Raw genomic sequence first — 144,179 nt, 5'->3', positions numbered from 1 at the left:
CAGCAAAGATCACGAGTCAAAAATGGATGTATATTGTCCACACATGTATTTATGAAACAATGATATGCCAGGAAGGAATACTGGTATAACAAACTCAATCTATTTGTTATCTGCCCGTTGAAAATAACTGATAAAACGTGTAGGCATTGGCTTTCCTAGGTCTGCCTTTACTGCCTTTGAGAAAAGGTTTTGCATATCAGTCACTTCTGCTACATTTTTGTTTTGGAGTTTGCTTTGGAATTATATTTCTATATAGGGCTTTGCTGATAATATAGCTCTCATTATTAAACACTACCTTGGGCATTCTCCACTGCAGGTAATTTTGGCATTAGGAACATAAAGCTTCAATTGTAACCAAATACAATATGTGAAACTGCACAGCATTATTTTAAAATTCATTATATTGTTATCCATATTTGAGCCAAAATGTGACTCTCAATATCAATTACAGCATCATACAAAAATAATGCTTGAAGAAGGTATCTTTAGGCTCTTTAGAGTCTGTCTGGCTGTTGCCTTCTTCCTCTGGCTTTACTGTTTACATCTTCCATGGAGTGGAAATGAAGGCTGAGTATTCATTTCTAATTTCAGTGCTCTTTGAAGCATGACTGCATTGATGAGAACCTCACACTGAAGATTGTTGGATCCAAGAAAATTTTAATTCCAGAACAGCAGAAATGTTAGTCTATTGCTGCAAAAACAAATGGGTTATATTCTGGCATTCACTTTTATGAGAGCCCACTTTGTCAGCTGTGTGCAATGGGGCCTCAATTTCTTACTTGATCCTGATGTTTAATTCAGTTTTCATAACCACAAAATCTACCACGTTCCACTACATCAGTGGTTCTCAACCTGGGGATTGGGACCCCTTTGGGGGGTCGAACAACCCTTTCACAGGGGTCGCCTAAGACTCTGTGCATCAGTGTTCTCCATGTGTAAAATGGATAAATGTTAGGGTTGGGGGTCACCACAACATGAGGAACTGTATTAAAGGGTCACGGCATTAGGAAGGTTGAGTACCACTGCTAAGAAGTCACTATATTTTAATGTTTCTCTTCTTGAAAAGGTTTGCTAGCATCTCCTATACATATCCCATACCTTACTAGAGTGTAATTCTATGCAGAGTTACTCCAGTTTCTCCAGTCTAAATTTACTGATTTCTATGGGCTTAAAACAGTAGGAACTCTGAACTGGACTGCCCTATTAGGTTCTTAAGCTTGCTACCTCCACAAGAAAAAAATTGCAAAGTTCCTAAGGCAGAACTCTGTGTTATACACATGGGTACCAAAACTGGTTGCTTCTTTTCTTAGGATAATCTCAGTCCAGTCCCACAGTCTCACTCTAACCTACCTTATAGCTGCAATGAGGATGAAATAGAAGAGAGAACAACATAAGCCACTTTGGCCCTTCAGTAGAAAAAAAGTAAAAAAAGAATAGGGAAAACAGACCCAAGATGGGGGAGTGAAGAAGTGGAAAATATAGAGATATTTTACCCTTCCCTGCCTGCTACTGCCATGCTATAAACTGCTTCTTCCCGCCTTTCGTCATTCCATGCTGCCTGACAGGGTTTATGCCTCTCTGTTTTTGGACTCAGCAAGGAGTGTATGAATACCTGGTCATTCATAATACATACCAAATTTGAGAAATAAAAGAAAAAAGCAAGAATATATTATATCAAAGTCTGTAAAAACATCTTGATTTTGGGGAGAGAACCAGGCTTTTTCAAAGTTGTATGACTTATCATTAAATGCCATTGCTGGGGGTGGTCTATGAGAATCATGTGAACCAGCATGGTGTAGTGATTAACAATGGTGGGACTCTAATCTGGAGAACAAGGTTTGATTCCCCACTAATCCACATGAAGCCTGCTGTGGGATCTTGGGCCAGTCACTGTTCTCTCAGAACTCCCTTAGCCCATCCAGAGGCAGACAATGGCAAACATCTCTGAACATCCCTTGTCCTGAAAACCCTATGGGCTGCCATAAGCCAACTGTGTTTAGATGGTGCATGCATGCATGCATGTGCGCTCATGCACACACACACACATACATGAGACATGCCTGTTTTGACAATTCAAAGTCTGTCCCTACATGATATGTCATTTCTAGCCTGTATCTTGATAATCTGGGCTTCCTGTATCTTGCACACGTTACACAGGAATTGCAGAGTATTCCCAGTATGAAAAGCAGATGTTTTTGATATGGTACACATCAAACAGAGAATAGAGAGTCAGATCTGATTCAAGTTGTTTCTGTAATATTCGCCCTGTGATAACTATGTCCCACATGCAAGTGTGTGCAGTAGTTCAGAACATGCATGTGTGAACACACAACACGGCTGTGCCAAATCTATCCTCAATTATTCAGTTATTTGCTCTCTTGGATATTTAACCCTTTGAAAAGGCACAGAATCCTGCAGCAGTGGCGTAGTGGCTAAGAGCAGTGGCTAAGAGCAGGTGCACTCTGATCTGGAGGAAGCAGGTTTGATTCCCCTCTCTGCCGCCTGAGCTGCAGAGGCTTATCTGGGGAATTCAGATTAGCCTATGCACTCCCACACATGCCAGCTGGGTGACCTTGGGCTAGTCACAGCTTTTCGGAGCTCTCTCAACCTCACCCACCTCACAGGGTGTTTGTTGTGAGGGGGGAAGGGCAAGGAGATTGTAAGCCACTTTGAGTCTCCTACAGGAGAGAAAGGGAGGATATAAATCCAAACTCTGCTGCTGCTGCTGCTGCTTCTTCTTCTTCTTCTTCTTCTTCTTCTTCTTCTTCTTCTTCTTCTTCTTCTTCTTCTATTACTTCTTCTATTCTTCTTCTTCTAAAGCTCCTGCCAGTGGAAACATACATCGAAAACTGGCAGCCTTGGACAGACTATATTACAAAGAAGTCAGAAGTCATAAATATCCCTGTGGACTATTAGGATTAATTACCACCAAAGAAAATCTTTTAGAAAATAAGCATAATGTACAATATCAACATCTCTCTTGTATGATATACAATTACAAACGGTTAGATTAGAACCTCAACAAGAATGCAAGATAATAAACAAATAGACAATAGACGAATAGACAAATTCTTCCTCTATTATTATAGAGAGGTTGCTACATGCAGCACTATGGAACATGCACTCAGCTGACACTGTTCATGGGAGTTGAGTATAGGACAGCACTCTCTAAGAACTACCAGCAATCAGTGTAAAAATGGCAGGGCAGTCAAAATGGCAGGTGAGTTACAGTTGTCCCACAACCCTATGCAAGTCAAATGCCCTTTCCGCGCGGGCCATATACAGCGTCCCAGGGACGGGAGACCGTTTGCACAGGACGCGTTGCTGCTTCGCAGCAGCACCATCCTGGCTTTTCCTGGGTGGCGTGAAGCCGCCCCTGAAAACCTCGCTCAATGAGCTAGGTTTTCGAAAAACAGCATGTTCCCACTGGCGCGGTGTGAACCACACCGCCGGGAAGACGCTGTTTTCCATGTTGGCTCCACTCACCATCTTGTGCAGCGTCCCTCTGGAGGGCTGCAGAGACCCGCACACGCTGCCCTCCGACCTCTGGAGGTCGCAGGGCAGTGTGGGTGGGTCTCTACAGTCCTCCAGAGTGACGCTGGATGGGACGGTTAGTGGAGGGGGGCGACTGGAGGCAGCTCTGTACGGAGCCGCCTCTCCGGCTGAGGGGGAAGTGCCGGCCGCTCACACACTAGCGTGTGAACAACCCCCAAGCCTCCGCCGGCATAAATTATGCCGGTGGAGGCTCAGCTCCACGCGTGTGTGGAAAGGGCCACTCTCACAATATTCAGGGAGGTTTTATATGTGCACAGATTTGCAGCCAATAAGCATAGGGTCTCTCAGCATATAGAGATTGGAGCATGAAGGGAATGGCAAGAAAAAAACCCCTTGTGTTGAGTAAAGCAGCTGTCAAGAAAACAGGCAAAGTGTCTCAGAGGGAGCAGAGTAGCTAGTGGAGGAAGCCTTCCAACAAGAGCACGTTTCTTTCTTTATTTCTCTTCCTTTTAATCAAAGAACACATTGTTCTTCCTCTACAGTTTTTTGTATAGAGAAAAAATAACAAAGCAACTGAATCAAAGCAATCCTCCCAAACTAGGGAATGTGCATTGAATAGCTTGGTGGTGGTGTCTCTCTCTCTCTCTGTGTGTGTTTGTGTGCAGGGGAATCAACGTCAAGAACCAAGCAGATAAGGAATCTGTTAAAGCTAACAGTCTGCTATTGTGTTCCACTAATCCAATGAGGCTCATTTATCTGTAATGCCTCTGAGTCCTGTTTGTGCTTTTCATTGAATCAGGTATTAGACTTTTCAAGCATTTACAAAGCCCCAAAGGGCAATGGTTGCTCATCAGCTGTGACTAGGTTTAGCTAATAGAAATGGACAAACCTCCCCACCACTCCTGCCTCCCAGCTCAGCTCATCTGTACTGGGGTCTATTGTCCAGCCATTAATATTTCTAGCTATAAATTCATAGTATTGTGTAAAAGACAAGATACACTTAAAAAAAAAAGAATTACGTAGTAAGAGGCCAAGACAAATTTAAATAAAGAGAGCGCTTTTCTTTTTCTCCCATAATAACTGGAACTCAAAGTACCCAATGAAATAGTTGGGAAATACATTCAGGATGCCCAGTGAACACATCTAATTTCTATGTTGTGTAATACATTTGCTTAACATTGCTGCGCCGTATCTGGTGATTATGAAGACTACCAATGCAGTTTGTGCATGTTTATTTTATTCCATAATTAATCAAGAAACTACTTAAGCAGCTCACAACGAACAAGTTTCAAGGAACAAAACTCAACAGTCCTTAATCTATACATATATAAAAAGCTAACCATTCATTTGTTGGTCTTGCCCTAACGCCGAAACAGCTGGACGGATCGCCCCCCAATTTTCACATGACGTCCCTCCCTGTTGCCAAAAGTCCATACCTGAGCCAGGTAAAACGTTTTTTTCCTGGCACACCAGGCCATGAAGCTGGCTGTGTTTAACTGTCACCCTTAGAATGTTCGTGCAACCTGTCTGTGGCCTGAGGGGTTGGTATGCCTTAGAATGTTCGCAGAGATGGCCAGAGATGAGCAGTGAAAACAATAAATAGGTAATACTGGTAGGTAATATGAGTGGAAGTGAAACACATACACACTTTGCTGTGTGAGACATCAGGTGGGGTTCCCCCCTACACACACATGCAGGTAACTTTCACTCTCTGTGCCTCATCCAATACTACCACACAACACACATACTCTCATACACATCCACTTCATCCTCACACACCTCACATCCAACCACCACTTACCCACTTCCGCACCCATAATCACCACAGCTCTCTTTTACTAAAAGCAAGCTGGAGTTTGCCTTTTTCTTCTAAGAAAATCCACGGGGTGGGGGCGAACCCCATACTACTGGCTCCGCTTCTTTTGCACGTGGCCCTTTAAAAACCCAGGGAGCTGGCCTCGATCTGAGTGCCTCACCACCCTGCCTCTGCTGCCTGACTGGGATAGCCTCCTTGCCCCAGTTCTGCCTTACCCAAGCCAGGACTGTGCGTGTCAACCAGCCTCATGGACAGCGGGATTCGCACTCTGGACAGTTCCGGTGTGGAATGGAAAGGGCTACCTTATACTAAAAACCAAACCAGCACCATATAATAATGTGAATTGAAAAGGTAAATAGGGATTCCATTTGACCACCCCAAAAGAAGAAGAAGAAGAAGAAGAAGAAGTAGTAGTAGTAGTAGTAGTAGTAGTAGTAGTAGTTTGGATTCATATTCCCCCTTTCTCTCCTGTAGGAGACTCAAAGGGGCTTACAACCTCCTTGCCCTTCACCCCTCACAACAAACACCCTGTGAGTTGGGTGGGGTTGAGAGAGCTCTGAAAAGCTGTGACTAGCCCAAGGTCACACAGCTGGTGTGTGTGGGAGTGCACAGGCTAATTTGATTTCCCCAGAAAAGCATCCACAACTCAAGCTGCAGAGCTGGGAATCAAACCCGCTTCCTCCAGATCAGAGTGCACCTGCTCTTAGCCACTACGCCACTGCTGCTCCCAAAAGGCTATGCTGGGGATCATTGGACCTGCATGGACATCTGTGTGGGTTGCGGACTATGATGAGAAGGACAATTGCCACAGCAACGCGTGGCCGGGCCCCACTAGTGTTTTATAATTGTCTGAAAATACTGATTGACGGAGGTTCATGAAGAATTCTACTGTTTACCTGAGAGATCAATTGAGGGTGTAAGAAGGGCTGGCAGAGTTGAGAGGAGAATGAAAGATCTCAGAGGATCCTGAAATAGGGAAGTTGAACTGGTAGTCCTTCTCTGAGAGAAACAGGTCCTGGAAAAAGGGAGCAACTTTTGTCAAGTGTTACAGACAGAAAACTAGTGTGTGTATTCCTGCCTTCACAAATTTCAGCAATTTTGTGTCAACAAAGCTTGTACAAGTTTATCTAACTAGTGGTGGCAAAGTGATCTCTTTCAGCAGCTACAAACAACTGTCCATAGGACAAAACAGCTACAGTTTGTAACAAACTATCTATCGTATATACAACGTTTCTCTAATTCCTGCTGCCTTTTCATTTGCCAAATTTAAAACTGAAAACTCCTTGACAGTCTGACTTGACAATTTCCTTGGGGGTATGAAATAAAAAGTGTGTGTGTTTTCTGAATTCATATCAGCCTCATGCGATGCCATATTCACAAAAGTACCAAAGAATGATTTTCAGCTCCTCCACTTTCTAGGCTGGGTTATAATATATCTATATACATTTTAACCTCTGGAGAATAAGGAAAAAAGAAAGTAGGTGCTTGGCAAAGTGAAAAGGGGTGGGGTGTTTGTATCATACGCCATAAAACATGTCAACTACCTATTTCCATACATTAAGCCTCTATTAAAGGAACAGGACTCCACACCACCAATTCTTCACCTTGAGTGTGAAGTTTATGGACCTCATACAAGTGGGGGAAGAGCCCCCAGGTGTGTGTGTATGGGGGTTAGACATGTGGTGGTCCTTATGTCCAGGTCCTGGGATCTGGCTTGATGATATTTACTAAGGAGTAAACACATAGATTTCAATGGAACTTTTTAAAAGATAAGAATGCTTGCATTAACACCTTTATCTACAATACTATGTAGCCTTTGGCGTGCCAACCTTCACACAGTCCTGCATACTCAAGATCCAATGAAATCAATGGTACTCAAGCATTGGTAACTGAGCATAGATGGAATCCTCAAAAACTATAGATGGAATCCTCAATTTAAAATATTGTTATCTAGATATAATGTTTCTGGGGACATGACAGGGATGTGTGCATGTTTATGTTTCATGTTAGTTTTGAACAGTTTTATTATCTCCCCCTCCCCCGACATTTTATTGATTAGTCATACATAACTATCAAGTGGCTTCTGTTGCTATCTTTGGAAATTTACATATTATCTAGTTTTAATATTTTTGTTTCTGTTGTGTTGAGCATGTTACCCACAGCCAGGGGTAAGTGATTTCAGAGTGATTTCAGCTTTGTCAGCAGTGAGTGGATGCAGAGGCAGGCTGCCTTCAGAGCAGAGGTTCTTTATTGTGATTTCAAGCTCTTTCCAGGCCAGACTGCCCAGTACAGAACGAAACACAGCCCTTTTTATACAGTTTTTCACCCAATCAGAGGAGGAAGGGGGCAGTCCCCTGCCACATAATACAGACAATTTAAAACAAAGAGGAGGAAGACAGTCTTTTGTTTTTGCTGATGGGATTAAGTCCCAGAAGAAAAGGCTGCCAATGAATCTTGAGATCCTGGAAGTGGAAACTTCAATAGTCCAGTGGGTCTTGAGATCCTAAAAGTGAAAATTCAAATAGTCCAATGGGAAGTAGGATGATGTCCTCCAAACGGCCAAGGCACTCCTTGTAAGTCCAAAAAGGTCTTTTGTCGAGGTTGACAAACTTATCAGATTGTAAGGAGTTGTCCTTACTTTGCATTTTCTGACCTACTTCCTTGTTACCTAGCTAAAATAAAACTACTAAAATCCTAAGAGGATTCTTCTATTAATACAATAAAGTAAGAAGAATATTTCTAATCCATTTCTCTTCTTGTCTATCACTTAAAGTAACTCTATATAATCTCTTAACCTTATAATAACATGCTTATATATTGGGGAGAGATAACACCAGCAATACATTTTTACTACATACACGCATGGGTAACAAGCAAAACAATATCAGTATAATATCAAGGAAACTACAACATAACTTTCAAGCAATATCACACATAATAGAAATGGGATGAAAGCTCTATCTAGGATACATGCAAGGGTTTATATTCAAGAATTAACACAATCTTTATTGTGGAGGTTCACAAGGAGTTTGAGGGGGATAAGAAGGGGAATCATAAACTTCACACATTCTTTATTGATACCAACATATATCTCTATTTAAGGCTTAGCCAGGCATATTCCATAGGAAAATGGATTTCTGGGAATCCATGGGTAACAAGCAACCCCCCCCCCCCGCCCTGAAAATATGGGTTTAAATATTTTGCCTCTTCTTATATGAGTTCCATTGCCACAATCTGTAGGTTCCATATTTTAGCTTTATTAGGTGTATTTCCTTCTCTCCCCACAATTGGGCTGGAAGGTAGCCACCCTGTCCACTAGAGTTCAGGTAAGTGAGGAGAGGGGGAGATGGGAGGGTAGAGATGGGGGGGAATTCAGATTTGGGTCTAATGGACCTGAACTTTTCAGGAATCCTGGATTTTCCAGCATGAAGGTTTGAAAATATCTGGGATTCCCCCCCTCCCCCAAATACAGGTCCATTAGACCTGAATCAGAACTCTACAGATTTTTTTAAAAAACTGCACAGCCCTGGTTTATATTGAAGGAAAAATCAAAGAACAGTGATTATGTTGTTCATTATCAATAATTTTGCATTTTTTGGATAGTTAGAAGTACAGAAGATCCAATACTGAACTACTTTCTTCTTCTTCTGATAACACAACAAATGGTATTTAAATGCAGTGAATTTGCTTGGGTTATTTTTACTGGAGACCCCAGTGTGAATCCATATTAAAGCTGACCTTTGTTAAAGACAATGGGCCTTTCCCCACTTACCTTAAGCCCCGTGCTACTCACCGAAAGTAGCACGGGGTCCCCCAGCATTCCCCACGACAGGGGTGGTGACAGCGCAGCCGCCCCGATGCTGCCGCTGTCACGCCCCTTCAGCGCGCCATCCCTGGCGCTCTTTTAAACGGCACCTTGTGATGACCCCGCGCAGAGCGCGGGGTTGTGGGGATGCCTGGGCGCACGGCATAGGGGGGGATTAAGGTAAGTGGGGAAAGGCCCAATCACTGAGTTCCTTTCTGAAGGACTTCAGCTGCCAAAATGCCCTGCATAAGCTTGGTTGTGCTTAAGGATTAAGAATATGAAAAGGTGCCACAGACCTATGAATATTAAACATAATGTTATCAGGGTACTTCAAGTGTTAATACAGTTGCTTGCTTTGTCAGTAAGCAATCATGAATACAGCAACAAACCAATCCTGAGTGTTTTGTACCATCATTCATACCTTGTGGAGCTTCACCCAACGCAGATATGAATTTCATTCATGTGCAGGCAAAAGTAACGTAATATACAATCCATTTCTATTCGCTTTTATTATAAGTTGGCTGTTCCCAGGAATTTTTAAGCGTTATCCATTGTTACTCTATGCAGGCATTCTTTGAATCACCTTTCAATTGTCATTTATTCATTTTTGTATGCTCCTTTTATGTGGTTGATACTATTTATGGGCTCTGAAAGTAATGAAAATTGACACTGTTATCTGTCATCTTACAGTCTAATCGTAAAGTTGGTAGCAGAATATAAAGTTGGAGATGGGAGGAAGTTAAAAGGTAGGCTGGTGAATGACTGAGAAAAGAGAGACTGAGGCAGGGAAAGGGGACAGGATACGGTAGTTGATGGGGGAAGGAAAGATGAAATAGTGTGGTGAACAGGAGTCAAGGGAAAGTGAGGTACCACACCACAAGTCCTTGAGGGTTCCTGCCATGCAAGTGGCTGCCACCATACAACAGGACAACAATTTTCCTAGGTAAAAGATGCTGAGGCAGAGAATAGAGGGAAAGCTTAAGACAAAGGGGCAGATAAATGTAAGTTGGCTGTTGGGTGGGAAGGACATAGGGATTCCAACTCCAAATAAGGAAATAACTAGAGATTTGGGGGGGGGGGAAGCCTAGGAAGGGAGGGTTTGATTAGGAGATGGGCCTCTGAGGGATGTAATGCCATAGACTCCACCCTCCAAAGCAGCTATTTCTTCCAATTGAACTATGGTTGCCAGGTGAGGACTAGTTATCACCCAGAATTGCAACTGATCTTCAGATGACAGCGATCAGTCCCCCTGGAGAACATGGCTGGTTTGGAGGGAGGACTCTATAGTGTTCTATCTTGCAGTTGGGAGACCTGTTGCGATTCCTGGAGATCTTCAGGCCCCACCTGGAGGTTGGCAACCTCAGAAGGAGAAAGAAGCAGGAAAAGGGGAGAGGCTATGTAACTTTCAGGAAAAGGAAAGAGGAAATCATAGAGGGAGGAGGAAATGAGATGCCTCTTGGAAGTCCTTGTGGGTTTCCACTTGTTTTGTCTACTATTTGAATCCATTTATCAGTTTCAATGAGTCTGCTCAAGGAGAATCATTGTATTTTTCCCACTTATCTGGTATACCCTTCTGCAATGTTAGTGTTTTATCAAGACATAGATGTCAACTGTGGTAGTAACAGGTCAAAACACCAAGATCTGGACTGAATATAGTAGAATCCTTAAGGATGCTTCAAAGTCCTCCAGCTGTTGTGATAATAAAACAGACTGTCAGAATGACATCTTTTAACACTGTAAAAAGGCTGCCAAGATGATGATGATAAGTCCTCTTTACTGAGTCCTTTAACACTGGTCTAGTCAAGCAGTGGGGATCCATCTGCAGGGAACAATTGTGATCTGGTGGAGAGGTGAAGAGAATGAACTAATAGGCCTTGGTTTCCTTTCATTTCTATGATTCATATTTTGTAAGTTGACACTTGTTTCAAGAAGAAATTCAGTGTCACCCAAGCTGATGTCATTTTAAAATCTTGGATTGCTGTCAGCAATTAATAGCTGCCCAAGACTGTTTGATAGAGCTGTTAATTCATAATGATGAAAGCGGTCTTCAGACTGCAAAGCCAAAATGATGCCTTGCATGATGAAAAACAATAGCAAAAAAAAGGTGCAAAACCTAGCCTTTAATTGTTGTCTGAGTGTCCTAAAGAGTGATATGATATTTTTTGATCACTTGACTGCCTGTGGCTACATCTGAGGCTACATTAGATGTATCTAAGTCCATCTAATTTCTAATTACAGATCAGTCACTAGGCTCAGCAGGTTGCTTTATGAATGCTTTCGATGCTAAGTTACATATGTTGCCCTACATTCTTCGGAAGGAAGATGAGAAGGAATCTTCGGAAGGAAGATGAGAAAGAACAGCTCCAGGAATTTTGGAGCTGTCTTCACAATTTGGATTTGCCTCACATCAAATTTTCAGCACTGCAGTCATGAAGCTTCTTCTTTATCTTCATGATTGTGCAAATTTTTTAGGTGAAAGGCAAACTAAAGATAAACACAATTTCATTCAGCATGCATGATTTATTTAGCCTAAATTATCTTGGGCAGCCAAATAAAACCATGTTTACTTCTCATTTGACTGTTTTCACTGATAGATTTAAGCATCCACTGATGCTCCTAGTGAAACCAGTGAAACAGATACATGAGATGCTGGTGATTCCATGAATGGTGCTCCTGGTGTTCTTTTGCTTAAAAAATAAACCTAATGTTGATTGGCACAAGGGGTAGGAAGGGTGCTAAACCTCTCTGTACTATTTTCTCACTAAACTGGCCTCCAGGAACTGTTATTTGTCCCACTGGAGCAATCATACATATCTGTATGATAGATTAATCTTTGATCCTGTCCAGTGAATGGACTTCATGGCAGGAGGAGAGTGGCTGGCCCAGGAGGAGACCAGGGATGGGACAAGGCCAGGGAAGATGCACCCCTTCCCTGACCTTGTTCCTACCTCCAGTGTCCTCCCAGCTGCTCTCCTCCTAGCAGCCAGTGCACCCTCAGGCCACTTGCACCTAAGCCAAAAGTCCTGGCTTGCCCCACCAAAGTTACACTCCTGCCAAACGCTAAATTAAGAAAAAACCACTGTGTTTATGATCACTGGTTAACGGACAGATTTGTTCACTGCTTATTGATATGATTCCTGCATGGTGTGTATCAACACACATGTGGCATGGGGAAAGCAGCAGGAATAGGCAATTGGTTTAAATCCCCCCAGTATACCTTTTGCTCTACTTCCAGAATAAAAACTCAAACGGGGGTGGGTGGGTTCTAACAACTTTTTTGCAAACTGCAGTTCCTTGTATACTAGAAAATCTTGCAATCACTGAAGCTTTTCCTTTTCGGGAGATCCCAGGCACCTTTTCCAAGGTATTTTTAATACAGAATGAACATAAAAAGTTCATGGAATTGGAAATTGCTGAAACATTACCTGAACAAATTTCATGCCACATAATAGGACCATCAACCACTATCTCCATCATAGACCAAGCAATGCAATCCAGGTCCAGTATATTGAGGACATTTATTGAAATGTGGAAGCAGAACTTTTTTTTTCATGTTCAATGTTGTCCCTATGTTTTAGGTCTTATGTGATGCTTATCATCATAACAGCACTTTCTATAACCCAAAATGGCTCCCAGGTAAATAAGTTGGTTTCTTGTCCACAAGAAACATGCTCTTTTAAAAATATTGGTAATGCCAAATATAGTTTTTTTTTCTGCACAAAACATTTAAACATTGTGGAAATATCTTGAAACCCACCCCCTGCCCCCAGGTTTTGGCTTTATTTGTCTGCATAGTGCAGAAAAAATAAAGTGTTTTAGATGACAGTGGTTATTTCCTTTTTTTAAAAAAATATGCTGTCATATTTTCGAAGCTACAGAGACTTGAAATTCCTACACACCTCTCCCCTGAGCTTATTTCATAAAGCAGCACCTGGCACACAGGCATAACCTTGAGCAGGAAATGACTGGGTGCTTCACCAGTAAGAGTATATAAAGCAGAGGGAGTTACTCATAACACAAATGCCACTCTGACCTGGCTTTTGTGTTTATGGAGGAATCAGAGAGAGGTCATGTTGCATCATATTGTGGCATACATCTTACTAAGCGAGAGATAGCTTTGTTTTCCATTCCTGTTAAATGACCTTCATTCAAATGGACTCTAAACAGCAGCTCAGTACTTCCGGAACAAAAAGAAGTTAGTGGGATGGGAAGCTTCCCCAAAGATCTGATTTCTGTATACACATCCAAAAGGATCAAACACATAATCCACAATACATATTCACTAATCCAATAGCTATTAGATTAACTAATTGTCATATCATAGCCAATTTATTGATTATGTATGCTTCCAAAAATTTAGGAATTACATGAACAATATCCCTACGTGGGGATTTCCAACTTCAGGTAAGATTACATCTGCAATGGAAATGGAATTCATAAATCATTGGACCCATAAGAAGGAAGTTGCTTACAACTAACTTTGCTCTTCCCTCCTCCAGATCCCTTTGTTTTGGTTTCTCATATGTGAGTAATGTTGCTATATGAATGTTGTCATGCTTCATCTTGATTCTTTTGCCCTCAGGGCAAAACTTCTTGAGTGACAGCCAATGTAACTTCCTTGTTGCACACAATTTCAGTTTTTAAATGCTTCTGGAGATGTGTGGGATCAATGCACAAGAAAACAGTTCCAAAGATTCAAACTAATGCTCTATCTTGCATTGTGATTTGTATTATAATAAGTGATAAACCTATTTTTATACATTTATTTTTAAAATTTTCTTCATTTATGACCTACTTTCCTCCCCAATGGGAACTAAAAGCGGCTTACATAATTCACTTCCTCTCCATTTAGCCTCATAACAACCCTGTGAGGTAGGTTATACTGAGAATGTGTGATCGGCACAAGGTGACCCAGCGAGCTTCCATGGCAGAGCAAGGATTCAAATCTGGGTCTCCCATATCCCAGTTTGCCACTTCATGCAAAATGAGAGAGAGAGGGCCACTCATATCAGAAATGTGTTGTCCCTGTGAAGCACCTAATATGTGCAGTGGCAATTTCATGTGAAATGGGCAACCTGTGAATTTTCCTTGTGGGTTGGATCCCAACTGAAATTGGTTTTAGGTAGCTGGCTTAAGGTTGACATACTTCCATTCTTCTGAGGTCAGTAAAATGATTACTCGGCTTGCTGTGAGTAAAGTGTAGATGACTGCAGAAGGCAATGTCAAACCACGCTGTAAACACAGTCTACCGAGTAAACACTGTGATGTGACATCACCGGATGGATCAGTAATGACTCGGTACTTGCAAGTTTACATTTAGCTACAGCTTCCTTACACACAAACTGGAAACCAGTGTTGGTCGGCTCCCAGTTCTTGGATGTAAGGTCTGACAAGGGCTAAAGTGTTGCAATGAGCATCTGATATCACTGGGGGGAAAGAGGAGAGAGGTGGAAGCAGTCGGTGAGACTTCTGAGAAGTGATGGAGCAATGGATGACTAGTGTGCTTTTCAGCAATACAGCCATCTCATCATGTATTGCATCCAGGACAGGCTTTGAGCTACAGAAAACTTACAACAAACTGCAGGAAATGGTGCTTTAGACAGTAAATTACCCTTCCTAGCTCTGAAGAATATGTCTGGAAGACCTATCACTAAACAGGAAAAGGTTTCATTGTGGTAACACAAGATTACCATTCATAGTTCTGTGACCCATAATGCTTTTTATTGGTACTGCAAATCTTTTCAAGTACTAGTTTCACCCTTATTGCATTTTGTCAGTTATTTATGTGTTAGCGGCTGCTTTTATATTCAGTTTAGCTCAGTGTCTTTGAAGAGCGCTAACAAAAGCTAATAAAATGTAACCGTCATTGTTCACCCTCTCTGAAAATGGGATGTAGTACATACATTTAACAGGAGCAGGAAATATCAATAAGAGCATTGGTCATTTTCTTTTAAAATATACCAGCTGAGTCATAAAGGCTTTCAAAGAAATATCATATATGTAGTCTAGTAGCGTACACTCATTTTCAACTGACCGAGACATCCTGGTTTTCCTTAAGGAACTTTATGAATTGTACTTTCTTTTTATTTTTTAATTCTCTTTTGTTATATGCCAATAAAGGCTTTGGAAAAAAAGAACAATTCTCTTTTGAAGAATTTTAGCCTGCTCTTTTACAAGGAGCCAAACTAGATGCAAACATGGGCATTCATATATGCTGCCATATAAAGTGTGTGTGTAATTTTAACTTTTAATATCCAAAGGAGGCCATGGCTGAAGTAAACTGTCAGTCACCCAATCCCCTTTCTGCCTCAACCTTACTCTTGTAGGGGATGTGAGTAAAGCTGATATGATGAAGTGCATGGAAGTGAGGGAGAAGATGCCACTATACCTTACCAGACACCACAGAGTACATAGGTTAGGTTCAGACCTGAGATGGCCCAGAGGGCACTACCTAAAAAAAATCTATGTGGTAAATAGTACACCCCTGGATTCTGTGGTGTGTGTGCATTTGCATGCATGTGTGTTAAATATATATGGCCACAACAAAAGCATAATCAGTTCAATAGGACTCAAGCATTGTAATGCAGGCATGATTTTACTTGTAGGTGGATAGATCTTCCTTGAATTTGACATCCTGGTTGCCCCCCTCACAATTTGTCACCATGGCAGTTTTGCTAGTAAGTAAAGACAGGTACTTGGGGTTGACGTTTCTGCCTTGAAGAATTCTTGGAGATTTGGAGGTGGAGCTTTCAGAGGATGGTGTTTAGGATAAGAGAGACCTCAGCAGGGATAGGGATGTCATTTTACAGAGTTTACTCTCTGAAGCTGCTATTTTGGATTTCTGAGATAGCTGTAATTCTGGGAGCTGATTTCTAGAGATAGCTGTAATTCTGGGAGAATTCCAAACCACATCTGGAGGTTGAAAATTCTAATCACTACATGGAATAATGAGAGCATTTAGGGCTCTCTGATATGAAATATTTTGTTCAGAAAACCAGCCTTGTTTAGCACTTTATGATTTTTAAAACCTGTTGATATGTTTATCAGTCTTGAAATAAAGAGTCACCATGTACCTTAAAGTGGATAGAGGAATATATTTATGAGATTCTGTACCCTTTTCTGATAATATGATGTTTTCTTCCTCCAAACACATTCCAAATTGCACTAACAAATGTAATTAAGAACAAAAGTCTGCATTTGCTCACCATTTACTTCTGACAAACTCTTTGCTGTGTTATTGGAAGCAAAATTGATGAATGTGATAGGGATACCACAGATACCCAGACACAGATTCTCTGAGGAATCCTCCTCATATTACCCAGATGCAGCCAAATGACCAGCTTCAAAGGCTCCCACAATCACCAGAGTTACCAGTCGTTTGTTGCCCTAGAGCCATGGTGGCGAACCTATGGCACTCCAAATGTTCATGGACTACAATTCCCATCAACCCCTGCCAGCATGGCCAATTGGCCATGCTGGCAGGGGCTGATGGGAATTGTAGTCCACAAACATCTGGAGTGCCATAGGTTTGCCACCACTGCCCTAGAGCTCCCACTTTGGCATCCCTGCCTTCATGTCTTTTCAGCAAAACTAGTAAAAATGCATCCTATGGCAGTAATTCACTGAAAACTGCTTCTGGTCACTTTACAGATGAACTGTACTCAAATGTTATGTCTGCCCTGACCTCAAGCGAATGAAGACTTAACATGAATTATACTGACTCAATAAAGGAAGCCACAACCTTCAATTTTCAATACTCAAGCAAAACTGTTAATGACAGGATATTGATAGGTCAGTAATTCATAGGGTCACCATAAGTTAGAAGCGATGGACAGCACATAATACACACACCTGACCTCAGTAGGTAGCTTTAGGTGATGCCATAACATCCCCCCAGAAATTTGCAGTGTCTGATAAAATCCATTGAAAGCCATGTCTTCCAGTTCTCTCAGTAACCACTGAACATATTTTCCAGTTTTATGATTTAAGCACAAGTGCAAAGAGGAGAGGACCATTCTACCCTGACAGATACCCTCATCCAAGTTCTGGACAAATTGATTTCTACCAGTTTTATACCAATCAGATCTAATTAAAGTGAAAATCAAAACTAATTAAGGTGGACTGAGAAGCAAAAACAGCCCTGCAAGGGGACATTCTCCTCCAGCAAAGGGTGAAAGGACCAAGAACTGGATCTCTCAGCAACAGCTTGCCCACACCACACATGGCTCATGCAGCCATTTGTCTCACCTCTGCAGCTGCTTGCCTGCTCCCCATGGGGTCATGCTACTGAATGTCCAAAATCTTGGGCAGCAGACTGATTCACTGATGGGTCCCATGCGTAATGGGCCCACAGTATCTTTTCCCTTCTATAATAGAGTCCTTAATCTTTGACCAAGATTTACATTTTTTCAGAAGAAAAAAATTATATGTTTAAAACCACATGGTTTTTTAAAGTGGCTGAAATTTATTCACTGAAGCACTCACAAGGTTACACCATTATCTTTCTTTTTAAAAATATATATGACAATTTAACAATCCTTACTAAATGTAGATTATTATATTATAATATTAAAACTTTACATATTGTTATTAATCGCACAAATATTTGTAAAAAAATCCTATTTACTATATCTACTACTATTCACTATCTATAACGATTCGTAAACCTTCTGTAATACACCAGCAAGACAACTATCAGCAGACTAAGACAAGTTCAATGTCCCCCTTATTACACTAAATGAGTAATATCCCCCCCCCCGTTGTTTCCTCCTGTAACATTGGTCATCCAGAAAATCATTTTTAGCTATTTATCACCAAGGCCCTTTCCGCACGGGCATTTTATGGTGCCCTGGGGACAGCAAAAACGCCATCCCCAGGGAGCCATTCGCACAGGGGGTGCAGCTGCTGCGCAGCTGTGCCGCCCTCGCGCCGCCCGACCGGCGCCAAGCCAGTGTTTCCAGAGTGCGCTTGGAAGCGCACTTTCCCGGAAACGCTGGCTGGGAGCCGCTGCCTTTCGCACGGCAGCGGCTTCTAGGTGCTTCCCCCCCACTCCCTCCCTTCACTTACCTGGTCTCCTGTCCTCTGGCGCATTGCCGGGGCCTGGGGACACCCCCCCCTGCTCTGCAACGCTGAAGCAGGCGCGCAGGGCAGGGGCGGCATGTCCCCAGGCCCCAGCGCCGCGCCGGAGAGCCGGAGACCAGGTAAGTCCACCGGGCGATGGCGCCCAGCGGCGCCGTCTTCCCGGTTCTTTCTAGGACCGTCCATGTGGACAGTCCCGGCGTCATCGGGTTGGCGTCAGTTACGCCGACCCAAGCCCTTCCGCCTCTGTGTGGAAGCGGCCTAAGAGAACAATTGGAGCCATTCATTCACCCATTTCTTCTGTATTTGTTTTTATATTTGATATAAAGTTCAGTATGTAATGTAGTGATGTTTGATATCATTTGTTTCCTTAAGGTAGACAAACCAAGGTTCCCATCTTTCTTTGTATTTTTCATAAGGTATTTTCCTTATCCTATGAGCTGCCCAATCCATACTGGAGAAATATTGGACCTTTTCCTTCCAGTCCTCCAGAGTTGGTATCTTATCAGTTTTCCATACTCTTGCAAGCACAATTCTTGCCGCTGCTGCTAGATGAAAAAACATGATGAGAGAGAGAAAAAAACCACGTGGTTTTTGAAATACAAATAATTTTAAATTGAAATAATTTAATATTGATTTCTGAATATGGGCCTGGACCAGGTTCAGTCTTTGGGACTCTTCCCCCAGAAATTGAGAAGTCTATGCCTTGATTCTTAACTGACCTTAATTGATGTTTATCAGCATTCAAAGCAGGCCAGCATCTAGCTGGTAACAATGCAGTCAATGTTTGAGACTTCTTTGGTGATTATCACTTTGGCATATGGTGTTTCCTCTGGAATTGTTTTTGTTAAGAATGGCTAAATTTGAATTGCAAAAAGCCTGGTCAAGTGCAAAGAACTAAACAGAAGCAAAGCCATGGAAGTCCAAAGCCTCCTGTCTTTTCCTATAGCTATGCAAAAGGATCTCTGAAGAATGCATAAGAAAAATAAAAAGATCAGACCAGTGACTCAGTACACAGATGGTTATCCAGCTGACTTTAATTAACAGTATATGCCAGTGATGCCCAAGCATTTGTTTTCAAACCCTGTCCTCACCATTTGAAAAGCTCAAGAAGGCCAAGACAACAGGAGTCCATATTGCTGAGATATCATCTTCCCCAGCACAGCAGGAGAGCCATCAAGAGGCATCATCAGCAATTCAGATCTTTTTAGACAATGTAGAATAATGTAGGAACAGAAGCTTTCCATCTTTATTTACAGACCAAGAAGCAGGACTTTGCCCTAGCCTTGGTACTGCTTTTTCACTTGTCAACAAATTAATTTTGTCCTGGAGAAAATAATTTTGTAAGTGAAGGATAATGATAAACCAAAAGTAAAGGAATGAAAGAACAGCCCAGAGACACCTTAGAAACTGACAAAATTTTACATAAGCTTTCATGAGTTAGAGCTTACTTCAGACACAGTGGAGTATAACTGTATCAGGCTAACAGCCCAATTCAGAGCCCCTAGCAGCAGGATGCAGCTCTGCTGGAGCTCTGCTCCAACACTTGCAAGAAGACTTCTTGGCAGTATGAGGAGGCAATTTTTTTTCAAGTGTCCTTGCCACCAAAAAGCTCTCAACTAGGCTCTATGGTATGCCACCTTCCAAGCCCCTGGCATTAGCATTCCAGCAGGCAAAGGCCGGGTGGAAGCTGACTAATGTTGGCTCCACCCCTAGTCACACCTCCAGAATGCCCTTGCTATGCCAGCGGAGGTGATGGGAGCGCAGGAGTACTGATCACATCTGGCTGCCATGCAGGGCCCTGGAACTTCTCTTGCTGCCTATCAGTGGGGGTGGGGTGAAGAGTCTTAAATGCATGGGTTGGGATCCTCAAGGGAGGGTCTGAACCTGTAAGACTGAGAGTCCCTGTACAGTTGAGAACCGGGGTGGGTGGGGATGTCCTGTTTTTTAGAAGGACTTGCTCCTGCATGCATGTATAGAAAACAAGGGCGCTGTAACTCCTATTTCTTTTTGCAAGCAACAGGATGGTGAGGCAAGGTCACTCAGTGATGGAGAAGATTCTTCACTCTTTGCTTGTTCCTTGTAATGATCTATCTTCTGGCACTCAGCTAGTATGTCCTGTTTCCAGCTCTCTTGGGTTTTTGTCCATGATCCTAGTATTGGCACCAGTGAGGTGCTTATTCTGACTCCCTTACCTCTACTCACATGACTCTGATGTCATGTGATTTCCTGTCATGTGCTTGCAGCTCAGTGGGTCAATGCTTATTGGGAAATAAGAAAGATGTCTATAAAATGTATCCAATACCAATCTGTGCCATTGTCACTGGCACTGTAGAACGAACTCTATGAACTATAAACAGGATTATCATACAAGGCATACAAGGGAAATGTAATGAAAATTGTGCTACCAATTAGTCATCATATTAGCAAATAGGACTCATTACAGTAACAAGATTTGCTAGATTACTGTCACTGTCATATAACCTTCCCACTATACTGCCAAATGCTCTAAGCTATGGGTGCTCTGACTTGTTGCTATTATTTGTTTCACTTGCTGCTTTGCCTCCCTGCACATTTTTGCTCTGTCTTCATCTCAAATCTTCATATAGCACCAAAGAACAAAGTTTGGTATATTGAATTTGGTGTTGTGGCACACATCTTGGTAGCTCTGTTGGAAGATATGCTAATTAAATGACAGTCTGCATTAATATTTCAGCACTCACCACTTGGAGCTAGATAGGTGGCAACCTGAGAAAGGGATTTCTCAGTTGTGGTAAAAAAGTATGGAATTGCCCTCCCAGGGAGATTAATTTGTCTCCGTTGATCATTGTCTTCTGACAAAGTGTAAAAACCTAACTTTTGTTTGGCTTTCGTTCACTGCTTCTGCTTCTTGTTTGTGTTGAGAAGAAGAAGAATGGTTTGGATTTATTCCCCACCTTTCTCTCCAGTAAGGAGTCTCAAGGTGGCTGACAAACTCTTTTTCCCTTCCTCTCCCCACAACCGACACCCTGTGAGGTAGAGTTGAGAGAGTTCTGAGATGACTGTAACTAGCCCAAGGTCACACAGCATGCTTCATGTATAGATGTGGGGAAACAAACTCGGTTCTCCAGATTAGTGTCCACCACACTGAACCACTATACTCTTATGTTTCCTATTTTATTTTATTGTTGTTTTTAATTGGTTTTATAATATGTATTTTAAAAATCTGTTTTAATGGCTTTGATTATTAGTCACCTTGGAGACTCTGAAAGGCAGCGTAAAATACTCTACATACATAAATAAATGGGATACATTTGTCACAAACATTAGGCCTGATTTGACATAGTTATAAATCCTGTGTACTAAATTGTTTCAAGGTAAACAAGGTATCTAGTTTTGATAATAAGTTTGAAGTATGGTTACATATATACAAGGTTTATCGTTGGTATATCGATTGAATTCAAACATTAATGAGGTGGTAACTACTGAAAAATTAATTTCCCTCACAAACTCAGTATGCTGGTGTCGGAAGTCACTATTAGGGATTTTCATGAATGGTCTTTCACAATATTACATATGCAACATTGGAATTAGACCACAGGGAAACATATTTTCAGCAGCTGCAATGAATATATGAATTGGTAAACATGTATGCATACTGGTAGACTAAAGAACGCAATCTTGATCCTTCCAAACCTTTTGAAAATATTCATACACATGTGCCTAAAACTAGAAAAAATATGAATGACTTATGGGAAAGGACACTGAGGCACACATTAAAAGAGGATGACTAATTCATGTATGTATGTATGTATGTATGTATGTATGTATGTATGTATGTATGTATGTATGTATGTATGTTTGTGTATGCATATGTATTGATTGCTCATTGACTAATTATGCAATAATTGGGTCTGCAATGTAAAGTAATCACGTGCATGTGTGAATAAAGGTTCCTGGAAAGAATAACAGACAGAACAAAGCAGAACAGACAGAACAAAACAGAATAGACAGAACCTTGGAATGCTTGTCATTGGGCCAGTTCACATATTAAGAGCCGAAAAGGTTAGATGATCTCGTATCCCATCACTGTGCAAAAAGCAGGTTGTGAATGTGAGCAGCCATCAGGGCCAGATTAAGTCCGACTGACGATATAAGCACAGTCTAATCTTGGTGCCCCAGCCCTTCCATTTCGTCTGTTCTCTTTCGCTCATTTCTTTTTTTGTGCACCACTTAAATGAACATATGTCGTTTTAGAGATGTCCAGTCTGAAGTTTAAAAAACAAAACAAAAAAATGGCATTACTAAAACTAAAAGCTGGCAGCAATTGTTGATTAGTAGCACATGATTATTATGCTTAATAGATAATCCAGAGCTGGCAGCCATGTCTGGGATGAGGGTTCGGCAGTAAAGGGAGAAATATTTCAATCCCTGGGTTTAAAAGGACACACCCCTTTTCCTTTGAAATGCTAATAACAGGATGGGGAACTTGGTTTCAAAGAACAAAACTGAGCAGTAGTTAAAGGCTAGAATCCTTTTTCCCTTTCTGCATGCCTCCAATCTGAATTGCAGGTGTATATACCCATTTGCCCTTTTTTTAAAGCCTGGAGAGATCCATTGTCCTTAGCACATTTGTTTATATTCTTCAGAGGCCAGTCATCAAGTGTACAGCAGCCAAATGTAGAAGAACCAAGCTACACAGAGACCTGTGTGTACTAACTCTTAATGACTTGTAACTGGATGTCTGAAGAGTTTCCATTGAAAAGTATATTTGAGGTAGTAGGAAACCCTTGTTGGGGTTGACTTTTCTGGACATGCAAGTTTTTACTTGTTGCAGCTGTTAACTGATGGCAGAATGTAGGTATGAACAAGGTGCTCAGATGAACACAAGTACAAGCAGTTTCATGCAACATTTGTGCACCTGAGCAAGAGGGAAGCAAAATTCTGAATTTAGAAAAGGTGGATTTCAAGGGACTGATTTGGAGAAAGAGGTGGAAAATTGTAAATTTCACAAGGGATTCTGAGCTATAAGATGCAGAAAACAGTAGTCTTTAAGTTAGCAAGAGATTCTTGAATAATGGAATGAAAGGAAGAATGCTTGGTTTTTTTATGCAGAAATGAGAAGCAGGAGCCTGAGTAGAATTGTAATAAGTTCTGAATTTATGTACTGTGGGTTCAAAGCAGAAATAATGCACATTGGCATATATTTATTTGCACACATTATGATGCTTTCGATGAAATTGTGAATGTTTAAGGAACAGAAAGAGTGCAAAGAAAAATAGATACATGATTAGGTGGGCAGTAAGGGGTGTGGGTCAGGTGATAGTGGATGGGAGGAGGCACAAGTTGTGCTAAAAATAAAATCTCATCCCTTGAACACTGGAAATCTCTTTAGTTTTCTGCTGGCTTCTCCAGTTCCACAACATGCAGCATGTTTTCAAGCTTCTTTTAATAGCTCAAAGGGCTCCCAATGTACTTTTAAAAAACGCATGTGATAGCTAGGACGTCCAATTTAAAATTCCGCGCTCATGAAGCAATCTTTTGGACATGTGAAATACATAGAACCTTGCAATACATGATAAAAAAACAAATAACAGTTTGGAAAATGGAACTGGGATATAGACGTAGATGTGTCACTCAATGAAAGATACAAATAAATGATTTTGCAATTGGCCCCAGATATGTGTCTATCTCCTAAATGCTTCATGGGTATTTTTGACTTGGTCTTATATGCCATCAGTGACAAAACAGGTATCCCAACTCACCCATCTGAGGTGGGATTAAAAGGGGACAAATAATTGTTGTGGGGCAGAGATATTTGACTGCCCCTGCAGCACCACTGGTAACTGTGTTTATTATTTGTCCTTGGTTTGATTTATTTTTAACTGGAGTGTACTAAAAATCTAAACAGACATATTTCCTAGCAATAATAACCTTTCAAATCTCCTTGAAATTCTGCTAGAGGTTCCTACATTACATGACTAATAAGTATTTTCTGGCTAAGCTATGATATCACTCAGAATTCCACCTACTGCACTAACAGATCTGTTTAATTGCTAATGTATGAATATTATATGATGGGCTCAGTTTGCACTCATTGGAATTTCTCTGCTTATTTGAGATAGATTGTAATTAGCAACTATCAGAATTTTAATCAATTTTAGTATTTAAAAAATACCGTAGACTGGGACTATGCTTCTTCAAATTGCTCCTCAGCCCAGAAATGGACAGATGAGCTTGATTTCTTCCCTGGTTGATCATTGCCCTGTACTGCACAGCACTGGGAATAAAACTGATCCTTTGTTTTCTGGAAGTAATTCCAGACCATGTATTGCACCCTTGCTGACTGGCAGGTGTGAATAGCACTGGAGTCACCTCTGGTGATGAACTCAAGGCAGACACTGAAAGGACGCTGCTGTCTTGTGCTCATGGTTGTAGTGGCGATGGTGGCGGTGGTGGTGTCATCTCTGCTCAAACAAAGAAACAGAGTTAACTTTATAACTTCAGATGTATGTGCTCACCAACATGTAAGCAATGGCTATCTGACTGACCAATAGCTAACCAATAAATCAGGTCATAAACTTCAGCAACTTGTTTACATACAAACAGTTAACCCTTTTATAACTGAGTTGGGACAGACACTTGCAAAATCCCAACAGATGTTCATATTCTTTTTTTAAAGGTTGTGTGTGTGTCCAAGTCTTTTTCAACCAATTGAAACAATTTAATTGCTGTAAATCTAATTAGCTACCTTGGGTGCTCCTTACGTGTCGAAAGGCAGTGTTAAAATAATATGAGGATAAATTAACTAGCAACATCTGCCTCTTTGTCTTGCTGTCATCTGGAAAAGCATCCAAGTACTGCCCCCTCCATTTCAGCTACTTTCCTTTTAACCTAGAAACACTTTAGTTGGTAACTGATTGTTAACCTACTTGCTACTATTTACTTGTATTACAGCGATAGTATTTTCTCAGGAGTTGACTGAGAAAAGGCAGGTCAGCCAGGAATCACTCCTCTGGTATCTTGTGCTGAATCAGTTTGACATGTTTTAAGCCACAATATTGCAAGTGTGATGATAGTTTCGTGTTGGCAACGATTTCTTCATCAGGAAAAGGAAGTTCTTGCTTTAAATACAGGTAGCTTGCTGCAGTACAAAAGGTGTGTCTCTGATGATCAGATGAGTCAGAAGGAAGGATATTTATCAACAACATTTGTGTCTTTCACAAAGTTGCTTCTGGAACTGTGCACACATGAGTATGTGGTTCTCTAGTGCCTGAGTTAGTTGCATAATAGAGAATAAGCTAACCATGTTATCACCAGCAAACAATAGTCTTTTCTCCTGAACACATAGCTTATTTTAAAATCCTAGATCAACTCTAAATAAGTATACATAATTTCCTCCTATTCTGGTATGTAGGTTACTAGATCCATAGTTACAATCCTAGATCAACTCTGGCCAGCATACATGGTTTCCTCCTCCTCTGGTACGTAGTTGTTTTTTTTAACAACCACCTTTATTAGGCATATAAAATAGGCTCTAGAGCATTACCAGGCATTTGTGAAGTACAAAACAAGAATACATTCAAAACACAGAGAAACTATATCTAGCATTGGATGTTACTTAGAAAGTTCTGTCACTTGTAAAATAAATTTTGCTACTTTTTCCAAGAGCACGACATCTGTATTGTTTAACAGAAGCTCCACAACAGAACTGCCAGAGTCTCTTTCAGGTTTGTCTAGGGCCAGCCAAGGAGAGAAATTCTGAATACCCCAACAAGATATGGTATTCCTGTTCTAAAAGTCTACTTTTTAAGGTTCGGAGAATCGCTCTGGGTGACAGCATACAGAGATCTTCAAGTAATAAACCTAGTGAGTAATTTTTTTATTTAAGAAGTTGATACCATTCAGAGGCAAATAGGTCTGGGTACGTAGGTTAACAGAGTCAGCCTTCCTCATTAGGGTGCTGTAGTATTTCCAGGTGGGGAAATTTTCCTGCCCAGAATGGTGACATCCTGTCCTTGAATTGGCAAAGATGGAATTATCTGCTTTTACATTTCCCCTTAGCACTATTTAGCTCCCCTGTCATGCTTGCAGACATTTTTCCTTGAAAATCTTTGGTAACAATGTTGTTATTTTTTAAGTACGTTCTAATTTTTAATATGGCAATTGCCAAGTCACAATTTTAGAGCCTGAATTCAAAACAAATCGTGCCCCAGGCTTCAGCCTGGCGGCGCCGTTGCAGCAGGGGAGGAACGAGGGAAAGCCTCTTCCCCCTGCCGGCCGGCCGGAGTCTGTCACGTGGCCGGGTGCCGGCATGTGACGGGCCAGGGCAGCCTTTAAAAGGCTGCGTCGGCAGGGCCCGGAGCAGGTGCACTGTAATTTCCGGATGACCCGGATCCAAAATAATAGAGGGAGAGATCCAGCATGGTGTAGTGGTTAAGAGCAGGTGCACTGTGCTTTTTTCTGGATGACACAAATTCAAAATAACATGGAGAGATCCAGCGTGGTGTAGCGGTTAAGAGCAGGTGGTAGTTGGGAGAACTGGGTTTGACTCCCTCTGCTCAGCTTCTGAGGGAGGGAGGCTTAAATAATACTTGCAATCTCAGGGAATCAGGCCTCCATCTCCCCACCAAAAAAAGCCAGCCCTGCCATGGCCCGACAGCTCTTTGGAATCCCCACAGCTGATCTCTAAACTGTAGAGCAAGCAGCTGCTTTGAGGGTGGATGCTTGTTCAGAACCCCATTTCACCTAACCTGGAGATGGCAAACTCTATCACCCTAACACTTGGAAGGAAGGGGAAGAAGGTAATGTAAATGAGCAGGATTTGTAAGGGTTTAGTCATTTTAGGTTTTGAAATGCATATAGGGCAACCATGCATCATGACCATACCTTTGAAAATAGTTGTCAAAACTTTTCTAAGCATCCTGATGATAAAAGGAATTCAGCAGTTGATTGCCCCTTTGCTGACCATTTCTGCTACCTGTCATAAGGTAGGTAAGTTCTCTTCCTTTGAATATAAGAGCAAACCGCCACTATGCCAAGTAAGAGGAAGTGATAAACTAAGGGACTGTAATTCAGCAGTTTTACAATGGGTGGTGAGCAAAGGACTTGGACATGTGCCTTTGATGTGGCATTGGGAGATTCTAATTTGTTAAAATAGATCATTCTTTCAGTACCGGGCTGGCTTGTCAGAGCCTCCTCGGAGGTTAACTGGGCTGACTCTGGTTGGGCAGATTTCTGCATGATTAAGCCAAATATATATGGTTCAAGGTTGACATTTATACCATGCAGAAATCCATTGAAGGGGATCATCCCTCTGTGCCTACCTGCTTACACTCAAGGTTTTATCACAAGCTGTTGGGAAACGTGGTCTTCACTCGACGGCACAGGTCTTGGATTTATAGGACGAGTGCTGCTTATGGGCATTGAATTCAAGCGGTCATGGATGTGCTTTCCTGTTAGAGCACCCAAATTTGTCAGCAGGGTTGTGGCATCACAAGGGTCAAGTAGGGCCCAGTTGGCAAAACCATGGTGACCATATCGGCTTTGGCCATTAGGTGTTTACTATGGCACCAAAAAATTAATACCAAGTAGAGCTTAGTTTGACAACCCACCCACTTTAGTGGCAAAGGGTTGGGCCCCTTTAGCCCAGGAGTTGGCGCAAAGGCGTGGAACCAATTGGTACTTTAAGGCTGGTCTTTCCAGGTATCAACACGGATATTGCCAACAGTTCAATTTGTCACCGGATGGATTGTTCCTACCCTGGCTCCCAAAGCAACAGTAGCCGGAGGCATTTCCAGATCAAATATGTATTGGTATGCATTTATTTGTTTTATTTATTTATTTTGACTTGACATACCGCCTCCCATCCCTTGGAGGGTTCTTGATCTTGATTGGCCAGACTTCTTGTGGCAGTAGGGGACTCTCTAGAGACTTTAGTACTCTTGATTACTGGATGTAGTGGGTCTCAGCCTCCTCTCCCTGTTCCATCATATTGAGAGGTAGCACCTTGGGGTACAAAAAAAATAAAAAATAAAATAAAATAAAAATAAAAGCAAGTGCCACAGGCCATTGGTGACAAATAACTGGGTGGGATATGGCTGGTTGGTTCCAACCGCCCAGCATGACAATGGGTCAATTGTATCCACACGGAGTCAGCATGGTTCAGGGGTTCAGGTAAGAACATAAGAACTGGCCTGGCTGGATCAGACCAGAGTCCATCTAGTCCAGCACTCTTGCTACCTCCTCGCAGTGGCCCACCAGGTGCCTTGGTGCCTGGGAGCTCAAGCATGCAGGAGGTGAAAGCAATGGTAAGGAGGCTAAGACCTGGGATTACCATACATGAACACCCCCACTGGCACCAGGGAAGCTTGGTCAAGGTGACCCCTTGGGCCAGTCACACACTATGACTCCCCTGCTTAAGAGTACCAGGGTGACAAACCATATCTGCAAAGAGAGGTGAACGCTAATCTGGTGTGTTCTGGGCAAACCACACCGCAGGGTCTTCTGCGTCCAGTCAATGAGGCAGCTGTGGTCCCAGCCCAATGGCCAGCTATGTCAGGTGCACTTTCTCTCACAGGGGATGGGTCTCCCTCCTGTTTTGATGGTATATTTTGTTTATCTTTTATTGGATCAAGCATCGCCTTCTATTCAAGTATAAATGAGAAAGTGCTAGAACAACAATCTTTCTGACCTTAATAATAGTCAAAAAATTAATCAATTTAAAATGCTCAAACATGATTCCAGCAGCCTCTCTCTACCTGGGTAACAGCATGGGCCAAGCTTAAAGCAGACTTCGGGATAAGTGCATTGATCCTGGCTTATACTTAAGTTCGATCTTTGGTCCTGGGTTCTGGGCTATTACTCTGAGTGATGGCTTGGAATTTTGTATCACCGGGTTCCCCCCTTTTCGACTGGGTTCCGGCCAGCATATAGGGCTGCAAGTAGGGCAGTGGCAGAGGACAGTCAGCCCCAGAGCAAATTTGTATGGTCAGCCAGGGGGTACTGCTAGTTGGACAAGGCAGGAATGGTCAGCCTCAATTCTTTTCTATTTTCTTTACCTAGTCTCATCGGAGCCAGCTAACTGGGAGTGTGGGATCTGTGGACACAGCTCAGGGCTAGCCGCTCTGCCTCCCATCGATCCAGAGGCAGTGGAACCTCAAGCGGGATCTCCACCGGCTGCTTAGCTGATCTGGCAGCAGCTGGTTTATGACGTGCCGGATGTACTGTCATTGGCTGCTCATCGTGGTCCAACGCTGGCCAGGGCTCCACAGCTCATGGAATCATCATCCCACCCAGAAGGGCATTGATTGTCAGGCTAGTTGTTTATATTCGGAGAGCTGCATCTGCAGCTCCACTGCCCCTAAAAAAATATGGTTAAGTGCCTATCATATAGGTGGGCATGGTGGAATGCTTTCAGCCCTAGTAACAGTGGGAGCTTCTATACAAAAGTGCACTCTAGCTTGATCGGCTAGGGTATCTGGGCTAAGCAGGTAAGGCCCTAGTTTTCAGTCGTTACGACAGCTGGGGCTACAGGACGGTGGTTCATTTTGGTCGAACACTTGCTCAGCCCCTGGGAATCACTGGACCATTCCCTTAACTCTCGGGCTTGTGAAGTCCGGCCATGGTCGGGTTGGCAGCAGTATTCCCCAGGCTACAGGACCATAGGGCACGCCCATTGCAAAAGTGGGCCCCTAAGAACGCTGCTGCTTCTGGGCCTGTTACGGCTTCTTTTTCCGCGCAGTGAACTTGTTGCCCCTGTCACCAAAGCACTCAGTCCCTCTTGGGCCTTCAAAGGGCTTCGCATACGTGCAGGGTTGATGGGGAGGCATTGACATTACGCTGGGCGAGAAACAAAGAGTATATCAACTTTCTCCTTCCAAAGCCTTGGAAACATTTAAGTTGTTGCTTTCTATTAAACTTAATTTGTAAAGGCAGGAGCAGGAAGAAGATCTGTTAATTCAGACTTGCCACGCCTACAAGTGTGTAGCTGGCTGCAATCCCACTTTCCTGTTTTGTGCATTTGCATCTTCATCCATGGTATAGTGCAGCATTCTGGAGCCAACCCGGGATGGCTCACATGGCTGCACTTCTACCAGTGTCCAGGATATCAATTCTACAGCTGTTCTGGCGGTAAGTTGTTTGTGATTTCTGGGTCTCCTTGTTGAACAGTGGTGGTTCCTCTGCCCACGCAGACTACTAGACTCCAGGCTAAGGCACCACCTTCCAGGCTGGAGGCTGCTGGCAGTCTTTGGCTTTCCAAAAGTACATCATTCCCCACCTTTGTTGTAACTCTGTTCTCTTTATAGTTCCAGTGGCTGGCCACAAGTTACTTCGAGTTTGGCTTGGTGGGCTACAGCGCTTGTGTCCTGGGTTGGTCGCTACGCAGCAAAGTCCATGAGGTGGTCCCTACTCCTCTGGTTGGGCGGGATTCACGTCCTTCCTAACTCGGGCTTCCTGGATGGAGTTAGCTACAAGAAGTGAGGAGAGAGAATGGCATGGCTGGTTTGACGTGGGAGTGGCCTTTGCAGGTCCCTCATGGAGACTGGACTTGAGCTTGCTGCGTTGTATGACAAAACCAAGCTGTTTGGTTGTGCTTACTAGAACGGGAGGGACTTGCAAGCGATCCCCATGGAGCTCCTGGACCTGAGCTTGCTGCACTGTGAAGACGCCAAGAGACCAAGCTGTCGAAGTCGCGGTTTATTGGAACAGGAGGAATTGAGGGATGCAGTTGCTCCCGCTTGTGGGAAATGAAGCCAAGGTTATAGGCTTGCCTCTGTCCGCGAGTCTCGGGTTGTACAGAGGATATGGGAGGGGACATGTTAATATTCCCTTATAGTGATATATCCCCATACTGCGCCGAGGGCGCTGGACTTTGCCCGGAGCAGGAGTACACTTGAGCTTCATAGAGGTTCTAGCAGGGGAGCGAGCTATCGTGATACCCTTGACCAAGAACGTACACTCCTTCTATCTGGGATGGTCGCCCTTCCACCGAGCGCGAGCTTCTGGAGGGACGACATGGAGCGCCGTGCGGGAGGGTGTAGGACACTCCGCCAGCCAGCCAGATCAGCCGACCAACTCCTGGCGACCAATGGGGTGACAGACAAGCGTGAGCCAGATCGGCCTCACATCCGGTTAGGAGTACACTTATCAGGATTGACGCCAGGGACATCTGGCTTAAATGATGGGATCGGTTATGCTCTGGAAATGCTCCCCTGGCATGCACTTTCTAGCTGCTCTGAAGTTTGCAGCGGACTTCGCTGCATGCACTGAGCTGGCGAAACTGAGCCGCTCTTGTTGCAGTGCTAAGCTGCTCCGCAGCACGCACTGAGCAAAATGACGCCTGATTTGCTCTGTTGCAGTGGCTTTGCATGGCACGCACTGGAGCTGTGTGGACTCTGGGCTGCTGAAGCTGGGGCAGGAGCTGCTGGTTTAACAGCTCTCGCGGCGGTTTGGGCATAAGAGCACATCCCATTGTAGTTGGGCAGTAGCTTGCATGCCGGACCTTCCCACGGGGCCTCCAAGGCTTTATAGTCCGCGGGTGGCGAGTAGAGCCTTTGGAAGACAAGCCTTGGGGCCGCCAAGAGCTCATGTCCGCAGGGAGGCGTCAAAATTGGTTTAAGGCCCATGTGGCATCTAGTAACTTCCTGTTCCGGTTCCCTCATGCCGACAGGGTTCTGTCCTGGCGGCCTGGCGGTCAGGCTGGGTTGCCCCCGGCAACCAGGTCAGCGGTTCACAGTCTGGGGCCAGGATGTGCTCTGTTATGCTCTCGCCCCAGCTTCCAAAGTTTTAAGCTATGTTAATAAATATGGGCTGCGCTTCATTTCTTTTCCAACAAACATGTGTCATGGTCAATAATTGAACGAAGTCTCCACACATCTGCATGCAAATCACGCTCTGTGCCTACGCCTGGCGGGCGCTTGCTGCAGCAGGGGAGGAACGAGGGAAAGCCTCTTCCTCTGCCGCCGGGAGCCGGAGTCTGTCACGGGTCAAGTGCCGCATCGCGACAGGGGCCAGGGCAGCTCTTTGCAGCACGCGCCGGGCAGGCCCCGCCTCCGCCGTGAGGCCGGGTATTTCAGAAGGCCGTCCCTTCCCTCCCAATTTGAATGGTTCAGAGGTTTGTTGGATTGTTATGTTTTGTCGCAGTTCGGCTGGGCGGTTTGGGGCATAAGAGCACATCCCATTGTGGGAAGGCAGTAGCTTGTAATGCCGGGATCTTCACCGCACGGGGCCTATAAGGAGGTCCGTGGTGGCTATAGAGCCTTTGGAAGATTGTAAGCCTTGGGGCCGCTAAGAGCTCGCTGTCTCGCAGGGGAGGGGTGTCAGCAAATTGGGTTTGCTACCCATGTGGCATCTAGTAACTCTGTTCCGTTCCCTGGGATGTGGCCGGACAGGCCCCTGTCCGGAAGTGGCCTAAGGGGTCAGCTTGGCTGCCCTCTATAAATCCAAAGTCACAGGTTCACTGCCCAGCTGTGGATGTACCTGCTATGCCCAGCTTCCAAAGTTTTGTTATATGTTAATAAATATGGCTTCGCGCTTCATTTCTTCCAACAAACATGTGTCATGGTCACAATTGAACGAAGTTCCCACACATCTGTGACAAAATCACGCCCCCCAGGGCTCCCCAGCCTTACGGGCGCTTGCTTGCAGCAGGTGGGGAGGAACGAGGGGAAAGCCTCTTCCCCTGCCGGGCCGGAAGCCGGAGTCTGTCACGTGGCCGGGTGCCGCACGCGACAGCCAGGGCAGCCTGTGGCTGCGTCGTAGGGCCTCGCCTCCGGGCCGAGGCTGCAGCTTCTAGAAGGCCTCCCTCCCAATTTGAATGGTTCAGAGGTTTGTTGATTGTTATGTTTTGTCGCAGTTCGCCAAGGTTTGGGTATAAGAGCACATCCTATTGTGGGAAGGCAGTAAGTTTGCCGGACTTCCTAAGCATGGGCCTCCTGGCATATGAGGTCCGGTGGGTGGCGAGTAGAGCTCTTGAAGACAAGCTCCTTGGGGGCCGTGCCAAGAGCTCGCTGTCTGCAGGGAGGGGGGTGTCACAAACTGGTTTTAAGGGCCCATGTGGCATCTAGTAACTTCCTGTTCCGGGTTCCCTCGGGGATGTGCCGACAGGGTTCTGGTCCGAAGGGCTCCATAGTGGGTCAGCTGAGGTTGCTCCTATAACCAGGTCAGCGGTTCGCTGCCTGGGGGCCAGGATGTGCTCTGTTATGCTCGCCCAGCTTCAAAGTTTTGTTATATGTTAATAAATATGGGCTGCGGCCGATTTCTTTTCCAACAAACATGTGTCATGGTCATCAATTGAACGAGTCTCCACACATCTGCATGCAATTCCGACATGGAGAAATGCTATTGCTGGCACTACCCAATTACAGAGGTAGGAGTGAAGGGGGGAGTGCCCAGAAAGTTTCATGGCTACACAGAGATTCGACTGCAGTTTCTCCAGTCCTGGCTTAAAACTACTGGATCTCTTTTTGATGACTAAGGGCCAGATGGTGCTTCTAGCCTAGGCAGATTCTGCATGGGTGGGGACAGCAGCATTCTACTGGCTTATATGAGGCCGGCGGAGCCCCAGAGCCGTTCACATGCTGAGGTGTGAGTGGCTCCAGACCGGCTGCTGTCCACGGAAGTGCCTCCGGATGGAGGCGTCTCCATTTCCTTTCCCCACACTCACCACCTCTCCTTGCCGAGCTCCACAGGAACGGGGAGCCATGCCCATGCTGTCCTCCAACCCCCATGGATCGAAGGCAGCGTAGGTGTGCCTCCCTGTACCTGTGGAGCTTGACAAGGAGAGAAAGTGAGTGTGGGGGAAAATGGAGGCTTTGTAAAGCAGCACTGGCAGCAAAGTGCTGTTTCCCAAACAGCGTTTCTCCGGGAAAAGCACGGTGCTGCCTCGATTCAGAGGCAGCAGCCGTGCAAGCAGCACCCCTGGAATGGTGTTTTCACCATTCCAGGGGCCCTGTTTTTTGCCCACGCAGAATCTGTCCTACAATGGCAATTATAGTATTTTAATAAATAAATAAAATATTTGCAGGCATTGTGGTCTGGGTACAGGCATTACTAGACATTAGTAGACACAATATACAGGGGCCTGTTGGGTATTTTTAACTAAGTGGAGTCAACATAATAACATCACCCTGAACTCAGGGGTAATGAGGTCAGCTAAAATTGTCCCTTGCTTTTTTAAGAGCAGTTTTACAGCAGTTCAGAAGCCTTTAGATCCTGTTTTGGCAAACTGAACAGATTTGCTAGGAAATGGGATTGCTAATAAACAAGGTTGCTTCCTTCACCCATACCTAGCCACTTGATATTGCTTAATTCCTACTTTCATCAGGAAATTCCCTCTGATTCATGATTATATTAGAAAAAAATGTTGCGCTCATGCTGTGAATCATGTGCTTTTCTGCCCTGGGCTATATTTATTACAATCTGAAGAAAATATTGAGGAGAACTTGTGTGCCGGTGTGTATTAATACTGCAGATTTGACTTCAACTCATGGATTTGTTTCTCAAATGGTTTCATGTTCCCTAAATATACCTGTAATAAATTTTCCTAAGGCCCCATGAACCAGTCATTCAACTGTCTTTTAAGTGTTGAGAGAAAGCAAGTGTCACACATCCTTTTTGATTCTGCAAAAGAAGTACCTCATTTAATCACATTCCTCTAATTTGCCTGACATTTGCAACAAAACATATGCTGAAATTCCATGCAGCAAAATTTCAATTGCATAGCAAGGAAAGAAAGAGACACAGGAATACTTTTAATGTGGCATATGTCTGCCAACTTCCAGGTGCAGCCGGGAGTTCTTAGAGCATTACAATGATCTCCAAGCTACAGAGATCAGTTTCCCTAGAGAAAATGGCAACTTCAAAAGGTAGACTCCATGGCATCACATTCATGCTGCACTGCCTCCCCTCCCCAAATGCTAACCTTCCTAGGCTCTATTCACAATTTTTTAGGAATTTCCCAACCAGGATTGGGCAACTAAAGTATGCATTCATGTGGATTTTGTAGCATGAAACTGGGCCATGGCTATATGTATGTGTTTATGCAGCGGCAACGGGGTGATGCTGGGGGGGGCACAATGCCCTGGGCGTGCGCCACGGCAGGGACATGGTGTGGCGTTCTGGGGTGGGGTAGGTGGTGCCACAGCAGTTCCCCCTATTACTCTGCCCGTGTGTTTATGTAGAAATAGCTACAAGTCTACCATCTGTTGGGCCAGAGTATTTTGGAGAAACAGTAGCAGGATCCAAATCATCAATTTCTCAACAAGAATGTAATTTGAAATCCTATCAAAAGCATTGAGATCAAGACAATCTACATCCTAACACCTTACTATGTTCTACAACCTTATTAGGTATGAACATATATCAAGGTGATGGGTTGGTATTTAACTGTATTCTCTATTTTTCCTTTACTGAAGATGGAGACAACATTTGCCCATCTCCAGTCTTCTGGCCCCTCACCTGCCCTTCAAGAATTCTCAAAAATTATAAATGAAGTCTTTGCAATTAACATCATGAGTTCTTTTAGTGCCCCCCAATGATATTCATTTGCAGTGGCGTATTTGCCTAGGGACATAGGGTAACCCATGTCCCCAAGCAAAACTAATCTGGTCATGTGCAGGGTGCAAAATTGGATCCCCATGTGACCGGACAACAAGACAACAAGGCAGCAAGAAGTCCTGTTGCCTCGTCGTCTTTGGGGTCCCTTGGCCCCACCCACATCATGGGAGTGATGACGCGGGTGGGACCGAGAGAGTCCAAAGGCTCAGTGCCTGACGCCCTGCCCTCCTCCCCGGCTTCTTTCCTTCCCAGGCCCTGGGGAGGGCAGGAGCTGGCCTCCAGGGATGGGGCAGAGGTGGGGGCAGGGCGTGCCTCTCTTTCCCCCTTCTTCCTTCCTTCCCTCCCTGCAGCCCAACCCCAAGCCCCAACCCCAGCCTCCATGCCTATGAAAACACATGTCTGGAGGCCAGCAGTCACTTCTGCTTTTCCTAGGCTCTGGGGAGGGCAGAAACTGGGCTGCAGGGATGGAAGTAGGAAGGGAGGGAGGGCGCTGAGGCCCCCCACGGGGGGAAGGGGTGTCAGGAGAAGGTTTGTCTCCAGGTGCCATATTCCCCCATCCATCCCATTGGTAGTTACTATGAAACACTTATGAATCCATTTCTATATGAAATATCTCATACACATAGGTTTAACTTCTGTCCTCACTAGTTCCAAACAAAGCATATTACTTGCCATCCGATGATGGGACCAGTTTTGCTCCAGTTCCTGTTACAAACACTCAACACACTCAACACACAACTTTGTAGAAAAATATTCAGGCCATAGCCAAATTGTTTATTAACACAATACAAAAAATAAGGAAGTGTGAAGGCACAGCATGGGAGTCTATCTATATGCTGGGCAGCCCCCCAGGGCTATGCCCAGCGAGCCTTTTCTCCAACCCCTTGTTGGAGGATGATGTCGCCCTTCACGGTGGTGTACTTCAGCTGGGCAGCCGGTCCATGCTGAACCACCGTGGAACTCAGCTGGGCAACCGGCCCCATGTTGAGTACCCATTTATGCTCCTGGGCGCAAACCTCGGTAGCCCCCGCTGGGCGTCCTGACCAGTGGGATTCAAATAATTTAACAACTGGTTGTTTACAAGCACCATTTTAACAACTGGTTCTGCTGAAGTGGTGCGAACCTGCTGAATCCCACCACTAGTCCTGACCTCTGGCTTCCTCGGCCCTATAACCTCCATTGGAGGTTACCTGAAAGGAGGGTAGCTCCCCCCCTTCCACAACTCAGCTCCCATGCACATCTGCCCATCTGGCTATGACAAAGTAATGCATGGTTTAACAAAGCACCAAATCGAGGGAGAGGTGGGTGGGAAGCTCACCGCCGTTGCTGCCAAAGGGAAGGAGGAGGCGGTGGGCCAAGCCTCCTTTTTAAGCTCCAGGCCTCCACCCCTCGTGGATGTCACTGGGCTTCTTTTTGGCGTGCTATTTTCAAATCTTTTCTTCCCTCGCTCCTCTTCTTTTATTTATTAATTTTTTTTTAAAAAAAACCTGCCTCCACCTCCAAAGGCTGCCCCTCTCATATGGCAATGGCAGCCGCACTTAGTCGCAGCTGCTCTTTATTAAGACTAATCATGAAGGCCTAGAAATAAATGTATCAAGAAACAAGACAGCTGTTACATTACAAGCCCTTACTATTCAAGCCTTATAATTCCATTTTTTTTAAAAAAATTGAAGAACACATGCTTCTAGCACGATTTGCAAGATTGGGTTAATTTTTTTCCCTTCACTTCTAAAATGCCAAACTCCTGCTCGCCACTCATAAAAGACCAAACTCCCCCTCACCACTTATAAAAGAAAAGAACATTGTCGTTTCAATCAATGACCTTTTAGTTTTTCCCTACTTACTGTATGACATCATTAGATTTACAAGGAAAAAGCTTGCTTTTAATGAAGAATCCATTGTTACTTAATTTTTCATGTAAGGCTGGCATTGAAACTGTGCCTGTGACGTTGTAGGAGCTGCCTATGGAGACAACCATACTTGCCTCCAGCGATTTATTTATGTGTAAATCATCTCACTGAAGAACTTACGTGGCAACTTTTGAAAAGCCAAAGAGAGCCAAGATTTCCCAATTGTAGCATGTCAAAAGTCAAGCCAATAAAATTAGGTCAAGTTTTTAAATACGTGGATTGATTCAGAGTCACATTCCTAAGGCAATGTTAAAAGGAAAAATGTTAGCACATTTCATCAAATACGAGCATAACATGGTGATTAGAACGTTTGACTAAGAGCTGGGAGGCCTAGGTTCAAATCCCTACTCAGCCATGAACCTCACTGAATGACTGGTTATTTTCTTTCAGTCATACATACTTCCTTGAATTGTTGTCAGGATAAAATGGAGGAGAGGAGACTTCTGTAAGATGTCCTGAGAACCTTGGAAAATACCCAGGGTAAAAATGTGATGTATACAGCCATATTTGTTTTATGTTGAGGACTTTTTCTTCTGATTTGTTTGCAACGATTTCTATTGACCATATTTTGTTAACCCTTAGAATAGATGTGTATGTAAACTGCCTTTTAGTTGCAGTCAACTTATGGCAACCAAACAGGGTTTTCAAAGCAAGAGAAGGTCATAGGTAGCTTGCCATTCCCTACCTCTGTGTCACAACTCTGATATTCCTTGGAGGTCTCCCATCCAAATACTTGTCAGGGTGGAGACAGAGAGTACGTGACTGGCCCAAGGTCACTCAGCAAGTTTCCATGGGAGATTCAAACCTGGATTTTCCATATCCTAAGTAAACACCTTACACACTATACCATACTATGTTCATTTAATAAGCATGATTGAATCTAATACTAAAGCGTTTCAAATATTATCTTATGAATCCTAATTGCAATATCATTATTTACAAAGAACTCAGTCTGTAATGGCTGTTTTATTAAAGCTTTCCCCTAAAAATGAACTTGCCCAGCAAGCCTCTGGCCAGGCCTAGCATTGGGGTAGGCATAATAGGGCTGCTACCAGGGCCTGTCTCAGAGCCCACACTAGAATGGAATATTGGGTTAATCTTCTTGTTCCTAAATGCCTAGTGGCAATGGAGGAAATAAACTGCTGGAGAATCATGTGGTCTGCTGCTTCTTCCAGTCACCCTTCTCACATGGCCCAGAGCAACTTCCCTGGAACCTCAGAATCTCCCATTTCCTACTGGGATGAGTGCTGGAGAGAGTAGCAGCATTATCATGTTCCTTTTAGCCCTGCTGGCTCCTTGGTCCTTGAAAGGATCATATTCCACCCCCTTTGAGGTCATTTCAGAGGTCTCTGGCATCACAGGACCTTATAGAGTGATCTCTCATTTCCTGATGTGAAGGGATTTAAAAGTACTTTCAGGCTCCCCCTAGACTCACTTGCAATAAAAGGAGTGTGAGAAAGCTATGCTCCTGTGCTGTTGCTGGGAAGGGAAATGGGAGATTTTGCAGGGGTGTGTGCATGTGCGTGTGGCTGTGGCTGCGTGCGATTTCAGGAAAGAGAACTGAGCTACATGGAATCAGGCTATAACAGAAAAATAAGAGAACTGAGTTTACAAAAACCTGGTAGGCTTTGAGGAACCATGGGGAGAAGACCAGTTTGTAAATGCCAGCCACTGAAAGATCTTTCCCTTCAGAATTCTAAATGAGGGGCTGCTTTGTTTAATCTGAGGGACAAAACAAACATGATTAAAATCTCTGGCAGTCTGTAAAAAATTAACTTGCACATATAGCTACAATTTGGATCACAGCTGTAAGAGGAGAGGAGGGAGTTAATCTTCTCAGCGTTGTTCAGAGTTGCTGATCAAAACTGGACTTCCCATGCTGTGTAAACCTGATGTTTTCCCCTTTAAAATGCTAATAAAAACACAGGGAGTCTGGGTTTGATTAGTCATCAACGTACAGGGGTTAATGAGTTAAATCCCCTCTCAGCTACTCACAGAACCCTGATCTGAATCACAGGTGTAGGCATTTTACAGACTGACAGAAATCTGCAAACTGTCTTGATCACTGGTGATCTTTCCTTGGTATGTCCCTGATAGGATGGTTTTGAAAAGTGTCGCCCTTTTTTGCTTCCCCATAGCATAGAGTTGCTCGCCAGTGACTGGCAATCAGCATGAGTTTGCGGGTGAGATCTCATCATGTGATGGTATGATGTTACGTCCAGTGATGTCATGCCTTTAGGAACTGGTAAATTTGTAGAGCAAACTGATATTAGTTCTGAGTTTTCCCTGGAAGTGATTCCATACTTTTACCTACCAACAATTCCCCCCTTCTGCTCGCTGTTACAATGGTAACAGGAAATAGGAGTTTGGGCAGGGCTATATCATGAACCTGGTATGCCTGGCACAGTATCATCGTACCCTCATTCACCATTAGGGGTTTCCTGGTATGCCTACCACAGCATCATCATACTCTCATTCACCATTAGGGGTTTCCTTGAATTTTCAGCAATCTTTCCCAAATCTTCTTTTGCTGCTGTAATTTGAAAAAGATTCAGCAAATCTGGGTTAGCTGCCAAGTGGTAGGAAGGCCTGGATCTTCCTCGTTCTGCCCACTTCCAGGTACTAGTTGGAGATCGCTGGGACTACAGTTTATGTCCAGCTGATATAGGCCCTTTCTACACAAGTCATTTATGTTTCCAGAACAGTGATGAAATGTTTCTTCCTTGAACTTCCGCACTTCATTTCCCCCTACTGATACAGGAAACATTTCATTTACCTTTGAATCCATCAAACCCTTTTAGCATGATGTTTCTGCTGAAATGTTTCCAAACTGGCCGCCCTTGCAGTGCAATAATAACTTTCCTGCCAAAAAGCCTGGCCAGTTTCACTGCCACTGTGCCATTGTCCAACCTCCCCCTCAGTGCCCAGTCTGCCATTTTTTACATCCCTCACCTTACTCCTTTCCCCTTTGCCTCTTCATTTTCATCATTTTGTGCTTTTTAATGGCTGTTTTGAGTGAATCATCAATGTATTGATTAAATGGAACTACAAAGCATCGAATCAATGGATCAAGAAAGCATTATTTTAATAAGCAAAAAAAATCCACCGTTACGGCAGCCATGAAATGTTTGGAGGAGGTGAGTGTGGACAAACATTGTGGTGAAGGGGGGGATTGAAAACGTTATGGAAATATTCTATACAACTTGTGCGGAAAGGGCTAGGAATCAGTTCCTGCAGAAAATGGTCACATTGGAAGGTGGATTCTACGTTATTGTGCCCCCAAACCCTGTCCTCCACAGGCTCCATTCAGAAAATCTCCAGCTATTTTCCAACCCAGAGCTGGCAACCCTAACAATAGTGTGTTGCAATGTCAAATATCAGTTAATAGAAAAATCCTCAGAAAATCCCCCACCCCCCCGGCCAATATGAGGATTGACACAGGAAAAATGAAGGGAGACCCTCCATCTGGAAATCCACTGCCACTGTGCTGCATGGTCAACTGCCTGCAACAACGGAAAAGCATTGCTGTGCAGAACTGTCTTATCTCAACTGAAGTACAAGCTTCAGGCCTCCTGGAGCACAATCTCTTCTCAGCAGGTTGTTTTTTGCCCTTTCTTTAAGTTAGTTGATAAAAATACCTGTAAAATCCCTTGAAAAAGAAAGCCCTACTTTTCTTGTTGGCAGAATATTTATATACTGCCTCCTCAGAGAATTTACATGAGGCAACTCACTAAGGCTGATTCCGCATGGGCCAAAAACAGCGGTGTGAAAATGGTGTGAAAACAGTATAAACCCTTTTACACCGTTTTAAAACCTTTTACACCATTTTCACACCGTTTTCACACTGCTGTTTTTGGCCCATGCGGAATCACCCTAAGTAAAAACACGATCATATAATTAAGCAGAATAAACTTAGCTAAACATTTTTAGCAAGGGTCAGAAGGACACCTACCTCAAATATTTTTAAGGAGCACCGCAAGGCAAATTTTGTTTGTAGGAGGGCCTTTAATAGAAGCTGACATTCTGCCTGTGTGTGTGTGTAAAGTGGCATCAAGTGACAGCTGATTTATGGTGACCCCATAGGATTTTCAAGGCTAAGACACTTACAGAGCTAGTTTGTCACTGCCTTCCTCTGCACAGCAATCCAGGAATTCCTTGGCTGTCTCTCATCCAAAGACTTACTAGAGATTGGGTTAACTCGGGCCATCCAGGTCAGGGCATTTTCTAGCTGTGAGATATTTTAGGGAATTAAAAACTATGTGCTAATGGAGTGTTTCTTTGCATAGATGGTCTTAGATTTGAAGCAGCTAAACTTAAAGCAACTGCTCTGAGTGCCTGCACTGTGCTGTACCTGACCAGAGACCTAATGTTTGCCAGCTGTTACTGCCCTCTGTGCCACCACTGTAGAGGCAGTGATAGTGTTTAGGCAATGACTGGCAATCAGCTGTAGTGTGGTTGCCCTGCCCCTAACATCTTACAACTAATTACATTTGCTGGTCTCTGTCTGAGTCATAGCCAGCAGTCAGGACAATAAATTGTAGGGCCATGAATGCCTGTCATTGCCTTAACCTGGCCTACCTGCCTCACTGTGGTATTGCAGTGAATTAACAAAGTAAATAATAGAGCAGAGGTGCAAGTGAGTCGTTTTGTAAAACTTTACTAGATAACAAAGTTACAGCAAACTCTATCTATGCAAGTGCTCAGTCTGGGTGTCTGTTTAGTTTATCTGTGCCTGTGTGTCTCTCCTCTTTTGCTGAAAGAAGAAAGGTTCCATCTTTTCAAAAGTTCTTGTAGTTCTAGGCATGTGATTTCAGCTGTTAACTCTTGCTTGACTGAATGAAGCAGGCACTTGTAAAATTCTCACACACATGCACAGTGGTTCTGGATAAAAAGAACAGTTTGGATTTATATCCTGCTTTTATCTCCTGTAAGGAGTCTCAAAGTTGCTTTCAAACTCCTTCCCATACTCTCACCACAACAAACACCTTGTAAGGTAGGTGGGGCTGAGATAGTTCTGAATCAACAGTGAAGAAGAAGAAGAGATGGGTTTATATTTCCCCTTTCCCTTCTGCAAGGAGACTCAAAGGGGCTTACAAACTCCTTTCCCTTCCCCCCTCACAACACCACAACCCTGTGAGGTAGGTGGGGCTGAGAGAGCTCAGAAGAACTGTGACTAGTCCAAGGTTACCCAGTTGAATTCCCCAGATAAGCCTCCACAGCTCAAGCGGCAGAGCGGGGAATCAAACCCGGTTCCTCCAGATTAGAGTACACCTGCTCTTAAACACTTGGCAATGTAGTTTAGAGTGTTGATTGCTTATATTTTAGTGTTTGTTTTTCTAAGGGTTTTTTGTTTGGTACTACTAAAATAATATTTTTTTCCATTAAAATATCATTATGCATAGATTTTGAAGTAAATATGTTGAACAGTAATCTGTTGTTAGCTGTCATTGCAAGGAACTATTGATACACATACCGGTATCCTTTTTGAATCTTAGGCTGATTCCGCATGGGCCAAAAACAGCGGTGTGAAAATGGTGTGAAAACAGTATAAACCCTTTTACACCATTTAAAATCCTTTTACACCATTTTCACACAGTTTTCACACTGCTGTTTTGGGCCCATGCGGAATCAGCCTAAGATTTTAAAAAGCTATAAACATGTTGTAGGGAATTTTACAATTATTTTATTTTATTAACAACATTTTTATCCTGCTTTCTAATACTTATTCACAAAGTAGTTCAAAGCAGACACTATAAAACAGAAATCAGTAGCAAAAGTAATAAATTAAAAAGAAGAATAGAACTAATCACAGAAAAAACCATGCTAAAGCAAAGCAGCAAATTTAGTCTTCAAAATCTAGGGAAAACCCCCTCAGTTAACAGAGGGGTTTGTCTCAAAGTCCTGGTGGAACAAGGATGGTTTTGTCTGCATTCAAAAGAAGGACATCTAAGTGCCTATAATGCAGGAGTGGCAGTGTTGCATTTTCAGAAGATGGCACCCTGAGAGGTCTCATTGGCTGACCTAAACCATGGAGGGAAGAAATGGGATGGATTGTCATGTTGGAGAGGACAGTTACTGAGATATAAAGGATGGTGATAATTTTGGTGTGAATGTGATGGCCAACCAAAATTAGCATGATCATTACGCACAGCACAAATAAGACATTCTGGGGATGTCTTAAAAAACACTGCTTAATAGTTTTTGTCCAGACAGCATGGGCAAAAAGGTGTCAAAGGAGAAAGAGGCTTTCCCCCCACTCAGTCGGTAAAGCCTCTTGTCAGTCTCCTCCTCCACTGGTGCCTGCTGCAGAGATTTTCATGTGTGCAGCTATTTGGTGAAAGTTACCTCAGAGATTTGTTTTGCAGGCTCCTGTCCTGGGCGCCTTTTTAGCTCCCAAAAGTCCATGGTTGTACTCTGCTCATCCTGCTGATTCCAGCAATATATAGTTTTCCCTTTTTATTTTCAATGAGCTATCTTTGAAGCTACACAAACACCATATGAAAATCGGCTGTGATTCTGAAATTGTGTTTGCGTAGCTTCTAAATCAGCTAACTGGAAAAAATTTAAAAAAGGAAAACTGTATATTTCCAGAATTGGCAGGATGAGCAGAGTACAACCAAGCACTTGTCAGGCTGAAAAGGCACCCAGGATCGGCACCTGCAGAGAAAACATCTGGAGTATGTTTTCACCAACTAACTGCACACATGGAGAATCCCTGCAGCACAAAATGTCAGCTGCCAATGGAGGAGGAAATTGACAAGAGGATGTAATGGTTGGGTGGGAAAAATAAGACATCTCCTCAGCACCTGAGCTTCGCACATCTACCAGGAGACAACTTGCAGACAACTTCAGGAAAAAAAGTCTACATTTTAGTGTCTACTTCAAAAAAAGATGGTTTGAGCTGATATAAGGTGTCCTAAGGATGTCTTGAAGCAAAAACTGCTGAGTCTCCCCCCAAAAAAATGCTTCCCCACCCCATCCATAGGATCTCTTGTTTGTGCTGCACAGAATGGACCACTGCTTGCACTCCTGTTTGCATGACTATGGAGCCCTGGTTGGATTGCCTTGATATTGATTGAGGTTCAGTTCAATTGTTATGCCAAGAAGCTGTTTTATGTTGCAGGCTCATGGCCAGACCTTTCTAAATAAGCTACATTTTTAGGTATATGATGTAGTCTGCAGATTGTTTTTGTGCCTGTGAAGCTGGTGAATTGCATCTGCTTGGTCACTGGAGAAGGCAAGGATCTCCCCCAGAGTAATGTTTAGGTCAGTGACATGATCTCCTTGTCAAGCACAGAATCATTGGAGTTCACCCCTTCTGTACAGTTGGATGCTTCATTTAAATAGAGAAGTGTTTTTTTGTGGTTGCCCACTTCCAGGTGGGGCCTGAAGATCTCCTTGAATTACAGGTGTTCCCCAAACTACAAGGATCAATTTTCCTGGAGAAAATGGCTGCTTTGGAAGATGGACTTTGTGAAATAATATTCTGTTGAAATTCCTTCTCTCCCCAAATCATGCCCTTATAAGACTCCACCCCAAAATCTCCAGGAACTTTCCAAACCAGAGTTGGCAGCCTTGTAGCGGATACATTGCTTGCAAAAATGAGAATGCAGTATTTATTTATTTTTTGAGATCAGAATAACTTGGCTGCCTTTTTGTTAAGTTTTCGTTGTGGGCATAATATGTCAAAAATACTTCTACAAAAAACACTGCAGATAGTCTAAAAGTTTCATAATCAAGACTTTGCAGACACATGTGAAAGGAGAAAGCTATGATTCCCATGAGGTAGTGTGAGAACATGCATGTGTAAATTATCTGAATCTGCAAAGCCCAGCAACTATTATCGAGCAAGAGATACAGAGACAACACCCAACTAGTAAAGTCATCTTAAAATGCATTGTTTTTTACTTTTAACAATTCGCCTTTGACACTTGGAGGCAACAGAAAACATGTGTTTGTGAGGGGGAATCAGCTGTTGCAAAGTAATATGTAGGCAATAAGCATGCATGCACAGTTGTCTTTTAAAACGATCAAATACGCATGTTTGGAAACAGTGTGTTGAATGTTTGACACTGATTATTGCAACTTGAGACAACAGATGATTGAGCATGCTGAGGCGTACATAACCCCCAGTCTGTTGGTGGCTTTAAACTAGGCCCAGAAACAAAAGAGTAGCCAATGAAATTGTGCCAGAATACATTCAATACAGTCCCATTGACTTTTGCATGCGTAATGATGGTCAAGCGTTATCCTTGAAATTCGCGATGGTTTTCTTAGCAGTTCCTAATATTGAGGAACATATTGCTAATATCCATTGTATACTACACCAGAAGTGTTTCCTCCGGCTCGCAGGAACCTACTGCCTGTAGCCTATTAGTCTATTGTAAGATGTAATATAAAGAAGAGTAGATACTTTTCTGACATACTTTTATAAACCCTTATCATGATCCCTGACCCTGTTTCTCTTCCATCTAGAGAGTTTCCACCTCTAATTTTAAATGTTGTGGCTGGTTTTGATAGATCTGATGCTCTCATTTTACATGACTTAATTTAATGTTATGATTGACTGTTCTGGCTTTCAGATACCTGCCAGTATTATCCATTCCTCTGACATATTGGCAGTAGCTTGAAACATCAGATCTCATTTATTGAAAGCCATCCAGAGAGGAACAGAATGGAAACCTGTTTTAAGAACACTGATCTGAATCTCCACTTTAACCACCTTATGGCTTAAACGGAGACAGCTATATAGCTCCTCAGATATGCAATGAAGATATTATTTGTTTTGTTTTTAGGATAAGGTATCAGTCAAGCACATTGGAGAAGCAATGGCTGAAATCAGATCTCTTAAGAGAGAGTTAAACTCCATTTACACTGAGCTGCAAAATCTTCACATTCATTTCTAATGGAGTATTCAGCTAGAGAAATCTTTCTTGAGGTAACAGTAAAGAGATTTGGGGTAGTTCTCAATTAAATGTGAAGACTATTTGGAAGCTCTTAAAGTTTGTAAGGGTCTACCTGACCTGGCATAGTGAGATCTTATGTGTGCTGCGATTCTGAGAACCTGCACTGCTCAAGTTTCACAGCTTAGTTAGTGGTCTATAAATCACCTCTTCTCCACAGTGCTTTTTTAACCATTTCAGCAGAACTGAATGCGCAGGACCAAGGGGGGAAAACAACCAGCAGGAGAGAACTGACCTTGATCGCAAGTTCTGCTGAACACTCCAAAAGGAATCAAATGCATTTGAAATGGAACACTTGGCTGCTCCTGGAAGGCATCGTTGCTATGAACTAGAGTTTCATTTCATTGCCACGGCTGTAGTTAACATCACAACTCTGTTTTGTAACTGCTGTCAGGTTTACCTCAGCTATGCCTGTACCATTAGTTGCAGCCGAAGAGAAAGTTACGGTAATACCCCCCATGCCATTAAGTAGGAAATTAAGCAATTATAGAAATGTAGTCCAGTAGCCTAGATAAATTAGGAATCCACTTATCAGTTTCACCAGCATGGCCAATTGGCCATGCTGACAGAGGCTGATGGGAATTGTAGTTCCTGAACATCTGGAGAGCCGCAGGTTCCCTACCCCTGGTCTTGGAAAATTTAGAAGCCCAGGATTTTAAAAAATAAAATCTCTATTTTCAGCTTTGATTGCTTAACATGCATGCAGGAGAAGTCCAACAGAAAAAAGGGGGATTCAACTCCAGTGTGCCCCATTTATTAAGGGTGATAGCACAGCACTATCAAATCTTCATTTTAGTAGATGAAAAAGGAATACCCAGTGTGGTGTTGTGGTCAGAGTGTTGGTCCAGTGAGACCCAAGCGGCGACTTCGCTCTTCCATAGAATTTGTGTAGGGCACTCCAGATGTTATGGACTACAATTCCCATCAGCCCCTACAATTGGCCATGCTGGAGGGGGCTGATGGGAATTGTAGTCCATAACATCTGGAGTGCCAAAGGTTCGCCACCATGGGTCTAGAGGTCTCTTGGAATTACAACTATTGTGAAGTCCACAGAGATCAGATCCCCTGGAGAAAATGGCTGCTTTGGAGGGTGGACTCCGTAACATTATACTCTGCTGAGGACCTTCCCCTCCCCAAATCATACCACCTGCAGCCTCCATCCCCCAAGTCAGGAATTTCTCAACCCAGAATTAGCATCCCACTCTGTCATGGAAGCTCACTGATTTTCTTTCAGCCAGTCACTCTCCCTTAGCCTAATTACTTCACAGGGTTGTTGTGAGGATAAAAAGAAGGAATGAAAAAAAGCAGGAAATAAATATATTTTAAAAAACATCCTGCCATTTGCAAAATTCCTCAGAGTTTATGAGAGAGAAAATGTGCCCACTCTACCCTCCCAGATTTATTTATTTTTTACTTAAAATACTTATATGCCCATCTTCTGACCAGGACAAGACCCAAGGTGGGTAACAACCAAACAAACTATAATAGCTTTCTTAATAGTGAAGAAAGAAATTCATTCTGTTTAACCTCTGGTTAATATAATCAAACCCCTTGATAAATTGTAATCCGAGAAGAACTGATCATCAGGTCAGCAGCCTGGTTGACTGAAATGTTTTTCCAGGTTTCTGAATATTGCCATTTTATGTGGGATTTCAATGCTAGATACCTTCAGTTCTTTCTAGGATTTTATATGTTCTTTTATATTTTATACGTTCTATTATAATGTTTTTAATGTTCAACCTCTAAATTTTGATAATTACTTTTCATTTTAAAGATTATTTTAGATGTTTCTATTTTTGTCAACCTCTGCTTTGTATGATACATGAAGGTATAATATATGAAGGACCATAGACTATCCAGGTCAGTATTGGGTATCCTACCTGGGAAAACCTTTCCAGGTTCTCAGGCAGAGAAAAATCTTTCCCGATACATGCCACCTGATATCCTTCTACAGAAGATGCCAGGGACTGGCCCACCTCGAACTTCTTTGAAGACACTGAATACAAGAGGAGAAGCATAAAACTGGCATCTTGGGCAGATTCCACATGGGCCAAAAACAGCGGTGTGAAAATGGTGTGAAAACAATGTAAACCCTTTTACACAGTTTTAAACCATTTTACACCATTTTCACACCGCTGTTTTTGGCCCATGTGGAATTCGCCTTGGTTTCTTGCAGGGTCTGGTTCTAGCATACTTCTCTTTGTGTGCAGAAATATTTTGCGGAAGAGCAACCCCCGCAGCATTTCAAAAGTTTCCTTCTGTGGAAGGAATACTGTTCTCTAACAAAGAGCACATCTTTGCCCAAAGGTAAAGTGGTCAGTTCTAAGGAAAAGGAAGCCAGTTTAAAGGGGGGGGGGGGTCTTATAGTACACTAAAGACTAACAAGTTAATTAAAACATAAATTTCATCTCCAGCGTATTGTCGATGGCTTTTCCAGCTGAAATCTACCAGCTGCTGTGGATTTTCAGGGGTGTGTGGCCATGATCTGGTAGTTTTTGTTCCTAAAGTTTCGCTGGCATCTTTAGAGTCATGTCATGGTAAGATGGGTTTCTGTGCCATGGAGAGATGCGGGCAAAATTAACAGAACACAACCACACAGCCTCAAAGATGCACAACAGCCAGTTCATCTCCAACCTCTCCAGGTAAAAGTATCCTGTAGTGTGTAAAGTGGAAGACCTAAACCTTGGTAGAGACTGAAGGCCCAACTCAATTTGGTAGCCTTTAAGGTGCAACAAGACTCTCTTCTGTTTTGTTGTTAAAATTAGCATAAAAATCTGACCACAGCCAACAAATGGGGGAAATGCAAAAATCATAAGAGATTAGTACAACTGAATGTGTGTTATCTATTTTCCAATTTTTTATCTCATCAGTCCATAACTTGGGCGTCAACTCATTTTACATCAATGAAAAAATAAACTTAAAAGTTAGGTAAAATATTAAACTGTACAATGTGAAAATAAAGTATAAAAATGGCCCCAATTCATAACGTTTTTCCTCCTAATTATTTCCCCAGATCATCTGTTTTTATTGCTTTCACATGACACAAGAGCTGAGTTGAATGCTATTTGATTTAGAAAACATTATTTGAAGCCACTGAATCCAGAACTGTGATATCACCATCTGCTGGAGGTAGTTAAACATAAACTTTCTCTTGGAGAATCACATTACACTATCCCTACAGACAGTACCAGCTGCTGATATCAGCAGAGATCATGGGAGGTGAAGCATGCTTCTCTTACAAAATACGAGCTTCGTAATCAGCAAAAACAATTAATGTTTCATTGGGTTATACATTAGTTCTTGGAAACTGCTAGAACTTTCTTATGCATAGAGCAATTTTGAAAACTCCAAATGCTTGGATGAAAGGACTTTAATTTGCCAACTCTTGGGATTACAGTTTCTGGGCTATTTCTTTCAAAAGATGGCTGCTATTTATAATCCTCACACAATAAATCCATCATATATTTGCTTAGAAGCTCTGAAGGGTAATTTTTCCTATCTTTCCTTTGTGGTTATTAGATAAACTGCACAGACTCCCAGAGGCAGGAAAGAAGATAGGTGAAGCTAAGAAAAGGAACCTGGTAGTCAGAGGGTGATTCAGCAAGAGAGAAGGGTGAGAAGGAACTTGGTAATTCTCCCTGGGTAGAAGAAGAGATGCTGTGATCAAGATTACTAACCTTAAGCATATGGTTATTTAATAGGGTTGTCAACCTCTAGGTGATGTCTGGCAGTCTCCTGGGGTTACAACTGATCTCCAGTTGACACAGATCACCTGGAGAAAATGGCCACTTTGGAAGGTAGGCTCTATGACATTCCGTGGTGTGTGTGTGGGGGGGGATGACGCCCGGGGCAAAATGGTGCCCAGGCCTGCCCCCTACCATGGCGCCCTGCCCTCCTGTGCCCCCCTCTTACCTTAGTTCGGCTGGCTGCAAAGAGCAACTGGCTGAAAAAGCCAGGTGGTAACTATGCTTCTCAGGAGACCTTGTGAGCCCTATTTCAAACATACTATTTCAAACATACATATAAAGAGCTGTGTCCACGTGATTTCTGAGTATTAGAAGCTTTTGTGATAGTGAGGAAGAGTCTCAGAGGTACATTTATTACTGCTGTAAATAGTCCAGGTATTTGCCCTAATGTTGGAAACAGATCCCTGGACAGAGCTCTCCTAGACCCTAGCACAGGGGTCTGCAACCTGCAGCTCTCCAGATGTTAATGGATTACAATTCCCATCAGCCAGTTGGCCATGCTGATGGGATTTGTAGTCCATGAACATCTGGAGAGCTGCAGGTTGCAGACTGCTGCCCTAGCAGAAATTATGCCCAAGTTTCAGAGTTATGCTCCAAGGACAGCAAATGCATGTTTTGTATTTATTTAAATATTTACATCTTGACTTCCATGATCATTCATGGAAGCTTATTAAAAACATACAAATATACTAATCCGGGGAAATGCAACATACCTAAGACATCATATACACCAAAACTGAATAGTAAACTCAGTGAAGGGGGCCTTCTAAACAAGTTCTAACAGAACTTCCTAACAGCTAACTTTTCTGATCTCTAACAGGGAAAATGGCTGATTGTCTGCTTGAAAGACTACAGGTTACTACCACAAAGGTCTGTGGACAGGCCCAAGTAGATTCTACATCCCTTAAAAGTGGTGTGGCCAGTAAGAGCTGCTTGGAGGAACTAGGTTTTCACATGGGTTCATGAAGAGAGATGGTACTTTGTGCGGATGCAGACAAATAACTAGGGTTATATCAGAATGAAACAAGAACAAAGTAGCACACTAGGGCTGAAACGCTATAAATCACCATATAACAAATATATAGAGCGTATATGTATTTTTAACTCATTATTGTAAGGATCTCAGTCGTTCTTGTTTCCCTTACAGCCAAACCTGGCCTTGACGGAGATTCTTTTGGCCGGGCGTCCGGCCAGGACCTGTACCAACCTTGTGAGAATGCTTATCTCGCTTTCGCTTAGTAGAATTCCGTTCTCATGAGAATGGAGCCGGGGGGATGGGTTAGTCAGCATTATAACCTGTTGTTTGAGCGGGGTTGCTCATTCCTGCCATGTCGTGTGTGTGTGCTTTCCAGGATGTCTGAATAAACGGACTTATAATCAAAAGCCTTTTTATTTCTGCTCTTTGGAATTCCTTACATTATGGCAGGAATCTAACTCATTTTTTCTCTTGACTGTGTTTGGATCTCTGGTGTTCTAACATGCAGAGATTGAGTACTCTTGACCATGTGGAAGGCACGGTAGCCCCCATAGAGGGTTTCGAGCCTTCCCTTCCAGACTCCGAGGATCCGGGGATGATCCGATTTCGCTGGTGACTCTCTCTCCCACCTCGGTCCAGTTCGAAGCCCGCCTCTCTTCCCTTGGGACGCATCGACATGGGTCAGATCGCGGTGGAGATGCATGAGAGTTTTGGGGCGCTTATCCATGGATCGAAGCCAGTGGATCGGTTCGCTTCCACCCGACAACGTGTGGATTACAAAACCCCCAGATGCAGCCAGTCCCTGAGGAGTTTGGATTATCTACCATTCATGCTGACACCCAAGAATCCATTGAAAGGTTCCTGGACAAATACTTCGGCGATATTCCCAAAGATCAGCAGTGGCATAGTTAATCGAGCTCGGCCCCAAAGTTACAGCGGAAGCAGGGACGATGACGGTGGTTGGATCGATGATCGGAAGAGGGTTCCACACCACCTCGGCAGTTCCAAACCCGGGAGCCAATTGTTTAATGGGTGAACTGCGTGGATAGTTGGAGGCGCGAGGAAAAACCATCAGAGGATGAACTGGATCCCGATCCCGAATCGCTACTCTATGCCCTCGAAGAAAAAAAATTGGGACGCATGCGGTGGCCATGCTGCATGACGCTAAACTTGTTCTGGGAGCGCGAAGCTAACTGTGGGAAGAGGAGCGCGAAAGTCTGCAACGTGGACCGTGAAGATAACGCAAGGAAATCCAAATGGAGTTGGGACTGCGTGAAAGAGAAGCGCTAAGGCCAACAGTATCAAATAACAGAATCTAACGATTCATGACAAAGTACTGGATCAGTCCAAACTGGATTTACAGCACCAGCGTGAAAGCATCAAAGCCATCCAAACCCAGAATGAACTGACTTTAGCCGCTCAACGAGACGGTGAAGAGCCAAATTGGATTGAGAGAGGGCAGCTGGTATCACAAGCACCAAGATGCCTTAACACGCAAGGGAAAGGGAACAGCTTGAACGGGAGCAAACTTCTACGACGGCAACGTGAGATCGCTGGTTAGAGCCCCAGTTGTTTCCTACACCTTTCACCCCCGCATCAAGCGTCTCTCCCCTGCCGGAGGCGCTGGCGGCTCATGTCTCGGTTCCAGCTTTTCAACTTAGGGCACCTCCTCAACCCCCTGCTCCTCCAGCGCCTCTACACCATCCAGTACAACAACCAGGTTACATGCAGCAGCAACCCCAACACGCATCTTAGAGCTGCATTGAAAGAGGGTTCTACAGGACCCCCATCCCAGCCTGCTTTGATGGCACCGCATCTAAACTTCCTTGCTTTATCCTGCAACTCGATGCCCATATGCAAGAAATTTCTTTATGATCTATATCGCTCTTGAACGCTAAAAAATACGAGACATTACCGTGTTGGATGGGGTAGCCGCTGAGTGGTTTGTTACTCTTTATGAATTGCAGGGGGACGAGCACCAAGACGGTAGCTGCCTTCCTCCAAGCGTTGCGCTAATCGGTTCCAAGATCCCCCAATGCTGAAAACGATGCCATCCGGTGACAGTAAAAACCATCCAACAGGGCAACCGCTCCTTTGCTGATTTTGCCCTCGAATTCCGCACAGCTGCCAGTAAACTTCCAATCGACTGGCCCGAGCGCATGAAATGCGCAGTATTTTTTCGAAGCTATGGATATTAAACTTCGGTGGAAACAGTGATCCTTATTCGGATCCCGCAAACGCTATGGATTGGATCGGTGCTCCGCTCGCAGGTTGCTGCCCGCTCAGCCTATGCCCGCGCTGGAGGCCGCTTCACGCTTCAAAACCAGCTAACACGCCGGCGCCGGCCGCTAGAAAATGTCCGCCAAGCCTCGCCGTAGAAGGCCGAGACTACCGCCGAACGCTTCTTCGCCGCTTTTGGGATTGTGCCTTTACTGCGGGAGGTCCTGGGCCTGGCTGTTAACTGCCCGAAGTTAGCAGCGCCTCCCCTCCCGGGGGCCCGCACTCCTTCTGCCAAGCCTCCACGCAAATCCAGCCTGCCAACTCAATGATCAGCCCAAAAGCTACTTTTGATGAGGATGTCGAAGAAATCCGCGCTTTAGTCTTTCAGCTGCACCCGCGGATCTTTAATCCTTCCCCTGATCCGGTGAGTGAAGGCAGCGCTTCATTACTCTTTTGACTTCCTGAAGCAACCCTTAAACGTGACGCTGGCATTCTGGCCTCTCTGCACTTGTGGGACTCAGGTTGCTCCCAATTGTCTTGAAGAGACCGCTAGGTGTCGGTGAACCCGGCTGGAATCGTGCCTCTCTTGGTGAAGCTCATTCCTTTCACCCAAATGGACGGTAGCCCACTGGGTGGTGAGGGTCCGCCCGGGTTCAAAAAACCCAACCAGTACTTCTCCGCTGCAACGCATCATTGGGAAAATATTAGTTTCATTCTTGCTCCAGTTGCAAAGCACTCCATTGTATTAGGTATGCCATGGCTACTTTTACACCTAACCAACCTTCGCTTGGAAGGAACGAATCCTTCAACTCTCAGGATCCCCCCTGCGGAGATCACATGGATGGGGGGGAAGATCCATCGGTAGGGGAGGGGGAAGCAACGATCGCTACAGCTTTCAATGTACTGTCGGCTCCCCTTGCTGTAGAAATTTCAAAGGCGTATCAAGACCTATCCAGAGTTTTCCAGGAACAGGAGTGCGATCAGCTTCCCCCCCATAGAGATACCGATTGCAAGATCCTGCTACAACCCGGAGCCCAACTACCTAAGGGTAGGGATCTATCGCATGAGTCCCACTGAGGAAAAGGAGCTCCGCGACCTTCTTAGATAAAAATTTAGCCCGCGGATTCATAATGCGAGCCACAAAACACATTCATGCCGCCTCTGCTTATTCCTAAGAAAAAAGACGGTTCATTAAGACTTTGTACTGATTATCGTGGACTAAATGCTGTTTCCATCTCTGAACAAATATCCTTTGCCCTTAATAAAGGACCTCCTTGATGCCCTCAGGCAAAATGGATTTTTACCAAATTGGATTTGGCGGAAGCTTATTATCGTGGTCCGGTGATCATGAGGGATACAAACATTTAACAGCATTTAATACCAAATTCGGGCAATATGAATATTTACTAATGCCCTTCGGATTGGGCTAGCCCCAGGGGCCTTCTTCATGGCCCCTCATAAACGAAGCATTACATGATTTGTTGTACAAGGGGGTAGTCGTATATTTGGATGATGTTTTGATTTACTCACAGACCCTGGAAGAGCATGAGGCTTTAGTCCGGGAAGTTTTGCTGAACGCTACTTGATAACTCCCTCTTTGCCAAGTTGTCAAAGTGCTGTTTCCACCAATCCTCCCATAGACTACCCGGGCTATCGAATATCCTCTGGACGGTCTAGAAATGGACTCAAGCTAAAGTGGGCTTAGTGGTTGACTGGCCTGCCCCTACCAATAGAAGGGAATTGCAATCTTTTTAGGGCTTTGCTAACTTCTATCGCGGACTTCATTCCTCATTTTGCCAAACTTGCCTTTACCGGCCACTGATCTTTTACGCATTCAAAGCAGCAGACTTCTGCTGCCAAGCCCGGAGCCCCCCTCCCCTGGTCGCAGGAATGCCAATTAGCGTTCCAGCAGCTGAAAACAGCTTTCACAACTGAACCAATTCTGACACATCCCGAATTTTGAGCTTCCTTTCATCGCTCACGTGGATGCTTCGGATACATGCGTTAGCGCTGCCCTCTTTGCAGAAAAAAAAAATAAAGACAATAAATTGGTACCGTGGTGCTTATTTATCCAAAAAATTTTCTGGTCCTCAACTAAACTGGACTGTCGGAGATAAGGAACCGGCTGCTATCAAACTTGGCGTTGATTAATTTTGGCGCCATTGGTTGGAAGGAGCCAAGCACCCTCTTTCAAGTCTGGTCGGATCATAAAAATTTCGCTGCGCTTTCCACACCCCTCAAAATGTCCGGCTGTTCAACTACAGTTGGGCTGATTTTTTCTCTCGCTTTTCCTTTGCACGGTCCATTTTTTTCCCCTGGTAAAAGCAATAAGCTGGTTGATGCGTTGTCCCGCCTCCCCGGGGAGGGGGAGATTTATCTCTGCCGGGATATTCCACGCACCGTTCTCTCCCCCTCCCAGTTGGGATTGGCTGTCACCAGCTCACAATCCTCTATGCCTCCCCCCACCTCACCTATCTCAGCCATCGCCTCCCCTCTTCCTCCAGGAATTTAAGGAGGCGGGATTACGCTGAGCTACCAACAGAGGAAAAAGATGCACAGCTATGCTTTGAATATGGTGTCTGGAAAAGGGGGGGGTGTTGGCACGCTTCTCCTCCCCTTCGCAGCAAGTTCTTCAAGCATGCCATGATGCTCGCCAGGGTTGGGTGACTTCGGATTTGTGAAACTCCTTCATCTAGCCCTCCGCCAGTTTTGGTGGCGCTCTGCGCGCTAAGGACGTTGAGTCTTACATTAAAGGGTGTTCCATATGTGCGGAGGCCAAGTCAATACCGGGGAAGCTCTCACGGATTACCGAAACCTCTCCCCGCTGCCTCCCCGGTCTCTGGCAGGTTATTTCAATGGATTTTATCACTGACTTGCCGGACAGTCACGGGAACACTGTTTTGTGGGTGGTGGTGGATCTCTTTTCCAAAACAAGCGCATTTCATTCCTTGCACCACCATACCTCTTTTTTCAGCTCCCAAACTAGCCCGGTTGTTCATTCAACACATCTACCGCCTGCATTCCTCTCCTGAGAAGGTGGTATCGGATCGTGGCCCCCAATTCATTTCTCGGTTTTGGAAGGCTTTCCTGGAGTTATTGGGAACCACACCAGCAGTCGCCGCCCCCTACCACGTTCAAAGTGACGGGCAAAGTGAACGGACGAACAGAACACTAGAGCAATATTTACGTTGTTATACAAACTACCATCAGGACAACTGGTGTGAATTGCTTCCCTTCGCAGAGTATGCTTACAATAATGCAATTCATAGCAGTACGCAGAAAACCCCATTTGAAGTAGTCTCTGGTCGATCCTTCCCGCCGTTGCCCCAGCTGCCGGCAGAGGTATTGCAGCCACCAGAATTCAATCAATGGATTTTGTCACTAGCTGAAGGCTGGAAAACAGTTCAGTCTACCTTAAAACAGGCTCAAGAAGCCCAAAAGTTTCAGGCAGATAAACACCGCTCAGAATTTCCCGTACGTGTTGGGGTTTGGGTTTATTTGTCCACTAAAAACCTTCCAGACGTGCACAAATATTCAAAACTTGGCAAGAAATTTGTGGGTCCCTTTCAGATTACAAAAGTGATCAATGATGTTACTGCTCGCTTAGATCTGCCTAATTCACTAAGTAACATTCATCCCGTCTTTCATTCCAGCTTGCTCAAGGAGGCTCCCGCTTCAGATGCCTGGCACGACCCTCCGGAGACACCCCCGCCAGTTATAATTGATGGACACAAGCATTATGAAATAGATGCTATCCTGGACTCTCGCTTCTTTCGCAAACGTCTACAATATCTAGTGTCATGGGTTGGCTATTCTTCTGGCCATAATCAATGGGTGTATAAGGAGAATATCGACGCCCCCTCTTTAATTGCTGCATTTCACCAAGCTTTTCCGGACAAACCGGGGGAGGGGGAAAAGGGGGAGATTTCTTTTAGGAGAGGCAGAGTGTAAGGATCTCAGTCGTTCTTGTTTCCCTTTTGCCAGCCAAAACCTGGCCTTGACGGAGATTCTTTTGGCCGGGCGTCCGGCCAGGACCTGTACCAACCTTGTGAGAATGCTTATCTCGCTTTCGCTTAGTAGAATTCCGTTCTCATGAGAATGGAGCCGGGGGGATGGGTTAGTCAGCATTATAACCTGTTGTTTGAGCGGGGTTGCTCATTCCTGCCATGTCGTGGGTGTGTGCTTTCCAGGATGTCTGAATAAATGGACTTATAATCAAAAGCCTTTTTATTTCTGCTCTTTGGAATTCCTTACAATTATCAGAAGTGTAATAGCATTCACATACATCTTATCCATTTGAATTACAACCTGTAAAATCTATATACCTGTAAAATCTATATACATATAGATTTATAGACACAATATAAAGACATATGTAATGAACTTGCCCCACCCTGAAGGGCTGGCGTACAGCAGGAGGAAACTATCTGGTTTGGGAGCTTACAGGCATACCCTAACGTTTGGCCAAAGCTAGGGGGAGCTAGTGTGCTTACAGCACTTAGAGTCAGTTCCAATCAGAGTCTGATAGAGACCAGTGGAGACTGAAGATCGTTCAGAGCAGAGTCTGGCAGAGAGGACTCTGTCAGTTCTGGAAGAAAGGGATTCTTTCTCAGCAGAGTTGGCTGACAGAAGTCCAGTCCCTGTCTAAGCTGTGTATGCTTGACAGAGAGAGGAGGCCTTGAATGGGTGAAGATTGAAGTGCCCTTCAGGAGCTTGGTGGTTTTAAAACTGCCCAGACCTATCGAGTCTGCCTTGCCCCTGTGTGTATCACTAGTATCACCAGTCTGGGAGAAGCCGGTCCAGAGGCAGTGAAGCCATATTAGGACTAGTGGGAGAGAGGGAGGTCAGTGTGCCAGAATCTCCTGGGCTTGGACTGTGTGGTTAAGAGTGATCAGTGGTTATTAGGGCAGTAAAGACTAGTGTCTGTGTGTGTCAGAAATTTTATTAGTTCATCTTTCCATAAGAGACACCTGCGTGTGTCTGTATGTGTATGAAACTGAAGTAACATCTTAACCTCTCTGAAATCATCAAGCGTTAGTACCTCTCTGAGCCAGTTTTAAAGAAGTTTCTTTTTGCTTTAAAAATAAATTTTTACTTTTTATTCAAATTCCCTCGTGCCTGTGAGAGTCTCTCTGTGTGTGCCTGTAGAGTGGGTGACTGGCTAGAAACCCCCAGCCATTAGGAGTTCCCTCCAAAAACAGTTAAAGGGACTCTGAAGTAATTTCCCCTCAAGTCAGAGCGGGGGAGAAGTGGGAATCTTTAAAGCCTTGGTGGCTAGTAACAGTGTGGGGTTCTCTAGTTATCTGAACTAAATGGTGGCAGTGAAAAGTTAATTAAAAGGAAGGTTCCTGAAAACAGCTACCAGGAATTCTTTCTACAAGAAGCCTCGATCTGTTATAACATACGTGTGTTGCAAACATATCCTACAATAAATACATCATGCCAGTAAAGTGCAAATCCAGTTGCTGTGGAGTGGGGAAAAAGCTGTAGGGTCACCTCTGCCGCAATATAAAATATCTTATTATATTATTTATAGGTTTTATGTCCATTTCACAATGCGTCAATTTCTGACCCCATAAAGTTCAAAGTGCCTGATAGAAAAATAGTAGAGGGGCTCTATATCAACGTCCAAACCTATAAGTGGCCATAGATATATTGCATTAAATAACTAGGGTTGCCAGCTCCTGGTTGGTAAATAGTTGGAGATTTTGGGGGTGGAGAAGGGAGGGGTTTGAGTGGGGGAGAGACTTTAATAGGCTAAAATCCCATAGAGTCCACTTTCCAAAGCAGCCATTTTCTCCAGATGAAGTGATCTCTGTGGCCTGGAGATCAGTTGAAATCTAAAAAGATGTTCAGCCACCATCTGGAAGCTGACAACCCTACAAATAACTCTATGAGGCAAGGGGGAAAAAGTTTGAATAAAGAATGAAATCTCTCTTCAACCCGAGGCCACAATTCAAAACCAAACTTCTTGGATTGCTGTTATTTAGCAGTAAATATGGCTAGTGATCTATTCTTGGCTCTTTCGGCAACTTGACTAATTTGAACCAGTGAGTCACATGATTTCTAACAGAGAAGGACTGCTAATGCTTTCTGTACGTGAAACTGCCATTCCAGGAACAAAAGCAGGATTGACTGTTATTTTTGGCAATCAGTTGTCAATAAAATGGGGGGAGGGGATTGCCTGCTTCCCTGCTTTGCCAAATGCATTTTACAGATAGTGTTAATTTGAAAAATTGTCTATGAAGAGGGCCTGGCCCTTCAGTTGTTACAAATGTAATTGCTTTGACAGCATGCTATGCATATAAATCTCAAAGTCACATTTAACTGACCATTAAAAAAATCACACAAATGAAGGAAACAAATAATAGTTCTGCTTGTCTAAGTAAGCATAATGATCTTTGCTTCTTCAGTTGTGTCTAGTAAGCAGCTACCTGGGCAGTGCTGTTACAAGATCTCAGCCAGCAACAATTCATGAGGAAGACATCTGCAGTGGCATGGAAAGGCAGGGCATGAGATTAAGTTTTTATTTTTCTTCACTGGATTCTCCAGGGAAAGTATATGAAAAAGGACTCCCTTCAGCTGGAGGACAGAATGGTGTAGGTTTGTTAAAGTGTTAAAAGTAGTCAGTCCAGCAGCCTGTGGGAAGGAAAGTATAATTATTCGTACCCTGTGATCTAGCTGAATGTGTGAATGAGGCCTAGTGTATACATGATCGTTGTTTACATGATCATATCTGGTCTAGTGCTTAATGTTAAGTATATGCCTAAGAAACATACTATTCTCCCTTACTTTGGGGAAACTGCATATTAAAATGCTGCTTAGTATATTTTAAAGCCCTGAATGTTCTTTAAAAGAGACTTTTTAAATGTCATATTGTAAAATAATAAATTATTCCCAAGGCTGGTTTGAGTTAATATATCATGATATTATTGCCCCAGGTCATCAGCAAATATTAGATTAGGAAATGACCCAGGTAAACTGTGATGTAGCTACATGAGATGCATACAGCATTTGCCATAGCAGAAATTAGTATAGCCCAAACCCTGTCACATGTTACAGTGAATACACATATGTCCTGCATGTATGTGTATACATCTGTTTGTAAAAAAGAGCCAATACATGTTCACTTTATAATGGAAACTGGGTACTAGATCCTGGATAAATGTGTGATTTCAATCATATGTTTAGTTGTATGTGTGTTGAATGTAACAGGAGAATTACTCTACACATGTATAAAGAAATATCAAGTATACACTGTACATATTTGTGAATGCACTATAATGTGAACAGAAGGGCTCTCATCCCACGCTAACCAAATGCAAAGGAGGATAGGGATCTTTATCATTGATACCTGCATAACAAAGAAAATTTCAGTGGTGCAAACAGGCTGAGAAAACTGGTACCGCAGAACCATTAAAAGGAACTAATGAATTTGAATTGAAAATGTAATTGTGTTCCGCATCATAAATGGAGCTAAGACCATTACTTCTTGGGAATGTATACTTGTACATATTCTGCCAAAGCTACCACACAGAGGCATGTGGTTTGCTTGATGCCAGTAGGTATGAGATTAGAAGGGGAATTGAAATAATGTCACAAAACCATTGATAGGACCCTAAAACAGGGCAACATTTTCCCTATGTGGTACCAGAGAAAGAGGTATTTGGGAGGTAGGGTTCCCATGACCTCAACAAATGCCAGGAGATTTGGGAAAGGTCAGTCCATGGGAAAGACAGAGTCTGGAAATGATGTGATGTCACTCTAATCTGCTTCCCTGACTCTTAGCCACAGTGACTATGGGAAACTGGATTAGGGTCTGGTAACTGTGGGAAAATGTATTAAGGTCTGGTAATTCCTCATCATGGGTGGTAATGCAGAGAGGCCTATTGGGAAGCTGTACCCTACACTGACAGAGTAATGCTTAGCAGGTCTGTGGTGAATTCTACTTAAGTCTTCATAAGGGGACTTAGTGCCAGCAAAGGATCCTTACGATTACACTATAAATGGATCATATTCCCCACCTGCTTTCAGATGGTCATTCTCTCCATGCCATGACCAAAGCAATTCATAGGAGAAATTGGGCAGACAGCTTTGTAGAGGTCAGGGACCCTCTCAGAAAATACCTACTAGTGACACTCATTCCCTGTGCAGATTTACTGTGGAGCTAATATTTTGAAACTAATTCAGTGCCTTCATTCATTGTTTTTCTGGTCAGTATCCCTGTACTAAGCATTGGCTTATGCAACTATCTGGTTTGGGAGCTTACAGGCATACCCTAAAACAATTGTCCATAAACCCTATTGATTTCACTTACAACTCGACTAAGAATTTTACACTGTTATTTCCAAAGTGTCTGTGGAAAAGACTTCTGTAAAAATTCTCAGCAGTACAGTATGGTGTGCCCTGCTGTGCCAACTTCCAGTAAGATTTCTAATGCCAAAATGAACACTGTTCCTCTCTGTTTAAGGGAGCAAAAGAAAAAGGGCAAGGCTGCGAAACTCTTCAGTCCTATTGACCCTCCTATGCCACCCCTAAATGGCAAACTAAACATTCATGAAAAATGAATGAGTTGGGAAATTAGTACCTTCTTATGTTTCAGAGGATGAAACTGCACCAGCACCCTTTCGCCGACAGACAAAAGTATGGTGATGTGCTAGATACTTTATCTTGAACTACTTATCCCGGTAATTGCCCATGCAGCCAGTAGCTCTAACAGCCCTGTGAAATTCAGTCAGGATGCCTAGAAGTGAAAAGCCAACTGCCTCACCAAGTAATGGTAATTACAATTTTAATTATACATCTTATTACTGTATTCTTTAGGTGCATATTTTCAGAGGGAGAATTTGTTTGAACCCTTGAAATTTTCATTTGTTGCTTTGTTTTTAAGTCATTGTAGCAGCCTACCTAACTTGTAAATCAGAACTATGCCACAGCAGCCTCTGGCAACTAAGGAAAAGATGAAGAAAACACAGTTGCTATCAGAGTTTTTTTCCAGGCAGATATATATGTCCTCATACATTATTTTAACAGAGTGTTTTCAGTGGTAAAGAAGCTATGGCTGTTCTTCCAAGTTGGTGCCAGCAGAATCCAAAGCACTTGTTTTAAGCATTCTTTCCAAAGGTTTCCATCTCGGGGAATATGCAAACCGTTCATGGAAGCCATTTACACTGCCATTCTAAGAACATTTCTCTGGGAGTAATTCACGTTGAATAGACTTGGGTAGGATTAATTCTGCTCTGTTTGGAAATAACCTCCTCCTAAACATATTTCCATTGACTCTCTGAACATGTCAATTGTCCATTATGTTGTATAAGGCAGAATCACATTTATTTTGATCTGAAAGTCATTGGCATGTATAGCATCTTGGATGGCTTGTCGAAAGAATTGTTCACTAAACCTTTTGTTGTTGGGATCAGTTTTTTTAAAGTCTGTTGAAAAGAATCACAAAAATTGATCATTATTGGAACCAGTGGGACTTACATTGTATCTTACGTGCTGTCCCATCCTACATAATTAAGATAATTAGGGAGACCTTGAGTCACATGAAATTAGAAATTTGCAAGCAGAGATTTTCAAGGGTCATTTAATTTATCTCCTGATCCTTTTATCCACATTATATCCACTTTCTCGCTGCCTGGCAGTCCAATATCCTAATAGAGAAATACCACCAAAAAATTGGTGAATCTCTGACGCCGGCTGTGCTGACACACAGGTACTGGGCAGGCAGTGGAAGCTGACTAAGGTTGGCTCTACCCCTTGGCCATCCCTTGCCATGCCGATGCAGTATTCTCCACTGGTGGGCCTGGGTGGGAATGATGGCTTCCAGGCTGGGCACTGTGGAACTGCATGGTGCCCACTTGCCCCGGTGAGGTGGGCATCCATGCAGGCACGGGGCTGCACCATCTCCAATGAGGGGTTCACACACACCCCGGATTAATATTTTGATTTTCCTTATAGGGTTTTTTTGTAGTTAAAATGAAATTTGAAATGATGTATACTCCTCTGAGTTGTTTGGAGGAAGAGAGGGATAAAAACGTAATGGAAGGTTATTGTTATAAATCATGTGTACAGTATTGTAATATTAAGCCAAATCCACCTGGCAAAAAAGATTACTGAAAGTATCACAGACAAATCAAAATTACGTTCTATTGATATAACCCTGACTTCTATATCTTCTATGGAAAAAGACGTGTTTAAAGATCTTATATTCACTATTACTTAGTAAATAAAACCTTGCTGTCCTATATCCTTCCAGTCTATTAGTGATATATTTACAACATCATTTAGATAATAGAAAAAGGAAACACAAACTATTTTTTAAAGTAAGAAAAAGAATTGTTACATTTCCTGAACATTAGAGACTGTAGACACAAATATAAATAATTAAAAGGCAACAATATTAATCTTTTCAGGATCAGCATGAAACATTACCCAGTTCCATTGTGTTCCATGGACAACTACATGACTGTTTGAAATTGCAAATAACACTGGGAGAATTGAGCAACAAGCATGAATTGCACCCCTAACAGGACACAGCAGATGAATTTCATTCTAGTGCTATAAATTGGTTGTAATAGTTTAGTTTTCAATCTATATTTCCTTTTAGGAAGGTGGGAGAAACATATTAGGTTCTCCTTGAGCTTTGTTTGACACTACACACAATTCTGTGATCCATTTCGAGTCTTCCATTGTGATTATGCGTTAATCCACTCATGGCTTTCTGACAGAAACTATTTCTCTTAGCTGCTAGCGTTGCTTTCGGTTTTTGTATATCATCTTTGCTCTTTAACATCAGGATGCTGGTTAGAAAAACCACTGGACTTCTTATTATTTTGAAAAAAAAAATAGCTTCCCTCCCACTTTCAACACCAGATACATTCACAAAGTACTTCTTTAGATCAATGTCTTATCTTACGTGTTGGAAGTCTGTGAAGCTTGTTAGTAAGTTATCTGTGCCACCATACTTAATTAAACTCTATCAATTATACTGACAGTGTGTTTAAGCCTCAGTTATGGAGGGTGCCTTGTTCGCTTTTTGATGTAACAACATTGATTTCTGCAGGAGATGTCCAGTCAGCTGTAATGCGTATTCCAAAGTATATTACAAAACTCCAGCTGTTCACTCATCAGCTTGCCAATCCCATCTCTTTAGAATGCTTCCATGAGAATTTTCTCTTTGGCTGAAAGAAGATCAGAAAAGGCATTCGTCGCAAATAAGAAAACCATGCTGTAATCTAGCATGCAAAGCATATTTTCAGAAGCATTTGTCTTCATCACTGGAAGCACTCAGTGGCAATTGTAATAATCTTTGAATAATGTGGATCCAGTTACTGCCTCTAACCAAAAGCATATCTCCAGACCAAACAAAAGAGCACTCATTTTAGCATTCCACTCTTGATATTGAATAACATTTTTGCATAATCCTTGAAAAAAAAGATTATGCAGATGTTGGTAGAAATGACAGAACGTGTCATTGGCTTTGTGGAAAGAATGTCTGCTTCTTGCATTTATGCCTTTTAAAAAATAAGCCTGTCAAATTTTGAATAATAACCCCTTGCACAGTAGCACAGGGAAGGAAACAAAACCCATGGCTGATTTTTTTCATTACGTATTTAGATAGACTTTTATCTCCTGCTTTGTCAAAAAAAAGTATTCAGTTTTGTTCATTTATAGTTTTTGCTCCATTTTCATTCATAGTTTTTTTATAGTTCATTTATAGTTTTTGCTCAATTTTTTAAAAAATGGGTAGGCTTCTACCAGAATTGTTTAATTTATTAATAAATATTTTAACTACATACAGCAACAACAAAAATAAAAGACAATACTACATGCAAAGAAAACACTAAATTCACTAAATTGTCTTGAAAATTTATGGCTGAAAACAAAGGGGAAATGACAGCAGGGATGTGGAAAAGTAACCCAGAAGGTTTGTTGTTATATCATTAGGACAAAAAAGGGGCCTAAATATTTAAGTCACAAGGAAATGGGGAATCAATGCTCTCAGTGTTTTTTAAAGGCAGACAGCAGCTGGACATATTTGCTTTCAACTCCTCTCCTTTTCAGGGTTAATATATTAATCCTTTTCAGGATTAATATTAGCACCGGGGTAGTTTTGGTCAGCAAAACTACAGGAGAAAAATTAAATTTACTCTGCCTTGTCTCATACTCCTGATCTGATTTGGGGTCACAAACTTCTCACTTTTCTCTGTCTTTCATATCCTACAATTTCCCAATGGGTTTAGGGTAAAAACAAGCTTCCCACTGAGATACTGTTACAAGAGACCCTCAAAATGTTAAGGGATGAAACTTATTGGAACTTCCAATACATTTGTTGTTCCTTTCTTCTTCTTCTGCAATTTAACTACACCACACCAGTTGTAAATTTAGCTATTTTCATTTTCACTCTGATTTTTCATTCCCTCTGCCTTCACAAATGTCTCCATCCATATCCTTCCCTTTTCTATCTACACTTAGGGCTGGCTGGAATGAGCTCAACATTTTGCTAGTCACTCAGCTAGTAGGGAGTAAGCCAAATCACTCTGTTCTTTTCAGGACCTAGATTCTGCCCCCCACCCCACATAAGAAACAAGCTAGAATACATTATATGGGCATCATGGTGCCCCTAGAAGATATGACAGGCATTGCTGATTTAGTGCCAGAACTGGTTCTTAAATAAAACAAACTGCTAGCAAACCATCAATAAATACATTTAGGACCACAGCAATAAAAAATCACAGGATAATCCTTTTTTCAGAAAATTTTTTTGAGTCCAGTGCACCTTTAAGACTAGAAAATTTTTATTCTTGGTATAAGCTTTTGTGTTCATGCACAATGCTTCAGACCAACATAGTGATCCACCTGAAACTGTCTTCATTTCCTATATTTCATCCCTCTGTACCCCAACTATTTTTCATTCTGGAGAGTCAGTCCAGCTGACAAAATGTGCATAAAATAAAATACAGTTCAAAGAAAGGTATCCCACCAAACAAGCCCCCATTCACCCTTCAAGCAAGTGATAAGTCAGAAGGTTGTCCCAGGCCGGTGCTGCGAGCCTGAAACTTTGCCCTTCAGTTCATACTGAAGTTTCCAGAATATTCAGGCTTTACTTTCAGGTCTTATTGATGCTCCCAGTTCCTTTCCTGTTAAGATTTTACAGGATTTTTGCTGTTCTTCCACAGTGAACATAGACGTTGGCAAAGGCGGAGGCAGTGCTGAAAGTGGAGAAGGTAAGGCTTTCAAAGGCAACTGGGGTTTGACAGTTCGAATTCTGTAGATACTTGCCTTATGAAGGATGAAGAAACCAGAGAGGTGGGAACACACCAGTTTCACATGGACAATGCAAAAGGGTATTTTTCAGAAGCCTTTTCATTTAAACAATGATTATCACCATGAATAATAATTACAATCACCTTGATCTGGTACATAACAGGTACTCAAGCAATCATGATTACAGAACAGCACAACAATGCCACATCAAACGAGCATTTTGCAGTTATCAGGGCAATGTGTACATATGTTATTCCTATACCTTTGTGTCAGCATCTCTGTCTGCAGTTTACTTACGTAATTAAAAAATTATATCCCACTCTTCAGATTGGCTAATAATAACTGTATGTTAACAATTAAAATAAAAATATCTAAACCAACCTGGCATCAGATAATGATTCCCAACAAGACAAAAAATAATGATTAAATACCTCCCCCAAAAGACTCCCCAAATACCTCCCCAAAACTGCATGCTCTCCACCCCTACCCCCACCGTCACAAAATACAGTGGCTCCCAATCCTTTTGGTGTGGTGACTTACTTAAGAAAAACAGACCAGGTATAAATCAATAAAACGTCAGAAGCCTGGGACCCACTTTCATTGGCCGATTATGCACCCACGTCTTACTCTGCCCTTTGTCAGTGGTAAATTCACCTCCCTTTTGTGAGGGGCAAGTCGTGTGTATTGTGCACTCTTGTCCCCACCTCTTCACCTTTTTTTCTGGTTCAGTGCAGGAGTGACATATTTCCTTGAAAATTGCATTCTCCTGCCCCAGGTTTGTGCTGCTACCATGACATGTTGCCTCTGAGTGTTTCTATATTTACAAAATTTGCATGGGGAATTAGCACAGGAAAATTGCATTGCACCTGCATGGATCAATGTCCCGTGGCATATGTGCCCTTTCTTCAAACCTCATTCAACCTCTCATGCTCTTTACCTAAAGCCCGCTTTGGGGTGGGGAGAGGACAATAAAAAACTTATTAAACGCATTTCAAAGGGAAAAACCAAAAGAGGAATTGTGCATATATTTACTTTGCCTTCTCTGTGAACTGAAAGAAAAAGGTTGGGTTTTTCCTGCACCTGGAAAACGAGGGGCTTCCCTTTAAAAAGCGCAGTCACTTCAGAGCAGTTACATAAGGGAAAATCTAACCCTGATCTGAAACAAAAGGCTGCTTGAAGTGGGGAGCAAATTGGTATGTAATGAGCAATCAACTTTTAGCCCAATCCAGAGACCTTGGCACCTCCAGAGGCCTTCCAGGTGGCAGGGGGAGGCAGTGAAATCCAGAAAACCCCTAGCCACCTGAAAAACCTCCATTAGACCAAATGGTTGGCAGTCTGCACCAGGGGTGTTCCTGGGCCAAAAGCCTAGTGGAAGGGACTAAGGTTGGATCCACCCCCAGGAACATTTCTAGCCTGATTCCAACTTCACCAGCATCCACTTTTAGGCTAGTGCAGCTCTGTGGGTGACAGGCTCTTTCAGGTTGGGTATTGCCCAGCTCTTCAGCACTTGCCTGCCTTCATATTTGCCCTCCCTGCCACCATAGGGTGCTCTGGCTGTCTGCACAGGTATTATGCTGACTGGGACTGATGGGAAGCGCAGTTCCTTAACAACTGGAGGGCCAGAGTTTGACACCCATGCTCTATGCCATTATACCCACTGAAGTCCCTCCTCTCCTCTCCTCAAGTCCTGACCTCCCCAGGCTCCTCCTCCAAGTCTTCAAGAATTTCCCAACCCTGAAGTGGCAACCCTAGTTTTCTTTGTTCCACCTGAGCCATCATTCTGTAGCAGTTAAAGTTTGGATTAAGATCAGAGTTCAGATCCCTACTTGACTATGCAGCTCACTGTATCACCTTGAGCTAGTCATTCTTTCTTAGCCTATCTCACAATGCTGTTGCAAGTATAAACTAGTGGCAGGAAGATGCACATACACCACTCGGAGTTTCTTGGAGGAAGGGTAGGATATGCAAGATAGATATTATATTGTGTCAGATTCTAATAAACCAGTCACCTGATTGAATGAGTTAAATTAATTAAATATCTATTACTAAGACACTTGTCTTTATACTACTAAAGGACATAAAGCAGATATTATAATTTAATCACAATACAGATCTGTACATGATATACTGCAGTTGTTAAGTTTCAGTTTAAACCAGATACCAAGTACCCTTCTGAGGAAACAAGATGTTTGAACATCTCCTCACTAATTTCTGCTTCTGCTACCCACTTTCAGTGGTCAAACATGTCAACCATCTTTTAACTGTCAAACTCATCTGTGAATTAAGCCTCTATCTGTGGAATGGTCAGAAGCTCTGTTCAGATCCATTCATCAGGTACCTTTGTTTGACAATGTTTTTAAGTATAACAGTATTCATCTTTCATACAATAACTTATTGCATCATAGCAATGCAGGTTTCCCTCACATATAAACATTTTATCTATTATAGACTGACCATTCCCTGCTTTCACCTGGGGTAAAACTATTACAGCAGAAAAGACTTTTTGTGTTAGGGGTGGGGGGAAGGTTAGGAAAGAAATGAATGCTTGATAAACGTGAATTGATTTTTGTTCATCTGCATGATCAAGATGCTAAACAAAAGAAAAATGCAGCAAACAGGACAACCCAAAAGAAAAATGAAGTGAAGAAAAAGGATGAAGATATAACAGCTGCAGAACGTAGACGGAGATACAAAAGACGTCGAAGAATAGAAGCTGGACTTGAGGATGATGATTCTGAAGATGGAGAAGGCTGCACCACCAGGAGGAGTCGCAGCAGGTCATCATCGGACAGTGACATGTGGGAAAGAAAAATGAAGAACAAGAAAAAGAGAACAGGGTAATGCATAATTATTTACAAATCTCAAAAAGGTAATTGTTGTTGATATCTCTATGTGCTTATGCACTAACTCTTATGTGAGTCTTTAAGCTTCCAGAACCAGGGCAGGACTGACTATATTCTGCCCTCATAGAAGTGCATTATTTAAAAAAATAACTCCACAGTCCCATTCAAAACACTGAGCATTTAGAAACTGCATGTGTGACTTTATATAAACATATTTTTGACAGATCATTACTTAAAGAAATTAAGTCATTTGAAAAGCTGATCACACATTGGACTTGTAATTTGGGGGTGGCGGTGGGGAGTGATCTCCATGACGAACTCCCAACTGCTTCTAAAAAAATCTGGCCGTACCAATCAGGGATGTAGGTATAGATTTTTATGGGGGGGGTTCGGGGGTTCGGCCACACCCCCATCTGCCCCTAGGGCATGGCCCCGCCTCCCCAAGCCTCCTCGCCTCCTGGCCTTAAGAAGGCTTTATGAAAGCAGCTCTTCGAGGCCGGGGATGGCAGACTCCCCTGTCCTGCCCTCCCTTGCCCCTCCCCTCTGGGCAGAGGCATAGAGGGAACATGGAGCCTGGTGCAAAATCTTTTGCACCCCCCCCGCCGGGCAGCCGCTGCGATGCTGGAATCCACCCCCAAACAGCATCACTTTCAATGGTGTTTAAACTAGAGAGCTCAAATTCACCCTAAAGGGATAATCTGGGGTCCCTAGTTAAAAAGCATTGAAAGTGATGCTGTTTTGGGGTGGATTATCCCCCACCCTGAAACATCATCACTTTCAATGTGGCATAGTGGTTAAGAGCAGGTGCATTCTAATCTGGAGGAACTGGGTTTGATTCCCTGCTCTGCCACTTGAGCTGTGGAGGCTTATCTGGGGAATTCAGATTAGCCTGTGCACTCCCACACACGCCAGCTAGGTGACCTTGGGCTAGTCACAGCTCTTCTGAGCTCTCTCAGCCCCACCCACTTCACAGGGTGTTTGTTGTGAGGGAGCAAGGGCAAGGAGATTGTAAGCCCCTTTGAGTCTCCTACAGGAAAGAAAGGGGGGATATAAATCTAAACTCTTCTTCTTCTTCTAAATTGAGGACCTCAAATTCTCCCTTTAAATCCATGTCGAAGGGGGTGGATTTAAAAGGAGAATCTGGGGAAATTGGGGGGGGGGTGCTTGCTGTCAGGGGTGCAATTGTTAGGCTAGAAACACCAAACTTTCAGAGTATCTTTAGGAATCTCTCCTAATGATACCACCCAGGTTTGGTGAAGTTTGGTTCAGGGTGTCCAAAGTTATGGACCCTCAAAGATGTAGCCTTCATCTTCTATTAGCTCCCATTGGAAACAGCCCCACCTACCTCACAGGGTGTTGATTGTGGGCGGGGGGAAGGGTAAGGAGTTTGTAAGCCCCTTTGAGTCTCCTATAGGAGAGAAAGGGGGATATAAATCCAACTCTTCTTCTTCTCCTTCTCTTCCTTTTCCTCCTCCTCCTCAATGGTGTATGGAGGGAACAGCAAAAAAGCCCCCTTTCCTGCCACCAAATAGCTCTTGATTGGGCTCTATGGGTGTTGTAAGTCCAATTCCCTCTCAACCTAATCTTCCTCCCAGGATTGTTGTAAGGAAAATAATAAAACAAAAATAATACCGATAATCATCCAGATAAACTATTTGAAAAATGGGCAAGATATAAGTGTGATGAATAAGAAAATGAATTAATTGGATAAAAATTGTAGCATAGTGACTTTTGGATTTCCTAACGTTGTGAGACCAAAATCTCCACAATAAGCTGTGCTTTCTGAAATAAAAGGCATAGCTAAGGAAATGTTAAAAAATGGAAATACCACACATCTTTTAGGTTCTATGTGACGGCTAGAGATAAAAAGCTGATCAGACTGTGGATATGCAACAACTCAGCACGTCTTAAGGTGACAAGTGGGTGGTTTTAAAAAAGCAAACTAAGTATCTATAGGAAACACTTCTTGGATTTAGATATACAGTTCAACAAGATGACAGACTTTTTCAAGACTTGATTTTTAAAGAAATAAGCCATTATTAAGAGAAGATCTCCAGGATATCTGGGGGGAAAACACCTTGGTTTTATTACAGAATAAAAAGGAAGGTAAGCCTGAAAGTGACATTCTGAACACTAAAATACCTTGATCATGAGAAAAATTAGCAGAATTTAGCAGTTTAGAACTGTGTTTCAGATTTACTTTTCAGGCACATGTTTTATTGTAGCATATTGATGTATTCTGTATGCTTCCAATAAACAAATCAATACTGAAAATATTTTGTTAAAGCAATGCAGAACTTTCAACCAAGTTCCTAATTTTTTCTCCTATCTTTTTAAAAGCTCCAGTTCTGATTCTGATGAGGATGAAATGACAGAGGAAGAAATGGAAAAGCTGAAGGAAGCAGTGGAAGAAAAAAAGAAGTCAATTCTAACATTACGAAACCAGCCTTGGAAGATGAAAAAGAAAATGGAAGTCTTGAAGTATGGTCTCATTGTAATACTTTTTGTTGTTGTGTGGAGCCTGTTCATAGATTCATACATGCTATGCAATCATTTGACGCCTAATGACTTGCGTATGAATGTGATAAGTGACTCTACTATCATGTTTGAAGTGGTAAGTTCTGTCTGTGGTGATCATCATACTGGCTCATTCACACATGCAGGTCAGCACTTGATCGGAATATCATGAAGGCCCTGTAACAGCAGTCTACATGTTTGAAACTCAGGAACATATAGTGCTGCCAGTGGGCTTATAGCTTGTGAGATGTGGTGCCTCTGTATAGGGGAATGTGTCCAATTGCCAGAGTTCTTTTCTAAGCAGCCATAATTGTGCATATGGCTGAGGACAGTAATAGTTCCACTCTAGCTGGCCTATCTGACCTGCCCTTTTCCCACCCTTTCAGTTCACAGTATTCCCTCCCTTTCTCTTTCTCTTTCCTTTCTCTCTCTCCTCTTATTTTTTTGTTCTCCCATTATTAGCAAGAGTGCCACTTGGAATTTTTAATGAACTATTCAAAATGATTTTAACTTTTTTTTGCTGTTTAATGTATTTAAATCGTATTTTACTGGTTGGAAACTTCCTTGAGCCCGACTTAGGTTGGGAAAGGTGGGGTAGAAGGCTATTAATAGTAATAGTCATGTAAGTAGTTTCCAATGAGGCTGCCAGTCTTCACCAAGGTGCCTCCACATGAGTAATGCTTTGAGATTCAGAGAGTTGAAAATGTTAGAAAATTAGCTAAGTACCAGGAAGATCTGGGTTCAAATCTTTATTGTTACACAAATTCTATGGGTGGTCAGTCATTCACTCATTCTTACCTTAATTAATCCTTGTGTGAAGGCTTGTGTGAAGGTAAGCACAGGAGAAGGGGAAAGCCATTGTATAAACATTTTTATAAGGGGTTGCGGTGGACTGACAGAATACTGCTGGCTCAAAAACCTGGTAGTGTTTTTTCTTTCACATATGAGTTACTGTTGATTCCGATAAAACGAATAAACAAATCAGCTGACATAGTACAATGTGCACATTAGTTATATATTACATTGCTAGGTTCTATAGTCATTTTCCCCTTCCCAATGATTCAATAGAAGCGGATTTAAGAATAAGGTTACATTTTTTAATTGCCCCATCTTAGAATGAACGAAAATAAAATTAGATTGATATAGACTGAGCTTTTACATCTTTAGGTATGTATCAGTCTAAAGAGTGGTTGGGTTGAGTATGTTTATCACTTGCACAAGTGACTGAGTCCTCACAGATCAAAGCACCAGGGATAAAATTTTAATGTCAAAGGATATAATTTAAAACAGAATGTTTTAGAATGGCTTTTGCATGCTTCTGAAGGAATACACAATTGCCTGTGCAAACTTCTACTCATATTGGTGAGTATTTAAGATGTTATAGGACCATACTTTGTTTTGATGTCTTTCAGCAAACTTGGTTCCATTAAGGAATGACAAATATATATGTTAACGGCCTCAAAATCATTAGGTTAAAAATTTCTTTGTGAGTAGTCATAACCCTATAACCTTAAGGAACAACAACAATCTGGCAGCAATAATTTCTTAACCATTTTTTTAAAAAAACATTTATTTCAAAGAGCTGACTTGGAAAAGTTCAAGTTGATCAATATTAACGGCACATTGCTCTTTAATGAGATTTGAGCTCATGACTGAATCCATCTTGACCTGTTACTGAAAAGTTGAGCAACCCACCTGAATCGTCTTCTTGCTGTGCAACCTCTTAAGTTCAGTAATTCATTCCCCACTTTTGCAAGCCTTAAACAGCCCAAGTACAGGACACCTGGCACTTTGGGAGCTGCAACATCATACCTACAATTAATTATTAAGACAGGCCATTTAAGGACAATAATACCTGGCCTCATGAAACATTGATGCTCCTTGTGTTGGTAATTAGATTAATGTTTCTTTGGATTTTATAAAGCTTTCATGGTTATCTAAAAGGGTACACTTTGGCCTATCATGTGCTATTGATAATTTACCTATAACACATGATCCAACTGATTACAAAGCCCAGTTTTGTATTTCCTGTGTTTTGGCACTTTCACATCCTTGAATAAGGGTGACCAAGTTTGCTTGGAAGAGACTTTATAAACTTTCAGGTAGTTTAAGAAAGAGACTTGGTATTTATAAAGCAGTCTAGAATGTTCATAGAGCTTCATACATATACAAACACACAACTTCTTGTATCTTAATAACAACCCTGTATGTCAATATTATTTCACCCATCTGTTTTCTTTGTTAGAATAAATTCTGTTTCATTGGATATTACAGATAGATCAGATCAAAGGTCTTGCAGTACTGAATCATCAATATATCTAATTCATGACATGACCACATGTATGAACATAAGAACATAAGAACAAGCCAGCTGGATCAGACCAGAGTCCATCTAGTCCAGCTCTCTGCTACTCACAGTGGCCCACCAGGTGCCTTTGGGAGCTCACATGTAGGATGTGAATGCAATGGCCTTCTGCGGCTGTTGCTCCCGAGCACCTGGACTGTTAAGGCATTTGCAATCTCAGATCAAGGAGGATCAAGATTGGTAGCCATAAATCGACTTCTCCTCCATAAATCTGTCCAAGCCCCTTTTAAAGCTATCCAGGTTAGTGGCAATCACCACCTCCTGTGGCAGCATATTCCAAACACCAATCACACGTTGCGTGAAGAAGTGTTTCCTTTTATTAGTCCTAATTCTTCCCCTCAGCATTTTCAAGGAATGCCCCCTGGTTCAAGTATTGTGAGAAAGAGAGAAAAATTTCTCTCTGTCAACATTTTCTACCCCATGCATAATTTTGTAGACTTCAATCATATCCCCCCTCAGCCGCCTCCTCTCCAAACTAAAGAGTCCCAAACGCTGCAGCCTCTCCTCATAGGGAAGGTGCTCCAGTCCCTCAATCATCCTTGTTGCCCTTCTCTGCACTTTTTCTGACTCCTCAATATCCTTTTTGAGATGCGGCGACCAGAACTGAACACAGTACTCCAAGTGCGGTCGCACCACAGCTTTATATAAGGGCATGACAATCTTTGCAGTTTTATTATCAATTCCTTTCCTAATTATGCCCAGCATAGAGTTTGCCTTTTTCACAGCTGTTATGCATTGAGTTGGCATTCCCATGGAACTATCAACTAAGACGCCTAAATCCCTTTCCTGGTCTGTGACTGATAGCACTGACCCCTGTAGTGTGTATGTGAAGTTTGGATTTTTTGCCCCTATGTGCATCACTTTACATTTTGCTACATTGAACTGCATTTGCCATTTCTGAGCCCACTCACCTAATTTATCAAGGTCCGCTTGGAGCTCTTCGCAATCCTTTGTGGTTCTCACCACCCTACATAATTCACCACCCTACATAATTCACCCTACATAATAAAACAAAACAGTATGAATTTAATTCCAGAGACTGGAGTCATGAGCAGACAATGGGTCTTAGCAGCACTTGTATGTTTAAGAAATAGATGCCGTCTGAAATCTCTGACAATTGTGGGGGTTGCTTGGCAACTACAACAGTATTGTCAGCTGTCAAATCTTGGTTTCTGTTAATAAAATCCAGTGCAACAGCTCTTTCCAGGGCTATTTTGGCTTCATGATACACTCTTTCTCCTCTCCTTATTGCCCTGAAAAGAGGATTCATCATGGCCAGGCCTAGCAGCAACCACCAGCAAAGATGTATTGAGAGGGGCATGAGGGGGCTAGAGCCTCAGGTGCTATTTTCTGGGTGGTGCATTGCTGCAACCCCCCCCCCCCAACTGCGTCCTGGTCCCATTCGGGGCTGGAATGCAGTTAAGGGGCTGCCACTCACAAACTCCATATGGAGCATGGGAGGAAGCCAGCCAGGCCTTCCCTATTCCCAAATTCCACATGGAGTTTGAGGCCAGACTCAAATGGGCCCTTCCTGCTTTGTCCTCTAATCAGGTGTGATTGACCTCATACCTGACCTCCATATGGAGATGGGGCGCTGCTCACCAGTGCTCAGTTGCACTCCCCAATTGTGTGCCATCTTAACAGGCTGTGCACCTGACCACCAGGCAACCTGCTACTGTAACCTCAGCTTGTGGGTTCTGTGGGGCAGTACTTGGAAGGAGTTGCAAAGAACCAAATTTAAACAAAACAGTTTACTTCTCTTGACAAATAATATTAAACATCAACATTTAACATTACAATTCAAGGTCCTGTTCAGGTTGCATTTCAAGTCCTTCTAGTTACAGTCTACTGATACTGCCAAGTCCAATTCTTCTTTGCAAGTGGGTTGGCTCCTGAAGACTCCAAGGGCTTGATGAACAGGATGCAACATGATGAAGGTTTCCAGGAGAACTCTCACCCATTACAACCACAAAAAGAAACCCTGAAACAATAAACTCCAACATTTACAACATAGCAAAAATAAACTACCTTCCCAGTAGTTCCCAACAATATTGCAGTTTACCTTAACAAGGTGTCAAGGGCTTATACAACCAAGGTACGAGTCTGGTAGCCTTGTCTTCTTCAAAGAGCTCTGCAGCCTTTCTGCTGCTCTGAGTCTCCACCCCCTTACTGGTTCAACCCATTCTGGGCATGGGGGTTACACTACCATGTAATTTGTGCAGCTTACCCAAATTATGATTTGGGGAAGAAGAGTTGGTTTTTTACATTCCAATGTTCTCTGCATTTGAGGGGCCTCATTAAGGAGCTTACAATCACCTTTCCTTCTTTTCTTCATGACAGCCACCTTCGGAGGTAGGTGGGTCTGAGACAGTTCTGAGAGAACTGTGAATCACCCAAGGTAACCCAGCAAGCTCCATGTGGAGGAGTGGGGAATCATATTCAATTCTCCAGATTAGAGTCTGCTGCTCTGAACCACTATACCATGCTGCTTCCATACCACGCTGGCTCCTGTATAACTTTCCTAGGCCCAGTGGCAGCCTTTATACAACTGTTGTGGCTGGTCATACCCAGCAGAGCCAGCGCACGACTTATCAGAGTAGAAGCGTTAGACAAAGATTTGGGAGACCCAAGTACAAATCCCCATTCTGCTATATAGGTTCATTGGGTAACCATGGTCACTCTTTCAGCCTAATCTATCTTGCATGGTTTCATGGATAAAATGGAGGAGAGGAGAATGATGTAAGGTACTTTTGGCACCTAAAAGGAAAAGGTAATGTATAAATGAGGTAAAAAAATAATCAATACAGACTCAGAGTTGCTTACCACAATCACTTGGATTAAAAACAATAAAGCAATACGATAAATAATGAAACCAATAAATGAATCCCCTTATCCAGTGGTGGGATTCAGCAGGTTCGCACCACTTCGGCAGAACCAGCTGTTAAAATGATGCTTGTAAACAACCGTTGTTAAATTATTTGAATCCCACCACCAGAACTGGTTGTTAAATTATTTGAATTCCACCACTGCCTTTATCCATATCTCTGAGCCATTAAACGTCAGTCAAGGAGGAATAAAACAATAAAACTTCATGTGTAATCCCCATAACTCAAAACATTCAAATGTCCACTGAGAGGGAAGGGAAAGAGAAAAGGAAAAGGGAACAAGAAAGGCCATGTAGTTAGAACCTACTGTGTCTTCAGCCATAGGCTGATGGAACAGCTGTGTCTTACAGGCCCTGCGAAGTTGTACCAAGTTCTGCAGGGCCCAGGTCTCAGTATACAGAGCATTCCACCAGGCTGGAGCCAGAGCTGAAAATGCTCTGGTTGAGCACAGCCAGATAATTTTCAGACCAGACAACTCCAGTGAGTTATTACTTGCTGACAGTAAAGCTCTTTGGGGAACGTGATGAGTGGCATTATTTAAATTGGGTTGGCTTGGAAATTTTAGGAAAGACTTTGAGTCCTTCTGGGGAGAAAGAAAAGCAGCATAGAAAAGCCCAAATAAATAAATAGACAGATATTTACATGAATGGTCAATGTAACAAAGAAAACAAAGGCTAGAAGATTTTGCCACCTTCGCTTTATGACTGCAGTAGCACTGTGGCCTTTTTAATTAGCTCATGAGACGTAGTCACATATACATTATTGGTCTCATTAAGCACCAGTCTTCTTTTGCAAGTGTCTCTGCTGGCAGCAGATTTGCTATTCATACTTTTTTATTTTAAAAAGATCCAGTGGGGATGCTTTGTGGAGAAGCACACTTACATACCTATTAAGTAAGATATTTCAATTAATCATGCAAACATTCCTAGGGGCTATTAATGAGAAGGCTGCTGGAGAATACACACTAGTTGTACTATATCCTGGCACATGGCAGGACCAATTTCTGGCAGGGCCATTATGCATTTCAACTGATGTAACAATACAGTGCAAGTTCAGATGGAGGTGACTTAGAATTTGTGGGTGAGCATGGGCTTCTCTTGCTTGTGCTAGACCAGAGTAGGAAGCGGAGAAATAACATTTTTTGTATAATGCATTTTGTATAAAAATATTTTGTATAATGTAATATCCAGACTTCCTAGTACTGCTAACTCTGGGGTGCCACATCTTTATATAGTTTTTTTTTCAGCTCTCAGAAGCTTACTGTTTACAACAATTATTTTTAGATACCAAACTTTGGGCTGTCTTTAGACCCCAACCTGTTGGCAGCTCAGTGGCCATGCTTTTTCATTTAATCGCTGTAACAATTACAGGCCAGTCTGGCCACCTTACATTTTAACACGTGTCAAGTGCCAGTTGTCACAGAATGATATAACTTTTCCATTGTGTGCAACAACATCTGTCACCAGGAACAAAAACCTACATAAGTTAATTTCACATCATCACTATACAAAACTGATCTGTGAATATGCCCCAAGAGTACATACATGATTAAAACAGTAGTTTGCACATATATTGACTTGCAGATTATTTGAAAAGAACAATTCCTGCCTATCACCCTCACCCTCTACGCTGGCAAAAATTTATCAAGAGGCAAAAGGGAAATTTTGCATATATGATGCTTCTAATGCAAATGTTATATATTTATGGTGGAAATGCAGCAGAGAGGTTGAATACTAAATATGATTGCTACAGTGATCTCTCAAAGTATAAGGAAAGAGTTACCATCATTATCCCCTAAGGGTTTCTTATTGAATTGTATGGATTTCCTTCCAAAAGGAGATCATGAATTTGTGCTTAATGTAATAACATCAGCAAGATTAACACTTGCCCAAAATTGGAAGAAAAATATAATCTCAAAGAAAGAAAGGTGACTTTATTTATTGTGTCTTAGAAACAACTCTCTAAGTTATGTCAATGCTATTTCACCCAAATAACATGTTAGACTAAACACAGGACTGCTGGCAAAAATTTCAGCTGCCTGCCTCATTCCCCCTTTGTCTATGACAGCTGTCCCGATGCCAAGATGTTTTCCCTGTCCCTGTTCCATGTCAATAGCTGTAGCTGGAAATGGAAATGTAGAATATCATGCTGTTAGAACAGTTGAATAAGACATTAGAAGGAGGGAAGTTACTTGGCTGCCATTTTTGGTGGCAGACACCCATTTAATGTATGTACAATGTCTATTTGGGAACATCATTCTTGATGGATGTTATATGGCTTTCAGCATTTCAGTGAGATAGACTATGAATCATAGAATAATCTCATGTATGTCTTTTTATGTTTTATTAGAGAAGCCCAGCATTTTGTGGACAAATTTGAAGGGGCCCTTGGCAAAGGGAAAGGGAAACAGTTTTATGCATATAAAGTGATGATGATGAAAGTAAGGCTCATTTTTCATTAGTTCTATTTATTTATTCTATTTATACTCCTTAAAGCAGTAACTCATCCCCCTTTTTCAGAACTTGTATTCTAGTATGAATGGTTTCATTATAATTTGGGTTGCATTAAGCTGTTTTTGAATGAACCTGGCAACTTTCCAATGCAAGATATTTCTTTCAATGCTGATTTCCGCACAGCAGAAATAAAATGTCATGGGGAAGTTTTAAAAAACATTTTGGGGATGTGGCGTTCCCCCCTCTCCTGTCTGTGACTGGCTGATAAACCGTCCCTCCTTCCCTTTCTGGGGTACTAGGTTCCCCATCTACGGTCCCTGTCTTATGGGGCAGAGCGAACTTCAGCGACTTAAGCAACAGGTTGCTGGTATTTTTCCACAATGTCAGCTCTCAGCCCTCTTCTGACTTCTCTCTCTCCCTTTATCTGCCTCGTGCTCTTCTGGCTCCTTTGCTGTGTCTTTCCCCCCTTTCCTCCTTCTCGGTTCCACCCAGTTCTGCCTCCTTTTCTGTTTCCCACCCTGCTGCCTCCTTCTCTGCTTTGCTCTCCTCCTTTCCCTTCTCCCCCTTCTCCCCCTTCTTCAACACTTCCCCTCCTGTCCTTTTCACCCTCCAAGGTCCCCCAGCTCCTTCCCGCTGCTCGGACCCTCACATGCCCTCCTCGCCCTTCCTTAAATCCCCCCCAAAGGCTTCTGGGGCGCTTCTGCTCCCACCTCCTTCCCTTGCATTGGCTCCCTCCCCCAGCCTAGTTTCTGCGCCACAGCCGGCCAGCTGCGGCTTGGTCTGCTGGCATCCTCTGGCAGTTCACCCCTCCTCCCCCCCGATCAAGCAGCTTGCCTCTGATGCGGCCGAGTCTGGGGACCATGCCTTGGCCAGCGCCAGGGATCGTGGTTGCGGCTGGCCTGCTAAGTCTAGGGAGGGGCCTCCTGGCCGCCCCTGGACAGGGGAAGAGGAATGCACAGCTCTTGTCCCCTAAAATGTCTTCAAAACATTTTATTTCTCTCAACTTAAGTTTTTCAAAATCTCTAGACTAGCAATTTTCTCCCCAACCTAGACTGAAGACATTTCAGCTTGCTGAGCAAACAAAAGCAGGTGGGAAACGTTTTATTTCTTCTGTCCAAACCTTACTTTCACTTTAACCATTTGAGCCCACTATTTTGTGTGCTGCAGCAGAGATTTTCCGTGAAGACTCCCCATGAACATTTCCTCTTCTTTCAGCTCATCTGAGTCATTTCCATGTAAAAAGTAGTTGAATAAAGTTTGTTTTGCCTAGTGATCCCTCTTTTTTTGTTTTGAAGGGAATGCCTGCAAAGCTACGATGTAATGATTAGAGAAGCTGCAATATGCACATATTTGCAGGTTCACTAGGCAAAACAAACATTATTTATCTACTTTTTACCCGGAAATTGCATGTGGATGAGCTGCAAGGGGAGGTGGAGCTACCAGTGGGTTGGGGGTGCACGTTGCACCAGGCATGCACCTGGGAGGCAGAAAATTGCCCCCACCCTCCTTGCAGCATCCCCTCCGGCCCCCCTGCAGCACCCTCACACACACTTACCTTCATTAAACAGTGCAAGCTGGAGAAGCAGCCTGTTCCCTTCAGGCTGAAAACAGCCTGGTGGGAACTACACTTCCCAGGAGACCTTGCGAGCCCCAGGGTCTCATGGGAAGTGTAGTCCTCACCAGGGTGTTTTCAGTCTGCAGGGAGCAGGCCGCTTCTCCAGTCTGCACTAAGGTAAGGAGGGTTGGGGGGGGCAGGGCGCCACGGAGAGGGGGGGCGGAAAACACACAGTGTGCACTGGACGCACTCTGGCCCAGCTACACCTCTGGCTGCAAGCAGAGGAAACCTTCATATAAAACCTTCACCAAAGGGCAGAGGCAAGAGAATCTCTGCAGCAGCACGCAAAATGGTGAGGGCAACTCTGAAATTGACCAGAGCTCCGTTTGTCAGCAGGTGGGAAAAAAGGATCATTTTGGCTGGCAATACTTGTGTTCTCTGCACTGTGGGAACACAAAAAGCTAAAACAGATCTTTTTAAAAATGTCTGCAGGATGTTTTATTTCTACTGTGTGGAAAGGACCAATGTGTGGAATACTGTTTAGATTTTACATTAAACTTTTGTTGCTTATGTTTGCATTCTTATGTTTGCATGTAATTGCATTAATGCTCAATAAGGATCAAGAGGACAAAAGCAAGAAACAAAACATGAAGCTCTGAGTATTCAGATATTAATACAATCAGTGTAAGATATATAATTTTAGGAACATTTACAATAGACAAATAAATGCAAACAGAATATATGTAAACATCAAAAACAGACAGTACTTCAAACAAATCACATCAAAGACAATGCTTCAAAAATCACAGAATGAGCAATTCAGATAACTTTTTATTAAAACACTTAGCGTTATACTCAACATTCTGTAAAAGCAGTAGATGTTCTATTGTCACTTAGAACTAGTCCTCTGCATGATTTACAGAGGTATGCAGCCTAGAAAATGTTTAACGTTGTATTTAGGATGATGCTTGAATCCTAGTGCTTACATTAAGAGGCAAGCAGCCCAAGCCAGACTGAGCTGGTAGGCAAACACAGTGCTGCTCTGGTGCCCCCCCCCCCCACTACCAAAGGGCTTTCCTGCTTTGCAAGAAGCCAAGATTTTTTAAAAAACCTACCTAAAATTCTCCATAAAAGAAAGTGGAGATACACCATGAAAAATTTAGTTTATCTCCAAGACTGGGCCCACCAGTGTAAGGAGTCTAAATGCACAGAGGAAGCTGAAAAGGTCGGCTCTACCCCGGGAAAGCCTCTGCGCGCCCCCACCACACCCTTGCCATGCCAGTGTAGCTCAGGGCAGAGTGGGAGTGCATATGGAGAGCTGGGCACTGTGTGTGAATGTCCCAGGATTCTCCCCCTCTGAACTGCACAATTTAGGAAACAGAACATAGTTTCAGATGGTGATTGAGGGGGAGGGATCGTTTTATCTTTCCAGTTCTCATTTAATCAAACATCTAATTTCCCCTTGACTCTTGATAGGGAGGTTTACAATTTCATATACAGATGAAGTACTGCCCATCTCTTTGCTGGGAGAAATATTCTATTTTGGATGAAGTAGAGAAGCACAGAAACAAGAAGCACAAGACACTCACACTTCTTGTGGCCTTCATTTTCTTATTATATCAAGTGTGTGTGTAAATCATGAATATTTTATGAACACAAGAGATTTGCCATATTAAATATAATATTTATTCAACATGCTTTTTATTTTCTCTTCTTCTCTTGTTCTCATAGTAAGTGTTTTCCCCCCCTTTTTTCAGAAATGGGTGAAATTTTCACGTGATTTTGAGAATTTTAAAACAGCTTGCATACCCTGGGAATTGAAAATCAAAGAAATCGAAAGTAAGAGTTTTACAAAAACGAATATAATTACTGGGTATGTCTGAATCCTGCTCATACAATTAGCCATGTGTTTCCTGAGCAGAGGTGATGGCATCTCTTTGTGTTTCAGGAGTAGAGGAGAGGAGACAGCATCTCCAGGTGATCCTCTGGAATTACAATTGATCTAGGCCCATTTCTCTAAACTGAATAGTTGCTTTGAAGCAAGGACTCTAAGGCATCACATCCTTGAGAGCCTCCTCCCCTTCCTAAACCACATTTTCCATGTTCTGTCTCCTAATCTCCAGGACTTTCCCTACCTGGATTTGGCAACTATATTTGTTGTTTCTTCCTGCTGTCTGGCTCTGCCCTGTCTTGGCCCAATCCTGTCATGTCTTCTGATGGGGATATGACCTTCTCTCCCCCAGACTGTTTATACTTGGTTTCTTTCTGGTTTCACTTTCAGGTTAATCTGCTCATTAGACACCTGTTGGCTTCTGTAGTTCAAAGCACTGGGTGGGGATAGGTTGCTTTGGTGGAGGCCATGCTGTCTCCTTCCCATAGGACTGGTAAGGGGTGCCATTACTCCTTGGGAACAAGCACTGTGGGGTGGTGTTGTGTGATGTGGAAGGAGCATGGTTTGGGGGGTATAATGGAAGTTGCGTTGGCACCTAATTCTTTGTTCTGACAATAGAAGTCTGAATTGGTTTTCCTGAATATATACCCCTGGTGTCTACCTGACTTCTGGAGCCTGCAGGCAAGGTTCATATGAGTCAATGATAATAGAAAACCAGTCAGTATTAAAGATGCCAATTGCAGCTTGCAGAATGTGTGGAGACAGTATAGCAGAGTTGTATCATAGAGTCCAGCTTCCAAAGCTGCCATTTCTGCCAAGGTAACTTATTTCTGTAGTCTGTACATCAGTTGTAATTCCAGGAAAATCACAGGAAAACTTTTAGACCCCACCTGAAAGTTGCACATAAAGATCAGATATTAGGTGTGACTGGGTGTGCATAATCTCATGATCAATAACAGACATGAACAACCACCAGCTGTTGAGTTGAATGGCTATAAAAATATGTTGCCTCTCTCCTTTGGTCTTGCAAAACCATGACATGGACAGAACTACAGTGGATCTATTTCCCGTATCTAACATAAGCAAAAAGGGGCACAATGTTTATATTATTCCTAAGGTCTATGTTTCTCTATTAACGTTTCTGTGTATAAACTGCAGTGAAGAGTGTAAAACTATTTAGAAGAAGAGTTTGGGTTTATATCCCCCTTTCTCTCCTATAGGAGACTCAAAGGGGCTTACAATCTTCTTGCCCTTCCCCCCTCACAACAAACACCCTGTGAGGTGGGTGGGGCTGAGAGAGCTCCGAAAAGCTGTGACTAGCCCAAGGTCACCCAGCTGGCATGTGTGGGAGTGCACAGGCTAATCTGAATTACAGTCTCAATTACAGTCTAAAAAAATTATTCCTGCAGAAGCAATCATGAATGAGAGCTGACTTCTTCAGATGTACTAAGTGGATCCTCATTATGCTGTTATTTTATTTAAGAGGTATGAATAAAACAAACAGCATGGTCAAGGGTCTATGAAATACAAAAAGCACAGGATTAAATATAATTATGGAAAATTCAAAAATAATTAAAGAAAATACAGAGACTAGTCACTAGGTATGCTAAGTTAATTAATACCTGCCCTGTCTGGGGAGTCTCAGGTTGCGCAAAGATAAGAATCCCAAGTCCCAATTTAAGCCTGAGAGAAAGATGAACACAGAAGGTAAATATAGGATTGCCAGCAGGATATTGGGTGGGTCAGCAATGTGTGTGGGGGAGGCCATCAGTGATGACATGACTTCACTTCCTGGAATTACAATTGATCTACGGAAAACCACAGAGCTTTTAATGATTCCTATAGAGAACGGATGTGAATTTGGGATTTCAGATCCTCTGAAGATGCCAGCCACAGATGCAGGCGAAACGTCAGGAGAGAATGCTGCTAGAACACGGCCATACAGCCCGGAAACCACACAGCACCCAATTTGGGATTTTCTCTGAAAATGATGTCAGCCCTTTCTAAAAATTGCTGACAATGTTTTACTATAGATTTTCCAGCAATTCCTAAACAGGAATGATGTCTGTTTTCCTGGAAGTGATATCATGGCATCATTGATTACCATTTTTATTCATTTTATTTATTATCAATTTTATATACCAAGGCTCTGGACTGTGCACAGCATAAATTAAAACAACACTAATGGAGCATATAAACAAATACAATCACACATAATATAGGCTCCACTAAACATAACATTAAAACCCCCATAAAACAGCATGCCATACAAAAATGTTGGCGTCCAGCTTTAAAATCTTCATAAAAAACCCTCCCAGAAAAGGAAAGGGAGTGGGGACCCCATAGATGTTAAGGGGCCCAGGAGGTAAAGGAGAACAGAAGGAAAACAAAAGGAGGGAGCGCACATCAGTGGCATCCCCTCCCAAAAGCCCAGTGGAACAACTCAGTCTTACAGGCCCTGTGGAACTCACCAAGATCCCGCAGGGCCCGGACAGCTGGTGGTAATGTGTTCCACCAGGCAGGAACCAGGACCATAAAGGCCCTGGCCTGTTTTGAGGCCAGCTGCATCATCGAGGGGCCGGGGACCACCAACAAATTGGCCTCTGCCGAATACAGAGGCCGTGCAGGGACATATGGGGTAAGATGGTTCCGAAGGCACGAAGGTCCCAGGCTGTGTAAGGCCTTAAAGGTTAGCACCCATACCTTATGAATGATTCAGAACTCGACTGGAAGCCAATGCAGATGGCGCAACACAGGCTGGATGTGATCTCTTACAGGCACCTCCTGTAAGTATGTGAGCCACTGCATGTTGGACCAGCTTTAACTTCCGGATCAGGCGTAAGGGTAGGCCCGCATAGAGCGAGTTACAATAGTCTAACCTAATGTTGCATGGATCACAGTGGCAAGATCCAATTGGGAAAGGAAGGGGTCCAGCCGCTGGGCCTGTCGAAGATGGAAAAACGCAACCCAAGTTATATGGGCCACCTGGGTCTCCATTGAAAGAGACGAATCCAGCTGGACCCCAGGCTGTGAACAGAGGAGGTCAGTGCCAATGAAGCCCCTTCCCACTCCGCCGGGAGGGAAATGTTATCTTTCTCTTTCTAGCTGCAAGTGTGGGGTCTTGGTGCTGGCTTTGGCACCATAGTTTGAGAGGTCCAAAATACTGGGCCCATACCACTGCTCTTCCCCACTGGATGGAAACCAAAAAAATTATTTTATAATGGTTTAAATGAAAGGGCTGCTCAGAACAGTACACAAAATGGCCCACTTTTGCAAATGGTATGGTTTTACACTGATCATAGTAATGTTCTTCAACATTTATTATCAGAAATTTATAAGGAAATCAGTCATTTGTCAGTGATTCTGGATTGATTTTATTCCAATTTCAAAGTTCAGACAAACCAAGAATGATGCATGTGCCAATTTTATCTCTTTTATTCATATTTGTTAGGTCACTTTGGCTCTTCAGTTGCCTCCTATTTTATATTTTTGCGATGGATGTATGGAATAAACTTGGTTCTTTTTGGACTGACCTTTGGTCTTATTATGGTGCCTGAGGTAAGGATGATTCAGTGAAGATGCCCGGCCCATTTTTGTCATGTCTCTGATTTAAATGTCAAAGATGAGTCTGGAGTGCTAAAATGTAAAGTAAGAACTGTATCCCTCAGTTAAAATTTCACTGTGAAGAAGATTAGCATCAAACTGTAGATGTAACGGTCAAAAATGGGACAAAAGAGTCTACCTGCATGCTTCAGTCCCCTATACTGTGTTCTCCTGTTCTCAGAAGCAGTTGTGAAATGGTCACAAAGGCTTCCGGGCAAAGGGGGAAGGATAAAGATCCCTTCTACAAACTCTGCTCCTTTGTAGATCTTATAATCCAAGCCATATATTTGAATAGATATTTCAGTGAGGTAATGTGATGATCATTATTTTTAATGAGTATCAAAGGTAATGTTTCACATGCACTTTTAATTTTTTAAAAATTATATTTCTACCTGGCTCATTCCTGGCTTACAATGAGAATTAAAACACAACAGCAGCATAAAATAGTTGACATTAAAACCAAATATATATAATGGTTCTCTACACAGTGCAATCTTCATTCTAAAAATTCATTCTATCCACCTCCTGATATAAATTATCTGATTATTGAGGGTAGGGCGGGGGGTCACACTTGCTAATGTGCAAGGTAAGGGAGACCTGCAAGACGGATTATATGGACTCAAGGGTGGTTCAACCAAAGGCCTGGTAGAACATTTCCATCTTGCAGACCCTACAGAACTGTATAGTATCTTGTAGGGCCCTGGTGTCAGTTGACAGAATGTTCTACCAGGCTGGAGCCAGGACCAAAAAAGCCTCCATGGTGATATGGAGAGATGCAGTCTCAAAGATATGTGGGCTCCATACCGCTCAAGGCCTTAAAGGTCAAAACCAAAATCTTGAACATGATCTGTAATTCCACTGGCAGCCCATGCAGTTCGTGTAATATTGGTGTTATATGCTCTTCCACCATTGCCCCAGTGAGAAGCCTTGCCACTTCATTCTGGACCAGTTTTAGTTTCTGGATTGGCTTCAAAAGTAGATCCGCATAGAGTTACAGTAGTCCAGCCTAGAAGAGACTGTTACATAGATCACTGTGACCAGGTATGAACAGGAAAGGTAGGAAGACAATTATCTGGGCTGTTGAAGATGAAAAAAGGTCACTCTGGCAATATGTGTGACCTGGGGCTTCGTAGACAGGGAGGACTCCAAGCTCTTGACAGATGAGACAGGTGTTAAAGCCACTCTGTCTAAAAATGGCAGTTAGGAACCTTCCACCAACTCTCCCTGACCCAGTCACAGGACCTCCATCATTGCTGGATTCAGCTTTAGCCTTCTGTTTCTCGACCAACCAACACAGCCTCCAGACACCATTCTAAAAAATCTGAAGTGGTAGCAGCTGGCCCTCCATCAACATAAAAAGCTGGGTTTCATCAGCATATTGATGGAAACCCAGTCCAAATTACTGAACATTACCTTTCAATGTAAGCATTAGTTTTAAGCCTATTAAAGGTTAATGATGATGATGATGATGATTAGCAGAAGCAGTAACAGGAAGATGTTTAAAATTACCAGGAAGCTCTACTGTCAGCACTATTTGTGGATCCCACAGATAAGACTACCAAAAGAAGAATGACTTAAAGGAATTATAATGTGAACTAAAATATTTTACACAGCAGCAGAGGTTGGATCCAACCAGTTCTCACCACTTCTCTAGAAGTGGTTATTAATTTTTTTCTGAGTGCCAAGAAGGGGTTACTAAAGCAACCTCCCTGCCCAATAGGGACTGGAGGTGCGTGTGTGCGGCGGCGCCACTGTTTGAATCCCACCACCATTGGAACCTGTTATTAAAATTTTTGGATCCCACCACTGCACAACAGGCCAAGCTTTATTCTACATCAGGTAATTTTAGGGCAACTTCACAAATGATCAGTTTCTTAACATTTTAAAATTATGAGAATGTCTACAAATTGCAAATTCTATCATTCCATTGACCATGATGTTTGTGTGCTGGTCCTTTGTTTGAGAAGGTGATTTACAAAGTGAATGCTTCCCCTCTGTTTGAATGCAGGCACTGATGGGAAAGCCCTATGGCAGCTTAGTAAGAAAAACTGTGCCAAGAGCTGAAGAAGATACTGCGGCGAACTTTGCTACTTTGTACGACTTTAGTGTAAGTGTGCAATCCACAGTGGTCTATTTTTTAATTAGGTAGAATTTTGAATTTTGCTTCTTAAAAACTCATTGTTTGTGTTCTCTAATTTGATATAAGGCATTTAAGCAATTAAAAAAGATACAAATACTAATCATAATCTTGGGTCAAGGGGCACAATTTGGAAGGGATCAGTGGCGTAGCGCCAAAGGAGGAGGCTGCCCTGGGCACATGGAAGTGCAGGGGCATGGCTGGGGCATTCCAGGGGTGTCCCAGGGTGGGGCAGAGGTGGATGGGGGCATGACTGAGACATTCTGGGGTGGGGTGGGGGCAGACAGGGGCATGTCAGGTGCCCAGGGCGTGCATGTGCCCCAGGTGCAGTTCCCCCTCACTCCGCCCCTGGAAAGAATTTATTATGTCATGAACAAAATGTTTATGCCAACTGGACTCCAGAGCTTATGACATATACAATTAATAAAAAGTGAGCCAGTGAAAGCTGTATAATGAATGAATGGAGCTGCATCTGAAAAATGCTCTCCAATTCATTACATCATAAACATAATCTTCAAGGGCCCCCATGCTGAGTCTCTTCAAGCCAATTTCATAAAGTACGTAAACACAATAGGTAGCTTAACTTCAGTAAAGGAGCCTTACATGGTTAACTTGACCCTCTCTGGTTGTCTGAAATAACAAGCTTGCAACTTGACAATGGCAAGAGATCTAAAGAAAGATAATACAGGATATACAAGAATTGAACTGCGTTTCCTTTTTACTTTTTCCAGTTCCAGAGTACTGTTTGCATTGGCAGCTGGAGTGAGATTTTGGAGTCTCTTGTTTTGCTGATTGTGGTCAATTACTGTGGATACATTGCCTAGCAGTTTAAAACGTAGTGAGAGGGGTTTCCTGTGGGATACATGTTATCACAGGTCCCATATCTTATGCAATAAATAACTTTCTGCACCCCGCCCTTGCTGCAAAGCAGCTTCCAGACCAACAGGCTGATAATTGTTGAGGACTTGATCATGCAGTTTCTCCCTTCTTTGACTACACTGTGGCTCCTGATGGGAAGTGACTGTACCAAGTCCGTGCTATTGTCCTGGGTGGTAGGAAAAAAGAGGGCCACTGGCTTCTCTTATTGACAGTACAGATGTCTAATAGATGTGTTACAGTTGCTGGAAGTCAGAAGCTTAGTCAACAACTGTGATCAGTCCCTGAACTCATGTGGGAGGGCCATACAAGGACTGCAGGTGCCTATCCCAGGCCTGGAGGAAGACAGGAGAGAGACCCCAAGCCACTTTGTGAACAGAGCAACCATATCAGGACTAGCAATGAGCATAGTTATTTTAATTTAGTAAATTTTTGGTTTAGGTTTTAAAAACCAGGAAATTTTCAGTAAAGCTGAATGAAGCCAATACAGATTGCCTTTATTTGACTTTTTATTGAAGTTTTTCAGGTTTTAAAACTTGAACTTGAAATTTGCTGGTTCTCCCTGCCACACCTTCTTAAGTCCACGTGGACTTGAGAAGCCATGACAGGAAGAACTTCAACTGAATGCTGAGCTTGGTGTCTCAGCATTCACTTCTCTTCCTCCCCAGTTCATGAGGATTTGAGAAGCCGTGGCAACAGGGAGAACTGAATGCTCATCTCTACCATGCCATACTGAGCACTCAGTTCTCTCAAAGCCAGCTTTTCCCAGGTGCCTGTGGACTTGGGAAATACTGGCGGGTGTGGGAAGAGCACTTCAACTGAATACTGGACTCCCTCCTGGCTGGTGTTTCCCAAGTCCCTGTGGACATGAGAAATGTTGATGTGGGTGGGGGAGCATTTGGAATCCAGCATTTAGCTCAAGTGCCCCCCCCTAGCTCTCATTTCCCAAGTCCACAGGCACTTGGGAAAGTGTGGCAAGGGAAGGGGCTGACCTAAGAGCCAAAACAGCTCACCCCTATTCAGCCTTTTCGGCACCAGGCTTATCAGCTCTGCCAAAGGCTGGATTTTTTTTTCTTTCAGCAATCGGCTTTTTTAGGTTTTTGTAAGACTGAATCATCACCCCGAATCATCACCCCTAAGACTGAATCATCACCCCTAATCAGGACTATTTTCTTCTAACAGTGTATGTGGGTACTAGATGAGGGGGAAAGTAAAAAAAAAAAGCCGATTCCATACAGTAACTGATTCTTCTCATGATGCCTGCATAAGTCCTGCCCCTAATGGCATGTACAACTTCATCCAAAGATGAACCTTTGTCAACTATCCTATTCTTAGAATGTGAGCTAGCAAGTTGTACTAAAGCAGCACAGTCCTAAGATGCCACAACATACTCCACTGAACAGTCTTAGAATGTGAGATAGCAAGTTGTACTAAAGAAGCACAGTCCTAAGATGCCACAACATACTCCACTGAACAGTCTTAGAATGTGAGATAGCAAGTTGTACTAAAGAAGCACTGTCCTAAGATGCCACAACATACTCCACTGAACAGTCTTAGAATGTGAATATCTGCAACTAAAAATCCAAAGATGACACTCTTGGTTTCAGTAAAGCTGAGAACAACTGTATTTCAGGTAGAATTGGTTGGGTCAAAGTGACTGGTCTAGTAACAAGAATAAGGCATAAACACTGACTGTGAAAAGCTGGAAAAATATTAAGTGACAAGTTAAGGAATAGTTTTTGATGCTTCAAGAACATGCTTCAAGAAGGAATCGTTTTTGATGCTTCAAGAACATGAACAGAAAGATTGGGAATAGATCCAAAATGTGTAAAATAGAAAAGCTTCTAGCAACTGAACCTCCAAATATATAAAACTAGCAGGATACCCGTGCTTCACTACGGAGATTATAAAAAGTGCTCCCTCCTTTTCCCTCCCCTTCCTTGCATGCCACTCCTCACTCACTCCCCTTCCCTTGCATGACACCCCTCACTCACTCACTCACTCCCCTCCCCTCCCTCTGCTAGGGTGGGTGGACCATGTCCAGATGCTGGGCCCCCTCCCCTCCCTTGCATGCCACCCCTCACTCCCTCCCCTTCTCTTGCATGGTAAAAAAACTGAAACTACTTAAAAATACTAAAAATATGAACCGTACCTGATAAAATTACCCTTGAAGTTTGAAATGGCATGAATTCATAAAAATAGACATACTGGAAAAATACTGAAAATATAAATGTACTGCATAAAAATACCCCTAAAGGTTGAAATTTAAGGAATTCATAAAATAAAGATCCTTTAAAACCACTGAGAATACTAAAACATAGTGAAAATATAAAAGTTACCTGATAAAAATACCGTGAAAGTTTCAAATGTAATGAATTCATAAACACTTTTAACTGTTTACAAACGGTAGGATGAGTTTCTGTCACAGGATAAAACATTAAAAGGCAAATAATCACCACCCCTAGATTTGTAGTCTACGTAGCCATACTAATAACTTGTTCAGCATACAGTTTTCATTTCTCCCTCAGATTAAGTGCTCAAAACTTCCCTGTAAACAATATTCTTGGTTTTTCTCTCTGGTGAACTAACTGTGGAGCACTCTGAATGCCCCTCTCATGGTTATCATCCCCAACAAAGTATATCTGAAGAAATAACGGCTGCTGCTGGGGTCCCGCCATGAGGCTTCCTATCCTGTGGTAGACCTGTCCCTGCACTTTGAATGTTGGCATGAAATTGCTCTCTTTCACCTCTCGGGCTCCAAAAGACGTCATTTGGAAGCATCCATTGTATTTCCGGGAAGCAGAAAGAAAGTGTTCTGCCATTGGATGCTGATGAGTGAGAAGGCTGTGAAGAGGTTCAGGGTAGGGTTGAATGGCAGGGAGCTGAACTTTACCGGCACTGCAGCACATTCCTGGGGGCTCATCCCGCCATTTGAGAGCATGACACCAAGCACAGGGTGATCGAAGTCCGAGATCAATAACCGTGTCTCCACAGTAATTAATGTGAGATCTATATTCAAAACCCGACAAATATTTCTAGTCCAAGGTGATAATTTGATTTGTAATTTTTTTATTGTATTTGGCTGTAGCGGTCTGGTTAATGTGAGGGTTGTTAGAGGAATACTTTCTCACAGCCTGTCTGTTCACATTGGGGTGACATTCAGCATACTTTTTCACAGCCTCTCTATGAACATCTGGGTTGTTTTTCGCATATTTTGCAGCAGCTTCCCTTACTTGTCTTTTTAAAATCGAATCTGTAAATGCTTTCTGCGTTTAATCCCTCTCCTCCCAGTTTCAACATAAGGAACAGGTTTGTATGTGTTGAGGAGATCGGTGGTAGAATCCAGTTGGGCCACCATTGGTTCAGTTGTGCTTGTTGTTTGGTGGGCTTTATCAGAATTTGTTGATTCGACAAATGGAAGTAGAGTGTCAAAGTGCCCTTCATTAAAGTCTCCTGTGAAACTAATCATTTTTACTCCCTGTACTGCATCCTCAAACTTGGCAAGCAGGCTTTTAACTGTCACCTTTAGAATGTTCACGCAGATGGCCAGAGTTCAACAGTAACGCAGATGGCCAGAGTTCAACAGTAAATGTGTAATAACTCAGTGTAAAACTGAATATTTTGAAAAATCCTTTCTTAGCGAGCACCTAAACCACATAACGAACCGACGTGCCAAATTTCAACATTGTCGGTTCGGTGGTTTTTGAGTTCTGTGCATGAGTCAGTGAGTGGTATTTCACGTTTATATATATAGACTAGTGGGCCTGGCCACGCTTTGCTGTGGCTTTGTGTGGTGAGCTCGGAGGGGAAGGGAGGAGGAAGGGGATAGGCGTTACGGCTGTTTCTTACCGGGTGTCTGGGAATTCTCCTCCTTCCTCTTCCTGTGCGGGCGAGTCCGGCAGCCTACAGTTGAGGCTGGCGTGCACGCGCATGCCGCAGTGAAGGCGGGCAAGCCTCGCCCCCAGCACAGCAGCCCCTGATTGGTCCACCGTGGTTTTTGCAGAAACGTGCAGTTTACCGGGTTCAGGTATGGACTTTTGGCGATTTGAAGGTCCGATTTCCTGCCCACAATGGGGAGGGATGTTGTGGGAAAATTTGGGAGGAATCGGTCCAGTCGTTTCTACATTAGGGCGTGAGGAAACAACACACGGTTAGCTTTTTATATATATAGATGACGGGAGTTGCATAATCGATCTCTTAGATGTTTTCTTTCTTTCAGTGAAATACAGGCTATGGGAATTTCAAATGATAGCAGTGTGGGTGCTGGGATAGTTGGGTGGTGAACACTTTACCTGGAAACCATTTTTTTCATTCAGAATTGCCATTCCCATTGGCTTTCCCACCCACTGGGAAAGGACAAGAACTATTTATCATGAGTCTTCTTGAAATATCAGTGGCATAGCTAGGGGGCTGGAGCCCTGTCCCTCTCCCACAACTGCCCACTGCCCCTGAACTCCTTGAGGAGCTGGGGCAGGGACACAGTTGAACACTGGCCAGTTTGACTCACCCTGCCCTCGAAACCACGTGGAGTTCAGCTCACCCGGGTCCAGCTTTAAACTGCAGGCTCAATCAACGGTCAAACTAAGACCAGGATCAAACTGAGCAACTGGGCTGACCAGCTGTAGCTTTATACTGTTGGCTCTGCCCTCCCAGCCTAATCAGAGGTGGAGCTTGGGAGTGGAGCCAATAGGATAAAGCAGTACCTCAACCAGATGCTGCTGCGTATGCTCCAGCCCAGTAGATAATACAATACTGTGGTTGCTGAAGGCTTTCATGGCCAGATTCAACAGGTTGTTGTGGGTTATCTGGGCTGGGTGGCCATAGTCTGAACAAGATCTAACACAATAGCCACATAGCCCGGAAAACCCATAACAACCAATAGTGTGGTTGGTTATCAAGATTTTCCACTGCAAGCCTGGGGACACTAAGAAAAAGAGATATTAGTTCAACAGGTTGAGCCAAACTGGAATAAGAGCAAAACACTTCTCCCTACAAAATGGATGTCTCATGGAGAGTTTTGGGATCTATCTAGGTTGTCAGGCTTGGGCAGGAAGGAGGTTGGCAGCTGAACTTTTCCCCTGACCCTAAGGTGTGCCTGGCTGATTAATGGGGCTAGCTAATCTCCATTGTGTCACCCTAAGGGGATTTAATCAGCACTCTGAGCAGACCATTATGTACCCTATCTGAACCCATCCCAGAAATAAATCAGTGCTCAAGAGAATACCCAAGGCATTCTCTTCAGTACTGACTACTCTCAAGCCTCTCTTACTCCTTTGTAGGAACCTTGAAAAAGCAATCAACCTCATATCACCTCAGGACCCATCTTGGGGTACAAATACTGGTTCGTCAGCCATGTATTTGTGTTCGGTACCTATACACACACTCCCAATTGCACGTGGGCTCTTTTCTTTGCTCCTGGAAACACTAGTTGTTTTCCTCTTCAGCAGTTTTTCCTAGATGTCTCTTCAAGGCTGGTAACTATCACCAGCCCTAAAACCCAATCCAATTTCCTCCCTTTTTTCTTAGTGAGCTGCTGTATGCTTTGCTTAAAATATATTTCTTAAGCCGTTTCCGCATGGCCTCCAGTCGCCCCCACGCCGCCAAGAGTTCTGGCGGCGTGGGGGCGCAAGCCTCTCGCGACGCAAGCGTGCGAGCAGGCGAAGCGGAGGCCAGCAGGCGGCTCCGCAAGGGCTTACCGCCTCTTCCCCCTTCCCGCCCCACTCACGGTGTCCAGCTCGGCGTAGCCTGCTGGGCGTCGCGCCCACGCTGCCCTCCGACCCTGGAGGTCGGAGGACAGTGTGGGCGGGGCTGCGACGCCCAGCAGGTGACGACGAGGACACCGTGAGTGGGGCGGAGACGGGAGACAGCGTCTTCCCGGCGGCGCGGTTTGCATCGCGCCGCCGGGAAGACGCTTCCTCCCCAACAACAACCCTTTAAAGGGTTGTTGTTTAGGGCGGCCTGACGCCGCCCTGGGGGGAGGGAAGCGGAGTCAGGTCGCCGCTGCTGCGTTGCAGCAGCGACGCCTGTGCGAACGGCGGCCTGGGGGCGGCGTTTTTACCGCCCCCAGGCCGTCGTTAATGGGCCGTGCGGAAACTGCCTTAGTCAGCTGTTGTATGCTCTTATTTTGTTAGTGAGCTGTTGTATGTTCATTGCTGAAAATATATTTCTTGTTTTACTATTTTTATTTTAATAAAACTCTATTTTAATTGTACAACTGCCTGCTTCTTTGAGAGATTTTCACCCAGGACTGTCCTAGTATACATAGGTTATTGATCTAAGTTACCTGCTCTTGCTCTCTATTTCCAGCTATTTCCCCACAACTGAACTGGAGAGTGCTACTTAGGGTAACATAGAAGGAGAGGAACTGAGGGAGGTGATACCTGTCCCAGCTTCAGAACAGATGAAGGTGGGGTTGAGACAAGCTTTGACCCTGGGGAAGCATGCATATGGGGTCTATCATGAAGAAAAGTGTTTATCTACCCTCTATTCTAATAGCTCAGCAGTTAATTTGAAGAAGAGTTCTTACATTTGAGAAGTTGGCAAACCCCGTGGGGTCTGGCTTCTCTTTGCCCCTCCTCCTTGTCTATAAAGGAAGCTTTTCTTCCTTTCTACTATCTTGCAATTGTCCTTCCTATCTGCCTTTCTAAATGTTCCTCTGATTTGCATAACGATTTGCAAGGAGTGTGTGTGTGTGTGTTATAAAATTAGTGCCATCCTAAATGTGCAAAGAGTTACACATTACATTGCATTTTTATTGGTATTAGTTTTCTGTTTCTTCCACAGTATTGCTTGAAGTTGCTTGTTAAGATTTTCTAAACTGCTGCTTTTCAGGGCTTCGCACAATATTCTGTGCTCTTTTATGGCTATTACAATAATCAGAGAACCATCGGATGGCTGAAGTTCCGGCTGCCTCTCTCCTATTTTCTTGTAGGATTTGGATGCATTGGTTACAGTTTCATGGTTGTCATCCGCACGTAAGTAAAAATTAAGACCAGGAAATAGATTTATTGGCTGTTGCCCTGTCCCACCCCCAAGGCAGAACCTCTTGGTAATCTACAATAATTTCAAATTGTCAAAAACAATTATACATGAAAAACTGGTTTTTACTTTCTAAAGATTAAAACTCCAATTAAACCAATTTCAAATATCAGTTTAAACTCATCTATTGTGTCATAATGACAAAATGAAAGCCTATTATCACTTTCAACCTGTGTGTTGCGAGAATTTGGAGTGGTTTTTGGAGGGAGGGGAACTGAGCAAGAACCCAGGGATTATTTTAGTATTATGTATTTTAGTATTATGTCTTATTTTAGTATTATTTCTTATGTCTTATTATGTATTATGTTCTTATTTATAGTGTAATGTTGATATTAATTTATTCATACTAGAAGGGCTTTTATAGTCTGGCAGAGGTGGGAAAAGCATAGCACATTTTCCATGCAGCTAGGAAGTGTGAGGTAAATGTGTAACTGAAAGAATAGTGATGTCAACCCTTTCTAATCCATTTCATCTAACACTGTGTCAAATATAATTACAGAAATTACAATCATTCCTCTTGCAAGCAGAGGAAAGATGGCTCGGGAACCAATTGTGAAGCATCTCAATGCATAAGTAGTCAATAGCCATAAACAAGACTTTAGTGGCTCTATTTTTCAACAATTAGTGCCATTATGTGAAGGATCTGCAAAGATTTGCATAGAGGGTGGCTGTATCTCATTTACCCCTTTCCTCCACTGGCAGCCCTGTAGATGCCCCCTTTTTCTTGTTTCCTCCTCTCCTTCCTTCCTACCAGCCAACATAACTTTATTTGCCCCCTGCCCAATCTTCTGCTTTTCCTTCCCTTTTCCTGGCAGTCAGAAAAAAAACTTAAGTTGTAAAGTGCTGGATGTTGGGCCCAGGTGCATGGTGTCAGCCACTGGGCACTGTCGCACTGTCAGGTACCCTGAAGAACTTGTGTGGGAGACCTGACTTTCTTCTGTATTCCATACCCCACACTAGTCCCTCTTTCCCTCCTTCTAGATTTCCTTTCCTTTCCTCTTTCTTTTCTTTCCTTCTTGCCTACTACCCAGCCTACCTTTTATCTGTCCCCGATCTTTGGCTGTAAACTTGACTTGCAGTATTTAAGAGAAACAGAAACCAAGTGATGTCAAGCTTTACAGCCAGTAAACTCATATGGCTCACTGTTACAGGCCTATTAGCTTCCAAAACACGCCTGATTAACAAATAAAGGATGTCAATGCCTATGACACATTTTTTTACCCAGTTATAAGGGGGTTATTAGAAATTTCTTTGATATGTATTTGTGAAGATTCTTTTGATTTAATCAGGAAATTATAATTGAATGACTGATTGGCTGTTGATTAGTAAATAAAAAAAAATAGAGGGCAATCCCTGGGGTCAAAACAAGATTATGAATTAATGGCACAATTATTTATGTTTTGAAATTTTGTTGGTTCTCGGGTGTTAATAGCCTAGTGTTAATAGAATAAAAGAGAAAACATGAACAACCTTTTGTTTTGAAACTTAAATTGGAAGTTGTCTTGAATTACTCAGAATTTAATTTCTCTGGATTACACAGTAAATGGAAGATATTTCTGTCAGTGGAATGGAATGGGTTTCCTTGTCTCCCCATTCCCCATTCCTGCTGCAGCCTGAAATGCTTCCCAATTTCTTGGGGCCTAACAGATAAACTGAGGGTCTGTAGTGGGAGAAGGGCATTGTTGGAAATTGGCTCTTCTTTCTATTAGTTGAACTTTACTGTGGGGTGCAAGCCAGTGTGTTGGTGTTTCGGTGATATGTATAAGCCGAGTTTTTCAGCCCTGTTTTAAAGGCTGAAAAATGCCCTCTCGGCTTATACACGAGTCATTGCTTACCAGCTGGCTCTTCAGGCCTCTGCCGAGGCTGGGGGTGTGGCCGGGACAACCTCACTGCAGCTGCACAAGCCGCTTGTTGCTGCCCTCCTCGGAGGGTGAAGGGGAACCCTGGCTGGCTGGGCTTCCTCAAACTCAGGAGGCAGAGGGAGCTCCTTATTTGGGCAGTGACTCCCCCTGATGTCATTGCCCAGATAAGGAGCTCCCTCCACCTCCTGGTTGCCGGGGCTTCCTCAAACTCAGCGGGGAGGTGGAGGGAGCTCCTTATTTGGGCAATGACATCAGGGGGAGTCACTGCCCAAATAAGGAGCTCCCTCTGCCTCCCGGCTTCCCACCTTCAGCTTATATGCGAGTCAATACGGTTTCCCAGGTTTTGGTAGTAAAGTTAGGTGCCTCGGCTTATACACGAGTCGGCTTATACATGAGTTTATACGATTAATGTAATGGATTTATTAAATAATGTGTAGGTAACAGGAATAAAAAACTGAGGTAGAAAGTACATTCAAATGTTTTTCGTGCTTTCAGAATGGCAAAGAATGCAGATGATGGTGGTGGTGGTGATGACACAAGTTTTAACTTCAGCTGGAAAATGTTCACAAGCTGGGATTACTTGATTGGTAATCCTGAAACTGCAGACAATAAATTTGCATCTGTAACAACTAGTTTTAAGGTAATATATGGCCTGTTGGAAGGAAGTGTACTGCTTTTTCTACACAGTAGCAAGAAAGAATAACAAATCACTTTAGTAATAGTAAATAGTCACATAATAATGTTATCTTATTAGTTAGAATTTATAGTAATATAATTTATTGCAATAAAATATTACGACATTAAAACTAGTACCTTGATCACTTACCATTTCTTTATTTAGATTTTTATACCTTCAACATGCCAGCCCTAAGCCGCTTGTAATGTCATTTTTTCCATTTTACCCTCTTAACAGCAACCCTGTGAGGAAGATTATGCTGAGGGTGTCTGATTGGTCCAGTCACCCACCCAGCTTCCATGGCCGAGGGGGGATTTGAACCAGGGTCTTCCAGATCCTTGACCTATACTCTAACCACTGCACAAGACTAACTAAGGCACATGGGAAGAGTAGTTAGCCTACAGGACATTCTTTAACAATGTGTTGTCTTAAGGTTTTGCTATATATTATATATTTTATGTTACAAATTATACAATTTGTGTCTCTTTTATGGCCTTGTAACCACCCCTTAAATATTGTCTGCCAAGTAAATGTCAAGATGTGCCATCATCCCATGGTTTAGGAATGATCTGGTGCTTGCACAAGGGACTTCCTTTACCTTTTAAAGGTGGGTGGAGGGAACAGAGTCCCCACATCCCCTCATAAAAAGGCTGACCAGGGGCAGGGAGGCCACTCTCCCTGTTGTTCAGTAAGGAAATTTCTTGCAAAACCAGAGTCAAAAGAGTTATACTTTTGTGTTACATATGAATATTTTGAAATGTTTACAATGCAGTTTTTTCCCCTTTTAACTGAAAATGATGTTTTGCATCCTTCCTTTAGCAGGCAAACAAAATTCAGGCAATCAAATTCCATATCAACAAGTCCCCTTAATGTCTCTGATTTCCTTATAAACCACTGGCAATTAGAGAGTAGTGAAACTAATGGTACCATCAACTAGCTAACATTCAGTTAGTGGAAATGAAAGTCTAGTGGCACTTTAAAGGCCAACAACTTTTATTTCAAGTGCCACGACTAGACTTTTATTTTGCATTAACAGACTGATGCAGTTTCCCCTTTACAATTAACATACTATGGCAGACTGATTATTCAGTTCTTAAAAACGAGAAGCCAGATGCAGGTTCAGAAGCAGCTACTTGGTTACAAAGGATAAGGCAGGCACAAGGGTTGTATAATTCATAATGAGACTCTGTACAGCACCTTGAGGGCCAAACTACATGTAATGTTGCAATCCTATAATTCCAAACATGTAATTTGGCCCTATGTCAGGCATGCTAGAGGAATGGACTGTTTTGTCAACAATCCCAGTGTAGTTTGAAGATAAGACTGAGCGTGGTGTCATGGTTAAGAGCTGGTGGACTCTAATCCGGAGAACTGGATTTGATTCCCCACTCCTCCACATGAGGCAGACTCTTATCTGGTGAACAAGATTTGTTTCCCCTCTGCTATTTTCCTGCTGGGTGATCGTGAACTAGTCACAGTTGTCTCAGAACTCTCTTAGCCCCACCTACCTCACAAGGTGTCTGTTGTGGGAAAGGAAAGTACCTTGTAAGCCACCTTGAGTCTCCCCACATGAGAGAAAGAAGGGGTACAAATCCAAACTTCTTCCCTGTTGGGGTGAAGCCACCAATGGCCCTTGTACCATCTACAACCCTAATCAAAGGAGTTGATGTTTTCCAGTATGCTTATTTACATGAACCTTTTTCTTATTTGTCTCAAATAAGTACAGGAAGCAATTGTGGAGGAGCAGGAGAGCCGAAAAGAAGAGAATGTCCACTTGGTCCGATTCCTGAGGGTCCTTGCTAACTTCTTTGCATTTTGCACACTGGGTGGGAGTGGTTATCTCATCTTTTTCGTTGTGAAGCGATCCCAGCAGTTTGCTTTGGAAGACATGGAAAACCTCGGATGGTGGGAGAAAAATGAAGTTAGTCCCAGCATGCTTTAAAAATATGGTTATGATAGAAGACTTGAATTTTACTCTACAAGATGATGAAGTTGTAATTCTTTGGGATTAAGAAACAAATCTTTTAAAAAGGAATTGTCATTTGTTTCTTTGTGATCTCTATAATGACCTATAGTTAGGTGGAAAGGCCAAAAAAGGTCTTCCACAGACTGTGGAAAACTAAACTAAGATTTTTGTCAATTGCTAGGCATTTGCGGCCAGATGTGCAGAGGCTTCCTTTGGATTGAAAATGGGCCGTAGCCCTTTATTATTATTTTTTAAATTTTTTATTAAAAAAATGAAATTAATAACAGTACAACAAAAACCATTAAACCACAAATGGTTAAGAAATAAAGGGTAAACAACAGAAATTATGACTACTTAAAAACAGTATTATATTAAAAAAAGAATTTTTCATGCATCCTGTATTGTTCTCTATAATGCATTGTTGCGTTATAGCTCGACTTCCTAGTCTTCACGAGAGAAAAATTACAACATGTAGTTTGTCTATTTTATATCATAGAACAAATTAAAGGTATAATATTTCTGTCTTTTATAACAAAATAAATCTACTCTAAGTGATATTTTGCTGATCCTCAGCGTCTAATAGTATTAATGTTATTGTTCTGTTATATGAAAGGTTTTCTATATCTACAATAAAGTAAATTCTTGATGCTATTCCTGCTAATCTTATTAACTACAAACACATGAATTTATAAATTTCTTAATCAAGGAAAGTGTGGCTCCAGTGGTATTCCATTAGTTCTGTTTTCTGTTTTGACTGGTGATTTCTATCTTCTCTCCTTTAAGTATTGTTGTAGTGGGTTCCATATCGCTTCATACCGTTTTTCAGAAATGTTTTGTCCATATTTCTGAGTTCAGTTATTGAGTCAATCCAGTCTTTACATTTTGGTGTCTTGTTCCCTTTCCAATTCTTTGCTATCTGTAATCTTGCGGCCGTGGCAAAATACAGAAAAAGATTAATATTTTTCGGCGCTACATTATCTTGAAACACCCCCAAAAGATAATTTTCTGGACACATCTTAAATTTATGACATAAAATCTTTTGGGTGATTTTATGAATTTTCCTCCAAATTTTTTTGATTTTGGGGCACGCCCACCACATGTGGAAGTAGGAACCAAGTTGAGGGATGTTTTTTATCTATTTGGGCTAGTTTCTGAGGTGTTACATACCACCTGTGGAATACCTTATAGTAATTCTCTTTTAGACTCATACATAAGGTGAACTTGCCATGCCATCTCCATGTTTCCTCCCACTTTTCATAGTTTATATTTTTGCCTAAGTCCTGGGCCCATTTTATCATCATGTCCTTGATCAGCTCTTGTTCTAATTCAAGTTGTAGTAAATACTTATAAATCCTGCTGATCATTTTTTTATTCGGATCCCATATTACTTTGTCAAAACTGTTTTGAGCTTTCTCTATTCCTCCAATTTGCTTGTCTCTCTCAAGTTCTTCCCTGATTTGGAAGTAGAGAAACCATTGACAGTCTACCGAACCAGTTTTAATTTGGTCTCTTGGTTTAAGAGTTGGTTGATTATTTTCCCATGTGAGAATGTCTGAGTATCTTAGCCAGTTTTTACCAACTAGACCTTGTTTGTTTTGCAAGGCTTCCTGTCTTGAGATCCATGAAGGAATTTTTGGATACAATCTCGGGCGATATTTATTCCAAGTGTTTAACAGAGATTTTCTTATTATATGGTCTTTGAAATTATTTATCGTTTTTTTTAATTCGGCCACAGATAATCGTGCCAGCCCCATACATTGTCGAAGCCTTCCAGACATAATAATTGGTCATTTTCTAGATATATCCATTCTCTAGTCCACATTAAAGAGCAAGAGTCATAATATAATTTTAGGTCCGGGAGGGTGAGTCCCCCTCTTTCTTTACTGTCTATTAGAGAGGAGTATTTTATCTTAGCTTTTTTCTTTTTCCAAATGAACTGAATTATCTCTTTTTTCCACTTTTGGAAGACTTTTGTTGAGACAATGATGGGAATATTTTGGAAAAGGTATAGCATTTTGGGGAGCACCATCATTTTAATTAGTGCTATTCTGCCCATTAGGGAAACCATTAAGTTTTCCCATTTTTTCAGATCCAGTTTAATTTCGTTCCACACTTTGTCATAGTTGTTGGAAAACAAATTCCTATTCGATTTTTCTAAAGTGATCCCAAGATATTTTATCTTGTTAGCGGTTTGTATTTCAGATTGCTGTGTCAATTGGTATGTTTTGTCTTTCGATAAGTTCCAGAGAAACATTTTTGTCTTGTTTTTATTAAGTTTAAAGCCTGCCAGCTGGGGTGTCAGGCTCGCCTGCAGAGGCCTTTGCGATATGCGTCGCAATATATATATATATATTGCACTCAATACTCAACACACACACACACATACTTATAATATTATTTTTAATATGGTTTCTCAATCTTCTAGATTCCTAAGGTGTTTCATGAGTCAGGTGTAGCTCCCTTTTTTGCTTTTCTGTTTATTTGATGGTTTCAGTAGGAGATGTTTCCATGTAAACCAAAGAAAAAAAGAGTTAATGCTCAAAAGCATATTTTAATTTTGCTTCCAGAAGACAACCTGCTGTCCAGTTTCCTCAGTTTTGCAGTATTATACTAAGGGTTCTCTTGAACACAATTACAGTCTTCTTTGGTGAGAAGATGCATTCCAGGTTATAAATGTGTGGCTATTTCTATATCATGGTTCTTTTACATTCAGGCTCTAAAAGCCAATTAGATGTCATAATTAGAGCTGAACCAAAACATGTCTTTAGTTTTTTGGGTACCTTAATTGTTGAGAAATATTATTTTCCCTAAGTATCTTATTAATCAGTTTATTCATTTAGAAATGTTTATATCCTATCTTTGAAAAGTGATAATTTATTACAAAAATATAATTAAAATATTAAACTTTTTATCTGCAGCTCATTTTGAATCACAGTTTGGTTCTGAGGCTGTAAATAAATAAATAAAACCTTCTGATTTGGAAAAAAGTTGAAATTATGTTCACATGAATGATAGCTCTTTATTGTTGCCTTTTGGAGGTGGATGTTAGGCAAAACTATTAGCGCTGTAGGCACCATGGGTTGTGAGAATGTGATTTATACATGCTGAACTGTTTACTCTTCATGAACATGTTATTTTAATGGCGAGTGGTTAGAATTAAATATTAATTTTTGATGCTGGCATGCTGGAGATTGCTTAGAGCTAGAATTTAGACTTGGCTACAGTTCGTGTCTTGTTCATTAAAAATCATACATCATGTAGGATCCAAGAAAGCACAGCTTCATTATAGAGTATAATTTACCAGTGTCAGCAGGGGCATACCTAGGCGAACTGGCGCCCGGGGACAAAACCTGAGTTTGGCGCCCCCCCCCCAGCGTATGGGCAGCCACCCTCCCCCACCATGACCAAACAATGATTTTTTGTACCAGATCACAAAACACCTCCCACTCCCAGCAAAACATACATGGCTCTCTCCCCACCAACTCTTTTCCTAATTTCCTAATCACAACAACCCTATGAGGTAAGTTGTTAGCCTGAGAAACAACTCCAAGCCAGTGCAAGTGGGTATTAAGCATGTAAATCATGCCCAGCAAAACAAATGTCAGCATCAATTCTCACAAAACACCTCCAGTGGAATCCACCCCTAAACAGCATCACTTTCAATGGTGTTTAAACTAGGGAGCTTAGATTCTTCTTTTAAATCCACCTTAAAGGGAGAATCTGGGTTCCCCAGTTAAAACAAAATTGAAAGTGATGCTGTTTGGGGGTGGATTCTCCCCCACCCTGAAACAACATCACTTTTGAGGGTTGGAGATTCAGATGAAACAAATACCAGATTCAGCTGGAATCTGGGCAAATTTGGGCACATTCAGACCAAAATTGTCCTATTATGTCCTGCCCAAATATGAACAAATGTGAATGCAAGGTATTTGGGCTTTTCAGGGCATCATCCAGAGACTGTCCTGATGAAACCACCAGAGTTTGGTGATGCTTAGTTCAGGGGCAGCAAAGTTATGGACGCCCAAATGGAATGCCCCCATCCCCATTGTTTTCAATGGGAGCTAACATGAGATGGGAGCTATCCATTTGAGGGACCATAACTTTGGTCCCCCTGAACATAACTTCACCAAACTTGGGTGGCATCATAAGAATAGTTACCAGATGATACCCTGAATTTTTACTATCACTAGCTTTAAAAATACATCCCTTCTAGGCACCCCAAGAATTTTGCCCAAGATTCTTTGTTTTGCAGTGACTTTGCTCCATTGTAGCCAATGAGGAATTTCTGAGGCAGGCTGCACATTTTTGAAGGTAGAGGCACCAGAATTTCAAGGTGGCTCCAGGAAGCCCTCCTGGTAATAGCATCCATGTTTGGAGACCTTTGCTTCTGGGGGTTCAATTTTATGGGCCCCCAAAAGGCTTATTTTGTTTCCCCGCTCCTGCACATGAAGCCTGCTGGCTGAGTTCTCTCAGAACTTCTCAGCACCCCCACCCACCGCCAAAAGCAAAGCTCACCAAGCTTAGTTGCTATTAGTCAAGGCCTCTTGGAGCCACCTTGAAAGTCTGGCGCCTCTATCTTCAAAATTGTGTGGTCACAGCTTACACACTCAGAGATTCCCCAGAGTCTGCCAGGCTTTTCAGCAAGTTCTGTGGTGGGAAAAATAAAAATAGACTTCAATGGGGCTTTCTGTTATGCCTAGCTGGCTCTGTGGTAGAGGTTTCAACAGGAGGCACTGTGGTAGTGGTCTTTCTCTGGGTGGGGGCACTTATTTCCTGCAGTGCTGCTTGTGTGAGTCTCCTGAAAGGAACCAGCCAACTTTGCTAAAGTTTGCCTGGGATGGCCAAATGCTGTGGGCATCAGGTTCACCTTCAACTCGGTGCCCACAGCATTTTCCTCTTCCACACACATTTTAGCAAATTTGGCTGGTTCCTTTCAGGAGACTCACACCAGCAGCCCTGCAAAAAATAAGTGCCCCCACCCAGAGCAAGACGACTTCCACAGTGCCTCCTGTTGAAACCTCTACCACAGAGCCATCTGGGCATAACAGAAAGCCCCATTGAAGTCTATGGTGGGAAAAGTAATTTTTCCCACCACAGAACTTGCTGAAAAGCCTGGCAGATTCTGGGGAATGTCTGAGTGCGTAAGCACTGGCTGCACATTTTTGAAGATAGAGGCACCAGACTTGCAAGGTGGCTCCAAGAGGCCTTGAGTAATAGTAGCATCCAAGCTTGGTGAGCTTTGCTTCTGGAGTGGGGGGGGGAGTTGAGAGAGTTCTGAGAGAACTCAGCCCACAGGCTTTCATGTGCAGGAGCAGGGAAACAAAATAAGCCTTTTGGGGGTCCATAAAATTGAACCCCCAGAAGCAAAGGTCTCCAAACCTGGATGCTCCCTCCTGAAGCCACCCTGAAAGTCTGGTGCCTCTATCTTCAAAAATGTGCAGCCTGCCTACACACTCAGAAATTTTCCATTGGCTACAATGGAGCAAAGTCACTGCAAAACAAAGAATCTTGGGCAAATTTCGTGGGGTACCTGAAAGGGGTGTATTTTTAAAGCTAGTGACACCAAATTTTCAGGGTATCATCTGGTAAGTATTCTTATGATGCTACCCAAGTTTGGTGAAGTTATGTTCAGGGGGACCAAAGTTATGGTCCCTCAAATGGGTAGCCCCCATCTCATGTTAGCTCCCATTGAAAACAATGGGGATGGGGGCATTCCATTTGGGTGTCCATAACTTTGCTGCCCCTGAACCAAACATCACCAAATTTGGATGGTATCATCAGGACAGTCTCTGGATGGTACCCTGAAATTTTGGTGCCGCTAGCTTTAAAAATGCACCCCCTGCAGGCCAAAACGTGAAAAACACTAAAAAATTTAAAACACACAAACGACCCTGAAATGTTGGCGCCCCCCACGTGACCAAATGGGGGGCACCTGGGGACATAGGGTACCCCCTGTCCCTAGGCAGGTACACCACTGAGTGTTAGGATATATGACATGTGATGGTGAATCTCTTTGTGCGAAACTTAGTCACAGTTACAGCTTGGTGGAAATTGGCAAGCTGCATTATTGAAACTAGAGAATGGATAAATGAGATCAGTGCATTGATTGCTATTTATTACAAATTTTAAAACAATATAGGTTTTTTTCCAATTGGAAGTCATCCCTCACTTCAGATTGTCCAGTACTCGTGGTGTTATGATCCTCAAATGAGATATTCTTCTTGATTTGTGTGTGTGTGTGTGGGGTGTGTGTGTGTGTTATTTTTCAATTTTTGGTTCAGCCACATTCTCAGTGTATCTCATTTTAAAAAGATAATCTCATTAAGAGATTGCACTTATTGAGAGATGGGAAGTAATTCAGATAACAAATATCATTCCATTTGCACAAATTTCTTTGTCACCATGTACTTGCAAAGTGTTGCTCTCCATATAAGAAATTAAAGGTATTGGGGCGGGGGGGGTGGTGGTGTTGCAATTATTTTTGTTACATTTCTGGCTGAGATGCATTGTAATATAGCCTGACTCTGTAATTTGTGCTGTTGTAAAACCTTTTTTTTAGTCTCAACTGTGAAAAGGGAACTATCTGTGTAAAATAAAAAGAAATAAATTTACCTGTGTTCATCAAATATCATAGTGTTTTAACCTAAAAACTTTCTTTATGTACCACCAGTAGAAGAAATACGTACATAGAATGAAATCTTTAAATATTTTCCCCCCAGGTGAACATGGTCATGTCTCTCCTTGGAATGTTCTGTCCTACAGTATTTGATATAATTAGTATTCTGGAAAACTATCACCCTCGAATAGCTCTACGGTGGCAGCTGGGGCGCATCTTTGCTCTCTTCCTGGGCAACCTGTACGTATTCATCATTGCTCTGATGGATGAAATCAACCTTAAGGCAAGGAAGGTCACCTTTCCTTTAATGTATGTTGACTTGCAGTTTTTGATAAGGAGGTCTCAGACTGAAGTGATGGTCTTCAGAAAGTACAAGATATACTTTGTGTGTCCTGATAGCTAATCATTACTAATGAGGTAAATCCAGTGGTGGGATCCAAAAATTTTAGTAACAGGTTCCATGGTGGTGGAATTCAAACTGTGGCGTAGCGCCAATGGGGCTGGGTGGGGCATGACAGGGGCGTGGCTGGGAATTCCAGGGTGGGGCATTCCTGGGCGGAGCTGTGGCAAGGACGCAGCCGCTGCGCCGGTCCTTGGGCAGGAAACGAATGCACGCAGGCGCAAGCTGCCTCGCACGCCGGTGCACCTCCTGCTAGACTGCTTCAAATTCTGCGCGCTACTGCTGAGAGGAGGGGCGTAACTAAGGCAAAAATCACGTGGCAAAATCACCAATTAGTAACCCCCTCTCGGCACACACAAATAATTAGTAACCTACTCTTGGGAACCTGTGAGAACCTGTTGGAGAACTCTTGGGAACCTGTGAGAACCACCTCTGGGTAAATCAAACTTAATGTATTCCACTTTCAACTAAAATTAATCATGACTTACCATACTACAACAGGAAACATATCATTTTCATGAATATTGCCTTTTCCAAATAAATAAACAGGAAAGGCTTCACTGATTAACATGAATTGTTTTATGACAATTCACTCCCAGTGGTCTCTTTTTCTTCTTCTTCTTTGGCTATATTTTCCTTGAGGGGGTTAGCACTGACATTTTCTTCACCAAATAGCTCAATTTTGGACATTTTCAGGGGTAAGGTTGACAGCACTCATGTCTTTAGCAACTCTGTCCATCCATTGTTTCTTTGGTCTTACACGTGGGTAGAGGCCTCCAGGGTCAAAGTTTAGGGCCATTTTTGCAACAGAAGTCTCCTCCAGTCACATAATGTGCCCGTACCACCAGAGCTGTGCCTCCCTCATTTTCTTTGTAATTGGTGTAGTTCCAAGTCTTTGTTGTATGTCTTCATTTGTAACACGATCAATTCATTCCCAGCGGTGTGTCCAATAAAACAACACAGACCAAGACCAAGGGCATTGCGATGGAGCAGCACCACCCTGCCACACCTTCCAGTCTTACCAAGGCAGGGAAACCACCCACTGACCAGGCTTGTCAGATTTTTCCTGCCTTTTTCCTTTCAAGGACTGAGGTGCTTCAGGAATAGTAGTTTGGTGACAAGAAGCTCATTACCTCAGCCCTGTTATTATCCATGAGGGTGAAGGAAAGCCTTTTTTTAAAAAAAACTTGCTTGGCAAACCCTTTTATAAGGCACATCAGAATAACAATACTGAGGAAGAAATCGCTTAAACAGAATAAAGCAATTATTTAACAAGATTGGAGATGGGACTGGGAAAACTGAATCCATCGAAGACGGAGATCCTTTGGCTTGGCCGTGGGGGGGAGGTTGGGAACTTTCAGCCGCCGGTGTGGGAGGGGATCTCATTGGCGCCGACCCCCTCCATTTGCAGCCTGGGGGTCCACCTGGATTCATCTCTTTCAATGGAGACCCAGGTGGCCCAAATAACCCGGGTTGCGTTCTTCCATCTTCATCAGGCCCGGCGGCTAGCTCCCTTCCTCTCCCACGCAGATCTGGCCACTGTGATCCATGCAACGGCCACCTCCAGGTTAGACTATTGTAACTCGCTCTACGCAGGCCTTCCCTTGCGTTTGATCCAGAAACTGAAGCTGGTCCAGCATGCGGCGGCTCGCCTGCTCACAGGGGGCGCCTATCGTGATCACATCCAACCTGTGCTGCGCAGCCTGCACTGGCTCCCAGTTGAGTTCCGAATCATCTTCAAGGTGTGGGTGTTAACCTTTAAGGCCTTACGCAGCCTGGGACCCTCGTATCTTCCGGACCGCATTACCCCATATGTCCCTACTCAATTTACTGGTGGTTCCTGGCCCCTCAATGATGCGGCTGGCCTCCACTCGGGCCAGGGCCTTTTCAGCCTTGGCCCCTGCCTGGTGGAACACTCTCCCTCCAGCTGTCCGGGCCCTGCGGGATCTTGGTGAATTCCGCAGGGCCTGTAAGACTGAGTTGTTCCACTGGGCTTTTGGAGTGCCCAGCCGTTGATTAGGTGCCCCTTCTACTCTATTCCTCCGGTTTTCGGAGTCCCCCTGTCATCTAGGGGACCCACTTTTGTTACTGTCTTGTTCCCCCTTTTTTGGGAGGGTTTAATCTGGAGTATTGCTGACGCCATTTTACTGAATTACTGCTGTATTTTAAATATTTAAACTTTTAAACTTACATTTTAATTTAATGGGGTTTTGTTTATATACTGTATGTGGAATCCATGTTGTACACCGCCCAGAGCCCTTTGGGGATTGGGCGGTATAGAAATTCCATAAATAAATAAATAAATAAATAAATAAATAAATAAATAAATAAATAAATAAATAAATAAATAAATAAATAAATAAAAGTGAATAATTTGGAGAAAGGAATGGCTAAGGCAGGATGACACAACAACGACTTAAGAATACTTGTTCAGTTTCACTTCTCAATCACAGTTGAGCTTAGATGTTATTCTGTTTCTTAGCTGTTTCACAGATTGTACAGTTCCTTACCCTTAGACATTCTGGCTAATGGCTTGTTCTCACTCAGGGTTCTAACACTGGTCTGTTACATAGACTCAGTACCCTCACTCAGCCCTCTCCATCAGAAAACTAGCATAAAGCAAACTACTGAGGTAAATCAAAGTAAAACCCCATACCCCAGACCACCGGATATTACTGGAATTCCTCTTTCCCTAGAAGATATTCCTTCCTAGTTTATGTGGCCCTTCAGTTTTGCCTTCCAAGAAGCCCCTCCACCATTTTTCCCCAGTCTGTGTATGTTTGCTTTTATACAGCGCTCAGGCTGATAACAGTAACAGTCACACATTTGGACTAAAATAGTCCTCTCAGAGTTGTTATGCTTCTAACACAATTAAGGCATGCAGCTCTTAACAGCAGGAACACTAATGACCCAAAAGCCCCTCATGTTTTACATGGGAAGACATCCTCCTCCCTTCTGGTAACATCAATACACTTCACCCAATCAAAGTGCAGGGTTGCCTCAGTTAGTCAGGTGACTTCCCTGTTCCCAGGCCTCTAATGGTCCCTGACAGAGTTGCACTTTTAAAATACATATTTCTCCTTTACAGTCCATCGCAGGCACCACTAAAATAATTAAAACCAATTTTAAATTGGGCATTGGGGGTTTCCGGGCTGAGTAGCTGTGGCCTGGTAGTTTTTGCTCCTTAAATTATATTAAATAAATAAATTAAATAATCTTAAATAATTAAAACATAATGAAAAATGAGAACAGTAGCCAGGAGCAACAAATTAATGAAATAAAACTATCCTGGAACTGTCTGAGGGTCAAAACTGACCCAGGAGAATAAAATTGTCTTCACCAGGCCCCTAAACATCAAGAAGGACTTGCATCTGCAAATGTTTCTTTTGTGCCATAGGCAAGGGGCCACCGTAGGAAAGGTCCCCTCAACACCAGATAGTATGGTGTTTAACAGAATGGGAAGTCTGGTGTTGAGCAATCATTATTTTGTGTATCACCTTCTCCAAGAAGGGGACATTTACAAATGATTGATAGTTGTTACATCATTAGAATCCGAGGGTGGGCTTCTTCAGGAAGGATATCAAAGTGGCTTCCTTCAAACAGTCAGAACAACCATCACTCTTAGACATGCATTAGTCCATCATGCCCTTGGACATGATACAATAAACTATAATATAATATGGAAAGGGTTAAGGAAAAAGTGGTAGCTCAAATAGTGTGATTCATGATATTAAAATATTTTTGACTCTCTTTTTTTTAAGCTGGAAGAAGAGAGGATTGTTAGGCAGAACATGACAATTTGGTTAACCAATCTGTACAATGGAACAATCCCTGAAAACGTCACTGATCCTCCACCACATGTGCATTTTGCTGATGTTCCTAGAGGCCCGTGTTGGGAAACAATGGTTGGTCAGGTAATACCATTTTTCTCATACAACTGCTGATGATTGCTGATTCTCGTAAGGGTATTAATTGCTATTTTTCCTTTGCAAACCATTGTGATGTCAGCTTCTCTTTGTTGTGTTCAGAGGTGCTGGGCAGTGAAACTTTTTACACAGAAATAACTTTTAGATAGTTTTCATTATGGATAGAGAAAGGAAGAGTGCTTGACCACCTTATCTTTTTAGAACTTTGCCACCAACCATTTACTAAGCACTCCATTTCTTGGGTTTTGAAGATGTATGATTACTATCTTTCTGTAACATTGAGGAATGAGCGTTATCTTCTTTCCTAGTAGTAACAGGCATCATAACATAGTCCCAAATTAGCGGGCCTAGCTTTTGTAATGAAAATGTCCTATTATTTTGGCAGCACTATTAACAGGCTGAGTGCTTTCATCCTGATCTGATTTTCTTGCCTTTCCCCTACCATGATACCCCAAATGCCCTGTTCTCCAGGAACAGCAGTCCCGATGGCATTTTGGACTGCTGTGGGAAAGAGTGGTGGTGGGTAGGAGGGGACAAAATCACAGACCAGTCTATGTCCAAGATGGTACTGTTAACTTGAAGCATTACTTTTTGGAGAAACTGAGTGAAAAGACATGATCCCTGCCCCCCCTCCGCCACGTCCCAGGCATGAAGACCCCAAAAAACTGTGTCAAAGCTATGTTCTGTTGCAAAATGTTAATGCACAGATTTAATCAGTGTTTATGCACAGATGACCACTTAAACAACACCAGATACAAGTAGGCAATCTTCAGTCACTTAGCTGTACTGAGAGTGGTAAAAGATATCAACAGTCACAGAGGTACTTGTCAAGATATGCTGTGAGGTTTGGGTATAGTAGGCCTAAACTGCAATTTGAACTCTTGGCCAAATCCATGATGGGGATCTCCTGTGGCTTTTCAGAAGGAAAAAACTGCTGCCTGGGGAATGGAGAGTTGATTGAGTCCCTAGCAATAGAAGAAGATTTTTTGACACTTCCTTAATATTGTTTCTCCCATCTTTATTAACCTCCTGGAACTTGTACTTTCTGTGAGGAGTCTTTCATCCCATCCCACACACTCTCCCCACAATGGCTGTATGGACTGGGGTTCAGAGATGATTTTCCTAAAGTGAACAATTATCCCAATTTAATCCCTCTTCCAAATGGGATTGATTTGGGGACTCTTGAAAATAATATTTTGTGTTTGGCCTTTAAAATTTTGACATTTTAAATAGATAACTGAAAATTGACAGCATATGAATTTAGAATCCTTTAAAAATCAGGCTTCCAATTGCAATGTAGACATTGTAATTTTTTTTAAAAGCACACCTATATAACAACTCTCATTGAATGCATTTGTCCCTTTGCAGTCTCCAAGGACTGCTTCAGGTGTGATATATTTTCTACAGAGATAACTCTTGCTTGTAGAAAAGAAGCATGTAGTATGTCAAATATCCATTTTGCTTCATGTAATTGTGTTTTATTTCCAATGAATACTCATTTAATGTACATGCATGAACTAGGTGAAGAAGTAATTGGTCATTGCAAAAAATTGCACATGGTTTGTACTCTTATTTTTTGTAGTACAAAAAGATGATGTATTTAAGAAATGTTATGCATTTTGAAAAATAGTAGGCAAAGGAATGCTGTGATTTCTACAGTTCTGAAATGTTAGAGAGAGGTAAAGGATCTACAGCAGTCCTTCAGTAAGCCTGTTCAGTTGACAGCAAACTTTATGACAGCCCTTCCTTTTGTTTGCTTGCATCATTCAACAGTAGTGGTCACTTTTCCCCTGAATAATTTCAAAAGCCAGTTTCAACAAAAGTGAAAGATGGCTCTTTTGTTATTTGTTAATAACAAAAGACTCAAATACTTTGCTTCTCTTAAAAAAGGAAAATTTGTTTCTGCAGGAATTTGTGCGGTTGACAGTATCTGACACGGTGACAACTTATGTCACAATCTTAATTGGTGATTTCTTGAAAGCTGTCTTTGTCAGATTTTTCAATTATTGCTGGTGCTGGGACTTGGAACATGGATTCGTAAGTATTCTGTTTCTTCTTGCCTCCTGCTTTCTAAGCTGCAAGTAGCCTCATACTAAATGTTACTGAGCCATGGTATTAGCAGCTTTATACTGATTACTGAATTTTAGAGGCTGTACCTGCTTTTAAATTGCAGAACAATTTTAGTAGGGTACAACAGCCAACGTATAAGGAAGTTATTATGAAAGATAAAATTGTCAGGCATTTAAAAGGGCAAGCCTTTGCTGCGTAAAAATCAACATGATTTCTGCAAAGTTTCCTGGCTTCCCCTCTCAGATTTTTTTATTTAATTTTTTATTTAATTTAATATACCGCCCTATCCCCAGAGGGCTACTTGAGAGCAATACCACATGGGGCCTAGACTCTAAACTCCTGGAGAGGCTGAACTCCTAGCAGAATCATTCGAAGTGAACAGAGTTTAATGGGTGTCACCACTGAATGGATTTGTTCTTAGCAGTCTATTTAATGCATTAATACCAATCCTATTGCTCACTGGGGAAGGCTTTGACTATGTACACAGTAGTTCCATGGAAGTCGGATTGGTATTATTTGGTCAGACTTTGCATGACAGCCCTTGATTGCCTACACAACATCTCATCTCACTATTAGAGCAACTCAGTTTCTTCTGTATTTGTCATTCCATGACTAAAAAAATTCGTAATTGTCCTAATCCAGCCCACTTTACTTCACTCTCTTCCAGGCTTGCAGTGTATAAACATTCCCTTTCTCACTTTTACTATTCTGAGCTTACTTTGATTCGTGCTCCTGATGTTCCATGTTCCTGCTATGTATGTCAAACAACTTTGGACTTTCCTTTTGCATCCATTCACATCAAGATGGAGGTGCTGTGGCTGGGTAGTGGGGAGCAACCGGTGGACTTTTGCCTGCCTGTTCTGGATGGTGAGAAATTGCACTTGGCCTCATCCCTCAAGAGCCTGGGAGTGATCTTGGACCTGGCGTTATCGCTTGTGGCCCAGGTCAATCAGACAGCCCGGGTGGCGTTCCATCATTTACGGCAGGCACAGCAATTGGCCCCATACCTCTCCTGGTCAGATCTAGCCACAGTACTCCATGCAACGGTTACCTCCAAGCTTGACTACTGTAATTTGCTGTACACTGGCCTACCTTTGCTGTGATCCAGAAGCTTAAACTTGTACAACATGTGGCAGCCAGACTCCTTACGGGAACGCCAATTGGGACTGGATCACTCCTATCCTGTACCATCTTCATTGGCTGCCCATAGAGTTCTGGGTCATGTTAAAAGTGTTGGTTCTGACCTTTAAGGCTATTAGTACCCTTGGGCCTGCATACTTGAGGGACCGCATCTCCCCATATTGCCCTGCTAGGTCCCTCCAGTCTTTGGAGAAGAACCTCTTGGAGGTCCCTGGCCCGAAATGCATCCGGCTGGCCTCTACTAGAGCCAGGGCCGTAAAGGTGGAACAGGTTCCCTAGGGAGACCAGGACCCTGCGGGACCACAGTTTCCGCAGGGCCTGTGAAACAGACCTATTCCACCAGGCTTTTGGCCAGCCGGGCTTACTCTGACTACATCTGGCCTCTGGTGGGCTCAGTGGGGGGGGGATTTGTATTGCCATTTGTGTATGCACTTAACAGCTATTGCTAATTTTATCAGAAATTTTGCGGATTTTAAATTGTTAAATTATTATGTTACATTATTTTATTCTGTTAATCACTGTCATGAGCCCTTTGGGGGAGGGCAGCCTATAAATTAAATAAATAAACAAACAACTGAACATCCATTGGCTTTAATCCAGCTGTATCATTGAATCACACTACTTGTAGTTGTCATCAGCTCTTTCTCAGTAGTTGATTGAGTGTGATCCAAGGGTTCTGTCTTTCAGCACTATATCTTTTTTCAATGTGGGTTGTGTCATAGAGTTTTTGAGAAAAGAATTGGTCAGAAGTGGTTTACCATTGCTGCCTTTTGTGCAGTTCTAAGTGGCACTGCTGTTGTCTCCACAAGATCCTCTGCCAGAGTCACCTATTACTACATGATTGGCAGTGCTTTGTTTTTATTTTACATGTGTTCTGCTTGCTATTTGTTCTGTGCCAAGGATGGTTTTTTGCATAATGGTGCCAAACAGGCCAAGGATAATTAGAAATGTTTAATGACTAGGTGATTTGTTCAGTTTCTAACATTGTAATTAAGAGAATCTTCGATCTCTGGAAATTCAGCAGTCTTTCTACTGTGTGTGTGTTAAGTATTATGAAGTTGCTTCTGTCTTATGCCAACTCTGTGAATTAATGTTCTCCAAAACGTATCTTACCTCATCTTGGCATTTTAGGTTTATATAGGGGGTTTTTTTTGGCAAGTTATGTAGCAAGCAAAAATTCAGAAAATAAAGTGGTTTTAAGTGGCTCTGCAGGCTAGGAAAAGCTTAAACATCTGAACTTCTGCTTGCCACATTCCAGAAAAGAAGTTGCTTATTGAGCTAAGGACTTCTGCTGATAGGCTATTTCCTCCTGGCATTTTAAAAACACCTGTAGAAGGCTGCTCTGTAATATCAGATTTTTCTGATAGCAACACATAGAGAGCATCTTGGGTCTTACTGCTTCTTCCAGCAGATTTTTTTGGTCTTCTTGAAGATATGTATCTGCAAACATTTTCTCTTGCTCTCCAACGTGTATTTTTTAAAACAAGAGTTTCTCCATTGCCACTTTTGTGACCTGTCATTTAAAAAATCAAGGAGTTTGATTATATCAAAAACTTAATATGCTGGGAAATAAAATTCTGCATAATGTATGGATTCTTTATTTTGATTTTGGCATTTTATTTGTTCCAGGAAAAGAAAATTGTTCATAATATAGCCCAACATTTCATTGCAAATCTAAGTGAGTCTGTGATATGTTTTTTCCCCTTCAGCCTTCTTATTCAGAATTTGATATCAGTGGCAATGTATTGGGTCTGATCTTCAATCAAGGTATGATCTGGTGCGTAAGCAAAGCCAGCAAAACAGATTCAGTATAAAATAACTGGGCAAAAGCCTGACTGAATTATTTCACATCGTTTGTTCATGCCAGTAGAAATGCAGAAAAATCACACTTCTTGTTTCTGATCTTGATTGCTCCAATTTTATGCTAGTGTGGCAGAAAAGAAACCATTCCTGGAGGCCTCAAAGTAAACTGGCACAAACTGTAAGTCACAGAATGATGAATCAGACTGCCTGTGAAGTGAAGTTGGCTGTCACCTTTCTGGTGTGACAAAGGTTATTGCCAGAGTACTTTCTTTGAGAGAAGAAGCAAAATGTGAAGGGGTGGGGGTGGGGGTTCTGCATTTATTTAACCATCGTTGCCACCTACGTGGCCCCTGAAGTTTGACTTTGCCCCTTTCATTTAATTAGTTAGTTTATTAATATCCCAATGTACTTTCCTAGTGTGCGTATCTTATTCCTTCTGGAGCTTGCAGCTGTGCCTGCAAAAGGGATATTATTTATGCTGTTTTGAATCTAGAGAACTGGTGGGTGAATAATGTAGTAAAATAGGCATCCCTTAACTGAAGTTGCAGATGGAAAAGAAGACTACAGTAGTCAGTATCTGAACTATATAAGTTTGGATTGAATTGAATTGTAGCTCTGTGTCATTCTTTAATTATATGATCTAATTGAATATCACATTACATAATTTCATAATTAATCAATACTAAAACTATCACATTAATAGTGCAATTCTAAGACTGTTTTCCTGGGTGTAAGCCCCACTGAATAGACCTGACTAGATTCTGAGCAGGCCTACGTAGGCTTGCTCTCAAATTACTTACATTCTTCTTCTGAATCCTTAGGTGAACTTGCCATAAATCCCTTAATTCCACAAATGTGTACTGATTTCAGAACAACCCCCCCCCCCCGATATCCATGTTTGTAAGATGCCCTGAACTAATAAATAATAAATAATTGATGAACACAGAACCTTAGCCAAGCAATGGTGATGCTTTCCCCAAGATCTCTGAATTGAAAGATCTTGGAAGTGCACTGGAAACCATTTTCTCCAGTTTTTGTGACTTGCATAGATAGTGGGAGAGAAATGGGTTTTAAAAGTGTGATAAGAGGACAGAAGGAGAAGATTGAAGGACTAAGTCCAAAATAAGAGAAATTAATTGGATTCTAAACAAGATGATGCTGGAGGAATTTGATCACCTGGTTGTGGTATATATTCTGTTGCTTTCTTATGACAGAAGGGTTTATTGATTGTTTCCAGGATGGGTGCCTTTTACGCACCTTGCCTCCCAGCTATCAACGTGATCCGCCTCCACACTTCTATGTATCTGCAGTGTTGGGCTGTGATGTGCTGCAATGTCCCGCATGAGAGAGTCTTCAAAGCCTCGAGATCTAACAACTTCTACATGGCCATGCTGCTGTTTATTCTTTTCCTTTCCATCCTGCCAGTTGTCTACACAATTGTTTCAGTCCCACCATCTTTTGACTGTGGTCCATTCAGGTCTGTTGCATTTCTTCATTGACTCATGGGGGAAAACTAAAGAACTAAAGATGTCAGATGTACTTTGCAAGGGAGCTTTGACTCAGTCCTACCAAACTTTATGCAATTATTAAAGGCAGCAATTCTATGCACACAGCACTATGCACACTATGCTCAGCAGCACTGTTATCTTTCCTTAGACTAGATGACATAGCTGGATCCTCAAGTATCTGAAATATGGAGTGCTGTGTGGTTTCCGGGCTGTATGGCCGTGTTCCAGCAGCATTCTCTCCTGACGTTTCGCCTGCATTTGTGGCTGGCATCTTCAGAGGATCCTCTGAAGATGCCAGCCATAGATGCAGGTGAAACGTCAGGAGAGAATAAGAACATAAGAACAAGCCAGCTGGATCAGACCAGAGTTCATCTAGTCCAGCTCTCTGCTACTCGCAGTGGCCCTCCAGGTGCCTTTGGGAGCTCACATGCAGGATGTGAAAGCAATGGCCTTCTGCTGCTGCTGCTCCCAAGCACCTGGTCTGCTAAGGCAGTTGCAACCTCAGATCAAGAAGGATCAAGATTGGTAGCCAGAGATCGACTTTCCTCCATAAATCTGTCCAAGCCCCTTTTAAATCTATCCAGGTTAGTGGATATGCTGCCACCTCCTGTGGCAGCATATTCCAAACACCAATCCTTTTATCAGTCCTAATTCTTCCCCCCAGCATTTTCAATGTATGCCCCCCAGTTTTAGTATTGTGAGAAAGAGAGAAAAAATTCTCTGTCAACATTTTCTATCCCATGCATAATTTTATAGACTTCAATCATATCCCCCTCAGATGTCTTCTCTCTAAACTAAAGAGTCCCAAACACTGCAGCCTCTCCTCATAAGGAAGGTGCTCCAGTCCCTCAATCATCCTCGTTGCCCTTCTCTCCACTTTTTCTATCTCTTCGATATCCTTTTTGAGATGTGGTGACCAGAACTGAACACAGTACTCCAAGTGTGTTCGCAGGTAGATCAAGGTGGTTCGATACAGTAGATGACGACCTTATGGTCCACTGCCTCATCGAGATCAGAGTCCGTGGGACAGTCCTTAACTGGCTGTCCTCATTTCTCCATGACCAGGGATGGCAGGTAGTGTCAGGAGGGGAAAAGATGAGAACTCCAAACCTTGATCTGTGGGGGGGCCGCAAGGGGCGATCCTCTCCCCAATGGTTTTTAGCATCTATATGCACCCCCTGGCAGGGTTAGTTTGGAGTTTCGGGCTGCGGTGTCACCAATATGCGGATGACACCCAGCTCGTGTTCACGATGGCTGGCCATCTGGCCTCTGCTTTTGGGGCTCTCCAGCGTTGCTTAGGAGCTGTGACTGGTTGGTTGAGAGCAAGTCAGCTGAAGCTGAATCAAGCTAAGATGGAGGTTATGTGGGAGGGTCAAGGAAAGGCCAGTTGACTTTTGCTTGCCTATGCTAGACAACGAGATCTTACATTTGGCCTCATCAGTCAAAAGCCTGGGGGTGACCTTGGACTTGACCTTGTCGTTGGAGGCCCAGGTCGCCAAGACCACCCAGGCTGCTTTTACCATCTGTGTCAGGCCCGGCAACTGGCTTCGTAACTCTCCAGTTCCAACCTAGTCACTGTAATCCACGTAATGGTCACTCCAGATTGGATTACTGTAACGCGCTCGATGCTGGCCTTCCTTTGTCCATGACCCAGAAACTAAAGCTTGTTCAACATGCGGCAGCCAGGCTCCTCTCTGGAGTGCAAAGTGGAACTGGATCACTCCAGTCTTGTCCCAACTACACTGGCTGTACCGGAGTACCAGATCATGTTCAATGTGTTAGTGTTGTCTTTTAAGGCTGTGAGCAGTCTTGGACCTTGGATCAGCTCCAGAGGTTCCTGGATGAAGCAAACGCATTGGATCCCTTCCAGTCCGGTTTCTGTGCTGGCCATGGGACCGAGACGGTTCTGGTCTCTGTCATGGACAAACTCCAGCTCCACTTGGATAGAGGTGGTTCAGCTCTGCTGGTATTGTTAGATCTCACCACAGCATCCAATGTAGTAGATCACAACTTTCTGGTCCGCCGCCTCACCGATATCGGGGTTCGGGGGTCAGCCTTATGTTGGCTGGCCTCATTTCTCTGAGACGAGGGACAGTAGATAGCATTGGGGGGCATTGCACCATAGTATGCCGGGTGCCCCAGGGGGTAGTCCTCTCCCTGATGCTTTTTAACATCTACATGCACCCCCTGGCAAGTTTGGTCCGGAGTTTGGGGCTGTGGGGTCACCAATATGTGGATGACACCCAGGTCATGTTCACAATGGAGGTCAGACCGTCTTTGGCCCCTGGAGCTCTCCAGCGTTGTTTGGAAGCCATTGCTGGCTGGTTGAGAGCCAGATGGCTGAAGTTAAATCCCATGAAGACAGAGGTGCTGTGGCTGGGTCATGGAGAGCGACTGGTGGACTTTTGCCTGCCTACACTGGACGGCAAGGCATTGCACTTGGCCTCGTTTGTCTAAAGCTGGCCCGGGTTGCATTCCATCATCTGCAGCAGGCATGGCAATTGGCCCCATACCTCTCCCATACAGACATAGCCACAGTTATCCATGGAACTGTTACCTCCAGACTGGACTATTGTAACTTGCTGTACACTGGCCTGCCTTTGACCATAATCCGGAAGCTTGCCTTTGACCATGATCCGGAAGCTTAAACTCATTTAACACGTGGCAGCCAGACTCCTTATGGGGACATCTAGTTGGGACCAGATTACTCCAGTCCTGTGCCATCTTCATTGGCTGCCCATCAAGTTCTGGATGATGTTCAAGGTGCTGGTGTTAACCTTCAAGGCTATAAATGGCCTTGGGCCTGCATACTTGAGGGATTGTGTCTCCCCATATTGTCCCGCAAGGACCCTCCGATCTTTGGAGGAGTACCTATTAGAGGTCCCTGGCCCAAAACACGTCTGGTTGGCCTCTACTAGGGCCTGGGCCTTTACTGTCCTGGACCCCCACTGGTGGAACAGGCTCCCCAAGGAGACCAGGGCCCTGCGGGACTTGTCAAGTTTCTGCAGGGCCTGCAAAAATGGACCTGTTCCATGAGGCATTTGGCCAGCCGGGCTGAGTGTGGTTCTATCATCCTGGCCTCTGGTGGGCTAAGGTTGGGGATGGGAGGGTTTTAATTGGCATCTGAGGTTTTCTGATTTTATTTTAAACATACTGTATTGTAGGTTTGTAATACTGTAATATTATATATTATGTTGTACACTGCCCTGAGCCCTTCAGGGGAGAGTGGCTAATAAATCCAAAAAATAAATAAGTAAAAATAAATACCTACACAACCGCTTCTCCCCATATTGCCCCATCAGGTCCCTCTGCTCATTGGAGGGAAACCTTCTGGAGATCCCTGGGTCAAAGGAGGTTCGTCTGGCTTCCACGAGGGCCAGGGCTTTTTCAGTCCTGGCCCCTACCTGGTAGAATAAGCTTCTCAATGAGATCAGGGTCCTGCGGAATCTGAATGAGTTCCGCAGGGCCTGCAAGATGGAGCTTTTCCATCAGGCATTCCCATCTAGTCAGCGGAACTGAATTATTATCATCACTGGCCTTCCATGGGTGTAGTAGGGAGGAGTTTTAATGCCATCTGAGAGCTGTTTTAATGTTGATTTTGGTTTTTGCTTTTTTAATTTTTAATTTATTGTTGTTTGCCACCCTGAGCCCTGTCAGGAAGGGAGACAAACAAACAAACAAATAGCCTGCAACTTCACAGCACTTTACGCGCACACACACTCTCCAGAGGATGTAAAAGCAGTTCCTTGTATCACTATTTTCTTTATAATCAGATATAAAAATAAATCAGTGGGGCTATTTTTTTTACTACAGTGTTGTATTTTAAAATACAAAAAATACTCCAGTGTCAAAAATGCATAAATTGTCCAGGGTTTATTTTTCACGTAGGTGGTTCTTTAAAGGGAAAGTAAATCGTAATTGGCTGTTCTTTGGGGACGTGTAGAAATGTTTTAAGAGGAAAAGAGGAAAAAAACACTTTTCTCTGAATTCTACCCCAAAAATACAAATGGGGTAGCTATGCAGTTGGTATAGGGAACCATTTATGCTTAATGGAAATGACAAACCTTTTGCCCAGTAGTATCCACCAATGCAGCCTCTTCTTTCCCTGTCCCTTATAACTTCAGGCTGTTCTCAGTAATAGTTATCACCTCCATGGCTCTGTTTACTATGGAAGTATATGACAAAAAGAATCTGTACTAAATAAAGAGTCTCCAACTTTTTCAGCCGATAGGCAATTTTGGAATTCGAACACAGGGTGGTGGGCACAACAACAAAATGGCTGCCAAAAGAGGTGGAGCTAATCACAAACTGCCAGGGATTGAGGTGACATATAACTCTAACAGTAAGTCTATAACATTTTAGGCTGAAACTCTGTTTAAAAGGGTGTCTTTTGAATATTGAAAATATGGCAATATTTTATTACCTTCAGTAACACCATGAGGTCCTTGAGCTATGGTAGCAGCTGTTCCCTAAGCAATATTTTTAAAATTCTCCAACAGCCATCAGAAGCTCTGCAGAGCAACAGCTCTCACTTTCTAAAACACTTAGCATGTGCCTGCAAAGGTGTCAGTTGGCATCATAAAGTCCACAGACAATAATTGGAAACTCCTGCCCTAAGGAAAGCTAATGGCTTCAGAACAGGCGATGTGAACTACTTTTTACAGAAAACCATGGGTGACATCTAGAGGTGGTGTTAGGTAAATTCAGTCTCAGAACCTATACAAGAATAGTACAGAAACAGGTAGTCATTAATGGTCATGAAGACAGCATAAATAACTTACTGGATTTTTCTTCTTCTCTGCAAGTTTATTATGTGCATTAAAAATTATAAAACTTTCAATATGAGTAAGTCAGTAAAGATATTTTTCCAAGCCAAGATACTACAAAGAGTCTGATAATCTGAAGGATATTTTAATCAACTGTATTTCTAGATAAAGCTTGTCTTTAATGGAGCAGAAATAACTGTCCATAGCAGGGACATAGGTATAGATTTTTTATTGGGGGGGGTTCAGGGCCTCTCCCCACCCGCCCCTAGGGCATGGCCACGCCTCCCCAAGCCCCGACCCCAAGCCCCGACCCTGGCCTAGCGCTTATAAAAGCAGCTCTCTGAGGCCAGGGATGACAGACTCCCCCTGCCCTGCCCTCCCCTGCCCCCCACCAGCTGGGCTCCCAGCCAGCAGCCGGCAGTTCCTTCTGCCCTCCCCTCTGGGCAGAGACATAGAGGGAAAATGAAGCCCAGTGCAAAATCTGAGTTCTTCCCACCCCCCACCCCCCGGGCAGCCGCTGCGATGCTGGAATCCACCCCCAAACAGCATCACTTTCAATGGTGTTTAAACTAGAGAGGCCGAATTCTCCTTTTAAATCCACCTTAAAGGGAGAATCTGGGGTCCCCAGTTACACAACATTGAAAGTGATGCTGTTTTGGGGTGGATTATCCCCCACCACTTTCAATGTGGCATAGTGATTAAGAGCAGGTGCATTCTAATCTGGAGGAACCGGGTTTGATTCCCTGCTTTGCCGCTTGAGCTGTGGACGCTTATCTGGGGAATTCAGATTAGCCTGTGCACTCCCACACATGCCAGCTGGGTGACCTTGGGCTAGTCACAGCTTTTCAGATCTCTCTCAGCCCCACCCACTTCACAGGGTGTTTGTTGTGAGGGGGGAAGGACAAGGAGATTGTAAGCTCCTTTGAGTCTCCTACAGGAGAGAAAGGGGGATATAAATCCAAACTCTTCTTCTTCTTCTAAACTGAGAACCTCAGATTCTCCCTTAAAATTCCTGCCGAAGGGGGTGGATTTAAAAGGAGAATCTGGGGAAATTTGAGGGGTGCCTGCTGTCAGGGGTGCCATTGTCAAGCTAGAAGCACCAAACTTTCAGGGTATCTTTAGGAGACTCTCCTAATGATACCACCCAGGTTTGGTGAAGTTTGGTTCAGGGGGTCCAAAGTTATGGACCCTCAAAGGTGTAGGCCCCATCTCCTATTAGCTCCCATTGGAAACAATAGGGGATGGGGGCACCCCCTTTGGGAGTCCATAGCTTTGGACCCCCTGGACCAAACTTCACAAAACCTGGGTGGTATTAGTAATAGACTCTCCTGATGATACCTCCCAAGTTTGGTGAAGTTTGGTTCAGGGTGTCCAAAGTTATGGATCCTCAAAGGTGTAGCCCCCTTTGGGAGTCCATAGCTTTGGACCCCCTGGACCTCGGTCACCTGTACAGAAAGAGGAAGGCAGTTAGTGTGTTCAGGGCTATCTAATCACTTTCCTAACTAAGCAAGAATTAATTAGATTTTGTTTGAATATTATTCTGAAGACTGGGGGCCAAATTGAATTTTGTGAATTATTCTTCTAGGACAACATCAGTATTTGTGGGATGTGTATTGTGGTTCTTTAGTTCTCCACCATGATCATTCTGCATAAACCTTTTGAAATATGTAACTATCAAAAGTGCATAAGAATTGAGAAGAAATACTAACCCAGTTGTTGGTAACTGGATCTTTATGCTGTTTTCAGCCTTTGTCCTTTTGTTCAACTGCTCAGTTGCATGTTTGAGATCACCATTTCCTGTCTTGCACAGAGGGGTCAATTATCAGGTTTATCTGTTGCTTTCATAGCCATATGTTTGCCCTGTACCCTAAAAGTAGTACAGCAAGGTAGCAGAACAGACTGCTGTGCTCTAGACTGCAGGTGGAATCACTATTTCAAAAGCTCCCCAAAGTTAAAAACTCCCTGAGATCACCAACACAGCAAGCAGTTGGCTAAGCTTTCTTCAAGCAGAGGAAGTGTTATCTTTGCTTGGGAGCATTTTAAAACCCCAACACAAGCGAAGCATTCAAATGATAGTGTGCTTCCTGACATGATCCAGTTTACCAACCGTATGGCTGAAGAAGAAATAGTAGGGTTGGTGATCCGGTAAACCAAATCACCTCAGCTTCCTCCCAAAAAACCTTACCAGGTCTTTTCAGGTTTTTAATTTACTAGGGAAAAAAACTGGCTATTCAGCAGAGCCTAGAACAGCATTCAGTTGTAGTCCACTCCACAGGGGCTTCTAGTCCACATGGATTTAAGAAGCCATAGCAGGGTGAACCGAATTATTTTGGGTTTAAGTTTTAACCCCCACCTCCCAAAAAAGAATTCAGTAAAAATCCAAATAAAGCTGATAGGTATTGGCTTTTTTTGTCTTTACAAAAAAAATCAGATTTTTATGATCTAAAATTTACTGATAAAATTATCGATACTCATCCTTATGAAATAATATCACTATATGAGTATGACTGTTGCTACCCAAACTGATAAAACTAGGATCACCATATCTGTGAACTAAACAGAAAGGAAAAGCTTTACAGGATAGAATTATCCCTTCCTCCTTGCTATGAAAAGTGGGCTTGAACCATAAAAGATATGGTCATTACACAGGTGTATATTTGAAGTCAAAGCTGCTCTTAGTGTTCTGAGCCTTCAGGTGGTAGCTGGAGATCTCCTGGGATTACAGCAACCTCCAAATAACAGATTCACTTGGAGAAAATGGACACTTTGGAAAGAGTATAGCATTATACCCCATTGAAATCCCTCATCCCATCCTCCTCAGGTGGTACCCCAAAATCTCCAGGTAATGCCCAACCTGGAGCCAGCAACCTTACCTACTCTTCTGGTAATCCTATGGATGTGATTTGACAAAAAATGTTTTTAATTTATTTCTCTGTGTGTGTCAACAGTGGGAAAACTAGGATGTTTGAGGTCATTGGAGAAACTCTGGAGCATGATTTCCCTGCCTGGTTTCAGAAACTTTTTAGACTCGCCTCAAACCCTGGAGTGATTCTACCTTTCATACTGCTGATGGTGTATGTACAGCATCACACATTTGCTTTCCTGTGGGAACTTCTTTATAGTTAATGTCCCTTGATTTCTAAGACTATGTTGATGGCATCGTCCCCCCTCAGTTCATTTAGTGCACAAAAAAATGGGGGTATGCTACATCAGAGAACAGGCACCAGATAATTTGCTTGTCTTGGTGGGGTAATTGCATTGCAAGTACATTAGTAACCATAAACCACCATTTTATATTGTTCAATTAACTTGAATCTGCTGTTAGATTCTGCTGAAAAGTTCCACGAATGGAAAAGGAGCAATTTTCACCAGTACCCACATTTCTTTGTCTGGACCTCTGTCTCCCCCTCATGCTGTTCTTGAAGGATCTCTGCCCCTCTGTGATGGGCATTTTAGGCTATATCAGGAGGGGGGAAGTTAGTCCTGCTCTTCTGACAGACATATCTTATATCAGCAGAGGTTTTCTGTAGATTTTCCATGGTTTCAGAATAATGAAATGGGCTTGCATTTCTGTAACCATTACATGACCCCTCGCATTTTGTTTTTCTTGTCAGCTTGAGTATCTACTATCTCAATGCTACATCCAAAATCTACAAGGCAGCCATCTTGGAGCTCAAAAAGAAATTGCAAAGTGTAAGAATGCTGTACCCAGTATTGCCTTTCTTTCCTGTTAAACATAGGGATTCATGAGAATAAGAATAATTACAGCATATTTGCTTTATTTCTTAACATAAGCAAGCTGATGAAAATAAAAGGAAGAACAAGCAAAAAGCACTGGAAGCTCGGAAGGCATTAGAGGAAGCTCAGCAAGCAGAGACCAATAAGAACAATTCAAACAGCATTCAAGGTAAGGAATGGTTTGCAAGCCATTGCAGTCATAGAATTTTTCCTTACTTCATCCCTCTCCTCAATTCTAGGTCCTCTCTGCTAGGAATAAGCCACCTTTTCCTCCTTAAGACAAGTTCCCTGCGTTTAATCACTCCACTTGCATGACTGCAATTTGATATGAGGGAAAGACTACCATTTTGTTACATAAACAGAATCACAACAAGATTGTAAGACTGTATATTCTTGGTCATGAGACGTATGATATTTTGTGATTCCTTCTCATAAATATGAATGGCAGTCCAGGAAGAAGTGGTATGTGTGATCATAGAGCTTCAGGAACATCCTGTTTTGAGGAACATATCCAGATTGTTATAGTGCTTGTCATTCACAGTTCTTTTCAAACACCAATCCAACTAGCCTTCTATAGCCATAGATGATTCAGCATTTTACACTGTCACCAGGGTTTCAAGCAAATCCCAAAGTCAGGCAGAACATTCTGGAATCCAGTGGGATTCTGAATGAATTATTCAAATTTGGCCCCTATAAGGAAATGAAAAACTCAACCATGCTTTCAACAGTTCATGATCTGCCCAACAATGGTCTCACCTCAAGGTTCTTCACTAAATCACCAACAAACTGACCAATATAGAAATATAGATCCAACACATGCCCTTTTTCATGTGTTGAAGTATTCCAGCACTAGTTTACCAGGACTCTAGGGGGCACAAGGCCTATGTATACTGCCCTGAGATTCTTGGGAAAAGGATGGGATAAAAACATTTTAGGTAGCTAGATAGAATCTCTATTACCATACTCAAGATCAGTTCATGAAGTCAGTTAGGTAACTCTCATCAACCTAAGCAGATGTTAGTTCATTAGAAGTCCTACACTTTCATATGCCAGGCACATCGAATTGATGCTGAATCTCCACGTTGGTGAGACACTCTAGAGGGACAAACAGACATTATCATTTTTTTGTTGCTGTGGTATAACTGCTGTCAAATTTTCTGCCAATCATTTGCTAATTTTGTGTTGGTTGTCATGCACTAGCTAGAAATGCATATTCTGAATCTGGCTTTTAAGCATTCTGTTTTCCAAAATGTGTTTCAGATAAGCAAAAAGGAATCAACAATGCCAAGAAAATGCGGGATCAGCAGCAGAATGAAAAAACCTTTCCTGCTGGAGTTCCTAATGGAAATTGTCTTCCCCTAAGCAGTAGTAGAGGAAGAGGCCTGGTTCCTCCCCCACGCATAGCAGTGACACAGTCGTCAGGACTAGCAACTGTTGCATGAATGAACATCCTCCAGGAAATCAGATGAGGATGCTAAGACCTCCTTGACAGTAGTGATGATGAATGTTTACTTGACTATTCTACAACATAAGTTCTCCATAGAATTATATGATTGAGATATTATATGATTGAGATATTACTAAAGGAAAGATTAATAGTGTCAGTGTTGGGACTGAAGATTGTCAACTAGTGACAAAACTGGAACTGGCTTAATGAGCCATTTTTGGACTATATTTGGTCAGCATTTGTTATATCAAGAAGATGAGGCAATCCAATCTGGAGACAGCATAGTTTAAATAGGTAGAGAGTAATAAGGCAGTCCCTTCTGTCCGCAGAGGTTCAACAACAACCAAGTTAACTTGCTCCTATAGCTTCCTTTTTATCCTTCTAGTCCATTATAAACCTGGAGTGGATTAGGAATGTGGCTAATCCAGGATAGACCAAAATATTGGCCTGGATCAAGGAATCTCAATGCTCTCTTTGAGTCTAGATGGGGATTCTCAGCAGTGGCTAATTGCTTGCTACATGGTTGCAAGTCTCTAATCAAACCAGTGGTACCTCATAGGAGCCTGACCTTTAAACTTTATCGAATAAAGAGGCTAGGATCCCTGATGTTTTTGATGCAGTGCTGTCAGGCTTTCTGCTTGAGTCTGCCATCCCATCTCTCCTAACCTTGCCTCTCTATCATGTTAGGTCTATATTGATTATTTAGGGTCTGCTCAACCTCACTTTTTAAGTGGCCCAGCTCAAGGAAGGCTTGCTTCCAGTTTTGCCTCTCAGGAGAAGCAGCCTACCTTGGCTTTAACACCCACATGCATGGCATCTCTATAACTTTCCAAGAATTTTACTAATTTTACTAAGGTTTACTCAGTTTCCATGTGACCAATTTTTCTCACTTTGTTGTCATGATTTTCATCACTTTCTGAAATCCCAAACCATAAGATATTATGGAACTGTTATGTATCCCATGGTCTAGTTAGACATTTCATGAATATCTTTCCTTTCTCTCCAATGGGACCCAAAGTGGCTTACATCACTCTCCTTGCCTCGCTCTCCTCACATTTCATCCTCAGAACAACCCTATGAAGTGGGTGTCAAGAGAGAATCCATCTTGAGAGCTCTACAGTATGTCAAATGCCATTTTGTGAGTTTAAAAGTTCAGTCTGCAGGTGCAAGCTTGTTGCAAGCCTGCCCTTATCTACTGGTCACCATATTCTCTGAGCTTTTTGCTGTCTCATCAGCATTAACTGGAACACCTGGAATGAACTTGTCTGAGAAAGCTTCCATTTGTGAGCAAGGGAGGCTTTTGCTCCTAGATGGGTCTTGAAAGTTCTGAACTGTGTTGGTTGGCTGATTATGGGTCAGCTGTTCTGGCTGGCTGAAGCCATAAATTATTGCTTATAGCGTAAACTGTAATCCATTTCTATCATTCCCTTCACCTCCTCACCTTATTCTCATTTTGTTACAGGAACTCTGCACATGTACTGATACCAGCTGAAGTGCCTTCTGCTTGTTAGTTATCACTGTGTTATGTAGACAGCCTTTGATGCTTTCTTGTGTTACTATGCTGCAAATCTATGTGTCACTGTGATTTTGAATATGTATTTAAGTAGTTTGCTTCAATAACACTTTAATTAATCTTTTACGTCTGTGAGTTCTGGTTAGACCCATGGTGCTCAGGGACACTACAACTCAAGACCAGCTCCGTGGGCTAACAGTGAGTTAATTGGAGAATATATGTTTGGCCCCAGGTCACCCAGCAAGCTTGCCTGGAGGGATTCAAACCTTGGTCTCCCAAGTCTCATTCTGACACTCTAGTAATCTCTACACTATTCTAACTCTCAAAAGGTTGGATTTTTTTTTAGTGTCCCACAAACATAAAAGCAACAATATAGTAAAATATTGAAAACAGCATAATCGAATGAGAATTCTCCTGCACCAGTCCCATTTAAATGACTGGGAGCATCGTATGAACCCATGGTCAATAGGGCTTGTCTGGAAGAACTTCCAGTTGTATTTGTATATTTTGTTACAAACATTTCAAAGTATTGGGGGGTAATTCAAAATTATCTGCAATTACTGAAGATAATTGTGAGCTGGATCCAATAGCAGAGTGAGCAAAGAAGCTAAAAGAAGTGTGTTGTTTTTCTCCTTCAGCCCCCAGTGATTCTAATAATCATCTGCGAAGGTGATCCTTGTGAGCAAAAAACCTCTGAGATAGTGGGAGAAGGCATCAGACAACCCCTTTTTCTTACCCAGACAAAGAAATTCTAGATCATTATTCCTTAGATTAATTTTCCTCTTCTTGTTGGAACTGGTCATTTCTGATATTCAAAGAAGAGAAAAGAAGTCCCTGTAGGGAGTAGGATGAAGACAGGTAGGATAGTGAAGGAAGCTCCTTCTCTCCTTTTAAGTGTCATTCCTTGTCCATCTCCAGATTGCTACACTTTTTGGAAATCTCTCTCAGCTAGTGATGTATCATGGACCTTATCTATGTCTCCTCTTTACTATTAAATATATTGATTCCTGAATAAAGTTTTAATCAGTTTGACAACCTCTGCTGTGTTAATTACTCAACAACATTTCCATCTTTTGCTTTCTGTGCTGTCTGGATAGATTTAGTGTAAATGGTATAGTATAAATACTATAATTTCAAATCAGGATGTACATTTTCTCTTTTACAAACCTGATATTTTTGGATTCACATTTTTACAAGTGCTGCATGTAATGAAGCCATGGCATCACCAGAGGGCAGGATTCAACATTGCTTACCTAAACGTTTTTATTGAATGAGTTTTCTGGTGGGTAGACGTAGTTTAAAAGAATAGATAAATCCATGTCAGGTTGTCTGCCAACAGCTATTTACCATGACAGCTAAATGGAACCTCTAGGTTCAGGAGAAGGCTGTGGCTCAGTTCTCTCTGGAAATCATGAGAAACTCTATGGTAAAACCTAGAAGTAATGTTAGACTCCTCTAAGAAATGCCAAAAGCTGTATGGCATAACAGCAATTCCAGGTTTCTTGGTTTCTGGCCCTGGCAAAGTGGTATGAAAGACCGCTACCTAACACCCTGAAGGTCTGCTGCCAGTCAGAGTAGCCAATGCTAACCCTGGTGGATAAAGGGTCTGTTTCTGTGTAAGGCAGCATGTGACAGGCACACTATACCTAGGACTGTTTCTGATCTGGTCCTGATTCTCAAGAACTTATAAAAGGCAGGCAAAGCTTGAGTCAGTTCTGCACATGCATAAATGCCTAGGGGCAAGCAAGACAGAATTTTCTCCATGCCCCAAGTGAGCTTTTAAAGACATGTGGTTAGCCTCTATTGGACTAGAATGAAGCTTGATATCTGACACAGCAAAGTAACCAAACTTAAATGTAACTTCAATGACTTACCTGTTCTACATGTTCCAGTGGTTTATATTTGCCAGGTATACAGTAATTCCCTTTTCCCCAGTAAAACCTTGTCGCTATTTTACCTATTGGGTAGATGCTGGGGATGCCTTTTAAATCTAGGTCAACATGGTGAAATAGACTGTTTCTGATCTGGTCCTGATTCTCAAGAACTTATAAAAGGAAGGCAAAGCTTGACTTAGTTCCGCACATGCATAAATGCAGACAAAGAATGTCCATGCAGTACTGCCTTTTCTATTCCCCTATAGTTCTCTATCTATATAGTAAATGTGGCCTACTAAGTTATATTTGCATGCAATTCTGTAATGAGTATATCCAGATCAATTGTAAGATTAAATTTGTTTAAAAACACAAACTGAACAATCAAATCACTTTACCAATGCAAGCTGTTTCAGAATATGGCACAGAGTAATTACTGAGTAAATGAACACAGTACACACAAGGAGTGGGGGAAAAAGCATTCTGTCTCAGCAAAACAAGGAGTCAGGATGAAAGTGTAACAGGTTCATAGTTTCATCTATGCAAATTTGGAGTATATGCTAGTCTTATCGTCCCAGGATACCTTTCATACATTGATTAGTACCGATTTCAAGGCCTCGCCTGTTTGAGATGAAACTCTAAAATAAGCTAACATATTTTCAGTCCTTGTAGGAGCAATGTGAAAATTCTCAGATGTCACCCAAACAGTTGCTTCTTTGAGAGAAATAGTTTCCTGAAATAAGTTGTCTTGTTTACTGTAGAAGAAAACATTGTCATATAAGTGAGAAAAGGTAACATCACTGTCACAAGGAAGAACCATTGTGACACAGTGACTAATGTTGGACTGGCCTTGGGCAATCTAGGTTCAAATCATTCTACTATGAAGTTCATTGTGTGACCTTGACCTTTTCACCTAATGCAAAGGACAATGGCTGTGTGTTTGTGAGGATAAAATGGACAGGGGAAAACCATGTAAAAATCCACAGCTCCTTGGAAGAAGGGTGTGTTAAAAATGTGATAAACAGTTTGTGAAGGGAAGCATACAGCTGACCCTGTTATCTCTACCTCAGGTGTACCAACTTTTTTATTTGTGGCTGCTCCCACACAGTGCAGGACAAGGTGCCCCTACTGTGGAAGCAGCAGATGCAAGAGAGAAGTCTGCAGAGACATCATCTAGACATACCTTCCCCATAGCCCTGCCTCTCCACTAGAAGACGAGATGGTTGTAATACCTTGCTTTTTCTCTATCTTTAAAGAGTCTGAAAGGGTCTGAAATGCCTTTCCTTCCCCTCCCAACACAGACACCTTGTGAGGTAGGTGAAGCTGAGGGAGTTCTGAAATAATTGTGTCTAGCCCAATGTCACCCAGCAGGCTTCGTGAGGAGGAGCGAGGAAACAAATCTTGTTCACTCCCCCAGTCATTTGGAGGAATGTGGAATCAAATTCAGTTCTCCAGATTAAGGTCTGCTGCTCTTAACCACTGCACTATGGGGGCTTTAGACCAGCACAGAAGCACCAAATGGCAGAAAATTGTACTGAGCACCCTTAGCCCAGCAATTCTCTTTCTCTTCTTCACTGCTAAGACATGGTGCTCAAAGCATTGTGGCTCAGATAAGGGGAAAAAGTCTATTAAAGGCTTAAAAGGTGGAGCTTAGCACCATATCCTTCCTGGATCCAGACTAGCATTCAGGAAATCCAAGTGCAAGTCCTCACTCATCCATAGAAGCTTGCTGTGTGCCATTGGGGCCAGTCACATACTCAACCTAATCCTATTAGATAGGGTTGTTAAGAGAGTAAAATGAGGGGAGAATGATGTAAACCATTTTGAGTCTTCAGTGGGGAGAAGGGTGGGTAATATTGGAGTTAATAAATAACAATATTAAGGAAATAAGTACTGATTAGAACCAAACACAACTGCCTAGGCATAGCCAAATATATGTTTGGAGGCACCACCACAAGAGGCTCTGTAGTATGCTGTCACAGTGGCACACAATGTGGCCTGTGATGATAACCTTTAAAATTGGGCAGATTTATAAAAGAGCTATCAGGGCCTCAAAGAATGCAGGAATTAATAAGACTACAGCAGTGAAAACTATTCCATCATCCTGTAACAGACTGCTTTACAAAATTTTTGCTAATACTTTCTCCTAGACAGCTATGATTACTTGTAATACATTAGACTCACAGCTGATTCCTCTGTATTGCATATGCATGGCGTCTGTCTGTCTGTCTGTCTGTCTGTCTATCTATCTATCTATCTATCTATCTATCTATCTATCTATCTATCTATCTATCTATCTATCTATCTATCTATCTATCTATCTATCTATCTATCTATCTATCTATCTATCTATCTATCTAATCTTGCAATGGCTTCCCTCCAGCAAAAAGCAAACAGACATTTTCTATCTACTTGCACAATGTCTTATTTAAACAATGAGGGTTTTTAGTTTTAAATATTTAACTTGTTTCTGGATTCGTTCAGTTTTTCATCTCTGGTCTCTGCCAAGCTTTGTGTTTGGCCTCCGTTTGTTATACATTTCCTTAGTGTCTGGTCTAAAACTGTTATTAAATATTTCTCCTTCAAAATAAATAATTTATTCTATGAACATCCAAAAGTAACTGTTTGATATGCTTAAAATCGACTGTTTGGAATTGTTTGGTATGCTTAAAATGGAGAGAACCAGGATGAACATAAGAACATAAGAACAAGCCAGCTAGATCAGACCAGAGTCCATCTAGTCCAGCTCTCTGCTACTCGCAGTGGCCCACCAGATGAATATCTCCAGTCAACTTAGGGATTATTTACCTTTCTCATTACCACTATCTAAATATTATTATAGAAAGGTCCATCCTACCCATATCAATATACACAATAAAAATCCAGTGTTGCCAAGAGATTTTGGCTATGTGATAACAAGCGACATTAATCAATTCTCCTGTGCCTGAATAGCCTTGATTAGTCCAATCTTATCAGAGCTTGGCAACTAAGTAGGGTTGGCCACTGTTAGTACTTTAATAAATGACCATCAAGGAAGATATACAGAGGAAGGCAATGGCAAACTACCTCTGCTCCTCTCTTGCCTTACAAACAACACGATCCTGGTATTACCCTTGGTGCAGGCAATCTCCACTTAAGTTGGGGGAATTAGGTAGAGCAAGAGCAAGTATTGTTCCACAGAAAGTTGATAGTTTGATCAGTTGAGGGGCAGTCGTTTAGAAAATTGTGTGCTTTTGCTTAAAAATATAGTCCTGAATGAACATGAGAATTATCATTCATTTTTACATGCTTCCTTTTGTCTAAACCATTATTTTGTGCATTATTGAACATGGAACTATGACACAAGAGCATTTATGCAAAAATGTATTTTTCCTTTTAAACAGATGGGGGGAGCAGGGCTAGGTAGGCAAAAGGACTCAGGCAGACCATTATTCAGCAAAGGAGGTCAGGCATGCTTTGTTCTGTGGCAGAGGAATATACAACCCTACTATCATATTTCTGTGCAACAGAGTGTAAGATCAATAATCTATGTATTCCAGGATTGTCCCAGGTGAGAGCTCTCAAATAAACAGACAGTTGTTGAAACAGATGGATTTTAGAAGAAAACAAATAAAAATATATTTCAAACAGACAAAGACACGCAAAACACACAAGATTGGGTGGTGTTTAGAAAAGGGTGATAATTACCAGTCCTGAAGGATAGACAACCCACATGAAAGTGTCTGGTGAGGGCACAGATCCAAGACACACCCACAGAGGCCAAAGGACCTGTTTTTATGCCCTAAAAAGGCTCCTGTGGTGGTATGACATATTCTGACAGGAAAACCAGAGAGCAAAGAATTGATTGCTCTTCCAAGATTTTGGACAAAAGGGTAGGAGAGCTTAATGATTTGTTACTGTTTGGCTGATGGGGTGTGGTCCCAAGAGAATATCTGGATTACTTCATTAAATTCCGATTGATTAGGGGAATGTGTGTAAATAAAATGAGTAATGGTCTGCTTGGAGCAGACACAGTGTCACCTTAAGGTGACACAGTGGGATATAGCTATTGTTAAGCCAGGCACACCTTTAGACCAGGGGAAAAGGTCAGTACCAACCCCTTCCCATCCAGGCTTGAAAACAATAAGATGGATCTCAAAACTCTGAGGGACATCCAGATCTGGGGGCAGGGAGAAGGCAGGGCAACACCCATCTCCGCTGTCAGTCTTAGAGGTTCCCTTGTATCCAAGAAGCCCATTAACAGGAGAAAGGATCCAATTGCTAATCTGGGTCATCATGAGCTGGGTTGCAGCTTGATGGCACACAGTATTGCTTGAACAGTTATAATAGGCAACTTCCCCTTCTTTGCATCTGGTCTATTATTATTTCTTTCAATACGCAGGTTTTTTCTAAAAAGGGGACAGAGTAAAGACATAAAGCTCTTCACATCTCAGACTGTCCAGACAGATGCAAATTGTGCCCTGGCCGAGAGGCTTGAGATGATGATACATTTGAATCTTTTGAGGAAGGTTCATACTAGGGATGCCAGATGGGACCTGGGGATTCCCTGGAATGGCAGCTTATCTCCAGACTACAATGTCAGTTCCCCAGGAGAAAAAATTATGTTTTGGAGAGTGAATTCTATGGGATTATACCCTAGTGAGGTTCCAGTCCTGGTTTATACCCAAGGGTGGATTGTGTGCTTTGCACAAAAAAGGTCCCAGCCTTCCATTTCCACCGAAAATATCTTAGGTAACAGCCTTTCCCAACTTGAAGGTGCAACTTTTCATAGCATGGCAGTTCAGGGTAAGAGGTCAGTTACTAAGTTCACACACACAGGAGCAGAATCCAGAAAAGAAATAGCAATTCTTAAGTGTATAGAAAAGGAGCCTCAAAGTACATCCATAGTTCACTGTAAACCTAGAGTTTCCAGCTTTTCTAGCAGGATTTCAGTCCTACTTAATAGATAGACATTTGATAAATGAAGATTTCACCTTGTCTATGCCAACTAGGGTTGTCAACAGGCCTGGAGAATAATGTCCCTTTTGTTTAGAAATACACAGCTGAAGCTTTTTATGGCAAATAACATAACCTGTAAATAACATCCTATTAAACTGGTGTTAAAGGGTTTTAGACTTACTTTCTAAAGGTAGTTGGCAAGTCTAATGCCAGAATAATATTAGCATAGCTGTTTGTCCCCAGAGAAGCTTTAAATGACCTGACCGAGCTATCATTAAAGATCCTTCAGCCCCTCTCCAAGAGCTGGCCATCAGGCAGTTCCTCAGACTGGATGAGTTCAGTCAGGGTTTCATTTCTATGTAATAACGCTGTGGAATTAATCCTCTTTTTCTGCACATCCACTCATATGAAGAAAGGAGGTTTGCTGTGATTATGCTGATGGTCTTAATGGAGAAAAACAGGCAAAATAATAAGGTAAAAGTGATATGCTCATCTAAGAAGTACTTTGTTCCACTCAGTCCTTTTGGTTCAGAGCAAGATCCATTTATTTCCCCATGTTTATCAGCCCTCAGAAATGGTTAAATAGTTGTTTTATTCCACTAATGCTCAGTTACAAAATAGCCCAGGCAGTCCTGGGGCAATCTGGGGCATTACAAAAACAGTAATGGTTTTGCATTAATTTTCAATAGTTTTTTTTTAATTGAATACATTTTCATGATAAGTATACAAATAAAATGAATCTTTTCAGCAGTATTGCAAAACTCTTTCAGGCAGAAAGATACTCAAAAATGTCTCTTCACTGCTTTACTATTTGCTTCATTTTTTCTAAAACTGTCTAGTGTGAATTTGTTAAAGGCAAAGGAACCCTGCTAAGTAACAATTCCAGATGAGGGGGAATTTCTGTATTACATCCACTGCAGCAGACATAGACGTGTGAAAGAGAGGATAGTCTTATCATTAACTAGGTTGGACAAGACTAGTTGTAGACAGTACAAGAACATTCATTTGTGGAGAAAGGGTCACCATGTGATAATTTTTCTCCTCATAATATTGATAGGGCCCAGTTGTCCTTTGAATCAGCTTCTACACTATATCAGCACCACACCTTGAGAAGATGTAGCATTTTCTAAAAAATAATAGTTAGATTATTTATTATTTCCCACTTGTCTCCCTGATGAGAATTCAAAGTGCCTCCATCACCTTATCCTCACACTTGTTCCCCTGTGAGGTAGGTTGATCTAATAAAAAGTCACTGCTCCAAGGTCACTCATCAAGCTTCCATGGCAGAGTACCATTTTGAATTTAGGTCTCCCAAATCCTTATCCAACACTCTAGGCCATATACCATGCTGGCAGTTATTTTACTATATGATATTCCATTCAGAATAGTCTAATCTCATCAGATCTGGTAAGCTAAGTAACGTCAACCCTGGTTAGTACATGGATGCAAGACCACCAAAGAAGTCAAGGGTTGCTATGAAGATTCTTGCCTCGAAAATTCTGTGGGGTCACCATAAATTGGTTGCGACATGACAAAACATTCCACTTACATTCCATTCACAAGGCCATTTCCCCAAAGTGATATTTATGGGAAAAGCCACCATATTGTATGCTTTAAGGACAGAGCTTGAGGAGACACTCCACAGGGATTACACTGAATCTACTGTCCAATGCTCCCATTTTCTCCAAGGGAACAAATCTATGTAGCTCAGTGTTCAGTTCATGAGAACTCCAGGCTTTACCTGGAATGGCAACCCTAACTACATGGAAACCTGCTTGCCTCAAAAATGTTTGTCCATGAGGTAACCTAGATTATATTTCTGCATCTAACAATACAACCTCTTGCAAGGACTGAAGCAACTGCATAGAGTTGCACTGAAGGTAGTGCCTTAATGTTTGAGTGACAGTATGTTTTGCTATCTCAGGAATGTATTGAGAAGCAAAGCAAACAATACTTTTAGTATTTGTTTTCATGATTTCTGCGGCTGTGAAGGCAACTGTCAAATTATACAACTAAGTGTTTGAGGAAGCAGAGATAATATAAGTGGAGGGGAGGTTACCAGATCTACCTGTGAGAGTTGGATAGACCTGGGCTGGGCATAAGACAGCAAGAAGCAGGCCTCCTCTTGATGCCCACCTGGTCCGCTAAGGGCAGCACCTGAGGCAGAGGTACAACAAGCACTAGCTAGCTCCCAGCAGGTGTGCAGGAAGTGCCCATGGGATTAAGGTTTGCTAAAAATGCTTGTTTCCTCAGAGTGATTGTTTGCTGTGATTTGGGCAAATCACCTGTCGCTGAACATTATGGTTGGTCTGAAAACAGTGGAATGCGTGCAGAGAGGATTTTTATGGGTGCTGCTCATTCACAGGAGGGTGGGGTGGTAAGAACCATTGCACAACAGACAGCTGCCATTTACCTACGTTCCTTCAGGTAGTGCCCATTTTTACAGGCTTGCTCAGAATTGCTCACAGACTGCTTGAGATGCCTCAGAGGGTTCTTATTTCATGGCCGAGCAACTCTCTTGATCAGGGCGTCTCCAGTGTTCACCTTTATTTGTCAAGCAGTTGTTTTTTTTCCAGCCATGACTGGAATTTGTCTCTGACAGGCTTTTCTATTGAATTTTAATTGTGCAAATTTTCATAAAGCCATCTGCTACTTAAAATTTTCCCTTTCAGAAATGCACAAAAGGAGAGCACTCCCCATTGAATTTTGTCCTGATAACTGTTTGTTGAGAACAGTAACTAGGAAAATTAGTTATCTCTCTGCATTTCTCACAAGAGGTGAATGCTAAATTCTCACTTTGCTAACAAGCTATCAAACAATTACTAGGGATGAGCTTGCAAGTACTTGTAGTTACTTTGTTCTTTTCAGATACTTCTATATTATACATGTTGCAGTCTAGCAACCCTACTGCAACCTGCCAGGGCAATCTGATTTTTTTTGTTTACATTACTCCCAAATCTCAGGTATGCAGAAGTAAATTGCTGTTGTTTAGTGGAGAAAAGATAAACTTTCTGTACATGCTCACAGGCGCTCCTTCCTTCACATTTAGGTTGAACCCTGACATTATAAATAAGAACTGGTTTGAAACTTTGCCTTAAAATAAGGCAAATAGAGATTTCTGCTCTACCTAATGCTGCCAATTGCCTGGAGAAATAAATGCACTGTCCCTTTAACAGATGCTTAATCAGATGTTATTTAGCAGGTGATTGTACTTATCTTGATGCCATAAAAAACTTCAGCTGCCCATTTCCACACCTTAGGCCTCTATTAAAAGGGCAGGATGTTTTCCCTCAGGCCTGTTCATAACCCTTGCTTTACCTCAGCAGATTAGGAAGAGTTTCTTTCCTCAATCTAACTTTGCAACCTTTCCCAGTTAACCATGATTTTGAAAACCACCTATGATCAACCTTTAGTGAGATGTAATTCAGTCTTTTCCCAAATTAATTGCAAGGCAGTTCTGAAACACATAATGCCTATGACTGCAAACCATTGCAAAAGCGAGTGCCAGCATTCGAATCTCTGTCAGATCTTGCAGCACCTGCCGAGTTGGTGGCTTTGTTCTTTGGATGGTTTAAGTAAACAAAAACATGTTCAGTCTTAGTCTGGTCCTAATTCTTAATTGACACAAGGTGTATCTCTTTGCTTTGGCAGGATTTGTGGGTATATTTGGTATCATGTTGGATTAATCAAGATCTGGGCTTGACTCCAAGGAAGGGGGGGAAAAGTTTGCGGATTGGCCCCTTGAATAGAAAGGAGGAATTCTTATTTATTTGTAGATGTTAAAGGCCAATATTAAATTATATCTCTCAACACTACAAACATTTCCTGATGTTTAAACCTGCCAATTTATACACATTGCATAATCCTCTGGGGATGGGTACTGATACTTAGAATTTAACCTTTGTATCTTCTAGGCCTCACACTCCCATTTGTCCCTTCTTGAACCTTGCTTTCTCTCAAATAAGGAATTAGGCATGCTACCTTTTTTCTATGATGGGCATCATGTCTTCAATGAACAAAAACTGAGGAGATGTGACTTTCTCATGATAACTATGTGGAACCTCCATATTCAGAGGCAATGCTAGGGGGCAAAATCACATGAGGGCTACTCCTTCCCTGTCCTGATTGCTGCCTTCTGGTGCCATCTACTTGGCTTTTAAGTGAAACCGGGTCTTTACATGGACTTTAGATATGATCCAGCAGGGTTATTATATTCTGTTATCTCCAGTGCCTGCTTAGTTCATTGTTCTGCCTCAGATCACCAAGTCCTCCTTCTGCCTCAGATCACCAAGTCCTCCTTGCTCCCATCAAAACACTACAAGCTGTGCTGTCCTGGGAGTTTCTTGAAGTAGGTGTGGATGAGGTTCATTTCTCTTGAGAAGATTCAGTCACATGATTCTCAACCCAAATAATATCTGAATTCTTGTGAAGGGAAGAAATCTTGTGAAAATTTAATGAGTTCTTTGTATGGATCAGCCATTCTAAGTTAAGTATCTGACCATTCTTAGAGAGGCCTGGGGAAATAAGTACTGAAGGAGGATAGCAACTTTTGCTTCTGGGTGGGCAGCTAGTGAGGAAACTAATAGGTGGGATGGGAAGCTGTCAATGGGCAGGTGAGATGTTGCTGCCCAGAAGAATCTGCCACTTCAACTAACTCATTGGCCTCATTGTAGTAGTCATGGTCACTAGGAAAAATGGTGGGCACTCTGCCAGGAAAAGCTCCATCTGTTGATTTTCAACCTGTCACATAGCTGCTAATAGCATAGTTCTGCCAACCAAGATAAACTTGTAATATGTATCCCTTGAATTGACTTGGGCTGTTTCCGCACAGCCAGATTTGTGGAGCTGCATTGGCATAATTCATGCCGATGCAAGCCCTGGGGCCGTTCGCACGAATGGCCCCACGGGCTGCGCAGCTGGCAGAGAAGGCTCCGCACAGCCATGCAGCCCCCCAAACAGCTTCTTACCTTCTCCTGGCTTCCATTGCTCTGAGGAGGCCAGGGGACACATCCCCATGGCCAGAGCGATGGCTGCAGTGACAGAGGCCAGGAGGTGTGTCCCCTGGCCTCCTCAGAGTGACGGAAGTCAGGAGAACACATTAGAACAAGTGCCATCTTTCCACTACCTAGGGGTGATATTTCATTTCAATCTGAAATGGTCACAACTCAGCCACATTACCACCCCAGCAAAACACAATACTGCTGCAATTTTTCACATACCTTCTGCAGTCAAAATCTTCAAATCCAAATTAATCCCAAAGATGCTATATGGGGCCCCAATATGGGTAGGTGGCCCAATTAAAGACCTAGAAAGAATTCAGTCCAAGTTTTTTCGCAATTTTCTTGGACTACCTAACTGTGTTGCATATGTCAGCCTATGCCTAGAAATGGGTTTAAATCTTATGACTACAAGAGTCTGGATATTAACCTTGAAATTTTGGATGCACCTCCATCACAATGCAAGGCCAGGCATGCTAACATGCTTGCTGATTCATACCACTCCAAATGGAACCAATAAATTACAAATTATATCACAACCTTAGGTTTCTCTGTGGAATTTTTTTCCAAGTCGGATGAGATCAGTACCTGTCACATCTTAAAACAAAGGGTACTTGATTTGGAAAAATAAAAACTGCTATCTGAAACTAACATGCCTTGCTCATCATTGAACTGTGGACTTCTTCCACCTGAGACATGTGCATTGTCTTTTTCTACCCGGTAGGGGAAGTGAGTGGGGATGGGTGGCACCAGCCGGGACTAGCATAAAGATAGTGGCTGTCTCTGCCCAGCCCCCTCCCACCGCCCCCCAACATGCTGCTACTCCCAATGCAAGGACATGCATTCTTTCCAGCTTTAGAACTGTCCAATTTACCTTGTGACTTGGCATTTCACTCTCTTTTCTTTACTTGACCAGTTACAGCTTGGGATTGGGGAGTGTTTTGGGCCTCAGCTTTTCATAGTTTTCCTGCAGTTGGCAGCTCTACGAGTGCAATCAGGAGTTCTGATGCATCTAACGGCAGCAGATCTCCAGCTTTGACAGATTTCCTTTTTCATTGACCATCAGCCCTCAATGGATTGGCAGAAGTTCTTAAAAATGGTGTCACGTTGCTGGCATGACATGAATGCAGTGTTTTAGAATTTGGACAAAACTCTGTAGTTTTACCAAAGTTTTGCCCAACTCATACAGCATCACACTGACATGATGTCACTTTTAGTATTCTCTGGAAGCAACAATGCATCATCATCACAATGCTACTGCCCCCATTCCCACTCCAGCTGGGTGCCAGCCATTGGCTGACAACACTAGATGAATTCATGCTTAGAGACACTGTTGCTCATACAGGGGGTTTTCCCCTCCATTCAGCATGGAATAGAGGATTCTTCAAGGAAAGTGAGCTTCTCTGTGAAATGCAGGAGAGGGAGGCTGTTGGCAAGTTCATGGGCTTTCTGGAACTGCATTTCTATAAACTTGTGGAATCTTGAAAAGTGATACATGTAGCTGTGGTTAAGTTCTTCAGAAGAAGTTCAAAGGTGCTGTGTCTGTCATGTGTGGATCGTCCTCAAGAAGAGGTAGCAGTTCTTATACATAATCCAAAATGGGCTGCAAAAATGTAAAGGCTGTTTGGCATAATAATGTTAAGGCTTTCTATCTACGGTAATTATGTCCAAGTACTTTGGCTTGGATGTAATACAGCATTTCTATGGAAGCAACGATTTCCACAGAATGCAATTTTTTCACTTTCCCCTTTCCACTGCAGTTCAAAATACCTCTTGAATGTGGCACTTTGAGAGCAACAGTGACGTAGTGGTTAAGAGCGGGTGCACTCTAATCTGGAGGAACTGGGTTTGATTCCCCGCTCTGCTGCTTGAGCTGTGGAAGCTTATCTGGGGAATTCAGATTAGCCTGTGTACTCCAACACACGCCAGCTGGACGACCTTGGGCTAGTCATAGTTCTTTTGA

At 42.7% G+C, this 144,179-nt stretch overlaps 1 protein-coding gene across 1 annotated transcript; it reads left to right on the top strand.

Annotated features, from left to right (window-relative positions):
• Positions 1-62,252: 62,252 nt before the first annotated feature.
• On the top strand, positions 62,253-128,892 carry TMC1 (transmembrane channel like 1). Its single transcript, XM_048504380.1, has 20 exons — positions 62,253-62,326; positions 66,729-66,776; positions 69,404-69,653; positions 72,000-72,140; positions 79,776-79,866; positions 83,192-83,273; positions 86,777-86,883; positions 88,937-89,035; positions 96,773-96,915; positions 99,337-99,481; positions 101,244-101,438; positions 108,203-108,382; positions 112,261-112,413; positions 114,334-114,462; positions 117,345-117,412; positions 118,676-118,915; positions 126,661-126,786; positions 127,327-127,405; positions 127,508-127,619; positions 128,711-128,892. The coding sequence occupies exons 1-20, from the start codon at positions 62,287-62,289 to the stop codon at positions 128,890-128,892; spliced, it is 2,610 nt and encodes an 869-aa protein (XP_048360337.1). The 5' UTR covers positions 62,253-62,286.
• The last annotated feature ends 15,287 nt before the right edge of the window (positions 128,893-144,179 follow it).

This window comes from Sphaerodactylus townsendi, linkage group LG07 (assembly GCF_021028975.2).
Source record: "Sphaerodactylus townsendi isolate TG3544 linkage group LG07, MPM_Stown_v2.3, whole genome shotgun sequence".
Classification (NCBI taxonomy): Eukaryota; Metazoa; Chordata; class Lepidosauria; order Squamata; family Sphaerodactylidae; genus Sphaerodactylus; species Sphaerodactylus townsendi.
This window is presented reverse-complemented; position numbering and strand designations above follow the sequence as displayed.

Excerpts from the sequence above, each read along its gene's own strand:
- TMC1 (XM_048504380.1), top strand. The coding sequence starts at position 62,287 with ATGCCTAGAAGTGAAAAGCCAACTGCCTCACCAAGTAATG. Across the intron at positions 112,414-114,333 it reads GGGAAACAATGGTTGGTCAG|GAATTTGTGCGGTTGACAGT; the intron begins GTAATACCATTT and ends TTGTTTCTGCAG. Across the intron at positions 117,413-118,675 it reads TTCAATCAAGGTATGATCTG|GATGGGTGCCTTTTACGCAC; the intron begins GTGCGTAAGCAA and ends GATTGTTTCCAG.